This window comes from Schistocerca serialis, chromosome 12 (assembly GCF_023864345.2).
Source record: "Schistocerca serialis cubense isolate TAMUIC-IGC-003099 chromosome 12, iqSchSeri2.2, whole genome shotgun sequence".
NCBI classification, from domain to species: Eukaryota; Metazoa; Arthropoda; class Insecta; order Orthoptera; family Acrididae; genus Schistocerca; species Schistocerca serialis.
This window is the reverse complement of record NC_064649.1, coordinates 105,139,511-105,283,689: the sequence shown is the minus strand read 5'-3', so window position 1 is coordinate 105,283,689 and position 144,179 is coordinate 105,139,511. Positions and strand designations below refer to the sequence as shown.

Genomic DNA, 144,179 nt, shown 5'->3' with positions numbered 1-144,179 from the left:
AAAAATCAAATTTTTGGGCCAAATAGTTTTTGTGAAATCGAATGATAAGTGTGTCAAAGCAGTCGGAACACCATGTGTCTGCACAAGCGAGCAGTGCAGTGATGACAAAATCGCGCACAGCGCGGAATGCGGGGAACACGTCTCTGTAGCAGCAAAAGGGTTCGTGGTAGCTTTACTTCATAAACTTCGCGCTCCCCCTAAACGCAAGTTTGTAAAGTATACTATACTATGGAGCTGGTTCTCTTGGCGCGTGCGTCGTTCGCAACTGGCAACGCAGCAATCTCCCGCGTCTGGGCGGGCATGCGCGAGCCGCCAAGATAAAAGAACTGAACTATAGTTCCAGTACGTTTTGAAGCTTAGCAGTCGTGTTATTTCTCGGGCCAAATCCTTAATTTGGTACTAGATCAGTTCTGTTAGGTTCATATTATAATGGCACAGTGGAAAACGTAAAAATTTATATGGTGTGTTCGATGCTGCGAAAATGTTTGTTTTTCGTGATTCTACGACACATATGTACATTTGTGGTATAAAATAGTGGACATAGTCCAAATAAGGAGTATTTGCTTTTTCATTTTTGCCTTAAAAATTAAACTGTTATGTTTTCTCAATTTAAGCAATCTTTACTAACAGTCTTTCATAAAATATCGATAACTGAGAATTTATATCTGAAATGAAAATAGGAATTTCGCGAGCAATATGTAGCCAAAAACAAGAAAACCTGCATTGTTCATAAAAAATGATGATGAATTTCACAATTACGAGATGTAGGTGTTTGAAATTGAACGAGGAAAAAAAACTGACACAGGCGAGGCTTGAACCACAAATTGAAATCATTTGCCGAATTACTACGTTCTAACAAAGAGATAGAGGGGCTGGCCAGTACTTACCTCAGCTCAGTACAGCCGATAGATACACATAAAACAGAACTGAAAATTTATATTCCTAGCTTTCGGAACTTTGTTCCTTCATCAGGGAGGAGAGAGGGGAAAAAAGGGAAGAAGGGAAAGTGGATTCAGTTACTCACAACCCAGGTTATGAAGCAACAGGGAAAGGTAAACAGGGAGGGTAGCAAGGATGGAGGCATGGTTGTCAGAGGGAAGCCAAAGATATTCTACTGTAAGTACTGTGCCAGCTTCAAACCAAAGAGGATGCATACAGAAGTAAAGAGGTATATAGTATAAAGATAAACACAACTATGTAGGATGAAAAGATGCGTGAATGGCTAAAGAGGAAAGGGAAAGAGGAGAAGACTGAAGAGTGAATGGGAGTGAGGTTGTTTAACGTAGGTTCAGTCCAGGGGGATGGCGGGATGAAAGGATGTGTTGGAGTGCAAGTTCCCATCTCCGCAGTTCAGAGGGACTGGTGCTGGGCGGGAGAAACCAAATGGCACATACGGTGTAGCAGGTTCCTAGGTCCCTAGAATTATGCTGGAGGGCATGCTCCGCTACTGGGTATTGGGCATCTCCTAGGCGGCCAGTTCGTCTGTGTCCGTTCATGCGCTCAGCCAGTTTAGTTGTTGTCATGCCGATGTAAAAGGCTGTGCAGTGCAGGCATGTCAGTTGATAAATGACATGTGTAGTTTCACACGTAGCCCTGCCTTGAATTGTGTATGTTTTACCAGTAGCGGGGCTGGAGTAGGTGGTTGTGGGGGGATGCATGGGGCAGGTTTTGCAGCGGGGCCGGTTACAGGGGTAGGAACCGCTGGGTAGAGAAGGTAGTCTGGGAATATTGTAGGGTTTAACAAGGATGTTACGGAGGTTAGGGGGGCGACGAAAGGCAACTCTGGGTGGTGTGGGGAGAATTTTGTCAAGGGATGATCTCATTTCAGGGGTTGACTTGAGAAAGTCATATACCTGGCGGAGTAATTTGTTGATGTTTTCGAGGCCAGGATAATATTGGGTGACAAGGGGGATGCTTCTGTGTGGTCTGGGGGTAGGAACATTGTCGTTGGACGGGGAGGAATGTATTGCTCGGGAAATCTGTTTGTGGACAAGGTCTGCAGGATAGTTGCGGGAGAGGAAAGCACTGGTCAGGTTATTGGTGTAATTGTTGAGGGATTCGTCACTGGAGCAGATACGTTTGCCACGAATACCTAGCCTGTAGGGAAGGGAGCGTTTGATGTGGAAAGGATGGCAGCTATCAAAGTGAAGGTACTGTTGTTTGTTTGTGGGTTTGATATGGACAGAGGTGTGAATGTGAGCTTCAACAAGATGAAGGTCAACATCCAGGAAGGTGGCTTGGGTTTTGGAGAAGGACCAGGTGAAATTCAGATTCGAAAAGGAGTTGAGGTTATGGAGGAAATTAAGGAGTGTTTCTTCACCATGAGTCCAGACCACAAAGATGTCATCTATAAACCTATACCAGGCCAGGGGAAGCAGCTGTTGGGTCTTCAGGAAAGCCTTCTCCATGCGGCCCATGAAGAGGTTCGCATAGGAGGGAGCCATCCTGGTTCCCATGGCCGTTCCCCTGATTTGTTTGTAGGTCTGGCCTTCAAAAGTGAAGTAATTATGGGTGAGGCTGAAGTTGGTAAGTGTGATAAGGAACGAGGTTTTTGGAAGATCTTCGGGTGGGCGTTGGGAGAGGTAGTGCTCAAGGGCAGAGAGACCATGGGTATGTGGGATGTTTGTGTAAAGGGATGTAGCATCTATGGTGACAAGAAAGGTTTCAGGTGGGAGAGGAGTGGGAATGGATTTGAGGCGTTCTAGGAAGTGGTTTGTGTCTTTGATGTAGGATGGGAGTCTGCGGGTGATAGGTTGTAGGTGCTGGTCTACCAGAGCTGAGATACGTTCGGTTGGGGATTTGAAGCCTGCTACAATGGGACGGCCAAGATGGTTCTCTTTGTGGATTTTGGGTAATAGGTAGAAGGTAGGGGTACGTGGCTCAGGTGGAGTGAGTAAGTCTATGGAAGCCGTTGTGAGGCCTTATGAGGGACCTTGGATTTTTAGGATTTTTTGCAGCTCAGCCTGGATAGAGGGAATGGGATCCTGGGTAATAGCTTTGTAGGTTGAGGTGTCAGAGAGTTGACGCAGTCCTTCTGCCACATACTCCACACGGTCAAGTACGACAGTTGTGGAGCCTTTATCCGCCGGGAGGATGACAATAGAGCGGTCTATTTTCAGCTCCTTAATGGCACGGAATTCAGCGGGGGTGATGTTGGGGGTTGTCGGGATGTGCTTCAAGAGGGACTGGGAGGCAACACTGGATGTGAGGAATTCCTGAAATGTCTGCAGGGGATGGTTTTGGGGGAGGGGAGGAGGATCCCTTTGAGAAGGCAGTCGGAACTGTTCTAGACAGGGTTCAACACAGGGTCTAGTATTTGGGGGCTGTGTTTGGGTAGTGAAGTGATATTTCCAGTTGAGGTTCCGGGTGAATGAGAGGAGATCTTTAACCAGGGCAGTGTGGTTGAATTTAGGTGTGGGGCTAAAGGTTAAGCCTTTTGATAGAACAGATGTATCTGGAGGAGAGAGGGATCTGGATGAGAGGTTTAGGACTGAATTGAGACTGGTGATATGTGGCATTTGACTGTGGTTATAGCTGAGATTTGGCCTGTGTGGGGTATGTGCTGGGATGGGGAGATTGAGTAGGGTGGCTAGGCTAGGTTTGTTGGCTATGAGGGGGGTTTGTTGAAGGTTCTGTCGTGGTTGGTGTTTGTGAGGGATAGGGAGAGGGACCCCACTTCTTAGGTGCTGTACTAGCACTGTGGATAGTTTTTTCAAGTGGTGTGTGGCATGGAACTCAAGTTTGCAGCTGGCTTCTAGGATGATGTTCCTCAGTGTGTTCTCCAAGCAAGGGTTTGAGAGGTGGAGGACTTTGAAGAGAGATAGGAGCTGTTGGGAGTGGTGGTTACATGAAGTAGTGTAGAGATTCAGGACAAGTTGGGTAAGGGCTAAGGATTGAAGGTTCTGGAAGTCCAGGAGAGACTGGTGGAAGGAGGAATTGCACCCGGAGATGGGAACTTTTAAGGTAAGCCCTTTAGGAGTAATTCCAAAGGTTAAGCAGGACTGGAGGAAAAGTATGTGGGATTGCAGTTTGGCTATGGTGAATGCATGTTTCCGGAATGAATGTAAATAATGTGGTATAGGATTAGGGTAACTGGTGGGTAGGGAAATTAAATAACTAAAGTTGAAATAGTAATCATAAGAAGGAGTAAAACACGGAGGGAAGGACGAGAAGGAAAGAAATTGTGTTGGCTTCGGTCAAGAATACCATCATAACGACAGCGAGAGCGGTGTGCTGACCCCACGCCCCTCCTATCCGCATCCTCCCCTAAGGACGACACGGCGGTCGGATGGTCCGGGTAGGCCACTCGAGGCCTGAAGACGGAGTGCTTTTTCTTTTCTAAGACAAACGAACGGTAGCTTGTAGCTACTTTGTGTCTCCAAATGGACAAGTCTGTGAATCAGGCAATGCATTGTATTATTTTCTGCCAAACCTAAGCTAAATACTCAGTAATGCGTATAGACTCAAAGGCATAAATCCCCCGGGCGAAGGGACAAGAGATTACGTGAATATTGTTGAAGGGCACTAAAAAAACCTGAAGTCTCGCCTTTCCCTAGTAGTCAAGGTTTTTACATTGAACATTGCAAAATGGAGAGAGAAGATTGTCTCCTTTTATCTAGCGGCGCTATTTCAGGAAAGTGACAATTAATTGGCCATAATTACGTTTAAGTCGCTGAGAACGTGTGTTACATGGACTCGGCTCCCCAGCTTTCCGGAAAACGTGTGCGTCGTTTCTCGACCTGTGCTAATCACGTGTATCGGTTTCGCAGTGAGACTACGGAGATGTGTAAAGCTGAACGTGTGTGCACTTGGAATCGCCTCCTTCCGTCTGTTAGCTATACATCGATAATCCTAATTACGCATCATTTGGAGTACGTATCTGGCTGCCACCTGCAGTGACGAAACTTGTTACTTTTTCATAACGTATTCCCGACTCTCGCAAAAGATTTGGTATTCATAAGTATCGAATGGTTGCTTGAAGGCTTGTCATGAGGGTCGACTGTAAACGGCGGTTGCAGAAGGTTTGTGGTGTACTTATGATTGTTCAAAAATGGCTCTGAGCACTATGGGACTTAACTTCTGAGGTCGTCAGTCCCCTAGAACTTAGAACTACTTAAACCTAATTAACCTAAGGACATCACACACATCCATGCCCGAGGCAGGATCCAACTTGCGACCGTAGAGGTCGCGCGGTTCCAGACTATAGCGCCTAGAACCGCTCGGCCACTCCGGCCGGCTTTGTGATTGTAATCAGATATTATGCCTTATGTTGTAATGTGTCAAGCAGATAAAGTGCGCACTTCAAAATACACTGAAGCGCCAAAGAAACTGGTATAGGGATGCGTATTCAAATACAGAGATATGCAGACAGGCAGAATGCTGCGTTGCGGCGGGCAACATCTATATATGAGAAGTGTGTGGCGCAGTTGTTAGATGGGTTACTGCTACTACAATGGCAGTTATCTAGATTTAAGTGAGTCTGAACGTGGTGTTATAGTCGGCGCACGAGCGATGGGACACAGCATCTCCGAGGTAGCGATGAAGCGGGGATTTTGCCGTACGACCATTTCACGAGTGTACCGTGAATATCAGGAATCCGCAAAACATCAAATCTCCGACATCGCTGCTGCCGGAAACAGACCCTGCAAGAACGGGACCGAGAGAATCTTTCAACTTGACAGAAGTGCAACCCTTCCGAAAATTGCTGCAGATATCAATGCTGGACCATCAACAATTGTCAGCGTGCGAACCGTGGAACGAAACATCATCAATTTTGGCTTTCGGAGCCGAAGGCCCACTCGTGTACCCTTGATGACTGCACGACACAAAGCTTTACGCCTTGCCTGGGCCCGTCAACACTGACATTGGACAGTTAATGACTGGAAACATGTTTCCTGGTCGGATGAGTGTCGTTTCAAATTGTATCGAGCGGATGGACAGGTACGGGTATGGGGACAACATCGTGAATCCATCGACCCTGTATGTCAGCAGGGGACTGTTCAAGCTGGTGGAGGCTCTGTAATGGTGTGGGGCGTGTGCAGTTGCAGTGATGTGGGATCCCTGATACGTCTAGATACGACTGCAGTGGAAGCGGATGGAGAACTTGGTAAACGGTCCAGGATTATTGGAGGAATCAGGCAAGGGAATGCCTTCTCTACAGTGCTTTTTAATCTGACACTTGAAGTACTCATTCAAAAGTTTCGAATATCCGGTTACATAAGCGCAAAGTCAATCCAGATACGTGAATGTGTTGACGATCTAGCATTTATTAGTTGAAGAGGAGCTTGACTAAAGAGAACAGTAGGTGATCTGAAAGAAGCCAGGCTACCTAGAGGCCTTGCTATTAATGAAAAGATGACAACATGCATGAATTTCACCAGGAAGTGAAATAACTTGGATAATGTATCACCAGCTGGTTCCAATTTTGAACATGTGCAGAATGTTTTATTATCTGGCCTCTGATATTAACAGGACAAATTCCATCTCAACTGAAAGAAAACGGTGAATCCTAGGCGGTAATAGGTACTTCCACACCTTTAAGAAATAGTTGGCCTCTAGGTTATTAAATAGACCACTGAAACTTCAAAAGTATAAGGTCACTATCAGGCCGGTTGTGACGTGCACGTGAGAAACGTGGACACTAACAAGCGCTGATGGGAACCAGCCCAGGATTCTTGAGCGCAGCGTTTTGCACGAGGTCTATGGGGCATCTACGTCTACAGCCACATGGATACTCTGCAAACCACAAGTGCCTGGCAGACGGTTCATCGAACCACCTTCACAATAATTCTCTATTATTCCAATCCCGTACAGCGCGCGGAAAAAAAACACCTACATCTTTCCGTGCGAGTTCTAATTTCCCTTATTTCATCATGGTGACCGTTTCTCCCTATGTAGATCGGCGTCAACAAAATATTTTCGCATTCGGAGGAGAAAGTTGAAATTTGGTGAGAAGTATCCGCCGCAAGTTTTAATGATGTCCACCCCAAATGCTGTATCATTTCACTGACTCTCTCTCCTCTATTCCGCGGTAATACAAAACGTGCCTGCCCTTCGTTGAACTTTTTCGATGTACTCTGTCAGTCGCATCTCGTAAGGATCCCACACCGCGCAGCAATACTCTAAAAGAGGACGGACAATTGTAGGGTAGGCAGTCTCTTTGGTACATCTACACTCCTGGAAATGGAAAAAAGAACGCACTGACACCGGTGTGTCAGACCCACCATACTTGCTCCGGACACTGCGAGAGGGCTGTACAAGCAATGATCACACGCACGGCACAGCGGACACACCAGGAACCGCGGTGTTAGCCGTCGAATGGCGCTAGCTGCGCAGCATTTGTGCACCGCCGCCGTCAGTGTCAGCCAGTTTGCCGTGGCATACGGAGCTCCATCGCAGTCTTTAACACTGGTAGCATGCCGCGACAGCGTGGACGTGAAACGTATGTGCAGTTGACGGACTTTGAGCGAGGGCGTATAGTGGGCATGCGGGAGGCCGGGTGGACGTACCGCCGAATTGCTCAACACGTGGGGCGTGAGGTCTCCACAGTACATCGATGTTGTCGCCAGTGGTCGGCAGAAGGTGCACGTGCCCGTCGACCTGGGACCGGACCGCAGCGACGCACGGATGCACGCCAAGACCGTAGGATCCTACGCAGTGCCGTAGGGGACCGCACCGCCACTTCCCAGCAAATTAGGGACACTGTTACTCCTGGGGTATCGGCGAGGACCATTCGCAACCGTCTCCATGAAGCTGGGCTACGGTCCCGCACACCGTTAGGCCGTCTCCCGCTCACGCCCCAACATCGTGCAGCCCGCCTCCAGTGGTGTCGCGACAGGCGTCAATGGAGGGACGAATGGAGACGTGTCGTCTTCAGCGATGAGAGTCGCTTCTGGCTTGGTGCCAATGATGGTCGTATGCGTGTTTGGCGCCGTGCAGGTGAGCGCCACAATCAGGACTGCATACGACCGAGGCACACAGGGCCAACACCCGGCATCATGGTGTGGGGAGCGATCTCCTACACTGGCCGTACACCACTGGTGATCGTCGAGGGGACACAGAATAGTGCACGGTACATCCAAACCGTCATCGAACCCATCGTTCTACCATTCCTAGACCGGCAAGGGAACTTGCTGTTCCAACAGGACAATGCACGTCCGCATGTATCCCGTGCCACCCAACGTGCTCTAGAAGGTGTAAGTCAACTACCCTGGCCAGCAAGATCTCCGGATCTGTCCCCCATTGAGCATGTTTGGGACTGGATGAAGCGTCGTCTCACGCGGTCTGCACGTCCAGCACGAACGCTGGTCCAACTGAGGCGCCAGGTGGAAATGGGATGGCAAGCCGTTCCACAGGACTACATCCAGCATCTCTACGATCGTCTCCATGGGAGAATAGCAGCCTGCATTGCTGCGAAAGGTGGATATACACTGTACTAGTGTCGACATTGTGCATGCTCTGTTGCCTGTGTCTATGTGCCTGTGGTTCTGTCAGTGTGATCATGTGATGTATCTGACCCCAGGAATGTGTCAATAAAGTTTCCCCTTCCTGGGACAATGAATTCACGGTGTTCTTATTTCAACTTCCAGGAGTGTATTACATTTTCTAAGTGTCTTGCCAATAAAACGCAGTTCTTCGTTAGCCTTCCCCACAACATTTTCTGTGTGTTCCTTCCAATTTAAATTGTTCGTAATTGTAATTCCTAGGTATTTAGTTGAATTTACGGCCTTTATTTATCGTGTAATCGAAGTTTAACGGATTTCTTTTAACACTCGTGTGGATGACTCACGCTTTTCGTTATTTAGCGTCAGTTGCAAATTTCTACACCATGCAGATATCTTTTTTAAATCGTTTTGCAATTTGTTTTGCTCTTCTGATGATTTTACTAGTCGATAAACGACACCGTCATCTGCAAATAACCCTGACGGCTGCTCAGATTGTCTCCTAAATTGTTTGCATAGATAAGGAACGGCAAAGGGTCTATAACACTATCTTGGGGAACGCCAGAAATCACTTCTCTTTTACTCGATGACTTTCAGTTACTACGAACTGTGACCTCTCTGACAGGAAATCACGAAGCCAGTGACATAACTGATACGATATTCCATGAGCACGCAATTTTACTACAAGCCTCGTGTGTGGTACAGTGTCAAAAACATTCCGGAAATGCAGAAATACGGAATCAATTTGAAAGCCCTTGTCAATAGCACTCAACACTTCGTTTGAGTGAAGAGCTAGTTGTGTTTCACAAGAACGATATTTTCTAAATCCGGATTGACTGTGTGTCAATAGACCGTTCTCTTCGAGATAATGCATAATATTCGAATACAATATACGTTCCAAAATCTTGCTGCATATCGACGTTAATGATTTGGGCCTGTGGATTACTCCTACTACCTTTCTTGACGTATGACGAGATAAAAGAAATTATTCAGGTAGTGAAGGGAGACGAAAATTTAATAGTCATGGGTGACTGGAATTCGTCAGTAGGAAAAGGGAGAGAAGGAAACATAGTAGGTGAATATGGATTGGGGGGAAGAAATGAAAGAGGAAGCCGCCTTGTAGAATTTTGCACAGAGCATAACCTAATCATAGCTAACACTTGGTTCAAAAATCATAAAAGAAGGTTGTATACCTGGAAGAATCCTGGAGATACTAAAAGGTATCAGATAGATTATATAATGGTAAGACAGAGATTTAGGAACAGGGTTTTAAATTGTAAGACATTTCCAGGGGCAGATGTGGATTCTGACCACAATCTGTTGGTTATGATCTGCGGATTGAAACTGAAGAAACTGCAAAAAGGTGGCAATTTAAGGAGATGGGACCTGGATAAACTGAAAGGACGAGAGGTTGTAGAGAGTTTCAGGGAGAGCATAAGGCAATAATTGACAGGAATGGGGGAAAAAAAAACAGTAGAAGAAGAATGGGCAGCTCTGAGGGATGAAGTAGTGAAGGCAGCAGAGGATCAAGTAGGTAAAAAGACGAGGGCTAATAGAAATCCTTGGGTAACAGAAGAAATATTGAATTTAATTGATGAAAGGAGAAAATATAAAAATGCAGTAAATGAAGCAGGCAAAAAGGAATACAAACGTCTCAAAAATGAAATCGACAGGAAGTGCAAAATGGCTAAGCAGGGATGGCTAGAGGACAAATGTAAGGATGTAGAGGCTTATCTCACTAGGGGTAAGATAGATACTGCCTACAGGAAAATAAAAGAGACCTTTGGAGAGAAGAGAACCACTTGTATGAATATCAAGAGCTCAGATGGCAACCCAGTTCTAAGCAAAGAAGGGAAGGCAGAAAGGTGGAAGGAGTATATAGAGGGTTTATACAAGGGCGAAGTACTTGAGGACAATATTATGGAAATGGAAGAGGATGTAGATGAAGACGAAATGGGAGATAAGATACTGCGTGAAGAGTTTGACAGAGCACGGAAAGACCTGAGTCGAAACAAGGCCCCGGGAGTTGACAACATTCCATTAGAACTACTGATGGCCTTGGGAGAGCCAGTCATGACAAAACTCTACCATCTGGTGAGCAAGATGTATGAGACAGGCGAAATACCCTCAGACTTCAAGAAGAATATAATAATTCCAATCCCAAAGAAAGCAGGTGTTGACAGATGTGAAAATTACCGAACTATCAGTTTAATAAGTCACAGCTGCAAAATACTAACGCGAATTCTTTACAGACGAATTGAAAAACTGGTAGAAGCGGACCTCGGGGAAGATCAGTTTGGATTCCGTAGAAATGTTGGAACACGTGAGGCAATACTAACCTTACGACTTATCTTAGAAGAAAGATTAAGAAAAGGGAAACCTACGTTTCTAGCATTTGTAGACTTAGAGAAAGCTTTTGACAATGTTAACTGGAATACTCTCTTTCAAATTCTGAAGGTGGCAGGGGTAAAATACAGGGAGCGAAAGGCTATTTACAATTTGTACAGAAACCAGATGGCAGTTGTAAGAGTCGAGGGGCATGAAATGGAAGCAGTGGTTGGGAAAGGAGTGAGACAGGGTTGTAGCCTCTCCCCGATGTTATTCAATCTGTATATTGAGCAAGCAGTAAAGGAAACAAAAGAAAAATTCGGAGTAGGCATTAAAATTCATGGAGAAGAAGTAAAAACTTTGAGGTTCGCCGATGACATTGTAATTCTGTCAGAGACAGCAAAAGACTTGGAAGAGCAGTTGAATGGAATGGACAGTGTCTTGAAAGGAGGATATAAGATGAACATCAACAAAAGCAAAACGAGGATAATGGAATGTAGTCGAATTAAGTCGGGTGATGCTGAGGGAACTAGATTAGGAAATGAGACACTTAAAGTAGTAACGGAGTTTTGCTATTTGTGGAGCAAAATAACTGATGATGGTCGAAGTAGAGAGGATATAAAATGTAGACTGGCAATGGCAGGGAAAGAGTTTCTGAACAAGAAAAATTTGTTAACATCGAGTATAGATTTAAGTGTCTGGAAGTCGTTTCTGAAAGTATTTGTATGGAGTGTAGCCATGTATGGAAGTGAAACATGGACGATAACTAGTGTGGACAAGAAGAGAATAGAAGCTTTCGAAATGTGGTGCTACAGAACAATGCTGAAGATAAGGTGGGTAGATCACGTAACTAATGGGGAGGTATTGAATAGGATTGGGGAGAAGAGAAGTTTGTGGCAAAACTTGACTAGAAGAAGGGATCGGTTGGTAGGACATGTTTTGATTCATCAAGGGATCACAAATTTAGCATTGGAGGGCAGCGTGGAGGGTAAAAATCGTAGAGGGAGACCAAGAGATGAATACACTAAGCAGATTCAGAAGGAATGTATGTTGCAGTAGGTACTGGGAGATGAAGAAGCTTGCACAGGATAGAGTAGCATGGAGAGCTGCATCAAACCAGTCTCAGGACTGAAGACCACAACAACAACAACAACCTTTCTTGAATATTGATGTGACATGTGCAACTTTCCAGTCTTTGGGTACGGATCTTTCGTCGGGCGGACGGTTGTACATGATTGTCAAGTATGGAGCTATTGTATCAGCATACTCTGAAAGGAACCTAACTGGTATACAGTCTGGACCGGAAGACTTGCTTTGTCAGGCGATTTAAGTTGCTTCACTTCTCCGAGGATATTTACTTCTACGTTACTCATGTTGGCAGCTGTTCTTGATTCGAATTCTGGAATAACTTCGAATTCTTTGGCGGAGGCATTTCGGAAGGCTGTGTTTAGTAACTCTGCTTTGGCAGCACTGTCTTCGATAGTATCTCCATTGCTATCGCCCAGAGAAGGCCCGATTGTGTCTTGCCGCTAGCTTCACATACGACCAGGTTTCGAGACAAATTTTCGTAGTGGATACTATTATAGGCATCTCGCTTTGAAGTCCGGCGCTAAATTTCGAGCTTCTGTAAAAGGTAGCCCATCTTTGGGATTTTGCGTACTTTTAAATTTGGCTAGCTTTTTTCGCTGTTTCTGCAATAGTGTTCTGACCCGTTTCGTGTACCAAGGAGGATCAGCTCCGTCGTTTGTTAGTTTATCTGGTATAAATTCCTCATTTGCTGCCGATTCTATTTCTTTGAATTCAACCCACATCTGGTCTAGACTTACATTATTAATTTGAAACGAGTGGAGATTGTCTCTCAGGAAGGCGTCAAGTGAATTTTTATCTGGTTTTTGAATAGGTATATTTTTCGTCTATTTTTGGAGGATTTTGGGGACCTACAATATTCAGTCTAGCTACGAGAGCCCTGTGTTCACTAATCGCTGTATCCGTTTTGATGCTTGTGATTAGCTCAGGATTATTTGTTGCTAAGAGGTCAAGTGTGTTTTCACAACCGTTTACTATTCGCGTGAGTTCATGAACTAACTGCTCGAAATAAGTTTCAGAGAATGCGTTTAGCACAATTTCGGATGATGCTTTAGGGGTACCTCCAGAATTAAACATGTATTTTCGCCGACATATCGAGGGTAAATTAATGTCACCACCAACTATTTATTATTGTATGAGTCGGGTACATGTTTGAAATTACACTCAAGTTTTCTTTGAACCTTTCGGCAATTGTATCATCTGAATAGGGAGATCGGTAGAATGATCCAATCATTATTTTATTCCGGTTGCCAAGAATGACCTCTGCCCATATTACATAACTCACAGGAACTATCTACAGGACTATTACAAACGATTGAAGCGATTTCATAAATTCACCGTAGCTCCATTCATTGACATATGGTCACGACACACTACAGATACGTAGAAAAACTCATAAAGTTTTGTTCGGCTGCAGCCGCACTTTAGGTTTCTGCCGCCAGAGCGCTCGAGAGCGCAGTGAGACAAAATGGCGACAGGAGCCGAGAAAGCGTATGTCGTGCTTGAAATGCACTCACATCAGTCAGTCATAACAGTGCAACGACACTTCAGGACGAAGTTCAACAAAGATCCACCAACTGCTAACTCCATTCGGCGATGGTATGCGCAGTTTAAAGCTTCTGGATGCCTCTGTAAGGGGAAATCAGCGGGTCGCCCTGCAGTGAGCGAAGAAACGGTTGAACGCGTGCGGGCAAGTTTCACGCGTAGCCCGCGGAAGTCGACGAATAAAGCAAGCAGGGAGCTAAACGTACGACAGCCGACGGTTTGGAAAATCTTATGGAAAAGGCTAAAGCAGAAGCCTTACCGTTTACAATTGCTACAAGCCCTGACACCCGATGTCAAATTCAAACGCTTTGAATTTTCGGCGCGGTTGCAACAGCTCATGGAAGAGGATGCGTTTAGTGCGAAACTTGTTTTCAGTGATGAAGCAACATTTTTTCTTAATGGTGAAGTGAACAGACACAATGTGCGAATCTGGGCGGTAGAGAATCCTCACGCATTCGTGCAGCAAATTCGCAATTCACCAAAAGTTAACGTGTTTTGTGCAATCTCACGGTTTAAAGTTTACGGCCCCTTTTTCTTCTGCGGAAAAAACGTTACAGGACACGTGTATCTGGACATGCTGGAAAATTGGCTCATGCCACAACTGGAGACCGACAGCGCCGACTTCATCTTTTAACAGGATGGTGCTCCACTGCACTTCCATTATGATGTTCGGCATTTCTTAAACAGGAGATTGGAAAACCGATGGATCGGTCGTGGTGGAGATCATGATCAGCAATTCGTGTCATGGCCTCCACGCTCTCCCGACTTAACCCCATGCGATTTCTTTCTGTGGGGTTATGTGAAAGATTCAGTGTATAAACCTCCTCTACCAAGAAATGTGCCAGAACTGTGAGCTCGCATCAACGATGCTTTCGAACTCATTGATGGGGACATGCTGCGCCGAGTGTGGGAGGAACTTGATTATCGGCTTGATGTCAGCCGAATCACTAAAGGGGCATATATCGAACATTTGTGAATGCCTAAAAAAACTTTTTGAGTTTTTGTATGTGTGTGCAAAGCATTGTGAAAATATCTCAAATAATAAAGTTATTGTAGAGCTGTGAAATCGCTTCAATCATTTGTAATAACCCTGCACTTCAATTTCGCGACAAGATAACTACTTCTAACAGCAACAAACTCCCCACTGGAGGCCGGCCTGTGTGACCGAGCGGTTCTAGGCGCTACAGTCTGGAACCGCGCGACCGCTACGGTCGCAGGTTCGAATCCTGCCTCGGGCATGGATGTGTGTGATGTCCTTAGGTTAGTTAGGTTTAAGTAGTTCTAAGTTCTGGGGTACTGATGACCTCAGAAGTTTAGTCCCATAGTGCTCAGAGCCGTTTGAACCATTTTTTGACATTCAAGAAATGTTCAAAAGAAAACATTAACTTGCACCATCAACGCCGAATGAAAAATGGCGCGCCACAGTGATCACAAACGTTCACACCATCAAGATCGAAGGCGAACTCCTTGGAAGTTGAGCCACGGCTGGCACATGCTATGAGTTGAATTAAACATTGGTTGCTATTCTGTGTTTCGCGATTATGCTGTTATCCTCTCTTTCCGTGGGTATCAGCAGCAGTGCGTATCGATATTTGCACCTTGGACTATCTTTGGCTTGGCGCTTATAGTTTCCGGCTGGGCTGTGTGCGGGCAGTTGCTCGATTGGTGTGGAGCAATGAGGAAATCTCCACGGCACGTGGTTTGCCCGGGCCCGCTGGTGGTCTCTATGCGGTATCGGAGTGTGTGGGGCTGTTCACATTGCTACGAGGTTCGTGGCTCACCGATCCTGGACGTGAAGATTGAGTTTTGACTTAATCTACCAGCAAGTCACGACTGTTCACACGGTGTCGTTTGGAGTTCATTGTCGGCTGTTGGGATACTCCCGCGAGCAACAACTTTTTTTCAAGTTGGTAAATTTTAGCCACCCTCCGGTGCAGTTTAACTGTACTTGCTTATTCGAATTGAAGTGCACCAGCGGAATCTTCTGCCTTGTGGCCATTAACATTCCCCTTACCTGCCTTGGCCGCTGACGTAAATTCAGGCAGTGTATTTTCCTTATTGTGTTGTTGCTGTCCAGCACGGTGTGTAGTTTGACAGCTCATCAGCTCATATATAATTGGTTGTGGCCACCAATACCGTCTACCTTGTTCCATTGAACTCCCTGTTGTGTGCTGGTCGGGTGAAGCGGATGTTGGGTTGTCGTTGGATCAACAATGGTTGGGCCGAGTGCCTGTCTCATCTAAGCAAGCGTTAGTGTTTTGAATTCCAGGCCAACCCTCAGAACTTCTGAGCTCCCTTGGGTGTACTGCCTTTTCTTGTTTGTTCTTGTTGTTTGTGCTTGTATGGCTTCTAGCCGAGTTTTGGATTAAGGTTGTTTTGCTCTTAAGGCGTCAGACGGTTTGGGCCTTCAGCCGATTTTGAATTTAAGTTGTTTGCTCTTAAAGTGTCACATTCTTTGGGCCTTCAGTCTAATTAAGGAACTGTTTTAAGATAAGGCTTTGCCTTTTAAATTTCGGATTTTGGTTGAGCTTTAAGTTATTGGCTTTCAGCCATTTCTAAATTAAAGTGGTCTTGCCCTTAAGGCATGAAATTGTACGGTGCATTCAGCCGCTAATTAAGTTACCAAACTAAAGCTGTGTTTTTTTTTAATTTCTTGGCTTTTGTAATGTTTGATCAAATAAAAGGTTTTACGTTCGAGTGTTACTGACAGCCACTTATTTTGGCCCCTTTCCACAACTTAGACTGCCTGTCCTGTCCTGTGGGTTTAGCAGGGCGTCTCAGACGGTTTTTTGTGAAGCAATACAGGGGAGATTATAATTAAACTATCAAACCGCTGTAGAAGTAACATCACTTGTCAGAATACCGTCAAATTGCAACGGAATATTATCGGAGAGGGGTAAAAAGTATGGCAGAAGAAAAGTAAATAGTTGCAAAATGTATCAATAGATGGCGCTGTAATCATCATAATTTAATAGTGGTCGACTACAAATGACAAATTAATCATACAACAATGTCTAAGGTGTAAGTTTGACGTCAAACAAAGTGTGCTTTTCAGTCGGCATAAGTGTACAGGTGTGACACTGTTAGTTACGTAAGCCCATCCACCACGGCAAGATCATATCACATCAAATGGGAAGGATCGGTTTTCAATTGTCCTGAGGCCAAAAACCGCATAAGTATGAATCACATCCAGAATGAGATTTTCACTCTGTGGCGGAGTGTGCGCTGATACTAAACTTTCTGGAAGATCAGAACTGTGTGCCGCACCGAGACTCGAGCTCGGGACCTTTGCCTTTCGCGGACAAGTGCTCTACCATCCGAGCTACCTAAGCACGACTAACGACCCGTCCTCACAGAAGGTCCCGAGTTCGAGTCTCGGTCCGGAACACAGTTTTAATCTGCCAGGAAGTTTCATGAATCACATCGGTTTTTTATTGTCCTGGGGCCAAAAACCGCCAAAAAAGCATCAATCAAAATCATATCAGATTATTAATTTCCGTGTAACTGGTGCAAAACATGTACAATATGCTGTCCACCGTTTTCTGCAACAAGTTGAATCAAAAAAAGGCATGTTCCACAACTGACAGAAATGTCTTCAGGGTCACGCCCAGAATATGTTGTGCAATGTGTTTCTTCAATGCAGCTAAGTTTGCAATCTGAACACTGAACACACCTTTCAGGTAGCCCCACAGTCAGAAGTCACACGGATTAAGATCAGGTGATCGGGACGGCCAAGCTGTAGGGAAATGGCGCCTGAAAATTCTAGTATTTCCGAAATGGCGCTTCAGCAGCTGCTTAATTGGATTTGCAATGAGCGGAGTTGCGCCATCTCGCATAAAAATGATCCCATCCACACATCGACGCTGTTGGAGAGTTGGAATGACGTGGTTGCGCAAAAGACACTCCTAGCGCTTACCAGTGTCGGTACAGGTAACAGAACCGGAAACACGTGTCTATTCGAAAAACTATGGCCCTATGATAAATGACGCCGTAAACCCGCACCTCACAGTGACCTTTTCATGGTGAAGTGGTACTGGCTGATTTGCCTGTGGATTTTCCGTTGCCCATATTCGACAGTTCTGTGTGTTGACGTATCGTATCAGACGGAAATGGGCTTCGTCTGTCCACAACATCTTCCACGGCCAATCATTGTCCACTTCCATGCGAGCAAGAAATTCTAAGGCAAAGGTCTCTGTTGCTGGCAGGTCAACAGGAAGCAACTCGTGCTCACGGGTACTTTTGAGTGGATAGCAAAGAAGGATGTTTCGTAGGATTTTACGCGCCGTGCTCAGGAGTATGTCGAATGTTCGGGCAATTCTCCGTGCACTACACGTTTGCACGCAACTACTACTTCTACATCTACATTTATACTCCGCAAGCCACCCAACGGTGTGTGGCGGAGGGCACTTTACGTGCCACTGTCATTACCTCCCTTTCCTGTTCCAGTCGCGTATGGTTCGCGGGAAGAACGACTGTCTGAAAGCCTCCGTGCGCGCTCTAATCTCTCTAATTTTACATTCGTGATCTCCTCGGGAGGTATAAGTAGGGAGAAGCAATATATTCGATACCTCATCCAGAAACGCACCCTCTCGAAACCTGGACAGCAAGCTACACCGCGATGCAGAGCGCCTCTCTTGCAGAGTCTGCCACTTGAGTTTGCTAAACATCTCCGTAACGCTATCACGGTTACCAAATAACCGTGTGATGAAACGCGCCGCTCTACTTTGGATCTTCTCTATCTCCTCCGTCAACCCGATCTGGTACGGATCCCACAGTGATGAGCAATACTCAAGTATAGGTCGAACGAGTGTTTTGTAAGCCACCTCCTTTGTTGATGGACTACATTTTCTAAGGACTCTCCCAGTGAATCTCAACCTGGTACCCGCCTTACCAACAATTAATTTTATATGATCATTCCACTTCAAATCGTTCCGCACGCATACTCCCAGATATTTTACAGAAGTAATTGCTACTAGTGTTTGTTCCGCTATCATATAATCATACAATAGAGGATCCTTCTTTCTATGTATTCGCAATACATTACATTTGTCTATGTTAAGGGTCAGTTGCCACTCCCTGCACCAAGTGCCTATCCGCTGCAGGTCTTCCTGCATTTCGCTACAATTTTCTAATGCTGCAACTTCTCTGTATACTACAGCATCATCCGCGAAAAGCCGCATGGAACTTCCGACACTATCTACTAGGTCATTTATATATATTGTGAAAAGCAATGGTCCCATAACAATCCCCTGTGGCACGCCAGAGGTTACTTTAACGTCTGTAGACGTCTCTCCATTGATAACAACATGCTGTGTTCTGTCTGCTAAAAACTCTTCAATCCAGCCACACAGCTGGTCTGATATTCCGTAGGCTCTTACTTTGTTTATCAGGCGACAGTGCGGAACTGTATCGAACGCCTTCCGGAAGTCAAGAAAAATAGCATCTACCTGGGAGCCTGTATCCAATATTTTCTGGGTCTCATGAACAAATAAAGCGAGTTGGGTCTCACACGATCGCTGTTTCCGGAATCCATGTTGATTCCTACATAGTAGATTCTGGGTTTCCAAAAATGACATGATCCTCGAGCAAAAAACATGTTCTAAAATTCTACAACAGATCGACGTCAGAGATATAGGTCTATAGTTTTGCGCATCTGCTCGACGACCCTTCTTGAAGACTAGGACTACCTGTGCTCTTTTCCAATCATTTGGAACCTTCCGTTCCTCTAGAGACTTGCTGTACACGGCTGTTAGAAGGGGGGCAAGTTCTTTCGCGTACTCTGTGTAGAATCGAATTGGTATCCCGTCAGGTCCAGTGGACTTTCCTCTGTTGAGTGATTCCAGTTGCTTTTCTATTCCTTGGACACTTATTTCGATGTCAGCCATTTTTTCGTTTGTGCGAGGATTTAGAGAAGGAACTGCAGTGCGGTCTTCCTCTGTGAAACAGCTTTGGAAAAAGGTGTTTAGTATTTCAGCTTTACGCGTGTCATCCTCTGTTTCAATGCCATCATCATCTCCTCCTGCATTGCTGTGGCCACTGCTTCTACTGACGTCGACTCAATTCGTTTCATCCCTCTACCAGGTTGCACACCAAAAGAACCCGGCTTTTCGAATTTCCGAATCATTTTCTCCAGACCCACGGCAGTCATCGGACCGACGCCTTTTTTCAAACCCTTCAGTGTCCAGAACTTCTGCACAGCGGCGTGTGCACAGTCACCATTCTTGTAATACAGCTTTACAAGCAGAGCGCGACCCTGCATTGAGACAGTCATGGCGAACGCTGCAGACGCGAAAGGAGGAAAAGCCGTGTACCCGACATGTTTATACCTCCGACCATAGATACTAGTAGACTGGCCTTGCTATACAGAAGCTATAGGGCTGGCGTGGCTCCAACATAAACCACGTGACTGTTGGCAAAACGTGGCGGGATTTCAAATCAGCGGTCTACCATCATATGTTTGTATCATATTTTACCCACATTCCTCAGTTGACTGCCAAACGCTTCCAACAAAAATTACTTTTTTATTTGCGAAAAATTATGTCAGAACTACATTTGACCTGGATTTGTTGACAGTACCATTTATAAAATCTAACAAATACATCGAAAGCCCCTCTGGTGGGCAGCGGGACGAAATTACTATAAACTATCAATTAAAGTAAAATGTCGTTAAAATTCTTTTAAACAGTAAGAGTGGGCTCGTGTCAAAACTTTAAATATTGAATTCGCCGCGTTTTGAGCTCTGGTCACTTATAAAAGAAAATGGGATATGGGAATTATGTCAACTATAGGAGTCAAAATTGTCGACTTTAGGAGCAGGTCCATTTTAGAGTATTAATTTTTAGTTGCACTTCAAAGGTTCAGTTCCTACTATTTTTACAAAAGTTTAAACTATCAGTTTAAAAAAACGACATTTTAGATGAAAGGTGGGACTTTGAAGTTTCAGAAAATAATTTTGGAGCCTACATTTATTTAATAGTATTAGAAGGTAGAAAAAAATTTTCTTCATGTGTCGACTATACCTTATTATAATCTCACTTGCATAAAAAAAAATGTGCGTATGTGCAGATGGCTTAAAGTTTTTCCGTTTCAGGGCCTGTATCCAAATCTGCCTTCGGTTTTTATCCCTAGGGAACCTATGAGTAGGAACGAGAAACAGTTATACTTACTTCTGTAACCGAATTATCACAGACACTTTCCAAAATGTAATATGAGTCTGACTTAACAGACATCACTTTCAACGCTTTAATTTACCTGATACTCTATTTCAAGTGTAAAAAACATATAAAAGTCACTTCAACAGATTTCAATAAACGCATCTGCACTATCATAGAAACACACGTGAAATGTAATGCCATTTCCCCCGACAAAACGCTGAGTACAGCCATAAGCGCAACGCGAAACAACCATGTTTTGCCAACATTCACGTGACTTTAGCCCAGAGATGTTGGAGCCACGAAAATGACGTCAGGGCCAGTCTATTATATTTATGGTCGAAGGTTTATACCAGCTTCAGTGGGTCGTGCGCATGACAGGTGTTTCCATTTTCGTATTGCGACACATACAGCGCCATCTATCGATCAACTTGCACACTATTTTTTTCTTCTGCCATACGTTTTCCCCCTTCTCCGATAATATTCCGTTGCAATTTGACGTCATTCTGACCAGTGGTGTTATTTCTACAGCGCTCTGAAAGTTTAACTTTATATACACTCCTGGAAATGGAAAAAAGAACACATTGACACCGGTGTGTCAGACCCACCATACTTGCTCCGGACACTGCGAGAGGGCTGTACAAGCAATGATCACACGCAAGGCACAGCGGACACACCAGGAACCGCGGTGTTGGCCGTCGAATGGCGCTAGCTGCGCAGCATTTGTGCACCGCCGCCGTCAGTGTCAGCCAGTTTGCCGTGGCATACGGAGCTCCATCGCAGTCTTTAACACTGGTAGCATGCCGCGACAGCGTGGACGTGTACCGTATGTGCAGTTGACGGACTTTGAGCGAGGGCGTATATTGGGCATGCGGGAGGCCGGGTGGACGTACCGCCGAATTGCTCAACACGTGGGGCGTGAGGTCTCCACAGTACATCGATGTTGTCGCCAGTGGTCGGCGGAAGGTGCACGTGCCCGTCGACCTGGGACCGGACCGCAGCGACGCACGGATGCACGCCAAGACCGTAGGATCCTACGCAGTGCCGTAGGGGACCGCACCGCCACTTCCCAGCAAATTAGGGACACTGTTGCTCCTGGGGTATCGGCGAGGACCATTCGCAACCGTCTCCATGAAGCTGGGCTACGGTCCCGCACACCGTTAGGCCGCCTTCCGCTCACGCCCCAACATCGTGCAGCCCGCCTCCAGTGGTGTCGCGACAGGCGTGAATGGAGGGACGAATGGAGACGTGTCGTCTTCAGCGATGAGAGTCGCTTCTGCCTTGGTGCCAATGATGGTCGTATGCGTATTTGGCGCCGTGCAGGTGAGCGCCACAATCAGGACTGCATACGACCGAGGCACACAGGGCCAACACCCGGCATCATGGTGTGGGGAGCGATCTCCTACACTGGCCGTACACCACTGGTGATCGTCGAGGGGACACTGAATAGTGCACGGTACATCCAAACCGTCATCGAACCCATCTTTCTACCATTCCTAGACCGGCAAGGGAACTTGCTGTTCCAACAGGACAATGCACGTCCGCATGTATCCCGTGCCACCCAACGTGCTCTAGAAGGTGTAAGTCAACTACCCTGGCCAGCAAGATCTCCGGATCTGTCCCCCATTGAGCATGTTTGGGACTGGATGAAGCGTCGTCTCACGCGGTCTGCACGAACGCTGGTCCAACTGAGGCGCCAGGTGGAAATGGCATGGCAAGCCGTTCCACAGGACTACATCCAGCATCTCTACGATCGTCTCCATGGGAGAATAGCAGCCTGCATTGCTGCGAAAGGTGGATATACACTGTACTAGTGCCGACATTGTGCATGCTCTGTTGCCTGTGTCTATGTGCCTGTGGTTCTGTCAGTGTGATCATGTGATGTATCTGACCCCAGGAATGTGTCAATAAAGTTTCCCCTTCCTGGGACAATGAATTCACGGTGTTCTTATTTCAATTTCCAGGAGTGTATAATCACCCTGTATTTCAAAGGTGTGTTCTTGTTGCAGCACCTCGTGCGGGCCACAGCGGGTGTTGTGCATGTCTGATGCCGCATGTTCGGAGCAGCATGCTAAGTCACGATGAATGTAGGTAGCAGGAATGCTGTGTCTCAAGACTTGGAGCGACGATCCAAGATGCTACTCCAGGCGTGTGTAAAAATTAGTGCCCAGCGGAAAATAATAAACACTAAAATGATGATTTGGTCCTGTCTGACTACCCCCTGAACAGATCTTAGGATCTGTTAATGCTCTTTTTTACATATCTAAACATAAATGAATGATGAAAGCAACTAATACTACTAAATGATAAAAATTGTTGTTCAATATATATTTATTATAGATTAAAATCAACCCTTTAAGTAAATTGTCCATATTTCCTAACTAAAATTTTTAATCAGTTGCGCAACTGTGCTCCTTATTATGACTGCGCGGTCTAATATCACTAACGCGAAATGACTGACATTATCTACGTACCAAACACTAGAAGACACTACTTTCAAACATGATCTACGGTGGTGTGGCACCTCAGTGGAAATAAACTAACGCGATCACAGCTGTTTAGCTTTTGTAGCCCTAATAAGCCGAAGCAATTTGCGATATCACCGTATGTACTGCGTCCGGTGCGTCGAAGCGATGGTTCTCGTTCTCGAAACTTCCTGGCAGATTAAAACTGTGTGCCGGACCGAGATTCGAACTTGGGATCTCTACCAACTGAGCTACCCAAGCACGACTCACGCCCCGTCTTCACAGTTTTACTACTGCCAGTACCTCGCCTCCTACCTTCCAAACTTTACAGAAGCTCTCCTGTGAACCTTGTAGAACTAACACTTCTGAAAGAAAGGATATTGCGGAGACATGACTTAGCCATTCTGGAAACACCCCCCGGGTTGTGGCTAAGCCATGTCTCCGCAATATCCTTTTTTTCAGGAGTGCTAGTTCTGCAAGGTTCGCAGGAGAGCTTCTGTAAAGTTTGGAAGGTAGGAGACGAGGTACTGGCAGTAGTAAAGCTGTGAAGACGGGGCGTGAGTCGTGCTCGGGTAGCTCAGTTGGTAGAGCACTTGCCCGCGATAGGCAAAGGTCTCGAGTTCGAGTCTCGGTCCGGCACACAGTTTTAATCTGCATGGAAATTTCATATGAGCGCACACTCCGCTGCAGAGTGAAAATCTCATTCTGGAAACATCCCCCAGGCTGTGGCTAAGCCAAGTCTCCACAATATCCTTTCTTTCAGGAGTGCTAGTTCTGCAAGGTTCGCAGGAGAGCTTCTGTAAAGTTTGGAAGGTAGGAGACGAGATACTGGCAGAAGTAAAGCTGTGAGGACGGGGCGTGACTCGTGCTTGGGTAGCTCAGTTGGTAGAGCACTTGCCCGCGAAAGGCGAAGGTCCCGAGTTCGAGTCTCGGTCCGGCACACAGTTTTAATCTGCCAGGAAGTTTCATATCAGCGCACTCTCCACTGCAGAGTGAAAATTCTCATTATGTTATGTTCTTTCAAACACTGGGGAAGAACTCCAGTCACAAAATAAACTCTTTCAAACACTAGGACGGCAGAAGGCGGTCCTCTGACTAATATACTCTAATACTGCCTTCTCCGTTTTCTACAGACGAGAAACAGGAACTCCCAGCCATAAGGACGGAGTTCAGATAACGTGTCAACGTAAGTATAGGCAGGAGAAGTGCTCTCAATTACTCAATGCTGCGTACTCAACGACGACTTCCAACCTGGAGGTGAAGTCCAGAATCGTATAGGGTCGCAACAGTACAGTGCCTAACTGTTCTAACTATAAATTCTCCTGAGAGCAAAGACAGCAAGTCCGTCTCTACCAACAAATCTGATACCGAGCGACCGTCACACACCGGCGCTCACAACGGAAGACCTCGTCTCCCCAGCAAGGCTCAGCTCCCCACCATCGTAATTCGGAAAACGAATCATATTCCCGAAACCACGAAATATTCTCCCTCTCTACAGATTCTTCCGAACGCCGACCAACCATATTTCAGTCTTTTGTCATCCAACGCGGAAAGTTTGCAAGGAAAAACCTGTACTCGTACAATGGTACGCTTCTGAGTAAAAATCCTTGGAAATAACCCAGCCTGCGTCGTTTCCGAGGTGTCGCTTCTTCGTTCCTTTCAGCTGCGTCCAAGATCTGTAGAGTTCCCGGTTATCCCTCCAATCCTGCTACAATAGCGACCGGCCGTCACCCTACTGGGCTCCAGAACTCAGGTGCCACGACGTCTGTCTAGCTACTTCCTGTGTTTAAGCAGGAGCAACACCTGTGCGGGCCTTACACCCAGAGCTTGAGTTCTGCCTGCTGTTTCATCTCCACTGGCGTTCCAACCTCTACTAGTATAGGCAATCATTCATTACGCCTTCTGTTAATAAAGACACTCCGTCACCTTTCATGCAATAAGCGTTAACAATTACTTACAAGGCGTACGTGACAATGTCAGTCTCCTTTAAATATTCATATATATGAATATTAAGAGTGCAACGGGAATTCCACTGCTAAATGCAGAGGAGACAGCAGATAGGTGGAAAAAATACATTGAAAGCCTCTATGAGGGTGAATATTTGTCTGATGTGATAGAAGAAGAAAGAGGAGTCGATTTAGAAGAGATAGGGGATCCAGTATTAGAATCGGAATTTAAAATACCTTTGGAGGACTTACGGTTAAATAAGGCAGAAGGGATAGATAACACTCCATCAGAATTTCTAAAATCATTGGGGGAAGTGGCAACAAAACGACTATTCACCTTGGTGTGTAGAATATATGAGTCTGGCGATATACCATCTGACTTTCGGAAAAGCATCATCCACACAATTCCGAAGACGGCAAGAGCTGACAAGTGCGAGAATTATCGCACAATCAGCTTAACAGCTCATGCATCGAAGCTGCTTACAAGAATAATATACAGAAGAATGGAAAAGAAAATTGAGAATGCGCTAGGTGACGATCAGTTTGGCTTTAGGAAAAGTAAAGGGACGAGAGAGGCAATTCTGACGTTACGGCTAATAATGGAAGCAAGGCTAAAGAAAAATCAAGACACTTTCATAGGATTTGTCGACCTGGAAAAAGCGTTCGACAATATAAAATGGTGCAAGGTGTTCGAGATTCTGAAAAAAGTAGGGGTAAGCTATAGGGAAAGACGGGTCATATACAATATGTACAACAACCAAGAGGGAATAATAAGAGTGGACGATCAAGAACGAAGTGCTCGTATTAAGAAGGGTGTAAGACAAGGCTGTAGCCTTTCGCCCCTACTCTTCAATTTGTACATCGAGGAAGCAATGATGGAAACAAAAGAAAGGTTCAGGAGTGGAATTAAAATACAAGGTGAAAGGATATCAATGATACGATTCGCTGATGACATTGCTATCCTGAGTGTAAGTGAAGAAGAATTAAATGATCTGCTGAACGGAATGAACAGTCTAATGAGTACACAGTACGGTTTGAGAGTAAATCGGAGAAAGACGAAGGTAATGAGAAGTAGTAGAAATGAGAACAGCGAGAAACTTAACATCAGGATTGATGGTCACGAAGTCAACGAAGTTAAGGAATTCTGCTAGCTAGGCAGTAAAATAACCAATGAGGGACGGAGCAAGGAGGACATCAAAAGCAGACTCGCTGTGGCAAAAAAGGCATTTCTGGCCAAGAGAAGTCTACTAGTATCAAATTCCGGCCTTAATTTGAGGAAGAAATTTCTGAGGATGTACGTCTGGAGTACAGCATTGTATGGTAGTGAAACATGGACTGTGGGAAAACCGGAACAGAAGAGAATCGAAGCATTTGAGATGTGGTGCTATAGACGAATGTTGAAAATTAGGTGGACTGATAAGGTAAGGATTGAGGAGGTTCTCCGCAGAATCGGAGAGGAAAGGAATATGTGGAAAACACTGATAAGGGGAAGGGACAGGATGATAGGACATCTGCTAAGACATGAGGGAATGACTTCCATGGTACTAGAGGGAGCTGTAAAGGGCAAAAACTGTAGAGGAAGACAGAGATTGGGATACGTCAAGCAAATAACTGAGGACGTAGGTTGCAAATGCTACTCTGTGATGAAGAGGTTAGCACAGGAAAGGAATTCGTGGCGGGCCGCATCAAACCAATCAGTAGACTGATGACTAAAAAAAAATATATGTATATATATGATGTACAACCTATCAAATAATACCTAATTGTGGTTGTTGTTCACGGCAAAGTATGTGGATGAGTGCTTGTAAGGTGCGAAATTATAGCCACCTTACAACGTGTTTCCTGAGCTTAACTATAAAGCTGTAGTGATCCTGACCGAGCGTCTGTGGTGGTGGTGCTTCGACAAATTGTTCAGGTGTTTCACCGCACACTGGTCCCGCAGATGAAACGTCTAAGTCGGGTTTGCACGCCGTCCGGCGACCCGGTAAAACCGTTGCAACGCACTACTCCAGTGTGATCCGTGGCACATGATAGCCGCCTCGAATGTGTGATACCAGCACTCGACTGAACCATTACTGGTCAGATGGTAACTGGTAGTCTGGTGGTGCACTGTGATGCAGAACTTGGCTAATTGAGAAAATAGTTCCGAATCGAACTTGCTGCCGCGGCCTGTTATCACATGTAGTGGGAGAGCCAAAGCGAGAAATCCAGCTTGAGGCAAACATGGAAGCTGTTATTTCTGCGCTTCAGTCTGGAACCGCGCGACCGCTACGGTCGCAGGTTCGAATCCTGCCTCGGGCGTGGATGTGTGTGATGTCCTTAGGTTAGTTAGGTTTAAGTAGTTCTAAGTTCTACGGGACTGATGAGCACAGATGTTAAGTCCCATAGTGCTCAGAGCCATTTGAACCATTTGTTAGTTCTGCTGTTATGTTGTCTATCGGAATTGCCCGGGCCGGCGAGTCAGCCGATCAATCATTGTTACAATGTATCTCCGTCTATTGGAAAGAGGTCTGCCCCGATAGCTCAGTGGTGTCCGCAGCTCGTGGCCTCGGGGTCGCGTTCTCGCTTCCCAAGCACAGGGTCCCGGGTTCGATTCCCGGCGGGGTCAGGGATTTTCACCTGCCTCGAGATGACTGGGTGTTTGTGTTGTCCTCATCATTTCATCATCATTCATGAAAGCGACGAGATTGCGCTGAGCAAACGTTGGGAATTTGTATGGGCGCTGATAACCGCCCAGTTGAGCGCCCCACAAACCAATCATCATCATCATCATCTATTCTTGCCTAAACTGTTAATCATTCATGCTTCACGTCCATAAAAGGCTACCTACAGAAAAGACTTCCTAACATTTAAATCTATAATCAACATTACCAAATATTTAGCGTTGCCACCTACCACGCAGGGGGCCCGGGTTCGATTCCCGGCAGGGGACTGGCTGTTGTGTGTCCATCATCATTTTCATCTAGCTGGCACGGTAGCTCAGCGTGTTCGGCCAGAGGTTTAGCTGCCCTCTCTAATAAAAAAAACTGAGTTAATCGATCAACGACGAACTGCAACGGTTGTCTTACGACGTCCACCCCAAGCAGATACAATGAACGAAAACGAACAAAATGGGATTTGAAAAAAAAAAAAAATGAAAAAGTGGTCAACGTGACGGAGTGCCGTCCTACGGGTCTGGGTTAGAGTCACGGCTGGGTCGGAGATTTTCTCCGCTCAGGGGCTGGGTATTGTGTTGTGTTCATCATCATTTCATTCCCATCCGGTGCGACGGTCGCCCAATATGACGTCGAATGTAATAAGAGCTGCACCAAGGCAGTCGGACCTGCCCCGCAAGGAGCCTCCCGGCCAATGAAGCCAAACGCTCATTTCCATTTTATTGGAAAGGGGCACTGGGCTCACGATGTCCATGTAGGGGATCTCAAGTTGATTCCGTATTTCTAGATTTCCGGAAAGCTTTTGACACCGTTCCTCACAAGCGACTTCTAATCAAGCTGCGGGCCTATGAGGAATCGTCTCAGTTGTGAGACTGGATTCGTGATTTCCTGTCAGGAAGGTCGCAGTTCGTAGTAATAGACGGCAAATCATCGAGTAAAACTGAAGTGATATCAGGTGTTCCCCAGGGAAGCGTCCTGGGACCTCTGCTGTTCCTGATCTATACAAATGACCTGGGTGACAATCTGAGCAGTTCTCTTGGGTTGTTCGCAGATGATGCTGTAATTTACCGTCTAGTAAGGTCATCCGAAGACCAGCATCAGTTACAAAGCGATTTAGAAAAGATTGCTGTATGGTGTGGCAGGTGGCAGTTGAAGCTAAATAACGAAAAGTGTGGGGTGATCCACATGAGTTCCAAAAGAAATCCGTTGGAATTCGATTACTCGATAAATAGTACAATTCTCAAGGCTGTCAATTCAACTAAGTACCTGGGTGTAAAAATTACGAACAACTTCAGTTGGAAAGACCACATAGACAATATTGTGGGGAAGGAGAACCAAAGGTTGCGTTTCATTGGCAGGACACTTAGAAGATGCAACAAGTCCACTAAAGAGACAGCTTACACTACACTCGTTCGTCCTCTGTTAGAATATGGCTGTGCGGTGTGGAATCCTTACCAGGTGGGATTGACGGAGGACATCGAAAGGGTGCAAAAAAGGGCAGCTCGTTTTGTATTATGACGTAATAGGGGAGAGAGTGTGACAGATATGATACGCGAGTTGGGATTGAAGTCATTAAAGCAAAGACGTTTTTCGTTGCGGCGAGATCTATTTACGAAATTTCAGTCACCAACTTTCTCTTCCGAATGCGGAAATATTTTGTTGAGCCCAACCTAAATAGATAGGAATGATCATCAAAATAAAATAAGAGAAATCAGAGCTCGAACAGAAAGGTTTAGGTGTTCACTTTTTCCGCGCGGTGTTCGGGAGTGGAATGGTAGAGAGATAGTATGATTGCGGTTCGATGAACCCTCTGCCAAGCACTTAAATGTGAATTGCAGAGTAATCATGTAGATGTAGATACAGGTGTGTGTGAATCTCACGTAGGTCACTGGCAAGTTTCCAACTGGCGCGTGAACAGTACGATGGATCTTGCTTTGTTGATATTTTATGCTAGTACGTGCTCATTCTCGGCAGTCGTTTTGCACTCTGGACTGCACAAATCGGTGCGAGACGAAGCGAACTGTTCCACTGACACCGGGATGATTTAAATTGCGTATTTTGTCGAAAGCTGGTTTACGAAACCTTGCCGACAAGAATGGTCTCGGTTTTCCGGTCGAGAGATCGCAATAAAGCTTGACGTCGGAACCTGGTTCATCTACTAACTTCAGCTCTATTGTTACCGCTGGATCGTCGAGTCAGCCGAAAAGTTCTCGATCTGTTTTTTGTGCCTCGGCAAGTTCTGTGAAATATAATACGCTCGAGTTGTTCGGAATGATTTAAATTGCGTAATTTGTCGAAAGCTGGTTTACGAAACCTTGCCGACAAGAATGGTCTCGGTTTTCTGGTCGAGAGATCGCAATAAAGCTTGACGTCGGAACCTGGTACATCTACTAACTTTATTATTACCGCTGGATCGTCGAGTCAGTCGAAAAGTTCTCGATCTGTTTTTTGTTCGTCGGCAAGTTCTGTGAAATATAATACACTCGAGTTGTTCGGAATGGCAGAGACACGGTACAGGTAACCCGCTGCGGTGTTGTCGATTCCGGATACGTGCCTGATGTCAGTACTAAAACTAAACTCCTCCCGACAGGCAATGAAGGCCCAACAGTACCGACCGGCCGCCGTGTCATCCTCAGCCCATAGGCGTCACAGGATGCGGATATGGAGGGGTATATGGTCTGCACAGTGCTCTCCTGGCCGTATCTCAGTTTCCGAGACCGGAGCCGCTATTTCTCAATCAAGTAGCTCCTCAGTTTGCCTCACAAGGGCTGAATGCGCCCCGCTTGCCAACAGCGCTCGGCAGGCGGACGGTCACCCATCCAAGTGTTAGCCCAACCCGACTAGCGCTTAAATTCGGTGATCTGACGGGAACCAGTGTTACCACTGTGGCAATGAACTGTTGTTATTGTGTCTGAACGCATACGTCTACGGCTTATGATCAGTGAAGATAGTGATTTCTCTCGCTTCCAGTTGATGTTGAAAATATTTTACTGACTCTTACGTAGCTAACACTTGGTTCAAGAATCATAAAAGAATGTTGTATACATGGAAGAAGCCTGGAGATACTGACAAGTTTCAGATAGATTATATAATGGTAAGAGAGAGATTTTGGAACCAGGTTTTAAATTGTAAGACATTTTACAGGGGTAGATGTGGACTCTGACCACAATCTATTAGTTATGAACTGTAGATTAAAACTAAAGAAACTGCAAAAAGGTTGGAATTTAAGGAGATAGGACCTGGATAAACTGACAGAACCAGAGGTTCTAGAGAATTTCAGGGAGAGCGTTAGGGAACGATTGACAAGAATGGGGGAAAGAAATACGGTAGAAGAGGAATGGGTAGCTTTGAGATATGAAATAGTGAAGGCAGCAGAGGATCTAGTAGGTAAAAAGACGAGGGCTAATAGAAATCCTTGGGTAACAGAAGAGATATTGAATTTAATTGATGAGGGGAGAAAATACAAAAATACAGTAAATGAAGCAGGCAAAAAGGAATATAAACGTCTCAAAAATGAGATCGTCAGGAAGTGCAAAATCGCTAAGCTGGGATGGCTAGAGGACAAATGTAAGGATGTAGAGGCTTATCTCACTGGGGGTAAGATAGATACTGCCTACAGGAAAATTAAAGAGACCTTTGGAGAAAAGAGAGCCACTTGTATGAATATCAAGAGCTCAGATGGAAACCCAGTTCTAAGGAAAGAAGGGAAAGCAGAAAGGTGGAAGGAGTATGTAGAGGGTCTATACAAGGACGATGTACTTGAGGACAATATTATAGAATTGGAAGAGGATTAGATGAAGATGAAATGGGAGATATGATACTGCGTGAAGAGTTTAACAGAGCACTGAAAGACGTAAGTAGCAACAAGGCCCCAGAAGTAGACAGCATTCCTTTAGAGCTACTGATAGCCTTGGGAGAGCCAGTCCTGACAAAACTCTACCATCTGGTTAGTAAGACGTATGAGACAGGCGAAATGACCTCAGACTTCAAGAAGATAATAATTCCAATCCCAAAGTAAGCAGGGGATGACAGATGTGAAAATTACCGAACAATCAGTTTAATAAGCCACGGCTGCAAAATACTAACACGAGTTCTTTACAGACGAATGGAAAAACTGGTAGAAGCCGACATCGGGGAAGATCAGTTTGGATTCCGTGGACTGAAGACCACAACAACATACATCGCGAGGTGTTCAAGATCGTATGCACTCCACAGACATAGAGATGCCGACAGCTTGTGTGAGTAAAGTGCCAAAGGCCGCCCCACGCGCCTTTCTGTAGTTGTTGCAGCACGACTGCGATCGCTGTCTGGCCCGCACCCATTACTAATGCAAGCGCTGGATCTGTTATGTCGAATCGGCGAAGTTTCCTCGATTTGCAGACCGACCAGTGCTGCAGTGAGTGGTTCTGGTACTTCAGCGGAGTTTGGCAGATGTCGATGGTAGAAACTGAGCATACCAAGAAACTGACGTAGCTCATGAGCTGTTCGCGGGCGTCTAATCTCCAGTATGACTTCAACTTTTTCTGGTCGGGGAAGTGAGCCTTTAGACGAGATTCAGTGTCCTAAAAAAATCAATCTGCGACTGCCCAAACACACATTTGGTTGTATTTAACACTACCTCGTATTTGTTGTGCCGCTCTAAAACTCGTAACAGATGATCTTCATGTCGTTCTGCAGTTGATGAAGAAATTGAAAAGTCATCTAGATATGCTAAACAGCAAGACAGTCCAGTACGTGTGGAGTGCACATGTGGGAATTCCCTCCCTAAGCCCGACAAGACGCCTCCTAAGACGCGACAAGGTAGCAGTAGGCAAAATGCAACAGGGAATGACAGTATTAATGTGGTAATACTAAACTGCAGGAGCGTCTATAGAAAGGTCCCAGAACTGCTCTCATTAATAAACGGCCACAATGCCCACATAGTACTAGGGACGGAAAGTTGGCTGAAACCAGATGTAAACAGTAATGAAATCCTAAACTCAGATTGGAATGTATACCGCAGAGACAGGCTGGACAGTGAAGGAGGAGGCGTGTTTGTAGCGATAAAAAGTGCAATAGTATCGAAGGAAATTGACGGAGATCCGAAATATGAAACAATTTGGGTGAAGGTTACGGTTAAAGCAGGCTCAAACATGGTAATTGGATGTCTCTATAGCCCCTCTGGCTCAGCAGCTGTTGTGGCAGAACTCCTGAAGGAAAATTTGGAAAACATTTCGAGTAGATTTCCCGACCATGTTATAGTTTTGGGTGGAGATTTTAATTTACCAGATATAGACTGGGAGACTCAAACGTTTATCACTGGTGGCAGGGACAAAGAATCCAGCGAAATTTTTTAAAGTGCATTATCTGAACACTACCTTGAGCAGTTAAACAGAGAACCGACTCGTGGCGACAACATATTTGACCTTCTGGTGACAAACAGACCCGAACTATTTGAAACAGTTAACGCAGAACAGGGAATCAGCGATCATAAAACGGTTACAGCATCGGTGATTTCAGCCGTAAATAGAAATATTAAAAAAAGTAGGGAGATTTTTCTGTTTAGCAAAAGTGACCAAAAGTAGATTTCAGAGTACCTGGCGGCTCAACACAAAAGTTTTATCTCAAGTACAGATAGTGTTGAGGATCAGTGGACAAAGTTCAAAACCATCGTAGAATATGCGTTACATGAGTATGTGCCAAGCAAGATCGTAAGAGACGGAAAAGAGCAACCGTGGTACAACAACCGAGTTAGAAAACTGCTACGGAAGCAAAGGGAACTTCACATCAAACATAAACATAGCCAAAGCCTTGCAGACAAACAAAAATTACGCGAAGCGAAATGTAGTGTGAGGAGGGCTATGCGAGAGGCATTTAACGGATTGGAAAGCAAAGTTCTATGTACTGACTTGGCAGAAAATCCTAAGAAATTTTGGTCTTATGTCAAAGCGGTAGGTGGATGAAAACAAAATCTCCAGACACTCTGTGACCAAAATGGTACTAAAACAGAGGATGACAGACTAAAGGCCGAAATACCAAATGTCTTTTTCCAAAGCTGTTAAACACAGGAAGACTGCACTGTAGTTCCTTTTCTAGATTGTCGCACAGAAGACAGAATGGTAGATATCGAAACAGATGACAGAGGGATAGAAAAACAATTAAAATCGCTCAAAAGAGGAAAGGCCGCTAGACCTGATGGGATACCAGTTCGATTTTACACAGAGTACGCGAAGGAATCAAGAGATTATAGCCCACACAGAGGCATACGGACAATCCTTCTTTCCACGGACAAATGCGAGACTGAAATAGAAGGGATTACTGATAGAGATACTCAAGGTACCCTCCGCCACACACCGTCAGGTGGCTTGCGGAGTATGGATCTACAGATGTACTGTCGTTAAAACGTTGCTAAGTTTGTGCAACGTTCCTCAAGTCAAATGTCATGTACCTGCTTTCAAATAAGCCAAGACATTTTCCATTTTCGGAATGTCTTCCTCTGCAACTGGTATCTGGGAACATGCGTTAGTGCAGTCGAGTACAGTAAAAATCGTCGTGCCTTGTCGCGCGTAAATGTAGTCGCGCAGTATAGGCACAGTGTATCTATCTGGTACTGTCTGGGCACTGAGAGTGCAGTGATATGCATATGAGCGTCAGGCGCCGCTTTTCTTAGTCAAGAGGTGTAGAGGGGAAGACCTAGGACTTCTAGATGGTCTTATGACTCCTTCTCTCTGCATAATGTGGAATTCTGATTTTGCGATAGCTTTCCGTAGAAATGTTGGAACACGCGAAGCAATACTGACCCTACGACTTATCTTAGAAGATAGATTAAGAAAAGGCAAACCCACATTTCTAGCATTTGTAGACTTAGAGAAAGCTTTTGACAATATTGACTGGACTCTCTTTAAAATTCTGAAGGTGGCAGGGATAAAATACAGGGAGAGAAAGGCTATTTACAATTTGTACAGAAACCAGATGACAGTTATAAGACGGGAGGACGACGGTTCAATCCCGCGTCCGGCCATTCTGATTTAGGTTTTCCGTGATTTCCCTAAATCGCTCCAGGTAAATGCCGGGATGGTTCCTCTGAAAGGGCACGGCCGACTTCCTTCCCAATCCTTCCCTCATCCGATGAGACCGATGACCACGCTGTCTGGTCTCCTTCCCCAAACCAACCAACCAACAGTTATAAGAGTCGAGGGGCATGAAAGGGAAGCAGTGGTTGGGAAGGGAGTGAGACAGGGTTGTAGCCTCTTCCCAATGTTATTTAATCTGTATATTGAGCAAACAGTGAAGGAAACAAAAGAAAAATTCGGAGTAGGTATTAAAATCCATGGAGAAGAAATAAAAACCTTGAGGTTCGCCGATGACATTGTGATTCTGTCAGAGACAGCAAAGGACCTGGAAGAGCAGTTGAATGAAGTGGACAGTGTCTTGAAAGGAGGATATAAGATGAACATCAACAAAAGCAAAACGAGGATAATGGAATGTAGTCGTAAAATCGGGTGATGCTCAGGGAATTAGATTAGGAAATGAGACGCTTAAAGTAGTAAATGAGTTTTGCTATATGGGGAGCAAAATAAGTGATGATGGACGAAGTAGAGAGGATATAAAATGTAGACTGGCAATGGGAAGGAAAGCGTTTCTGAAGAAGAGAAATTTGTTAACATCTGGTATAGATTTAAGTGTCAGTAAGTCGTTTCTGGAAGTATTTGTATGCAGTGTATGGAAGTAAAACGTGGACGATAAATAGTTTAGACAAGAAGAGAATAGAAGCTTTCGAAATGTGGTGCTACAGAAGAATTTTGAAGATTAGATGGGTAGATCACATAACTAATGAGGAGGTATTGAACAGAATTGGGGAGGAGTTTGTGGTGCAACTTGACTAGAAGAAGGGATCGGTTGGTAGGACATGTTCTGAGGCATCAAGGGATCACCAATTTAGCATGGGAGGGCAGCGTGGAGGGTAAAAATCGTAGAGGGAGACCAAGAGATGAATACGCTAAGCATATTCAGAAGGATGTAGGTTGCAGTAGGTACTGGGAGATGAAGAAACTTGCACAGGATAGAGTAGCATGGAGAGCTGCATCAAACAAGTCTCAGGACTGAAGACCACAACAACAACATGGTTTTTACGAAATACAGCGTATGTAGTGCAATCAATTGCAGTAGTAATAGGAAGAAGACACCACATTTGTCATTCTTCAGGTTTCCTATGGACCCTGAGAGGTATGAAAGATCACATTAGAGCGCTCTTTATTTGCGATTTTTTTCTAAACTTTATTGAATTACTAAATTTGTTTTTCTTTTTTAGGAACAAGAAATTGTTAATAAACAGTAGAAGACAGGACCCGCTGCAAAAACATGTCCTGCATTTGCACAATAACGTGAAGTTTTGTGTGTTACATTTCGAGTCAAACCAGTTCATCAGCGCGGAAAAGAAGAGATTGGTATGGAATGCAGTTCCTACGTTATTTAACATGCCGAATAAGCCACAACTAGGGACGATGAAGAGAAAATTGCCATACAAACGTGAAAGTGTTACTGCCAAAACAATAAAATTGTCTCCTGACACAGAAGAAACAGCTACCACAAGTGTTCCTACACGAGAGACATATATATAATCACTAACAACGGAATCTGCAACACAGACATATTTTGAAGATGAAATGCTTAGATTACGTGAAATTATTCGCGTGTTGGAAAATCGTTTGAAATGTAAAAACGTGCAAATCATTAGACTTCGTACAAAAATTACTACGTGACAAAGAAAGTGCCCATCGTAAGAATAAACTGTAACCACAACGTCACAGGACACAAGTACAAAAGGACAAGCTCATTTTAAAAAGTATTGGTTCCAAGTACTTGAAAAAAGATGGGATATACAGTGTGTATTCTCTTACTTACAGTGCAATAAGTGCGATTGTATGCTACTTCTTAAATATTTCTTCAGGAATATGTTGCAGCACATGTCACTTCATTCAATAGTTCGTGCTATGTTTACTTATATTTCACGATCATTTATGTCTCTCGCTGTTCTCCTGACGCAAAAATATGCTAACTATTTTGTAAATTACATACAAAACGGATTAAAAACAAACATTATTTTTACGTTGCATCTGCTGTCAGTGGAAGGCGAGCTTTCTGGCCGCTAGGGGCGCTAGTGTCACTTTAACTGCCAAATGGTAACAACTTTCACAGCAGTGAGTGTCGCGACTGTATATATTAGACTGTGTTAATACCGCCGCAGACCTCCCCCAACCGCCGAGGACATCATCCGTTTCACCACCATTGTGCTCCAAAACATCCACCCCTTCCAGCGCTCACACACTCTTTCCCAAATCGCCCTCGCTGCCCGTTCCACCTTCCATCTTACCACCTATGCCACATACTCCCACAACCAGGCCCACTTCACCTTCACCCCCCTCACCACCCTCGTCTAACTCTCCCCTCCCATGGTACATGAACCCTACCGTCTCTTGTACCACAACATTCGCTCCCTGCCCACCCACAAACTCCTCGTCCTCCACACCCTCCGTCAGCACCACGTGGATGCCTTCGTCCTAAATGAAACCTTCCTTCAACCCCGTATCTCCGTCTCCACGGCTCCTTACACCCTCCACCGCACCGATAACCCGTACCCTCTGGCGCATGGTGGAGTTGCTATAGGCCACCTCAAGCACCTCCCTGTCCGGCCCCAACCTCTCCTTAACAATCCTGCTGAGCACGTCACCCTCAGCCTCTTGTTCCCCACCCTTACCATCACCTGTGCCACCATTTATGTCCGCCCTCGCACCCCCATCCCGTGCGATTTCCTGGCCCACATTGACCGCACCTTGTCCACCTACGTGATTGCCGCCGACCTCAATATCCACAGCCGTGATCGTGCCGACCTCCAGCGGTGGCATCAGTTTCTCACAGCTCTCCAGGGAGACCTGGTTCCCCTGCCTCAGCACACCCGACCCGAATCCAACACCACTCCTGATGTGGTCCTTGCCTCTCCCAACCTCCATGGGCGCATCACCACAGAAGTCCTTGAACTCATTGGCAGTGACCATGCTCCTGCTCTCCTCACTATCTCTAATGGTCGCCATCCCCGCAACGCCCCTCGCCCTGACGTCCCTCCTAATCTTGTCCATGATTACTCCCATGCCAACTGGGATGCCTACCGGGACTCCATTCACACCCGGGTTGACGGCCACGCCCTTACCCTCCAGTCTCCTGATGACATCTCTCGCACTGCTGCCTTCCTGCATCAGACCTTGTCTGACGCTGTCGCCACCCATATCCCCACCAAAGCCAACCACCCTCATCGCCCTGCCCTGCCTCCACAGGCCGTCCTTCTCCTTTGAGAGTCCCGCCGCCTCTACCGCTCTTTTCTCCGGGATACACTTACCCGCCACCGGCAATTACAATGACACATCCGCAACCTGCTTACTGTGAAGAAACACCGTGCCTGGCGCCAGACATGTACACAACTCAATACCACACTCCCCATAAACTCTTCCAAGTATTGGTTTGCTTTCCACCGCCTTACTGGGAACCGCCCCACCCCCCAGTACCCTATCCTCCTTAATGACCATCCCTTTCCTGACAACCTCAGTAAGGCCACCCACTTTGCCTCTCACCTCTCCGATGTTTTTTCCATCCCAGATGATCCCCACTTTGACTATTCCCTCTTCCCTGACGTCATGGACCGTACGAATACCTCTGTTCCTCCCCTTGCTCCTAGCTTCCAGTACTTGGGCCACACACCACCATCTGAACTTAACACTCCCATCGCTACTCAGGACATCAGCCTCACACTCCGCACTAAACACAACACTGCTCCCGGCCACGACTGCGTTACCTACCGCCACCTCAAACACTGCCCTCCCTCCTTCCTTTCAATCCTTGCCACCCTCTACAATGTCATCCTTACCACTGGCTTCTATCCTGACCTGTGGAAAACCTCCCATATCCTGATGTTCTCCAAACCCAACAAGCCTCCATCTGATGCCTCTTCCTATCATCCTATCTGTCTCACATCGGTGTTCAGCAAGCTCTTGGAATCCATCCTTTCCCAGCGCATCCATCACCACCTCTGCCAAAACCACCTCCTCCCAAACACCCAATGTGGCTTTCGACCTTCCTTCTCTGCTGATGACCAACTCCTCTGCCTCACTCATCTCCTCTCCCTCCAGCTTAACTTCTGTCGCTCCGCCATTTTTGTCTCCCTTGACCTCGAAAATGCCTACGACTGTGTCTGGCATCTCAGTCTCCTGTTTAAACTCCAAACCTACGCCCTTCCTATCAACTACATCCGTCTGGTGGCCTCCTTCCTCTCCCACCGCCCCTCCTATGTTACCATCCATAATGCCAATTCCCACACCTTCTACCCCTTTGCAGGTGTGCCCCAGGGCTCTGTCCTCTCCCCTCTCCTCTACCTCCTGTACACGGCAGATATGCCCCAACCCCCCCCCCCCTCCAGTACACCTCTTGCAATATGCTGATGACACCACATTCCTCGCCCTCGCTCCTACCCTCCAACGGTCCCAACGCCTTCTCCAGAATCACCTTGACCTTTTTGCTGCATGGTGTAACCAATGGCTCCTGAAACTCAATCCTTCCAAGACCCAGGCAATCATCGTAGGTCGTACCACTCGCTCCTTCCGGCTCCTGGATTTCTCCCTTACTGTCTGCGCCTGTCCTGTCCGCCTCACCCCTACCCTCACCTACCTTGGCCTCACCATTGACCGTCACCTCACCTGGATCCCTCATCTCCGCTCCATCCAATCCAAAGCCCACAACCGCCTCCGACTCCTCAAACTCCTCTCTGGCTGAACATGGGTGTTGCACCCCTCTACCATCCTCCACAACTACAAATCCTTAATCTGTCCCATCCTCTGTTATGCCAGTCCTGCCTGGATATCTGCCCCCCCCCAAATTCTATAAGTCCCTCCAGATCCTTGAGCGTCATGCACTCCGCCTCACCTTCCGTATACGCCTCCCGTCCCCCATGCGGATCCTCTATGATCTCATTCCTTTCCCCCATCTGCTCCTATTCCTTGAACATATCCACATCCTCTATACCTCCTGCCGACTTGAACCCCCTCAGCCCCTGGTTGCTCCTCTCCTCTCCCATCCCCGCCCCCTGCCACGTCTTCACCGTTGTGTGCCCCCTACCCTCCATCTCTACACCCTACATTTCCTTTCCCAAGGTGGCTTCCATCAACTCCCCCCCCGGATGATGCCCTCTCTCCCTCCATTTATCCCTCCTATCAACTCTGATCCTCACTCCCCCTCCTTTCCTCTGTCCTTTCCCTGGGCTCCCTCTTACCCCCCTTCCGTCCTGTTTTCTCCCCACTAAACCTCTCCCTACCTCCCTTCTCCCCCCGAATCCTTTTGTATTCCCCTCCTCTGCTTACCCCACTCCCTGTCATGTCTGCCCAGCGCCCCCCACCCCTCTTATGGGTCCTCATCCTCCATCAGCCCCTTTCCTGGCTCCCCCCCCCTTTTTTATTTTCCCATCATCTGTCCAGTCCCCCCCCCCCCCCACCTGCTCTCGGCTGTGGTACGTCACATTTGCCAACTTTTTAGTGCAGTGTTCCAGTGACTGTTCAGTGTTGTTCGTCTTTCTCGTATTGCGAACAGAAACCATGCTGTCGCTGGGTGTGAATTTTATGTCTTTTGCGAACAGAAACCAGACTGTCGCCGTGTTTTTTTTTTTAATTGTCTGTCTATTGTTTTACCTGTCTGCTTTGTATGTATTTTCTTAGCGTCATCATCCCTCTGTTCTTTAAGTTCCACGATTACTTTTCGCCATGTTACTCTTTAAGTCTCCGATTTTATCGCCTGTTTTTATTATTTATTCTCTTCATCTTTCTAACAAAGTCTGTAGGCTGAAAAGCGGCATACTAAGCTGCTGCCAGCCCGCCCCCTTCGGGGGGAATTGAAATTCAATAAAGGAAAAAAAAAAAAAATACCGCCGCAGAGGAAGCTGGCTTCGACTTGCGCAAACCAAAGCGCCTGGGGTGTGCGGCAAGAACGGGGGTGAGCGCACTGCGACGAATTATTTCTTCTGACGATCTGTAATGTCGAATCGAGTGCAGTTGGTCTGCAGCTCGTGATCTCGCGGTAGCGTTCTTGCTTTCCGAGAACGGGGTCCCGGGTTCGATTCCCGGCGGAGCCAGGGATTTTCACCTGCCTCGAGATGACTGGGTGCTGAAGGCAATGGCAAACAACCTCCACTAGACTTTGCCTAGTACGGCGGTGCGGTTCTCCTTCCGCTACGATCTGTCAAGGAGTATGGGACTCCATCATCATCAATGTAGTTGCACCTCTCAGCGTTTTTCACGCTTTAATCACGTAGGGGCCGCACCTTTGCCTTTACTGACTTATCAGTGTCGATCGGTATGTTAATAGCTTGGGAGTGCAAGAAATTGTCACTTCGGGCTTCCAGAACAAAACTTTATTTGCGTCCGCCGGAGGAATGAGGCGGCGCAGAGGAATTAGCGTATACAGATCGGATAAATACACACGTAGATGAAGGTACCTCCGAGATGTTACTTTTACTAGGTGAAACTAACAGAGAATAATAACTGACAGCAAATAACAACAGATATCAAAACAATATGTACGCTTCGTGACGATTGCGAAATATTCACTGTCGATTGCAGCGCCCCTGGCGACTGGCACGGGAAGCCAACTGACAGCCTCGACGTAAACAAAACAATGCTCGCTCGCAATACACGCGACACTGACGCAAAGTGAACGTTGTCGCTACATATGCATTGTTGAAGGATATCGATGTTTTTGGACATTTGCTGTTGATGCACCGACCTTCGAAACATCGATGGTAAACTCTACGTTTACGGACGAAATCTCGATTTTTCGGAACATCGATATATCGCTTGCTTCCCTGTGAAATGTCAATACTTGGACGCGCCCATCGAGCGACAGGGTAACAGGTAGGCATACGTTGTTAGTGTGTTAAAATACGCGCACGAAATGCATTCACTTTGTCCACCGGGTAACCTTTTTAGTTCAATATTGCTTACTGTATAAATTTCTAGCACATCAACTATGTCCAGATAATGTCCTTAGTGGATTATGTGCAAATTTTTTTTACGACGTTTCTCGTTGTTAGTAATGCTATAATTTCCAATTTGCATGTGAAAACAAAACGATTCCTTGTTACTTACGTATGTATGCTCATTAATGTGTCAGAAACTTTATTCCTGCTTGGCCTGTTTAATGCTTTCCACGGCTATCTCACGTAATTACGTACACACCGGCAGTGGTAAATTTATTATTTATAGTTCATATGTCGTGGCAGAGCGGAAACCATGAATTTTCTGCTGTTATAAACGCAATTTTTAACACATTTTTCGAAATATTTGCTCAGTTTTATCGTATGTAGTTCAATTAGATTTCATGCGAGGATGTTTTACGTTGTCTTTTCTTTTATACTTGTTTGTTGTGTATAAGTCCTACCATGTTCGGTTGAAAACCATTTACGTTGTCGTTCATTAGTGCGAGAGACTCGTTCCAACATTTGAACCGTTGGAAGTTGGCCGGCCGGTGTGGCCGAGCGGTTCTAGGCGCTTCAGTCTGGAACCGCGCGACTGCTACGGTCGCAGGTTCGAATCCTGCCACGGGCATGGATGTGTGTGATGTCCTTAGGTTAGTTAGGTTTAAGTAGTTTGAAGTTCTAGGGGACTGATGACCTCAAATGTTAAGTCCCATACTGTTCAGAGCCATTTGAACCATTTTGTTGGAAGCTGTAAAGTAATTACATATAGTACAAGGATATAACATCTTTGTCTTGCCTGTGCCTTGTCAGTATCTGCATACAAGAATGTCACATGCAAGACAGTAGAATAGTCATTTACTGTAACTATTACCATAAGAATATATAGGGATTATATGTGAGAAGACAGATGGGAAGTTTAATTTTTATACAAAGTGGCTTCTGTATAGTAATTCATATAGTCGGTGAGTGACGAAAGTGCACTTATGGTGTTCGCGACTTTCGTGTTGCCTGTTGCTGTTAGTAACAGTTCGGATGATGAATTATGGGTAGTAACACACAACAAACCATGGACCATTTGTAGGTAGACAGTGACATTCAAGTTAGTAATATCTTACAGTTCATTGGTTCTGGGATGTCATTTTTCCTTTGAATATCCATTGGCTTCACAGACTTGCTGGCAGGATTATTACATTCCATCTTAACCTATCCTAAGGCCATGCTACAGGCCAGTATGTTAGCAAATCTAGCTTCCTTCCATTCACAATCATTGGTTTCGTCAAGTGGCAATCAGTATGGAGAACAAATATAATTAATCTCTATCTTTTGCCAAAAGAAATCTTTACTCCACCCTGTTTCTTGGCTACCACATGCTATCGCCTGATCAGTTGTGACCAATGTGACGGAGTTGCTAATACCAGCATAAGAGCTGCTGATATGCCAAGTGCACTTTGGCCAAGGATTCTGCATTCCTTCCAACTGAACAATGGTATTCATTGCCATCAAACTCAAATAACATAATCTACTTAACAAACCATTAGCTCAGCAAAGTTCACAATAGTTAGAGCTATAAACGGAACTTGCTTTGTAATAAATTGCCAATGTGTACAAAAAAAAGTCTCCTTTAGGAACAGTGCCAAAAGAAATATTTAAGTTAGAAGTTGAATTACAGCAAATACAACTACGCTACCTTGTTAACACAATCTGAAGCTATTCCTGCTTCCAGTAGATCAGGAGGATAGCTATTACTTTGAAAAATATTTCAGCTTCCCCTTTTACAACAAATACCTGCTGGATATCCTCCATCAGCAGCTCAATACTCATTTGTCCACAATAGCTTTCTCAGAGAAGACTGCTAACCTAATCTACAACAGCAATGTTCTGTCTCCTATAAAACATCATCAGTTATCTAGCCATACCGTGAATACTGATAGCTACTTACTGTGAAACCGATGGAACTTTCAATACCTACGCAAAATAATAAAACAGTTTGTAGAAGGAATAGCCTATACGGTATGTTTTTAATTATCTTGGGAGTTGGTAGTAATTCACAACTTTCCACTTAGCATTTTAGGAAATCTAATTAATTAACCCAACATTAAAGCACATATCTTCACTTCAAGCCCAGGCAGGGATGCAAAGTCTACACACAAATTCCATGTGCATATTATATTAAATATAACAGTTAAACTGTGAATGAGTTCTGTCATTAGCAGCAGAAAATATTAAGGTCTTTACAGGTTCAAACAGACTTTTCTGACGTCTGGAACCTCGCAACCACTACGGTCGCAGGTTCGAATCCTGCCTTGGGCATGGATGTGTGTGATGTCATGAGATTAGTTAGGTTTAAGTAGTTCTAAGTTCTAGGGGACTGATGACCTCAGAAGTTAAGTCCCATAGTGCTCAGAGCTATTTGAACCAGACTTTTCTGGAAAATACGGAATTCTCAGGGAAATTGAATGTACAGGAAAAGTCAGAAAATTTTCAAGGAAGCCTGAAAGCCTCATGGAATTCAGAGACATTCGTGATGGAGTTGAACTGTTAGTCGATGGAAAGGAATGTTGCATATCACTCCTGAGATTCTGCTTTGGAAGCAACTGGTCATGATTTCAAATAATAAAAGTAAATATAGTGTGAAGGACATTTGGTTTGAAACATGTTGTTGCTATTATACGGACACTATATCCTGGCAGTTTTAGATGGGAGTGTTGCGAATTAAGGTTGTGTAAGATCGGGTCTGGTGGATTTTATTTTTTATAGTGAAGAGACTAATCCTATTGCATAAAGGGATCCAAGTGCGACTGTGACCACAACAAAAGGAATCACAATCCCTATGACCGTTACGTCAGTTCTACTTTTGTGGAAGCTCAGAACACTGAAATAGGGTGGCAGCCTTTCAAGAGGGAGACAGGGTTTACAAAATATAGCTTAACTGGGAATAATCGCTAATAAGTGAGGTAATAAATCAAAGCACTTCCAACTGCAGTTGCATAAACTAGTAAAGGAAAACTCACTCTCGCCTGCAGCAAATATAACTTAATGGAAACCTTGTAATTTCAACTTCGATGAGCCAAAGTCATCACCCTGTTAAGAAATCGGAAACCTTCAAAAAGGCATCTGAAAGACACGTGGCTTTCCACTGCACACCACACACTAGTAACTCACATCTCCTGAATAAATATTTAAGAAATGTAAATGCTCCTGCTTTCAGTGAAGACAAAAATTTACTTGTACATAGCAGTCTTCCCAATAAATAAGAGATTTTAATGCAAATAGTAAAAGTTTGAGGAGGAAACTTCAAAGAATCAAGTGTAAAGATGATGGCTGATTGTAGTCGTACATTGTTCTTGTTTACTGGAGAAGAAATGTGTGAAATCTTATGGGACTTAACTGCTAAGGTCATCAGTCCCTAAGCTTACACACTACATAACCTGAATTACCCTAAGGACAAACACACACTCCCATGCCCGAGGAATGACTCGAACCTCCGCCGGGACCAGCCGCACAGTCCATGGCTGCAGAGCCTTAGACTGCTTACTGGAGAAATCTGTCTCACTTTTTTATATTTTTACGTCAATATGGAATTTATTTTTCTCAAATATTTTTTATAGCCAAGTTTCATTTTTTTTTCATTTACAAACAATTTTCACTAGCAACACCTCACAGCATCTTTTTAACTCATAGTAACTGGGTCATTCCACGTCATAGGGACCAATATTAAGAAGTGTCCCCACTTGACCCTCTCCAAATCTAATAAAATTTGGTATGAAGGATGGGACCTGGATAAACTGATTAAACCAGAGGTTGTACAGAGTTTCAGGGATAGCATTGGGGAACAATTGACAAGAATGGGGGAAAGAAATACAGTAGAAGAAGAATGGGTAGCTTTGAGGGATGAAGTAGTGAAGGCAGCATAGGATCAAGTAGGTAAAAAGACGAGGGCAAGTAGAAATACTTGGGTGACAGAAGGAATATTGAATTTAATTGGTGAAAGAAGAAAATATAAAAAAGCGGTAAATGTAGCAGGCGAAAAGGAATACGAATGTCTCAAAAATGAGATCGACAGGAAGTGCAAAATGGCTAAACAGGCATGCAGGGAAGCAGTGGTTGGGAAGAGAGTGAGACAGGGTTGTAGCCTCTCCCCAATGTTATTCAATCTGTATATTGAGCATGTAATAAAGGAAACAAAAGAAAAATTTGGAGTAGGTATTAAAATCTATGGAAAAGAAATAAAAACTTTGAAGTTCGCCGATGACATTGCAATTCTGTCAGAGACAGAAAAGGACTTGGAAGAGTAGTTGAACGGAATGGATAGTGTGTTGAAAGGAGGGTATAAGATGAACATCAACAAGAGCAAAACGAGGATAATGGAATGTAGTCGAATTAAGTCGGGTGATGCTGAGGGAGTTAGATTGGGAAATGAAACACTTAAAGTAGTAAAGGAGTTTTGCTATTTGGGGAGCAAAATAACTGATGATGGTCGAAGTAGAGAGGATATAAAATGTAGACTGGCAATTGGAAAGAAAGTGTTTCTGAAGAAGAGAAATTTGTTAACATCGAGTATAGATTTAAGTGCCAGGAAGTAGTTTCTGAAAGTATTTGTATGGAGTGTAGCCATGTATGGAAGTGAAACTTGGACGATAAATAGCTTAGACAAGAAGAGAATAGAAGCTTTCGAAATGTGGTGCTGAAGGTTAGATAGGTAGATCATATAACTAATGAGGAGGTATTGAATAGAATTGGGGAGAAGAGGAGCTTGTGGCACAACTTGACTAGAAGAAGGGATCGGTTGGAAGGGCATGTTCTGAGGCATCAAGGGATCACCAATTTAGTATTGGATGGCAGCGTGGAGGGTAAAAATCGTAGAGGGAGACCAAGAGATGAACACACTAAGCACATTCATAAGGATGTATGTTGCAGTAGGTACTGGGAGATGAAGAAGCTTGCACAGGATAGAGTAGCATGGAGAGCTGCATCAAACCAGTCTCAGGACTGAAGACTGCAACAACAACAATCTGCAGTGGCTGAATTTGTAGGGGCTTTTAAAGAGAGGCTACTCATCTATGCTTCACATATGAAGGTGCAAATGTGCCAAGTTTGCTAGGTTTTTTTTATTAGTTCTAGCAGACATTTAGTCATTTGCTTTAATATACATAGACAACTTTTTATGCTGAATCACACAATGGCAAAAGTTAGGGATCTAGCCACACCTAAATATAGATACAAGCCTCTAAAGTGGCTAAAAAATTCATTGCGCTGTTCTGAGAGACAAGGTTTGACTGACCACTGCTACTTTTTATATGAACCAATCACACCAGAACTTCAGAGGGTTATTCATACCTATGATGTCTATATGTGGATCAAATTTAATTAACATTGGATTCCTAGATGAAAAGATGTGCATTTGCAAAGTTGGCCAAAAATTTCTACATTCAAATTTTAGGGTATTGGAGGGGGGGTGGCAATATCTCAATTGTTTCTGGATTTGCATATTGATGAGTAAGAATACCTTCAAAAGTAGAGAAAAGGATTATTGATAAAGACAAAAAATCAATACAATTTGAATTAATATATCAAAAAAATGTGTAATTGCAGTATCTTTTAATAGTAAGATTTGCCTGTGGTTTAGGTAATGTGACCATGCTAATAAGTGTTTTTACATTATTTTCCAGTATAGAATATAAATATACTAAAACCTCAGAAAATGGTCTTCAGAGTATAAAATCCAGAAGATCATAATGGAATGCCATCTTGCTATAGAACATTTTAACCTTACAATGCATGGTGGTGCATATATGCACCATCAGTCAGTTTCAATCATCATTATAAAGAAGCAGTGGTCTTTTTAAGGCTCTATTCGTGCAGTATTGATACATTGCTGAATCTCCACTTTCAATTGTTGCCTTTGTTATTGGCAATTTTCACAGTCTCAGTCTTCTGTGTAGTGTAATCTTCGATGTTGACATTGTACAATCTTAGTGTTGAGTACTGAGTGTTTGGATAATAAATAATCATTGTTGTAGCTGAAGGTATGCACCGAAACAATATACTTTGATATGCTAATTTGTATATTTTATATATAAATAAGTCTGAATCTGCTATTCTTCAAACCAGGATATCCATGAGCTTTCAAAATTGCTTGTTATAGGTTAATAAACTATTGTATAAAATGAATGAAGAGATGCTTGCACCTTGCTACTTTGGTGGATCAGATGGAGCTGATTGTCATGGGTCATTATCAGGGAAGTCAACTAAGATCAGTTAAGGAATTTTCACCAGTGGACTATGAGCTTGTACAATGTAGGTTTGGGCTTGATTTTACTGAAGATGCCCAAATTTGCCCATACCATAATGCCTGTTGATGACAAAATTTCTGTTCCTGTAGAAGACTTGCTGCAACCTGTCTAGTAAAGAAAAACATGTAATAAAGAAGGCTTTAACACCAATAACCATTGCAATGTCTGATAGACAGAAGTTACTAACAGATGAAGTTTTTAAACTTGGCCAGAAAATTTGTGCCAAATGTAGACAAGAAACGGCCCAGAAAGAATCTTCCCACCAGGTTAAGCAAGAATCACCATTCGCTGAAGACATGATTGTTGTTGACGCTTGCTTTACTGCTAACACTTCATCACCACCACTTGGAGAGTCACCATTTAAACTTCAATAGATCAGCAAAAGGGATTCAGCGGGGTACATAAAGCGCAAAGTTCTGAAAGCCCCAGGCAGCATTACTAAGGTAATTGCCACAGCTGCTGGTGTGAGCTAAGTAGATATTGTGCACATACAAACAGGAGAGTGCAAAAAATGTGAAGATATGGACATCTTAATTGAAGAACTTAAGATTACGTTTCAGATTTCAAGCAAATGCAGTAAAGTCCAAATTTTGACCCTAGCCCCAAATAGCTGGACTATTGAAAAAAGATCGAAAGAATTTGCTGTTTCAACTAAACTGGTGAAGAAGGCGAGAAAACTAAAGATGAAAGATGGGAGTTTGGTAACACCTGCAATCAGAAAAAGAGAAAAAGCTCAGTGTTGAAGTAAAACAAAATGTCCTCACTTTTTTCTCGTTTATGTCCTGACAAAAAGGATTGTCTTGCAGTCAGAATAAATGGGGAAGAGATTCACAAGCAGAAATGCCTGCTCCTTTGTAACCTGAAAGAAATGTTCGTTGCTTATTGTAAACAATATGGAAATCAAGTAAGCTTCTCAAAATTTTGTGAACTCAGGCCGAAATGGCGTACTACAGTCGGTGCTTCTGCATCACTTTCCATATGTGCATGTGCAATTCATTAAAATGCCAAATTAATGTTGGCTTGAACAACGTCCATCCAAGTTGACTACAAGGGTTTGATGAAAAAACTGTATGCAGTGTGGAATCAAGATTGTATGCAGCATTGTTAGGAATGTCCAAGAAAAAGGCAACTAGAAGCTTTTCTTGAAGGTGCTTTTAAAGACTATGATCCTGAAGAAACAATGGAGTACAAGCATGGGGTCCATACTGACAGAGCTACATTAGAAACATGTCAGAGAACTGTTGAAGATTTCATGGAGGCACTAATTTTGAAATTACTGGGTTAAGAAGCCATCACTTCATGTCAAAACACCAAAGTGTATACCTTGTTGTTGTTGTTGTTGTTGTTGTTGTGGTCTTCAGTCCTGAGACTGGTTTGATGCAGCTCTCCATGCTACTCTATGCTGTGCAAGCTTCATCTCCCAGTACCTACTGCAGCCTACATCCTTCTGAATCTGCTCAGTGTATTCATCTCTTTGTCTCCCTCTACGATTTTTACCCTCCACTCTGCCCTCCAATACCAAATTAGTGATCCCTTGATGCCTCAGAACATGTCCTACCAACCGATCCCTTCTTCTAGTCAAGTTGTGCCACAAACTCCTCCCCAATTCTATTCAATACCTCCTCATTAGCTATGTGATCTACCCATCCAAACTTCAGCATTCTTCTGTAGCACCACATTTCTAAAGCTTCTTATTCTCTTCTTGTCCAAACTATTTATCGTCCATGTTTCACTTCCATACATGGCTACACTCCATACAAATACCTTCAGAAAAGACTTCATGACACTTGATGTTAACAAATTTTTCTTGTTCAGAAACGCTTTCCTTGCCAATGCCAGTCTACATTTTATATTCTCTCTACTTCGACCATCATCAGTTATTTTGCTCCCCAAATAGCAAAACTCCTTTGCTACTTTAAGTGTCTCATTTCCTAATCTAATTCCCTCAGCATCACCCGACTTAATTCGACTACATTCCATTATCCTCATTTTGCTTTTGTTGATGTTCATCTTATATCCTCCTTTCAAGACACTGTCCATTCCGCTCAACTACTCTTCCAAGTCCTTTGCTGTCTCTGGCTGAATTACAATGTCATCGGCGAACCTTAAAGTTTTTCTTATCCATGGATTTGAATACCTACTCTGAATTTTTCTTTTGTTTCTTTTACTGCTTGCTCAATATACAGATTGAATAACATCGGGGAGAGGCTACAACCCTGTCTCACTCCCTTCCCAACCACTGTTTCCCTTTCATGTCCCTCGACTCTTATAACTGCCATCTGGTTTCTGTACAAATTGTAAATAGCCTTTCGCTCCCTGTATTTTACACCTGCCACCTTCAGAATTTGAAAGATAGTATTCCAGTCAACATTGTCAAAAGCTTTCTCTAAGTCTACAAATGCTAGAAACGTAGGTTTGCCTTTTCTTAATCTAGCTTCTAAAATAAGTTGTAGGGTCAGTATTTCCTCACGTATTCCCATATTTCTACGGAATCCAAACTGGTCTTCCCCGAGATCAGCTTCTACCAGTTTTTCCATTCGTCTGTAAAGAATTCGCGTTAGTCTTTTGGAGCCGTGACTTATTAAACTGATAGTTCGGTAATTTTCACATCTGTCAACGCCTGCTTTCTTTGGGATTGGGTGTATACCTTAAGCAGCTAAAAATAAATCTTGCAGAAAATGAATTAATTATGTTGATGGATTTTGCTGAGAATTATTCATGTGTTGTTCAAGATGCTGTGCAAGGATTTCATTGGGAGGATAGTCAGGCCACATTACATCCACTTACTGCATGTTTTGGTGGCAAAGAATGCATTTGTGTGATCAGCAACTGTCTCCGTCATGATACCACTGCTGTTCATGCCTTTCATATAAAGTTAATAGCACATTTAAAGACAAAGATTGCAAACATTAAGAACATTTATTACTTTAGTGATGGTTCAGCTGCTCAGTATAAGAATTTCAAAAATTTCATCAGTTTATGTCTGCATGAAAAGGATTTTGGCATCACTGCTGAATGGAATTTTTTTGGAACAAGCCACGGTAAATCACCTTGTGATGCCTCACCATCATCATCAGGAAGACAGAACAGTTATCCACAATCTGCCTTTGACAAAATTGTAGAACTGTTTAACCAAAAATGGAACTGAACCTTAGTATTTTTGTTTTAAATGTACTGTGTTGGGTATTATATTGTTTTATGGCATGTATTAAATTAAAGTTTGTAACTGATTTATATACTGGAATAAAAAAAAATTAATTTTGGGACTTAATCAGCAAAATATTTCACTTTCCAATCTCCTCAGAGTGCTAAAATAATTTTTGAAACATATTCTTACTTGTCAAAATGCAAGATCCAGAAATTAAACAATATAGCTTGGAAAGCTTAAAGCATGTTCATCCAGCTGTTACAAGAAAAAAGGAATTGAACAAGACAAAGTTGAAATATTTCTCCCCCCCCCCCCCCCCCCCCCCCCCGCTAAAATGTGCATGTAGAATATTTTGGCCAGCTTTGAAAAAGCTTACCTTTTTGCCTAGGCATCCAATGTTAATTAAATTTGATCAGTATATAGAAATCTCAGGTAGGAATAATCCTCTGAAATTTTGGTGTGATTGGTTCATATGAAAAGTAGCAGTGGTCGGTCAAACCTTGGCTCTCAGAATGGCACGACAAATTTTTTAGCCACTTAAGAGGCTTGTATCTATGTTTAGGTGTGGCTGAATCCCTAATTTTTCCTATGATGTGATTCAGCATAAAAAGTTGTCTCTCTCTCTCTCTCTCTCTCTCTCTCTCTCTCTCTCTCTATATATATATATATATATATATATATATATATATATATATATATATATATATATATATATATATATATATAAAAAAACAAAGATGAGGTGACTTACCGAACAAAAGCGCTGGCAGGTCGATAGACACACAAACAAACACAAACATACACACAAAATTCAAGCTTTCGCAACAAACTGTTGCCTCATCAGGAAAGAGGGAAGGAGAGGAGAAGACGAAAGGAAGTGGGTTTTAAGGGAGAGGGTAAGGAGCCATTCCAATCCCGGGAGCGGAAAGACTTACCTTAGGGGGGAAAAAAGGACAGGTATACACTCGCACACACGCACATATCCATCCACACATACAGACACAAGCAGACATATTTAAAGACATTTTTCCCACGTGGAATGTTTCCTTCCATTTTTTATATATCCACGTGATTTACCAACTGACCTGCCTACACTGTGATGCATTCTATGTGGGAATGACCAGCAACAAACTGTCCATTCGCATGAATGGACACAGGCAGACAGTGTTTGTTGGTAATGAGGATCACCCTGTGGCTAAACATGCCTTGGTGCACAGCCAGCACATCTTGGCACAGTGTTACACCGTCCGGGTTATCTGGATACTTCCCACCAACACCAACCTATCCGAACTCCGGAGATGGGAACTTGCCCTTCAGTATATCCTCTCTTCTCGTCATCCGCCAGGCCTCAATCTCCGCTAATTTCAAGTTGCCGCCACTCATACCTCACCTGTCTTTCAACAACTTCTTTGCCTCTACACTTCTGCCTCGACTGACATCTCTGCCCAAACTCTTTGTCTTTAAATATGTCTGCTTGTGTCTGTATGTGTGGATGGATATGTGCGTGTGTGCGAGTGTATACCTGTCCTTTTTTCCCCCTAAGGTAAGTCTTTCCGCTCCCGGGATTGGAATGACTCCTTACCCTCTCCCTTAAAACCCACTTCCTTTCGTCTTCCCCTCTCCTTCCCTCTTTCCTGATGAGGCAACAGTTTGTTGCGAAAGCTTGAATTTTGTGTGTGTGTTTGTGTTTGTTTGTGTGTCTATATATATATATGGAAGGAAACATTCCACGTGGGAAAAATTATGTATAAAAACAAAGATGAGGTGACACAAACACACACACAAAATTCAAGCTTTCGCAACAAACTGTTGCCTCATCAGGAAAGAGGGAAGGAGAGGGGAAGACGAAAGGAAGTGGGTTTTAAGGGAGAGGGTAAGAAGTCATTCCAATCCCGGGAGCGGAAAGACTTACCTTAGGGGGAAAAAAGGACAGGTATACACTCGCACACACGCACATATCCATCCACACATACAGACACAAGCAGACAATTTTGTGTGTATGTATGCGTCTGTTTGTGTTTCTATCGACCTGCTAGCGCTTTCGTATGGTAAGTCACATCATCTTTAATGACAAATGCTTTCTAGAACTTTTAAAAAAGCCTTGCAAACTTGGCACATCTGAACCTCTGTATGTGATGCAAAGTTGAGTAGCCTCTCTTTAAAAGCCCCTAACACTTCAACCATTGAAGATACTGGACTGAAATTTGGTGTACAACAACCGAAGACCACATAGAATCTTCACACCAAATTTCATTAGATGTGCAGGTGGTTGATTAGGGACACCTGGTCCCCTTGACGTGGAATGACCCAGCTACTACCACTACTAACTTGGCAACTAACTGCATTGATCTAAGTCTGCTCCTTATGTAGACAAATTCCCTGCAGTAGTAGGTACTGTAATGCCCGAGTTTCTTCATTTCACGAAGAAAATGCCATTTCAGCTTCTATTGAAGAATAGCGTTGCGGTAACTGTTCACATATTGAACACTGTACTACATTAATTTTTAAGACTTCATTGTAAATTCTCTTAAATTATTTTCTACATTAGGTTATATATAGCTTCAAATTTTGTTAAACAAAGATTAGTGTGGTGTCACCGCCAGACACTACACTTGCTAGGTGGTAGCCTTTAAATCGGCCGCGGTCCGTTAGTATACGTCGGACCTGCGTGTCGCCACTATCAGAGATTGCAGACCGAGCGCCGCCACACGGCAGGTCTAGAGAGATTTCGTAGCACTCACCCCAGTTGTACAGCCGACTTTGCTAGCGATGGTTGACTGACAAAATACGCTCTCATTTGCCGAGACAATAGTTAGCATAGCCTTCAGCTACGTCATTTGCTACGACCCAGCAAGGCGCCATTACCAGTTACTATTGATGCTGTAAAACATGTACTGTCAAGAGCGATGTTCACCATTTATGGATTAAAGTTAAGTATTCCACAGCTACGTCCTTTTTTGCTAGTCTCATTTCCTAGACCTGTTCCAGACCTCACGCCAGCCTGCGTGAGCTAAAACGCGTGCCTTTCGGCTTCCTCTCATAGTGGGTTGGCTATCTTGCCAATCCACAATAATTAGTATAATATAGAAACTAACACACGATAATAAATATCTACAACACAGTGCAGTAGCATGTGGAGGAGCTATGGCTCAAATTTAAAAGCATAGTTGAGCACGTGCTGGATTATAGATATGTGCCCAGTGGAACAGTTTATAATGCAAAGAACCCTAAGTGGTATGCAGTCACTGAAAAAGAAAGTTCTAAAGAGACAGAAGCTATTGTTTAACAGGTGTAAAATGAAGCATAGAACTGTAGATAGAGGTGAGCGGTATGAAATGCAATTGGCTGTCAAGTCAGCAATGGACGAAGCCTTCAGTGACTACTGTAGCAGAATATTGTCAGATGATCTTTCACGAAACGTGAAGAAATTCTGGTCGTATGTAAAGGCTGTTAGTGGTACCAAATTAAGAGTCCAGTCACTTGCGAATGAGACAGGAGCTTAAATTAAGGGCAGCAAAGCAAAAAAATTAAATTCTTAACACTGTTTTCAAATGTTCTTTACAAAGAAAAACCCAAGGAAATGCCCCATTTAATCCCCGTGCCAATGAAAAAATGAATGAAATCAGTATTAGTGTCATTGTTGTTGGGAAACAGCTGAAATCATTAAAACTGAACACATCTCCAGGGTCCGATGGAATCCCCCATCAGATTCTGTACTGAATTTTTGCCTCAGTTAACCTCTCTTCTAACTATAATCTATCGTAGAGCCCTCAAACAAAAAACTGTGCACAGTAGTTGGAAGAAAGCACAGGTCACACCTGGCTTCGAAAAGGGTAGTAGAAATGATCCACAAAACAAAACCATCCATTATCTTTGACATTGTTTTTTGGTGTACAATCGTAGAAGATACTCTAAAATCAAACAAAAGGGTCAATCCATCCATATGAAGTGGTCCAGTGATGGTTGCTTGACCATTTTTAAATATTTTAATTTTTTTACATGTGATTGCCCTATATTTAAGATGTTCAAAACAGTTTTTTTTTTTTTTTAAATAATTTATCTTGCACCTTTACTGGATGGCAGCCATTTTTATTTATAGGCGCGCAACGATTGTTCTGTCTGGAGACATTAGCGAAAATTTGAATATCTCTGCACTGGATTAAGTTTCAACATTGAAATTGACATGATTGTTTTTAGAAAAGTGTCCTCTACAACATTGTCTATTATACAAAACACCCTAAATTCAAAAATAACTAGTAAAAATGACCTCCAAAGTTTGGTATAAAAATTTTCAAAAATCCACTTTTTAGGCCCAAAAATAACGAACAAGGAGTGATTCATGAGTGTCTATTTTTTTTTCCCTATAGTTAGGTATCGTAAACTACTAGCCTCATGTAGAGCAATAACACTTATAAATGTTTCCTTAATTTTTTATGAATTTTTTAAATTTGAAAATTTTAATTTTTTGTAAAGTTTTGGGTTAGTTATCTCAGGTGGGACAGAATATAAAAATATGATTTTTGCACAGTTTGTACACCTATATGATAGCAACATACTGTAAAAATTTCAACATTAATATCTATTGATATTGTTCACAAAGATATGAATTTTTGAAAATGAGGAAATAATTCACATTACTCTACAACCAATCTTATGTCTGTTGCCTATTTAAATGGTTTATTGTTTCATTGTAATGCAATTTGTGACACATTTAGTTAACACTATCACCCAATATTCATTTAGTTTATTTATTTTTAATAATGCAATATTAAACAACAGGAGCTTTCGCTTTTGTTGTATGGCAATAAAAATGTCCATTTACGTAGGTTTATTGTCAATAAAGAAGTACATTATTGCTGGGTGTGGCATTGTTGTAGTCAGTCTGTTCTGAAACCTCTGTTAGAGTGGATGTACATACTTCAAGATTGTAGATTGTGTTGTGTGCTTTGTTCTGTGTGCAATTTGTAATTAATTTTGAGAGATTAATTGGAATGCAATAACATGTATGAACAGTGCTCTGTTGAACAGAGTGCTAGTGAAGTGTGTCACAAAACAGTTTACAGTTCAGTTTCAAGAAACTTGAAAAATGTCAATGACTTTGATGAAGTTAGACAAACTTTGTTTAAATTTTGAGTAAGTTCTTCTGTAACATCAGTATGTGAGTATCATGAGAAGAAATGTCCGGCCCCAGTAGCTGAGTGGTCAGCGTGACGGAGTGTCAATCCTAAGGTCCCGGGTTAGATTCCCGGCTGGGTCGGAGATTTTCTCCGCTCAGGGACTGGGTGTTGTGTTGTCCTAATCATCATCATTTCATCCCCATCGACGCGCAGGTCGCCGAAGTGGCGTCAACTTGAAAGACCTGCACCAGGCGAACGGTTTACCTGACGGGAGGCCCCAACCACACGACATTTCATTTCATTTCATGAGAAGAAATATATTCTGAAGTGCTGTGATCCACTTAAAGTTCATAAAATGCCTATTACTAAAGGTGTGAGGGAAATAAAACTAGAACATTTGTCCTTGTTATGTGAGAGTGAAACAGCTTCCCAAGTGAAATGTAATGTGATTCCTGGAAATTCCTTGTGCCCAAATTGTTACTCAAAAATATTTGTTGTGAATCCAGAACCAGAATCATGAGACCATGTTAATGACATTTATATTCCTAATGAGGAAGCTGTTAGCATATTGGTTTTGTTTGTTCTAAGTTAGACATATCTCCTGCTTCGAAAATAATAAAATTAAGTAGCAGAAAAAGAAAAGCAGCTATTGAAAATTAAGTACAACAAATTTCACACAAAATTAGAAGAGACTTCGAATCATGCTTTAATAATACAGATACCAACATTATTTCTAAAGAAGAAGAAAACCTACCACCAGCATCATCTGACACTGGATGTTTGAGCTTAATAGAGAAATTAAAAATTAAATGTTCAGTGACATCTAAAGAGGAAAAAGCTATAATTTTAAGTTTGCTCCCTGAGTCATGGTCAAGAGAAAAAATGGTTTATGAATTCAGAATTTCTCATCGTTTTCTTAAGCTAACCCAAAAAATAGTGAAAGAACAAGGCATTCTTACAGTTTTAGGGAAGAAGAAAGGAGTAGGTATAAGTGAAAAAACAATTAAAAAGATCTAGCAGTTTTTTTGAAGATAATGAAAACAGTAGAATGAGCTCAGGTTGCAAAGATAACAAAAGAGTTGTAATAAATGGAGTTAAAGTAACAAAACAGAAATAACTAGTGGTGTCAAATTGAAATGAACTTTATGTAGCTTTCAAAAATTCTCATACTGAAAGCAAAATTGGAAGATCAAAATTTTGTGATGTCTGCCCTAAGTGGTGGATTTTGGCTGGATGTCAAACTGATGTTTGCGGGTGCAAAATTCAGTGATCTTAATTACAAAAAGTTACTAGATTTAATGGTCTGTGATACTAACAGTTATGACTGTATGAGTTTGTGTAATAAATGCCCTGGTAAGGAAACCATTATTAAATTGTTTCACGAATATAATGAGGAAATGCCAGACAGTATTACCTTCAAACAGTGGGTCACAAGTGACAGGGCAGAAATGATAACAGTGGTTAAATCTCAGGAAGAGTACTTGGAATCTTTAATTGATAACTTACAAAAACTCTGTCACCACTATGTTTCTAAAATCTAAAGTAAGTTTTTGAAGGACAAAAAAGCACAACTTTGTGAATGCATAGTGTTAGCTGATTTAGCTGAAAATTTCTGACCAGGCAACAGTGCATCCATTTATTCTCTACTTTAAAAATGAGAAAGATGAAGTTTGCAGTCCTTAGATTTGCATTCTAAGCGACTACTTGGAGCACCACACTTTGGTTGTACACGTGTTTCAAAAGTATGTAATAAATTACATAAAAGAAAATTTTCCCAAGGTTGAGAAGTGGTAGTCAGTATAAGAACAAAAATAATTTTTCAAATCTGTGCAACCATAAAGTAGACTTTGGGTTGGAGGCAGAATGGCACTTTTTTTGCGTATTGCCATGGTAAAAATGCATGTGATGGAGTAGGAGGTAAAACAAAATGTGAAGTAAGTAAAGCCAGCCTAAAAGACCAACCACAGACCAAATTCTCACAGTAAAGGACATGTATGTCTTTTGCAAGGATAATATTAAAGGCATTACCTATTTTCTGATCAAGAAAGAAGTAGTGGTTCTGCATATGAAAACAGCACTTCAAACCAGATTTAAAAACTGTATAACAATAAGAGGAACAAGGCATTTCCACAAATTCCTTGGCATTGCAGGACAATTAGTTCGACGCTGTGTAACGTCAGAAACTGAAATTCATGAGGATCATTGTGTCAGTAAAATTACATCTCTGTCTTTAATGTTGAATGACATAGTGGCATGTTTGTATGATGGACAGTAGTGGCTTGTAGAGGTTGAAAGAATAAGTTTGGAAAACAGCGATGTTTTTCTGCATTTTTACCACCCTGCTGACCCAAGAACATCATTCAAGAAAGCTATTAGTGACAAATTCTGGATACCAATGAAAAATGTTTTAAGGAAACTTTTAGTGCTTGAACTTACCACAGCAACTGGGAGGTCTTATTCTATATCACAGAAGCTGTCTGAAGAAATAAGTGTCTTTAAGGATGTTAATTGAAAATATTTAAGTATGTCAAAATAATATAAATGTTAATTTCAGTGATGTTTCCACTTTAAGAATATAATTCGGTACCTTACTTCAATAATAATTGATTACATCCCATCAACATCACACATGAATAGGCAACAGCCATAAGATCAGTTGTAGAGTAATGTGAATTATCTCCTCATTTTCAAAAATTCATATCTTTGTTCACAGTCAGATATCAATGTTGAAATTTTTAAATTATGTTGCTATCATATAGATGTACAAACTGTGCAAAAATCATATTTTTATGTTCAGTCCCACCTGAGGTAGCTAACCCAAAACTTTACAAAAAATGAAAATTTTCAAATTTCAAAAATTCTTGCTGTATATGAGGCTAGTAGTGTATGATATCTAACTATAGGAAAAAATAGACTCTCATAAATCACTCCTTGTTTGTTATTTTGGGGCCTAAAAAGTGGATTTTTGAAAATTTGAATACCAAATTGTGGAGGTCATTTTGACTGGTTATTTTTGAATTTAGTGTGTTTAGTGTAATAGACAATGTTGTAGAGAACACTTTTCTAAAAACAATCATGTCAATTGCAATGTTGTAACTTCACCCACTGCAGAGATATTCAAATTTTTGATAATGTCTCTAAACTGAAACATCGTTGCACGCTTATGAATGAAAATGGCTGCCATTCAGTAAAGGCGAAAGGTAAAATTTTTTTAAAAACAGTTTTAAACTTCTCAATTATAGGGTAAACACATATAAAAAATTGAAGTATTTAAAATGGTCAAGCAACCACTTCATTTGGATTGACTCATAATGAGATATCTTGAACAGAATGATCTCCTCCATCCCAACCAGCAGGGATTCTGAAAATATCAATCATATGAAACCTAACCTCACTTTTCTCACATGGCATACTGAAAGCATTGGATCGAGGCAGTGTTTCTAGATTTCTGAAAAGCATTTGGCTCAGTACCACACCTACATTTATTGTGAAAAGTACGATCATATGGGGTATCCTGTGAAATTTGTGACTGTATTGAGGACTTTTTGGCAGGGAGGATGCAGCCTGTTATGTTGGATGGAGAGTGATCGTCAGACGTAGAACTAGCTCCTGGTGTGCCCCAGGGAAGTGTGTTGGAACCCTTGCTCCTCATGTTGTATATTAATGACCTTGCAGACAACATTGCAGATTATGCAATTATCTATGATGATGTACTGTCTGAAGCTGCACAAATATTCAGTCAGATCATGCTAAGATTTCAATGTGGTGCAAAGATTGGCAGCTTGCTTTAAATGTTCAGAAATGTAAAACTGTGCACTTCACAAAATGAAAAAAAAAAAAACCTATTTATTACAATATCAATGAGTCACAGTTGGAATTGGCCAGCTTTAAAAAAAACCTGGGTGTAACACTTTGTAGGGATATGAGATGGACTGATCACATAGGTTCATCTATGGATAAAGCAGGTGGTCTACATTGGTTTATCGGTAGAATGTTGGGGAAGTGCAATCAGTGTACAAAGGAGGGTGCGTACTAATAACTCATATGACCCATTCTAGAATATTGTTAGTGTGTGTGGGACTCATACCAAATTGGACTAACATGGGATATTGAACATACACAGAGAAAGGTGGCACGAATGATCAAAGGTTTGTTTGATCCTTGGGAGAGTGTCACAGAGATGAATAAATGGAACTGGCAGCCTGTTGTACACACATGTAAGCAATCCTGAGAAAGTCTACTAACACAGTTTCAAGCACTGGCTTTAAATTATGACTCTAGGATTTTACAACACCACCCTATCTATTGGTCACACAGGGATCCAGAGGACAAGACTACAATAATTACAGCATGGACAGAGGCATTCAGTCAGTCATTCTTCTTGTGCTCCATATGTGGGTGGAACAGGAAGAAATTCGAATAACTGGTACAATGGGATGCCTCCTCTGCCGTGCAGCTCACCATGGTTTGTAGAGTATAGATGTAAATGTAGATAACAAAACTCATAATGTATTGAGTTGTTAGGTAAATAAGTGTATCGTATACTTCTGTAGAGCACTTTAGTCTATTACATTACAGTAGGCATTGTCTGCATGGACACGGTGACAGTTGGGGATTAATGTGCAGGTGAACAGCCACAGGTTGTGGGATCTGTCCTGTCACTAAATGTAGCTTTGAGACTAGTTGTGCGAGTAGCCAGTGATGCTGGCAGCTAGATCACAGATGCTTCCAGGTGGTGGTCAATCACTTTGGTGAATGGTCGAATGATAACTTCATTTGTACTCTGACTGGAAGAACAACATAATACTTCCAGTTTCGTAGAATCGAGATAAATATAGGCCAGCATATGCTAAAAAATTGATGGTAACTTAAAAGACAACCGTTTAAGTAGTCAACATGTAGAATATGTGTTACATTTTTAAAGTAATTGACATGATCCTGGGACATTCCATGGTGACTCACGTTACATTTCGAAATCAATATTTTATTTTGTTGACTTCTTATCAATCTGTAAACCCATATTTTCTTTTGTAAATCATCATCATAAATTGTGTTATTCTGACAAAGATTTTGAAGTGTTACTTAAGTAGGGAAGAGCATTAAAATTAAAGAACAAGAATGTAATTTATGTTGTGACTTATGTTACAAATTTGGGAAATCCTATTCCTAATGTGCATTTTAGGTCAAAATTGTCCTCAAACTATTAGGAGTATGGATCTGGTTTTTATTACAGAAAATGCATATTAGGTTGGCATTCAAATGGCAGAGGTACAGATTTTTAAAAATATTTGTACCATGTGAAATATTGTAATATATTGAAAAAGGCGCATGACTGAATGTTATGTGACTCGTGCTACTTGATACTTTTTGTTGGAAAAACTGTTTTCCTGCAAGTGGAGAAATGAAAATATGACCTTATGTGCCAAGTAAGGTAAACTTCACATTAACATTTCACTTTACAAACACTATGAAAAATTATAAGAGCATCACATCTGGGAAAATGAACTGTAAATGCAGTTAAGTCAGAGAACTGAAAATATCCTCTTGCATTGACGTAAAGTGGATTAATTTTCTTAGTTATTTCATCTCATTTTACAAGCCATTTCCAATAGTGACCAGCACACTCCATTGCATTGATTAGTTAAGAATTTCTAAAAACTGCACGTACTTCTCCAGCATTGAATTTACTGTCATATCCTACTTTGTACCTGTCTCAAATATTCACACTTTATATAGTTTCTTCAGTATGATGATCTGCAGCAGCGAAATTCTTTGGAGACAGCTGATATGTTTGTAGTTCTCCTTTCTTGCGGTGAAAGCAGTGAATGCTTTTTGTGTTTGGTACTGATGGTGCTGAAGAAAATATTTGAGCCAGATTAAGTTTCACATTGATTCCCTGAATTTCATCAATAGACACATGAAAAACCTGCATAGTTGAGGTACTTGCAACTACCAGAGTGAAAGTTGATGCATCACCTACTATGAATGGTTTGCTTTTTTACTGCATTCCCCACTAGCTGTTCTGCAACTGCACCAATTCCATTTACAGCTTTTTTACCATGGGATATAGCAAATAAGTTCCAATAGATTTCCACATTATGAAATGTTTGAATTTGAGGTACAGCAGCAGTAATATATTTGGTTTTTAAATTGTGAGGCAGGTCCATCTGACCAGATTGAAGCTACCGTCACATTTTCAGGTATAGTTGACAGTACCTTGCTAATGTAAGCAATTGCCACACTCGAGCCATGGCTTTATCCAGAATACTAAGTGACTTATACGGTGACAAACTTGTTTTACTAGGTTGCTGATCTTTCATCTTATGTAGCCTATGTTTCGTGACTCTCTCCCTATTTTTAGCTCTTTTTTTTCTTCTAGTAATAGTCCTTACTCAACTGTAGAAACTTTTGTTTCTGCTTCTGCTGGCCTTTTCGAGCTTCTTCCAGATGATTTGTCTTAAATTCTTCATATTTTCCTTCACTCTTTAATTTTTCCCTCCTCCGACTCTGTCCTTCTCCTGCTGCTAAGGACATCCTCTTCTTCTAATCTTAAAATAATACAACTGTAACTCAGATTATGTGACTTGTTACACATTTAATTTGCTGTTTTTACAATATTGGTTTAAATTGGGAAATTTTTAGTAGTGATATTAGTTACACATTCACACTAAGTAAATTACTAATATCTCTCTTGGTATAAAAACTTAGTTACTTGAAAGTGACTCACGTTACATGAAAGTTCATGCTGTTGTACTATGTTGTTTACGCCAACCTATAATTTACCTACTTCAGTTTTATACTCTTTAGGTAATACATTAGGGTATGTAACAGTAACATAAATAATGATATGCTGATTCTTACCTGCCAATTAGTTGAAATGAAGATCCAAAATTTCCAATAACTCACACTCACATCACATGAAAAACATATGGCGTTATAAAAATGACTACAAATTATGGAGGGAAAGCAATAATGGGCCACAAACTTGTTGCCATACAGTAAGAAGTCCAGCCTTTTCAAAACATATAAAAAGTACCAAATTTTAAACTTTTAAATATTGTTAGTGTGTCCTACTTTACGTGGAATATCCCTCCTCATGATTATAAGAGATGGCAGTTATGATCTCTGGAATATGGAAATAGCCAACTAAGTAACTGTTAAATCAGATGCAGAATAAGCAGCAACTGGGAAATAGATGTGTGCAGAGCCGGTACTCATTACATATAGATGACCAGATTGCAGTCCATGTACAGTGGGCTTTTCAGTCTTGGGGTTGCAACCCCATGGTTATAAGGCAAACATTTTTGGTGGGAGCATAATAATATGGAGAAACTCCTTTTTGTAATTTATAATCGTAATTTTCACTTTGGACAACAGGGTTAATATTGTTTGTTCTGCAGTAAAAGCTGAACCGCAACCACTTGCTGGCTAGTCATTATAGATTTTTTTAGCTTACTGCTAATAGTCAGTTGTCAGCGACGATAAGCATTCGGATTCATTTTTGTGACATTTTGCCACTGTTGCCAGTCAGTGTGTATTACGGGAACTCTCACCGCCTTTAAAAATTGCTCTCACAAACTAGCTGTGTCGAAGTTTGTGATTTTGTGTGTGCGTGCTTCTGCACAGGCGATTAGTAACAGTTCAGTGCTCTGTCGAGCTACTCGGCTTCAGTGCCAGTGTTTATCTATTGAGCAGTTTAATGCACGGTGTATGGAATAGTGTTTCATGTAGTTGAATGTTTGTTACACACTTCAGTGTATGAAGTTAGAAATGAATAGGTGATTTGTGAAGAGTTATGGGCTGAAACTGTTTCATCTCAAAGAATAATTCAGAAATATTAGCAACAAATAAGTGGGTTAACCTGTCAGAGACTGAAAAACAGCTACACTTAAAGCAATTGTCAGAATAAGCTGTCATCGCCTTAACGGTAAATTTGTCATATCCATTGCCTTAATTATAAGTTTGCCTTATCCTTTGCCTTAATGGTAAATTTGCCACACCCTTAGCCTTAATGCTAAATTTATCTTTCTTATGATCTTCAGTAACATGTCTTTTTGTATCTTCGATTGTGTGAGATAAATTAACAGCTTACAGTGTAAGATTTATTACCTACTTGTTTTTGTTTGCATTGCCGATGTTTTAATTCGGTATGTTAATTGTCGTTCTTTAACTATTTATTAATCTGTTTCAAGTATTTTTTTCTCAGATATTGTTCATGACAAAGTGTTTAACAGATCAGGCTTTCAGAAAAGAGGGCCATTGGTATTGCGTTCAAATATCTTCAAAAACTGCTATTAGTTGACCACAGTATTATTGCACTTAGAAGTGAGGGCACTTCACTCGGCTTATCGTGAGTTTTTATTGTGATATTCCAGCAGGACATGCTAAAGCACTCAAAGTGGCAGACTGTTTTAGCAAGTTCCCATTTGAAGTTCCTATGAACTCTACCACATCACACAGCACCATTCAAGCATTGTCCTCCATATTTTGCATCGGAGGTTTGCCAGAAGTACTTGGGTCGGGCAAAGGACTGCAGTTCACCTCACGTGATTTTGGACAGTTTTGTGAACAGAATGGTATTTGCCACATCAATAGTGATCTATTTCACCCACAGTCCAGTGGAGAAGCAGAAAACTTTGTACGCACTTTCAAGCAACAGATGGCCAAACAGTTGTCTTGAAATATATAACGGTACTAGCATTTACCTTAGCCTCCACTGTACGAGTTTACTGTAATGTCTCCGCATGTTTCCAGTAACAGCCACGGGAGGCCGAGTGCAATAATGTCGTGGTCAGGTAGTATATATATGTTGTTTTTGTGTATTGTTACTACTAATACAATAATGGAAGATCCTCTATGAAATACAAATTATTTTAGGAGTACAAGAACAACTAGCCATATAGTCGAAGTGCTGAGTCGTCAGTAGGGATGTACAGAAGAGTGGGAACTTTCCCTAGCTTTCAGATAAATCTTTCTTAAGCGAGAGGTCTCATGTGCAGTGCACGATGGCGTGCAGATGTTCATTGACAGGAGCAGATAGGACTGAAGAAGGGGAGACTGTATGGGAATGACACATGGATGGGAGATGAGTAAAGCTATGTTCTTGGTATAGTGTGGAAAAGTGGTTGTGGAGCAAACAGGTGTTGAATTGAAGGGCATGTTGCAAGGACAGCTAAGATGTATTCTTCATAGAAGTTGGTGTTGTGGGGAAGGATCCACATGGCACGGGTTGTGAAGCAGCCCTTTAAATCCACCATCTTGAGCTTAGAAGTGTTTTCTGTCACTGACGGTCAACTCCTGTTTACACCATTTCTTATGGTGGGTAACGGATAGCCATCCTCAAATAAAATGCTGTCCAGAAATTACACCAGAGTTGGTGCTGGCCGGAAGGCTGTACCCTTACGCCTCTGCAACAGGTTTGAGGTACTGCCCACTGCTGAAAGTACTTGTGAGCCAGCAAGGGCAGCCTCACCTGTTGCTGCAGTGGCCAGTCTTCCTGAGAGGTCTGGACAAGTGCAGAGGGTAGGATTGCTTGTCAGAATGAGATTTTCACTCTGCAGCGGAGTGTGTGCTGATATGAAACTTCCTGGCAGATTAAAACTCTGTGCCCGACCGAGACTCGAACTCGGGACCTTTGCCTTTCGCGAGTTCGAGTCTCGGTCGGGCACACAGTTTTAATCTGCCAGGAAGTTTCAGGATTGCTTGTCATTGGGAGCTCCAATGTTAGGCGGGTGATGGAGCCGCTTACGGACATGGCAGCTAAGGACGGGAAGAAAGCTAATGTGCACTCCGTGTGCATACCAGGGGAGTCATCAAAGATGTGAAAAGGGTCCTTCCGGGTGCCATGAAGGGTACAGGGTGCAGCCAACTGCAGGTGGTGGCTCATGTTGGCAGTAATGACGTGTGTCGCTATGGATCGGAAGAGATTCTCTCCGGTTTCCAGCGGCTATCTAAGTTGGTGAACACTGCCAGTCTTGCTAGCGAGATGAAGGCAGAGCTCTCCATCTGCAGCATAATCGACAGGACCGATTGCGGACCTTTGGTACAGAGGCGAGTGGAGGGTCTGAATCGGAGGCTTAGACAGTTCTGCGACTGTGTAGGCTGCAGATTCCTCGACTTGCACCATAGGGTGATGGGGTTTCGGGTTCTGCTAAATAGGTCTGGTGTCCACTACACACAGGTGGTAGCTACACAGGTAGCAGGGCCTGTGTGCCGTGGACTGGGCAGTTTTTTTAGGTTAGACAGACTCGGGAAAGATAAAAAAAAAGGCTCCAGTCTCAAAGGGTACAGAGCAAAGAAATGACTAGAATCGACCAAGCAACAGTCGGTATTGTAGTTGTAAATTGTCTTAGCTGTGTAAGAAAAGTAACAGAGCTTCAAGCGCTGATAGAAAGCACTGAAGCTGAAATCGTTATAGGAACATAAAGTTGGCTAAAGCCGGAGATAAATTTGTCGAAATTCTTGCAGAGGTGCAAACCGTGTTCAGAAAGGATAGATTAAATACCGTATTTACTCGAATCTAAGCCGCATTTTTTTCCGGTTTTTGTAATCCAAAAAACCGCCTGCGGCTTAGAATCGAGTGCAAAGTAAATGGAAGTTCTGAAAAATGTTGGTAGATGCCGCCAGAACTAAAAAGGCCGGTATTACACTATCAAATTTCTTTGTCAAAGATTTGATCAAAGATGTGATCCAATATTCTGTCCAATATATTTGACAAAGATCTTTGACGTAGCGCTACAAGGGGTATTACACTGTCATCAAATTTTTCGTCAAAGTTCAAGATGGCTGACAACAACTTGTTATTAACCGCAGCAGTTCTACGTACTACAATTGCATTGTGTGCACATGCGGAAAAGAAGTGGGGGGAGAAAATGGAACCATACATACGAGGTTGACAGTCTTAAAAGTCTTGGGATTACAACTTGATAATAAATTCAGTTGGGAGGAGCACACCACAGAACTGCAGAAACGCCTTAACAAATCTGTATTTGCAATTCGAGTGTTAGCAGACATAGGCAACATAAAAATGAAAAAGCTTGCATACTTTCATTCCATAATGTCATATGGGATGATATTTTGGGGTAAATCTTGAAGTCAAACAAAAGTTTTCATGGTCCAAAAGCGTGTAATACGTATTATTTGTGGAGTAAATTCACGGACCTCCTGCAGAAACCTCTTCAAAGAACTGGGTACTTCAGATTCTTGCATTGGTACTGGGGGAAAATAAGAAAGAAAATTAAACTGTTGGCGGGCCAGAAGTACAGTGAGACTGTCGTTTGGACGTACGAGATTTGCAGGTTAGCTTTTTTTGTTTTGTATTTCATGCCTAGATACTTCCGTAGAGATATTGTTGCATGTGGATCATTATATGTAATGATTATTACAATACATGCAACGATATATTTGTACAGTTATCTAGGCATGAGAAACAAACAAAAAAAAACTATAACTCTCGTAGGCCCAAATGACAGTCTCACTATACTTCCGGCTCGCAGGTTAACTACTGCCTCTCAGTATATTTACTTCTTAATAAAATTTGTCGTAAATAATATATCTCTTATTCCAACAAACAACTCAGTTCATACATACAATACCAGGAACAAAAATGATCTGCACAAGGACTTAAAAACACTTACTTTAGTTCAAAAAGGGGTCCACTACTCAGGAACACTCATCTTCAATAATTTGCCAGGAAACATAAAAAATTTAGTTAGAAATAAAGATCAGTTTAAAAGGAGCCTGAAAGACTTACTACTGGCCAACTCCTTTTACTCCATTGGCGAAATTTTTAATAGAAACAAACGATGTATTTATTCATACTATTAGTATTTTTATTTCAGCTTAAAAAAAATCGACATGTTCCACATCCACGAGGATCTCCTCAGCACGGATCTATGGAACGAAAAACTAATCTAATCTGGGTGAAGCCGTGGGTTTTACGACGACACGATAAAAGCATTCAACAAAACTTGTTACGTGAGCTTACAGTGGAAGACGTCAAGTCGTACATCAATTACTTGAGAATGGATGAGCATACATTTCTGTATGTGCTCAATGAAGTGTATCCTCATATCACAAAGCACAATTTTCACTTAAGAACTGCTACATCTTCAGAAGACAGGCTCACTATAACACTCCGATTCCTTGCTACAGGAGAGGGTTATGTTATGTTATGTTAGGTTAGGTTAGGTCAGGTTAGGTCTCCAATCTTCTTAATCTATTTTTTATTCAGGGTGCCTCACGTTGTAAAGCGCCTCATAAGCTTCAGACATCTCTATTAATTCTGTAGTTGTCGGCTCACACCAATTGTATTTACCGGCAATGGTTATAAAAACACTACAGACGACAGAACGCTGCAGCGATGCTAGCGCTCCGCGTGGTAACATATCGCATTGCAGTGAACAGAAGACAAGCGATTTCTTTGATCAAATATACGGCCTCGGCCTAGATTTGATCAAATATTGGACGACATTTGTCAAAGATCCCTATTACACTATCAAATATCTTTGACAAAGATATTGGACAAAGAAATTTGATAGTGTAATACCGGCCTAACTTCTGCCGTCGAATATATATGTAGCGCTACACAGGCATACTTTGCAGGCACAAAGATAAATACTGGCGCCAAAACCTCTGCGTCAGTAAATAATTTTTTTTAAAAAAAAGGTGTAAGACGAGCTTTTTTCTCCGCCCCGAGTTTCGAGCACTGCATTTTCATACATTATCCAACGAAGTAAATACAAATTCTGTGTTGTTTATCTTCGAATGTAGCAGCATTTCAATGTACTACGAAAATCCGACTGGCAAGACAATTTGGGATTTTTTTTTTTCAATATGGCCAACTCTACGTTCTGAATTTTTTCCTACGTGTGAGAAGAGATAGTTGCTAATAGGAACTTTTATGAATTGCGAATCACATGCAGTATTTTCTTCAACATAAGAATAATACGGATATAAACATTTTGCCATGTATTCTTTCGTGTTTGCTGCTATCTCATTTAAATCCTGTCTACCTAATAACCTACGAAACTAGTGTGAGACAGAAGCAAATCCGGAAGAATATACATATCATGTCATGTTTATATTTGTATTATTCTGATGCCTAATAGTGATACAGTCAGAAATGAAGCACGGCAATTGACTAGATTTTTAAATCTAAGATGACCAATTTCTGTGCAGAATGTGATGTACAAAAGAGGTGTCTGCAAAGATTTTCAAACGGAGAAAAATTTTAGCTAAACTGTCGTTCAGAACATCTATCATACACAGTCTATTATTTGGTTCTTGTTGATCATTATCAAAGAAAGCAGCAGTATAATTAACAACAAATAGCAGTCTCTTGCCATTGTTTCGCTAATGAGACAATTCCTTTCTTTTTTTAATTGTAAGCGGCGGTAGCGCGCACGTAAGCAAGCCATGCCGCGAGCGGCGACAGGTCGTAAACACTTACTATCAGAATGCGACAAACAATACATGACACTGTACAATAATGCATTTTCAGCCTAGAGTGACATAAACACCTATAACAAAGAGAACGGCACTTATCAGATCAAAGAAAAATAAGCAACCCATTCAAACCAGACGAAGCACGCCTGACTCATAGCAATGGCTACCTGGTAAAGCTTAACTGCTAAGCTTACGACTCGAACCAAACTACTGTAGCTGTATCGTCATTTATTCTACCTAAATTGTGCCTCATATTACAATAGACCAACTTCGTTTCGATTTGGAGGTGCGGCCTAAAACTTTTCTCTCCCCTTGAATTTCGAGTCTCAAATTTCAGGTGCGGCTAAGATTCGGGAAATTTTTTTTCGCTTGATTTCGAGTCTCATTTTTCAGGTGCGGCTTAGATTCGAGTGCGGCTTAGAGTCGAGTAAATACGGTAAAGTAGGTGGTGGTGTGTTTGTGTCTGTTGGTAGTAGTTTATCTTGTAGTGAAGTTGAAATAGATAGTTTCTGCAAATTACTATGGGTAGAGGTTATACTCAACAGCTGTATCAAAATAATAATTGGCTCCTTCTACCAACCCCCCGATCGGATGATATAATAGCCGAAGAGTTCAAAGAAAACTTGAATCTCATCAAAAATAAGTGCCCCACTCATACAGTTATAATTCATGGAGACTTCAATCTACCCTTGATTTGTTGGCGAAAATACATGTTCGAAGCCGGTGGAAGACAGAAAACATCTTCGGAAATTGTACTAAATGCTTTCTCTGAGAATTACTTTGAACAATTAGTTCATGAGCCCACATGAATTGTAAATGGTTTTGAAAACGCACTTGATCTAATAGAGAGCGTCATGACAGATACAGGGATTAGTGAACACAAGGTCACTGTAGCGAGGCTCAAAACCATATCAACCAAAACCACAAATAAAGGCAGAATATATCTATTTAAATCAGCAGATAAAAATTTGCTTGGTGCCTTCCTAAGAGATAATCTCTATTTCTTCCAAGCTAATTATGTATGTGTAGACCAGATATGGCTCAAATTGAAAGATACAGTATTGACAGCTATAGGTAGATTCATGCCGCATAAGTTAATAAGAGATGGGACTGATCCACCATGGTACAGAAAACACATCAGAACACTGTTGCAGAAGCAACGAAAAAATCATACCAAATTCAGAACAACGCAAAATCCCCAAGACTGGCTAAGTTTCGCAGAAGCTCGAGATTTAGTGCGGACATAAATGAGAGATGCTTTTAATAGTTTCCACAATGAAACATTGTCTCAAAATATGGTTGAAAACCCAAAAGTAAAGTACACTAGTGGCAAAAAACAGTAAATACCGTCACTGTGGGATAGCGATGGAAATGTTACCGATGATGGTGCCACTAAAGTGGAGTTACTTAATACAGTTTTCCGTAATTCCTTCATGAAAGAAGTCAAAGTAAATATTCCACAATTCAAAACCAGAACAGCTGTTAGAATGTGTGACATAAAAGTAGATTCTTAGGTGTTGCGAAACAACTTAAATCACTTAAGAAAGGCAAGTCTTCCAGTCCAGATGGTATACCAATCAGGTTCCTTTCAGAGTATGTCGACACAATAGTGCCTTTCTTAGCAATCGTATGCAACCACTCACTTGACGAAAGGTCTGTTCCCAAAGACTGGAAAGTAGGACAGATCACACCAATATTGAAGAAGGGAAATAGGAGTAACCCACCGAATTACAGACCCATATCACTGACCTCAATTTGCAGTAGGATTTTGGAGAATATACTGTACTCGAACATTATGAATCACCTTGATGGAAATGACTTATTGATACATAACCAACACGGATTCAAAAAATATCGTCCTTGTGCAACAGAGCTAGCTCTTTATTCCTATGAAGTAATGAGTGATGTCGACAAGGGATCTCAGATCGATTCCATATTCCTAGATTTCCAGAAGGCTTTCGATACCGTTCCTCACAAGGGACTATTAATCAAATTCTGTGCATATGGAGTATCATCTCAGTTGTGTGACTGGATTCATGATTTACTCTGAGAGGCCACAGTTCGTAGTGATAGATGGTAAATCATCGAATAGAACAGAAGTGATATCTGGCATTCTGCGAGGTAGTGTCATAGGTACTCTGCTGTTCCTGATCTACACAAATGATCTAGGTGATAATCTGAGCAGCCCCCTTGGATTGTTTGCAGATGACGCTGTAATTTACCGTCTAGTAAAATCATCAGACGATCAATTCCAATTACAAAATGATCTAGAGAGAATTTCTGTATGGTGTGAAAAGTGGCAGTTGGCACCAAACAAAAGAAAAGTGCAAGGTCATCCACATGGGTACTAAAAGAAATCCAATAAATTTTGGGTATACAATAAATCACACAAAAATAAGGGCTGTCAATTCGACTGAATACCTAGGAATTACAATTACGAACAACTTAAATTGGAAAAACCACATAGATAATATTATGGGGAAGGCGAATCAAAGACTGCGCTTTGTTGGCAGGACACTTAGAAGATGTGACAAACCCACTAAAGATACAACCTACATTACACTTGTCTGTCCTCTGCTGGAATATTGCTGTGTGGTATTTTTTCTATGGTGTCCTTACCAGATAGGATTGACGGAGGATATCGAAAAAGTGCAAAGAAGGGCAGCTCATTTCGTGTTATTGGGCAATAGGGGTGAGAGTGTCGCTGATATGATATGCGAGTTGGGGTGCCAGTCACTGAAACAAAGGTGGTTTTATTTGCAGCGAGATGTATTTATGAAATTTCAATCACCAACTTTCTTTTTGGAATGCGAAAATATTTTGTTGACACCCACTTACGTAGGGAGAAATGATCATCATAATAAAATAAGAGAAATCGGAGCTCAAATGGAAACATTTAGGTGTTCCTTTTTCCCACATTTCATTTGAGAGTGAAGTGGTAGAGTAGTAGTATGAAAATGGTTCGATGGACCCTCTGCCAGGCAAGTGTGAACTGCAGAGTAACCATGTAAATGTAGAGTTGGTATTCACCCATTATCCTGCCTCTGACAGGATAAGATAAGGCCATGATGGGGCTGGAGGGTTTGAAAAATGGGAATGTGGGAGGAAATTGTTCTGCGGCGATAGGGTAGTTGTATGGCACTGGGATATTCTTTTGGGCATTTGCAATCTTTTTTCCACGTCCTCGACACCTTCTTTCCCGACTGCTTCGTGCAATTCTCTTCAACCTAGTGGGCCACCTTTCAGTATGTTGACCTCCAATGGCTCCACCCAACCTCTGGCCATATCTAGCCCATTAGCTGTCGACAGCATGTGGTTTTTGATGTGCTATGTGTACCACACCAGAGAGTCACTCCCTTACAGTCCGGCTTTGGTGTGAGTGATGTGTGCAACACCTTGCTCAGCATGCTGTAGGTCTTACTAAGGCATTCAAAGACAGACATTACCTTGCCCCCCCCCCCCCCCTCCCCTACCCAATTTGAAAATGTGCCCCCCCCCCCCCCCCACGTCGTCTGTTGTCTGTGTAGAGCTGTACCAAGGGAAGCCAGGAGAAGATGTTGACTGGTGGCCCGTATCCTGTTTCTATAACATAAACTGCACACACAAATTAACTGGGTTCTTTATTCATAAGAATAGAAAATTACTTGGCTCTAGACCAGGGCTTCACAACATTCGTGCTCGCGGAGCAAGCTGTGAGCAGCAAGGCGCGAGCACGGAGCAGCGCGAGCACGCTACCCCCACTACCACGCTACCCCCACTACCGGACCAGAGCGGAGAGTGGGGAGAGTCATGTGGGGTACACAACAGCTGCCACCAGTCGATGTAAATCTGCGGCCACCTGCAGGGATATCACTCACGAATTACTACTGCGACAAATGAAACAAATAAAGGAGAATGTACACGTGCCACATAATTTTATTAGCTTAGTGTATGCCTCTACATTCGCATTAATTTGTGAACTGTTACACAATAAAAGGTGTCACTGAAGTGTGGGATTCTCGGTTATCTTGTAGTTTTTGCCCTTTACAATTGCGTCTATGTTTGGAGTAATTGTTCTTGTGCATTTTAGGCGCAGCATGCAGTTTAAATTTCAATCAGACAATGCATTTCTCAGGCGCGTCTTGTTACATTTCATTGCAGAGAACAGTTGTTCACAAACATACGTGGAACCGAACATTGATATTATTGTACCCGCCAGTTTGTGCAAACGAGGAAATCTATCCTGAGGGAAGTGTCTGTAGAATTCCAAAATGTTTTTCTTGTTCTGAAATTTGTCTCTGTATTCTCTGTCACACTGCAGGTCAATAATTTCTTGCTGCAGCTCAGGACGAATCTCTTAAATATTTGCTGAATATGGAGAGAACAGATCAAAATCACTGTCTAGTGCTGTCAGATCTTGAAAGCGCTGATCAACTAAACTGTGTGAATAACGTTCAGTCTTTGTGAACATCTTGCGTGGATGATAATGTAGGAAAATGAGCTAGGTTTCCTGTTTCCAGCTGACTCACCCAAAGTGTCAATTTCATTTTAAAAGTTCCTATTCGATCTATGAAATGCGTAATTAGCAGATCTTTACCTTGTAGTAAAATGTTCAAAGCATTCAGATGGCTAGTTAAAGCTGCTAAGAACGCGAGATCACATTCAAACGTGCACTCGCATTTCCCCTCCCTACCTTCTCCGCGACCTTGCACCTGCTCGCGAGCACGTGCCTGAGGAGACGCGAGTACTCACGCTCAAAACCGGCCAGTTGTTAAGCCCTGCTCTAGACAGTCGTTGTGTTGCAAGCTCTCTGTAGTAGTCCATGTTAGCCTCACTGCTGACGAAGTACAAAGTCCACTATGTACACTATTCTGGTTGCTATGTGCTGCCTGATTCTACAACTCGACTGGGCTGCAACTGATGACAGATTAAGATTGTGCCGCCTCCTTGCCCTAGTGCTGTGCAGTGACATTCTAACAAACTATGTCTCACTACAAAAGTTGTGTGAACTTTCAGTTACACACATGTACCTCAGTAACTTTACATAAGTGTGCCACGTATAAACATTTAGCCTCACCACACCTTTTTTAAATTTAGCAAGCACTTCACTGCTTACAATGGACAGGAAATACCAGTGCTTGGACAGTGTAGTTTGCCTGAGACTTAGAAATCTCACACCAGAACAGTGAATTTTACTGCTAAATCTACAGAGCAAGAACCAAATCGTGTTGCCAACTTTTTGTTAAGGAAACTACAATAAACCACCATCGGTACCACACTCTTCAAAACTAAAAAAAAAAAAAAAATATAAATAAATTAAAAAAAAAATAAGGATCCCTTCTATGGATCAAGCAGATAACAACTAATTCCTATAATCAGAGTTCCCGTCGACTCTATACCTGTACAACTGTTCCACGTCAAAGTCGGCTGTTAGCAGCTGGTAGATAGCCTAACATGACAGAAGAGACTTACCACAATTTTTGCTTACGCCAGCACATTCTTCCACACTGAATTGCTGCACTGTTGTCGTGTAGTGAGGTTGCAAACAACAACGGGGAGGGAGGCAGGATGCTAGATGTAGAGATGAGCCAGGAGCCGTGACTGTGAAGGATGGCGAACTCCCGACTATACCCTGCCATCTGTGTTGTGAGGAAACATGAACATCTTCCGGAAAACAGGTGCCGGGGGACATGTCCAGGTATGAGGGTTTGTCCTGGGGCGATGATGGTCTACTGTACCTTCCTTCATCGTTGGCGTTGTCGTTGTTGCCGTGAGGCACCGTTATACCAAGTGGAAAGACGCATCGATCTTAGAGCATGAGATATTGTAACCTTAAGTCATTGACAACACACAACAGTCACGGTAGCACCTGATTCCAGTAGTTAGGATCTACAAACTACCCACTCTTGACCAGGTCCCCAAAACATAACTCATAACGAGATCCCTTCGAAGCAAATTGTCATAAAGATCATCTATAAAGGCTTCGTACAATGATAAGAAATGTTACAGTTTATGGAATAATAACAGATACGACCAAACTGTCTAGTTTCTTCTGTTTTATTTAACGTAACTTTGTTCACAGTTTTATTTTGCATTCACCACTCATTCACACTCTGATGTGGAGTATATGCGAGTGTCTGAACCCTAACTCCCAAGTTCCATCGAATCCCTTTGATGAACAGTTTTGGTTGCTCGTCACCAACAGTCAATGATAATGATACAGTATTTTGTAATTGACTCTTCTAGTTTAGCCACCGCTCTTCACAAATGGTTGTTAGGCATAAGACAATTACACACTTTTCTCTCCGATCCGCTGTTATTAAGAGTTCGCGTAAAAGTTAACGTTTTTCTCCTTTTCATAAATTGGAGCCCGCTCTCTGTGATATAATTAAAAAAAAACAAAACGGTCTCAACACCGCGTCCCTCGTGAGATGCGTATAGATTTATCCTGGAATTGGCCACTCTGTACTCAATTTAATGACCACACTTCGCTATCCATGATTTCGTGTAACTAATTGTCCTTTTGTTACTCTGATCATATACCGTAGTTATTTAAAACTCGCCCTTATATTTTTTCACAATGCACAATTAGCACTTCTTTACTTGTTTATTTCTAAGAGTAAACGAAAAAATGACGCCGTATCATCGGCTTCGTCGATATGAAGCAAACACCTCAATATGCCCAATTTTACCTCTTCTTATAGGATCGGCTACCTTACTCATTAATTTACTACATATTATTTCCAATAACACTAGACAGGTATCAAAGTTATATTTTAATTGTATTCAAAAGCATGTTATTATTATTATGACCGACCAAATCATAACAAATCGCACGGCGTGTGTTTTTAACGATAGCTTCACACTCGCCGAGCCTTTATTCATGCAATATTATATATAAATATACAGACAGGACCGAAAGATCGACCTCTCCACTGTAACCAATAGAGGCAAATACGCTATTCAAGTTCCATTACGTCTATCTTGACTCGTATTGTTACAACGGTCACAGTGTGGCCACGTCCATTGGGTTGGTGAAGAGATGATAGGGGCGAGAGCGTATCATCCATTCACTTCTCCTGGGGTGCCCTGGTGGCACCAGCGGGCAGCTGCAAAGGCCACGCAGTCCCGTGAACAAGGAAAGCTGGGGAAAGAAAAGCAGCAGAATCACGGGGCAAATGACATGCGCGAATTTGGTTCTGGTGACAGTGCTGAAAAGCATCAGGACCTGCAATCAAATACATAGAAGACCCAATGCATTCTTGGATCATGCCTCTTTCCCAGTGCCCCCAGTTGTCATAAACCCTGAAAAGAACAAGATCACATGGTGCAAAGTGTTACAGTGGACTATTGGCAGGGCCGGATGCTGCGGTGGTTGTAGCAAGTGTAGCAGTGTCTGATGGTGGTGGCCATGCAGAAGTTCTGCTAGTGCTGGTACATTTTGTGGGTGAGAGCCATAGGAGGCGAGAAAGAGTTGCAGCGTCTATTCCTGTGTGTGGGAGATGCGAAGCTTGGCCACCTGTTGCTTCAAAGTGCGTACAAAGCATTCTGTTTCTCCATTGGACTGTGGGAGAAACAGCAGTTTTTTGAGATGATGAATGCCATTCTGTTCACAAAACCGCCAGCCAATGTGGCCGAGCAGTTCTAGGCACTTCAGTCTGGATCCGTGTGACCGCTACGGTCGCAGGTTCGAATCCTGCCTCGGGCATGGTTGTGTATGATGTCCTTAGGTTAGTTAGGTTTAAGTAGTTCTAAGTTCTAGGGGTCTGATGACCATAGCTGTTAAGTCCCATAGTGCTCAGAGTCATTTGAACCATTTTGTTCACAAAACCGTCCAAAAGTACGTGAGGTGAACTGCAGTCCATTGTCCGACACAAGTACTTCTGGCAAACCTTCGATGTAAAATATGGAGGACAATGCTTGAATGGTGCTGTGTGATGTGGTAGAGTTTGTAGGAACCGTCAAAAGGGAACTTGCTAAAAGAGTCTACCACTATGAGCCAAGGGGTCCCAAAATGGTCCTTAAAGCCAGTGTGTACTCGTTGCCATAGCAATTGAGTCTTAGGCCAAGTTGAGAATGTCTGTGATGGAGCGGATGGCTCTCTGCGCATGCGTGACACTTTGGTGCCATCTGTTATATGTGGGCGCCCATGCCCTGCCAGTTACAATGCTGGCACACTAAATGTTTAGTGTGAACAATTCGCAACTGTCCTTGGTGGGGCAATAATCAACACTTTGGGAATAAGCCCACATGATTGTCTACTGTCATTTTGAATTAGAATCACACCCTGAAAGATTATGCTAACGGCCAAAATATCAGCTGGGTACTGTTCAATGAACAAAGCCAAGATGTGCGAATGTAATGCAACAAAATCTTGAGATCTGGGTCTGCTTCTGTGGTCTGTGCAATTTTTCTGTAGTGCAAGGGAAAAGATTCCAGCAATTCAGAATCCTTCACATTCGATTTGGTAGCAAGATGCGGTAGACGCATCAAAATCAGAGTCTGGACCAATTGGAAGGTGAGATAGGGCATCTGCATTGCCATAGGTCTCTACACAATTTCATACACATACTGCAAAAGCAACAAAGCCCAAAGTTGCTGTTTTTGAGCAGTGCGTGTAGGAACCGGCTTTGACAGATGAAACAGGGACTGCAAAGGCTTGTGAACTGTCACAAAATAGAACTTGTGACAATGCAAATAGTGATGGAATTTTGCCATACCATACACAGTAGCAAGAGCCTCTTTATCTGTTTGAGAATAATTGCAGTGGGCTTGAGTTAACAAGTTTGAGGCAAAAGGAATATATCTGTGTTTTGCATCAATTCTGTGCGAAAGCACAGTGCCGACTCCGTAAGAAAGGGTCTTGACAGTTTTTAGTCCAAACAAAAGGTACATTTTTGCGACCCAAGCGATGCAGTGGAGCCGCGATCTGAGCTACATTTCGTATAAACCGAATGTAGTGTTACCTTGCCCAGTACTGGCTGCAGTTCAGACACATTGCGAGAAACAGTCTGGTCATGGATTGCAAGCAAATGAGGTTGGACGGGGTGCACACCCTGATTGTTTATCGCATGACCTAAACAACATGTAGTTCAGTTTGAAAAAAGCCACACTTTTCAAGACAACACTTGAGTCCTGCTTCTGGCAACACTCGAAAATGAGTATACAAATTGGCAGTGTGTTCCTCTGGTGTACGACCTGAGACGACAGTAACATCAAGGTGGTTTGAACAAAATGGCACTTTTGCAGTCAGCTGTTCCAAGTAACGTTGAAAAATGTCAGGTGTGGAAGCACTGCTGAAGGGCAAATGCAAATACTTGAACAGAACTAAGTGTGTATTTACAACAAACACTTTCTGCAGTTCTTCATCCAATGGAATTTGCAAGCAGCATCACACAAATCTATCTTAGAAAAGTAATGTTCTGCACCAAGCTTGTCCATGAGTTCCTCAGGGCAAGGTGACGAATAAGTGTCAGCTAGTGTCTGTGGATGGTAGACTTTGAAGTCAACACAAATGCGAATGTGGCCAGAAGGCTTACGCAACAAAACTAGTGGACTTGCCCTTTGACTAGCTTGAATGGGGCCAATTATACCATTATCCTGCAATTCTTTCAGTTCACTGGCTACTTTGTCTCATAAAGCAATTGGAACAGGGCGGGCCCAGAAAAAATTAGGCTGTGCATTGTCTTTCAATGTAATACATGCTGAGAAGGTATTAGCTTTTCCCATTCCTTCTGAAAATAGTTCAGGAAATTCTTTAAGCAAGCTATTGACACTGTCTTTTGGATCTCAAGCTGGTATGGGAAGTACATTGTCGTGGATGCCAAGTCCAAACAAATTAAAGGCATCTAATCCGAAAATGTTCTGACTGTCTCTTGCTTTCAACACAGTAAATGCTGCAGTCACTACAGATGCCTACTGTAGCGGCAACACTGCAGACAGACCAGTGATGCGGGTTGCCGACTCCGCTGTGAAGTCTGGCCGACACGAGTGTTTACACTCAAGTACCGCAGTTAACAACTAACACGTAGGTGTGGCGAACATCCGTCAGAGGGCATCAACTAACAGCAGAGGAAGGGGGCGCAGTGAACAACGAACCATTTCCTGGTGTTCACGTGTGTGCAAATAGTCCCGGAAATATGCTTCCACCCAGGGCTAGATAAGCCCGTACTGGCCGTTCGGCAGGCAGTTCTCGACTCACCGAGTGCAGAGAAGATCTCCGGGTCCAGCAGTGTGCCACCTCAACCGTCCTCTCTTCTGCAACAATTGTGATACGTCGCTTCTGTGGTGTCACCGCCAGACACCACACTTGCTAGGTGGTAGCCTTTAAATCGGCCGCGGTCCGTTAGTATACGTCAGACCCGCGTGTCGCCACTATCAGTGATTGCAGACCGAGCGCCGTCACACGGCAGGTCTAGAGAGACTTCCTAGCACTCGTCCCAGTTGTACAGCCGACTTTGCTAGCGATGGTTCACTGACAAAATACGCTCTCATTTGCCAAGACGATAGTTAGCATAGTCCTCAGCTACGTCATTTGCTACGACCTAGCAAAATGCCATTACCAGTTACTATTGATGCTGTAAAACATGTACCGTCAAGAGCGATGTTCACCATTTACGGATTAAAGTTAAGTATTCCCACAGCCACATCCTTTTTTACTAAAGTCTAACTTCCTTGTCCTGTTCCAGACCTCACGCCAGCCTGCGTGAGCTAAAACGCGTGCCTTTCGGCTTCCTCTCATAGTGGGTTGGCTCTCTTGCCAATCCACAACAGCTTCCATCGTGTTAGGCTGTCTACCAGCTACTAACAGCTGACTTTGACGTGGAACAGTTGTACGGGTATAGAGTCGAAGGGAACTCTGATTATAGGAACTTGTTGTTATTTCCTTGATCCGAAGAAAGAATCCTTATTGTTTTTTTTTTAGTTTTGGAGAGTGTGGTACTGATGGTGGCTTATTGCGGTTTCCTTAATAAAAAGTTGGCAATACGATTTGGTTCTCACTCTGTAGATTTAGCAGTAAAATTCACTGGTCTGGTGTGAGATTTGTAAGTCTCAGGCAAACCACACTGTCCAAGCACTGGTATTTCCTGTCCGTTGTAAGCAGTGAGGTGCTTGCTAGATTTAGAAAGGTGTGGTGAGCCTAACTGTTCATACGTGGCACACTTATGTAAAGTTACTGAGATACCTGTGTGTAACTGAATGTTCACACGACATTCGTAGTGAGACAAAGTTTGTTAGAATGTCGTTGCACAGCACTAGGGCGAAAAGGAAGCACAACCTTAATCTGTCATAGATTTAGAAAACACAATGTTCATTGCATGTGCACGAACCTGTTTTTCTGGAAGTGGTCAAAATTGGCATTTTTGTGCCATTGCAAACAAACTGCTTGGACGTGGCCTTTTTTTCCACAAGTGTAAAACATTGCACTACGTGATGGGCAATCCTGTCTTTTATGGCGAGCAAGACATCTAGTGTAAGACTTCAGTAAGTTCACAGGTCTGCTTACCTGCCTGCTTGTCTGTGTACATGGTTGTTGTTGTGGCTGCTCGGGGCAGTTGCGAACTAGGGGCGAACTCGCCCCTACAAATCGGGGCCCGGTCAAACTTATCAGTCGCTACAGCACCGAAATCATATTGCTCTAAGATTCGCAACTCTTGAGAAAGTGATGGGTCAGAGTATTTCAAGATCTCTTCCTGTATTCTACTATCTGGGACATTGAAACTTATAGCATCTTTAATCATTAAGGCACTGTAAAAGTTGCCAGAAGTACATATAAATTTACACTTCCTAGTCATGCCCGTTAATTATGTATACCACTGACTGTACATCTGTTCAAAACTCTGAAAATGGTATTCCACCACCCACCCAACATATGCAGTATTCTACTGCACCCAATGACAGACCTACCGCCAACCGCACACCTCATGTAGCATACCTATGTGGGAGACCCAGCTGCAAGACCTTTCCAATACACCCACTCTTCACGTCCGACTCAAGTCCCGTCATGGGCTTGTCGTACCACAGACAGGGGGAGCTGCAGAAAGTCACTTGGTATACCAGCTGTGATGCCATTTATGCACAGCTTTTTATGTGGACATAACAAGCAACCAGCTGTCAACCCTAACGAAAGGTCACGTTCAAAACTGGACAAGAGTACTGTAGACTACCTGGCAGCAGAATATGGTGCAGAACACAATGTGGTGGTTTTAAATGGCTGCTTCATAACGTGTGCCGTGCGGGAACTCCCCCACAGCACCATCTTGTATGAAGTATGTAGGTAGGAGTTGTCCTTACAAGACGTCCTTTGGCCCCTTAAATCCTTCTGGCTAGTCTTTGCTAGCCCATTGCCCCACACCAACCTTTGCTCTTTACAACAGGACTGTGACTTCACTCATCCTGCACCCACACCCCCCACCCTTGCAGTCTTCCATTCCTCTGCTCTATCTCCCCTCCCAATGAACACATCACCATCGTTGTGCACTGGACACAACTCCCCCTGCAGCCAATTGCTCTACCTCCCCTCCCAATGAACTTCTTGTCTACAAGAATTTGTCCTAAAGGTAAGCAAAGTTATCACTTCTGCTCGCATCACCTTGACTTGTAAAGTTATTTACTACGGTTTGTTTGGTGCATAAGTTTGTAGCATTTTGTTTTGTGTGTTGGTATTACAGCTGCTGTGGCTTTATTATTGGTTGTGATTTGTTATTTGGAATTAACTGTTGCTATTTGAGTTTACATATTGTCATTTGGAGATAGTGAGTGGAGCTCTGGACACTAGAAAATCGAATGCCAAGTTGAGAAATCAGAACATTTCCGACATGTTCTTCTGTTTGAGATCAGTAGAAGCAGCCAGAAACGTATGCACCTAGTATGCGGATAATGCCACTGGATACAGCACAGCAAGAAAATGGTTTTCTCATTTTAAGGAGGATTGTTTTGATAATAGTCACTCTCCACATTTGGGAAGACCAGTGAAGGCCATTTAAACACATTAACCCACAATGATCCGTGTCATTGTACTCGAAAAACTGGCAGATGTGGTGAATTGTGATCATTCTACTATCGTATGACATTTGCATCTGATTGGGAATGTCCAGAAATCGGCTGTACGGGTACCGCATGGTCGAAGTTAAAATCACAAAAATCAGCAGGTGCCCATATGTGCATCTGTGCTTGCTCATCATCAATTAGCTCGTGAACGACACTGACCATTCCCATCCTCTACCATTACTGCTGGTGAGAAAGTCTGTTTGAGCCCAAACAAAACAACTACTCCCCATACAAAGGCATGCGTGCATCCTTGAAAGATAATATTGCGCATCTATTGGAACAGCGACGGTGTGGTGTACTACTAACTGCTTCCCCGAGGTGTGATCATCACTGCTGACATTTATTGTCAACAACTGAGACATATTGTAGAATGGTGACCGGGAAGACTGCGTGAAAAATGCTCCTCTGCGACAGTGCCTGCCCACATTCTGTTAGACCAGGGCTTCACAACATACGTGCTCGCTGAGCAAGCTGTGAGCATCAAGGCGCGAGCACGCTACTCCCACTACCGGACCAGAGCGGAGAGTGGGAAAAGTCAGGTGGGGCACACAACAGCTGCCCCCAGTCAATGTAAATCTGCGGCCACCTGCAGGGATATCACTCACGAATTACTACTGCGACAAATGAAACAAATAAAGGAGAATGTACATGTGCCACATAATTTTATTAGCTTAGTGTATGCCTCTACATTCGCATTAATTTGTGAACTGTTACACAATAAAAGGTGTCACTGAAGTGTGGGATTCTCGGTTATCTTGTAGTTTTTGCCCTTTACAATTGCGTCTATGTTCGGAGTAATTGTTCTTGTGCATTTTAGGCGCAGCGTGCAGTTTAAATTTCGATCAGACAATGCATTTCTCAGGCGCGTCTTGTTACATTTCATTGCAGAGAACAGTTGTTCACAAATATACGTGGAACCGAACATTGATATTATTGTAGCCGCCAGTTTGTGCAAACGAGGAAATCTATCCTGAGGGAAGTGTCTGTAGAATTCCAAAATGTTTTTCTTGTTTTGAAATTTGTCTCTGTATTCTCTGTCAAGAATTTCTTGCTGGGGCTCAGGACGAATCTCTTAAATATTCGCTGAATATGGAGAGAACAGATCAAAATCACTGTCTAGTGCTGTCAGATCTTGAAAGCGCTGATCAACCAAACTATGTGAATAACGTTCACAGTCTTTGTGAACATCTTGCATGGATGATAATTTAGGAAAATGAGCTAGGTTTCCTGTTTCCAGCTGACTCACCCAAAGTGTCAATTTCATTTTAAAAGTTCCTATTCGATCTATGAAATGAATAATTAGCAGATCTTTACCTTGTAGTAAAATGTTCAAAGCATTCAGATGGCTAGTTAAATCTGCTAAGAACGCGAGATCACATTCAAACGTGCGCGCGCATTTCGCCTCCCTCCCTCCCTACTCCGCGACCGTGCACCTGCTCGCGAGCACGTGCCTGAGCAGACGCGAGTACTCACGCTCAAAACCGGCCAGTTGTTAAGCCCTGTGCTAGACTGACAAAACATGCTAACAGGAGTTGGGTTGGGAAGTCATTCTGCAGCCACATTATTCCTCCACCTTGCCTCAGATTTTCACCTTTTCCATTCTCTATCGAACAACCTTCGAGGAATTTCCTTTCTGGATGAAAATGCCCTCTGAACGTTGAACAACAAGTTCTTTGCCTCAAAACCGTATAATTTCTACAGTTGCAGAATTGGAGAGTTACACCAGCCTTGGCAGATTGTTGTAAATAGTGAAGGAGAATATATCATTGGTGACTTGTGTCTCTTATGTGTATGTGTTACGTTTATCAAACTTACGGAAAAATGCAACAAACTTATGCACCAACACAATACTAATTACCTTTATGACAGTCAATAGGGGCAGCAGAGAAAAGTGGCTGTATAAAACAGAATGCTGATGGAAAAAAATTTGAGAAGCCCTGCTGTAGGGTATCATTTGTGACGTAGTATTTCAATATAAACAATGGAAATTAGAGGTAGGAATATCAACAATGGTAGAAAAGTTTACATTGAGTTTCAGGCAGACAAAATAAAGACAGTTTCATGTAAACTTTCAGATAAAGCCTTCTTCATAAAAGAGAAATTCAGACACATTCACAAACGCAAGCACACCTCACACACGCGTGACCGCTGCTGCGGCCGGAGGTTGTCATTGTGTGTGAGGTGTCCTTCCTCGGATGAATGTGTGTGTATCTCTCTTTCTGAAGAAGGATTTTGCCAAAAGCTTACGCGGAACAGTCTTGTCGTGCTTGTCTTCAACTGTGAGCAGCAATCTATCCATTTATAATATTGTTAATGTTTCAATGTCATATTTTAACGCAATGTCGATCTATTATTGTTAATGAGAAATCTGTGATTGGGAAGAGTGAATAATATTGGTTTCAGCGGCAGGAAGCACACTCTTAATCTGAGACTTCCGTAACACCCAATTGTGCGCCACTGTCGGCACGGGAGGAATGGCAGAGGGCAGACGCAAGTGGGGCGAGCCGTCAACGAAGGTCCGTCGCAACAGTGAGATGGCCGAGAAAAATGATTCGGCTGATGGAGGGACGCATTTTCACCACCTCCCAGATGAAGTTATGATCAGTATATTTTCCTCCTTGAGCTTCAGCGACCTCGTGGACATCGTGCAGAATGTTTGTGTGCGCTGGAGGAGGCTGTCGCAAGACCCGATGCTCTGGCTCGACAAAGAGTACGTCGTCACAGCGAGGTAAGCGACAGTGGCTGTTACTGCTATTCGGGGTGACTAGTCTGAACACTGCAACAGCTCTTTCGTTTTATTCAATTTGCATTTTTGTTCTGATGACTTAACAACCATTAGTAATATTCTATTTGTATTTTAACTATGTTACATCTTCTATTATCCCTATTTTTATTCCCGTGTCCAAACGACCAATGGTAGTTTCCAATTTGCTTTTTAATTCCGATAAGACCTCCTTTTTACACTTTTCAGCAGACTTATCCAAAAAATTGTAAAATTAAGGGAAACATAGGACACACAACAGTCAAAAATAAGTAAATTACTCTTCTTACTGTCATTATCTTTATATCATTCAAACTATGAAATAACAATTTAAATTTTGCTTATTTAAAAAAAATCTAAAATAAGGGGTTGTGTTTCTTTCTTATGGAGCATCTTGAGGGGGAGGAATATTGACATCAGGTCTAAAACGTATCTATGAATAAGTTTGACTTTTATATTGGGGTTTGTGTGCTCATCGTTGCAGACGATCTGTCGCAGCCGAAGTCCTGGATAACAGCTCGTGTAAAATTTAACTATAAAGTGAAATGAATATTTAATCCAGTATAATGTTTCAGCTGAATATTTATTATGGTCTCAAAGTAAATAAAAGCATCTTGACAAATCTGAAATAAACAGTAACATACTTACAATAATTAAATGAATCTTGCTCAGCAAGCTACAAGTCTTCTGTCCAAATATACACAAAGTACTGACTCACTATGCCAATATGGCTACCACTATATATATATAATCTAAACAATCCTGAACAATCCTCGGCATTGTTTAAAATGATTTTTTGATTAAGTAACAATTAAAATTAACATATAAAAACTGAAAATACATATATAAACGATATAAACGTATGTTTGCTCCAGAACAGCAAGTACAATTCTGTATTAGTTTGTGTTCGTTATTTTATTCCAGTATAACTTGTCGAATATGAAATTACAATAATGCATTTTCATATTTTATTAATTACTAGAGGCTCCCTTTATGGAAAATGTTCCCTTCATTTACAGGGCTTCTATACTTTAAGATAATTGGGATGTAATAGTTAGTTTTGTAGCTATAATTTTTTCAGACAAATTACATATTTTGTTCACATGTGCGATCCTGAATTAGACTGGAAAATGTTTGTTTTAAGTGGGTCTTAATGAGCTGTTACGTTTCAGCACCCTCCAAAAGGATTTGTGAAACTGAAAGTTGAACGAAACATTTTCTGATAGATCTGTGTAACAGTACACATTTTGCAGTAAACTGGAGGAACAGGCATTCTATTTATGGTATGGGATAAGTCCTGTGTTTGATTAAATGTGTAAATTAAATATGAAACATTATGCAAAAATTATTACTCAATAGTACAAGGAAAGAAGAAGTTATTTCTTAACTGTATGAACATTGAGAATTCAGTACACTGACTGTTTTGTAGATAGTCTAGGTGTTGCAGTATGCAGACTGCTTTGTTGAATGAAATGTCTGACCAATGCCCAATCTTACTATTTTTCATTTGTCAAGACACTTCCAACACCTCCTTCCCACCTTTACAATCATTACATTAATAATGTATTTTTTCAGGAATATACGCGCAACGAAGTTGTGGCTTTTCCCTTCACAGTAAGTGCTAGCATATAACGGAATGATACGTAAGAGTATACAAAAACTTGAATAAGTGACTAATACATCATATTGGTTGTGTTTTATAAGTGATTGAAACATCACCAACAATTATGTGGTTGAGCCTTATACACAGGTATGTGCTCACCACTTGGGTGTGAATACACAATAAATGAATCATAAGTGAGTGGTACATCATGACAAAACATGGTTAGGCATTATACATTGGTAAGTGTTCACCACATAGGAGTGCATACACAATAAATCCTTCTTTCCACGAACAATAAGAGACTGGAATAGAAGGGAGAACCAATAGGTACTCAAGGTACCCTCCGCCACACACCGTCAGGTGGCTTACGAAGTATAGATGTAGATAAATGAATCATAAATTACTGGTACATCATGACAAAAATATGAATAGGCTTTATACATTGGTAAGTTGGTTTGAGTATATCCATACGAGAAAGAGCTGGTATGTTGATAGACACAATAAAATAAAAAAAAAAAAAAAAAAAAACACACACGCACACACACACAAATTTAAAGATTTCGCAACCCACGGTTGCTTCATCAGGAAAGAGGGAAGGAGAGGGAAAGATGTGGGGGGTAAGGAGTCATTCCAATCCCGGAAGCGGAAAGACTTACCTTAGGGGGGGGGGAGGGGGGGGGGGAAGGGACAGGTATACACTTACATGCGCATGCGCACGCAGGCACGTGCACGCACACGCACAGAGAGAGAGAGAGACACACACACACACGCGCACGGCACACGCACACAAACAAACACACACACACACAGAGAGAGAGAGAGAGAGAGAGAGAGAGAGAGAGAGAGAGAGAGAGAGAGAGAGAGAGGGGGGGGGGGAGGGAGGGGGAGGGGATGAACCCTATGAAATCCCCAAACCACCTTCCCTACCCTCTGTCTCCAACCTTGTAACCACCCCCAGTGTAAAACCCGTTCCATGCACCACCCCACCACCACCTACTCCAGTCCTGTAACCCGGAAGATGTACACGATCAAAGGCAGAGCCACGTGTGAAAGCACTCACGTGACTTACCAACTGAGCTGCCTACACTGTGAAGCCTTCTACGTGGGAATGACCAGCAACAAACTGTCCATTCGCCATTCGCATGAACGGACACAGGCAGACAGTGTTTGTTGGTAATGAGGATCACCCTGTGGCTAACACATGCCGTAGCGCATGGCCAGCACATCTTGGCACAGTGTTACACCATCCGGGTTACCTGGATACTTCCCACTGACACCAACCTATCAGAACTCCGGAGATGGGAACTTGCCCTTCAATATATCCTCTCTTCCAGTTACCCACCAGGCCTCAACCTCCGTTAATTTCAAGCTGTAACCCCTCGCACATCATCTGTCATTCTACAACATCTTTGGCTCTGTACTTCCGCCCCGACTGACAACTCTGTCCAATCTCTTTGCATTTACATATGTCTGCTTGTGTCTGTATATGTGTGGATGGATATGTGAGTGTGTGCGCGAGTGTATACCTGTCATGTTTTCCCCCTAAGGTAAGTCTTTCCGCTCCCAGGATTGGAATGACTCCTTTCCCTCTCCCTTAAAACCCACATCCTTTCGTCTTTCCATCTCCTTCCCTCTTTCCTGATAAAGCAACCGTTGGTTGCGGAAGCTTGAATTTTGTGTGTATGTTAGTGTGTCTATCGACCTGCCAGCGCTTTTGTTTGACAAGCACATCATCTTTGTTTTTAGATATATTTTTCCCACGTGGAGTGTTCTATAGGGGACAAAAAGGACAGGTATACACTCGCACGCGCACACACACATATCCATGCACACATATACAGACACAAGCAGACATATTTAAGGGCAAAGAATTCTTTGCCTTTAAATATGTCTGCTTGTGTCTGTATATGTGTGTGTGTGTGTGTGTGTGTGTGTGTGTGTGTGCGCAAGTGTATACCTGTCCTTTTTTCCCCCTAAGGTAAGTCTTTCCGCTCCCGGGATTGGAATGACTTCTTACCCTCTCCCTTAAAACCCACATCCTTTCATCTTTCCCTCTCCTTCCCTCTTTCCTAACGAAGCAACCGTTGGTTGCGAAAGCTAGAATTTTGTGTGTATGTTTGTGCTTGTTTGTGTGTCTATCGACCAGCCAGCGCTTTTGTTTGGTAAGTCTCATCATCTTTCTTTTTAGATATATTCTTTCCACGTGGAATGTTTCCCTCTATTTCTGCACTATTGAAGATATTGAAGGAAAAAAAAAAAAAAAAGAATTTATTCCCGGGAGCGGAAAGACTTACCTTAGGGGGAAAAAAGGACGGGTATACACTCGTGCGCACACACACACACACACACACACACACACACACAAGCAGACATATTTAAAGACCTTTAAATATGTCTGCTTGTGTCTGTATATGTGTGTGTGTGTGTGTGTGTGTGTGTGTGTGTGTGTGTGTGTGTGTGTGTGTGTGTGCGCGAGTGTATACCCGTCCTTTTTTCTCCCTAAGGTAAGTCTTTCCGCTCCCGGGAATAAATTCTGTTTTTTTTTTTTTTTTTTTTTTTTTTTTTTTTCTTCAATATCTTCAATAGTGCAGAAATACTAGCTTGTTTCCCCGATCCTCCTGTATAATAGGCTTTAGTGAACAACAACAAGTGGTACCACAGTAAATTAGAAGGATCTCAGCAATAGAGGCATATGCATGTGGACAGAGGGAAGGATAGCTTGGTACTCTGATGAGAAGTAAGAAATTAAATAGAAGATTTGGAGTGTTGGAGCTGAAGAAGAAAAGATGACAGACCCCAAAGACAGGAAAACCCTCTACCCTCCACCCCCCCTCCCCCACCCCCAACCCCCCCTGCCCCAGGACCCCTACTGTTCCAGTACTTCACTGTGGTGCCAGAGGGATAAGTGTGTTCGGCATTCCGTACAGAACGGGCTTGCCACAGCTTCACCTTCCCAGTCCCTGAAAATTAACCCCAACACTCCCTATCGACTGACCGACAAAGGTTAACAATTAGCATTCTGCAATACAAAGTAATTGACATATTTAACACTGTATTGATTAATTGAAGTAACAAATGCGAGATACAACCGGCTGACTTACAAGCAGACCCCCTAATTTGATTAAACACAGATAATTATATAAATATGAAAATATAGAAACCTGTGATGTATCTTAGACATAAACATGGAAAAACTAAAGCAAGGTACAGAATTACTGTGTTCCTCTGATATCTGTTGCTGCTCAAACATAAGGTAGTACATAAACATGAAAATATAGAAATAAGATGCACAAATATCATATTGAATTACTGCATATCCCATGTTGATAAATAAACAAAGTGAGGTGCCTCTTTGGGCAGATCATCCAAGTGTTATAATGCTCATATTATAAGTGCTTTCTCATGCATCAATATATTTGCTAAACACCATAAAGTCAAGTCTGAAAATGACCAAAAAAAGTCACATTTTCAAAATTAAACAGCAGGCAGGTCTGAGATATAAAATTTAATTTTCTGGATTCTCGTCCAAACATCATATATGTTCTCTTCTCAACTGACAATGCATATGAAGGTCCAAGGACTATTTCATTAAGTACATGTAAGAAAATTATTTCAAGTGGCAGCTCATATAAACAACAGAAGTAAGTTTGAGAATATTTTGAAAATGAGCAATCACAGAGAATTAGGTTGCATGTAACATTATATCATGGTATAATATATGTTAATACATCGCTAGTTCTAATTTTGTGCCTGTAAGTTGTAGATCTAATTAAAGTAAATATATTTCTTTTGAAGGGAAAAGAGTATTGATAATGAGTGGTTACTGAGTACCATGTTGCACGTGACAGTATATCATTGTGTTAAGTAGAGGTAGAAGATATTTCAAGCAGCAGTGCATATGAATAAACACTCGTAAGTTTGAGAATACATTGACAATAGGTGATTATAAATAATTTTATTACATGTAACAGTATATCATTGTATTAAGTGTAGATAGACCAGATTACACAGTTGATTATAGTGTGCATCGTATCATGTAAAGGTAGTTGCCAAGCAATTTACAAGAAACAGTAATTGTTAGGCTTTCAGACATCTATTTTCATGGAAAAAGTATGTCAGTTTTCAACTGTTGAAATGCATGTAGACATCATGGCTGTACCACTTGTAGGACCAAACGTCCTTATTTCTTTACAAGTCAAACACAGACTTTAGACCAACTGAACTGACATGAACATTTCAGGTCAGGAAACCACAAGGGTGGACAGAGGGATTTGCCCACAATAACTGTCAAAGGCACCTTGTTCTCATAGCTTTAAAGTTGTCATCCCAAATTTTTCAGCATCTTCTTGTAGAAACTATGAGCCACCATACATACCCACATGCAACCATAGAATCAGATTTACATTGGCATATTAAGTACCAGCAGGTTACTTCCAGAATATATATACTGCTCAACCAGCAACAAACTGTCCATTCGCATGAATGGACACAGGCAGACAGTGTTTGTTGGTAATGAGGATCACCCTGTGGCTAAACACGCCTCGGTGCATGGCCAGCACATCTTGGCACAGTGTTACACCGTCCGGGTTATCTGGATACTTCCCACCGACACCAACCTATCAGAATTCCGGAGATGGGAACTTGCCCTTCAATATATTCTCTCTTCCCGTTACCCACCAGGCCTCAACCTCCGCTAATTTCAAGTTGTCGCCCCTCACACCTCACCTGTCATTCTACAACATCTTTGGCTCTGTACTTCCGCCTCGATTGACATCTCTGCCCAACCTCTTTGCATTTACATATGTCTGCGTGCGTGCGTGCGTGTGCGTGTGCGTGTGCGTGTGCGTGTGCGTGTGCGTGTGCGTGTGCGTGTGCGTGTGCGTGTGCGTGTGCGTGTGCGTGTGCGTGTGTGTGTGTGTGTGTGTGTGGGGGGGGGGGGGTGAGATCGGCCGGGGGGGGGGGGGGGTCGGGTCGCGCGCGTGCACGTGTATACCTGTCCTTTTTCTCCCCCTAGGTAAATCTTTCCGCTCCCGGGATTGGGATGACTCCTTACACTCTCCCTTAAAATCCACATCCTTTCGTCTTTCCCTCTCTTTCCCTCTTTCCTGATGAAGAACCGTGGGTTGCGAAAGATTGAATATTTGTGTGTGTGTTTTTTATTTTATTGTGTCTATCAACATACCAGCGCTTTCTCGTTTGGTAAGTTAAAGCATCTTTGTATATATATACACTCCTGGAAATTGAAATAAGAACACCGTGAATTCATTGTCCCAGGAAGGCGAAACTTTATTGACACATTCCTGGGGTCAGATACATCACATGATCACACTGACAGAACCACAGGCACATAGACACAGGCAACAGAGCATGCACAATGTCGGCACTAGTACAGTGTATATCCACTTTCGCAGCAATGCAGGCTGCTATTCTCCCATGGAGACGATCGTAGAGATGCTGGATGTAGTCCTGTGGAACGGCTTGCCATGCCATTTCCACCTGGCGCCTCAGTTGGACCAGCGTTCGTGCTGGACGTGCAGACCGCGTGAGACGACGCTTCAACCAGTCCCAAACATGCTCAATGGGGGACAGATCCGGAGATCTTGCTGGCCAGGGTAGTTGACTTACACCTTCTAGAGCACGTTGGGTGGCACGGGATACATGCGGACGTGCATTGTCCTGTTGGAACAGCAAGTTCCCTTGCCGGTCTAGGAATGGTAGAACGATGGGTTCGATGACGGTTTGGATGTACCGCGCACTATTCAGTGTCCCCTCGACGATCACCAGTGGTGTACGGCCAGTGTAGGAGATCGCTCTCCACACCATGATGCCGGGTGTTGGCCCTGTGTGCCTCGGTCGTATGCAGTCCTGATTGTGGCGCTCACCTGCACGGCGCCAAACACGCATACGACCATCATTGGCACCAAGGCAGAAGCGACTCTCATCGCAGAAGACGACACGTCTCCATTCGTCCCTCCATTCACGCCTGTCGCAACACCACTGGAGGCGGGCTGCACGATGTTGGGGCGTGAGCGGAAGACGGCCTAACGGTGTGCGGGACCGTAGCCCAGCTTCATGGAGACGGTTGCGAATGGTCCTCGCCGATACCCCAGGAGCAACAGTGTCCCTAATTTGCTGGGAAGTGGCGGTGCGGTCCCCTACGGCACTGCGTAGGATCCTACGGTCTTGGCGTGCATCCGTGCGTCGCTGCGGTCCGGTCCCAGGTCGACGGGCACGTGCACCTTCCGCCGACCACTGGCGACAACATCGATGTACTGTGGAGACCTCACACCCCACGTGTTGAGCAATTCGGCGGTACGTCCAACCGGCCTCCCGCATGCCCACTATACGCCCTCACTCAAAGTCCGTCAGCTGCACATACGGTTCACGTCCACGCTGTCGCGGCATGCTACCAGTGTTAAAGACTGCGATGGAGCTCCGTATGCCACGGCAAACTGGCTGACACTGACGGCGGCGGTGCACAAATGCCGCGCAGCTAGCGCCATTCGACGGCCAACACCGCGGTTCCTGGTGTGTCCGCTGTGCCGTGCGTGTGATCATTGCTTGTACAGCCCTCTCGCAGCGTCCGGAGCAAGTATGGTGCGTCTGACACACCGGTGTCAATGTGTTCTTTTTTCCATTTCCAGGAGTGTATGTGTGTGTGATATATATATGGTTATAATAAAAGGAAACATTCCACGTAGGAAATATATGTCTAAAAACAAAGATGATGTGACTTACCAAATGAAAGTGCTGGCAGGTCGACAGACACACAAACAAACACAAACATACACACAAAATTCAAGCTTTCCCAACAAACTGTTGCCTCAACAGGAGAGAGGAAAGGAGAGGGAAAGACGAAAGGATGTGGGTTTTAAGGGAGAGGGTAAGGAGTCAATCCAATCCCGGGAGCGGAAAGACTTGCCTTAGGGGGGAAAAAAAGGAAAAAAGAACGGGTATACACACTCGCGCGCGCGCCCACACACACACACACACACACACACACACACACACACACACACACATATCCATCCACACATATACAGACACAAGCATGATGTTGAGAAAGTGGTTGGTGTCTTTGATGAAGGATGGGAGACTGCACGTAATGGGTTGAAGTTGTTGATCTACGTAGGCAGAGATACGTTCTGTGGGGGCTTTGTCTTTCCGCCGCCCACCTAACCTTCGTAACCTCTTAGTTCATCCCTATGAAATCCCCAAACCACCTTCCCTACCCTCTGGCTCCTACCCTTGTAACCGTCCCCGGTGTAAAACCTGTCCCATGCACCCTCCCACTACCACCTACTTCAGTCCTGTAACCCGGAAGGTGTACACGATCAAAGGCAGAGCCACGTGTGAAAGCACCCACGTGATCTACCAACTGACCTGCCTACACTGTGACGCATTCTATGTGGGAATGACCAGCAACAAACTGTCCATTCGCATGAATGGACACAGGCAGACAGTGTTTGTTGGTAATGAGGATCACCCTGTGGCTAAACATGCCTTGGTGCACGGCCATCACATCTTGGCACAGTGTTACACCGTCCGGGTTATCTGGATACTTCCCACTAACACCAACCTATCCGAACTCCGGAGATGGGAACTTGCTCTTCAATATATCCTCTCTTCCCGTTATCCACCAGGCCTCAATCTCCGCTAATATCAAGTTGCTGCCACTCATACCTAAATTGTCATTCAACAACATCTTTGCCTCTGCACTTCTGCCTCGACTGACATCTCTGCCCAAACTCTTTGTCTTTAAATATGTCTGCTTGTGTCTGTGTGTGTGTGTGTGTGTGTGTGTGTGTGTGTGTATACCCGTCCTTTTTCCCCCCTAAGGTGGGTCTTTCCGCTCCCGGGATTGGAGTGACTCCTTGCCCTCTCCCTTAAAACCCGCATCCTTTCGTCTTTCCCTCTCCTTCCCTCTTTCCTGGTGGGGCGGCGGTTTGTTGCGAAAGCTTGAATTTTGTGTGTGTGTTTGTGTTTGTTTGTGTGTCTGTCAACCTGCCAGCGCTTTCATTTGGTGGGTCGCATCATCTTTGTTTTTAGATATATATTTCCTACGTGGAATGTTTCCCTCTATTATATATATATATATATATATATATATATATATATATATATATATATATATATATATATATATATATAAGATGATGTGGCTTGCCGGGCGGGAGTGCTGGCGGGTCGACAGACACACAAACAAGCACAAACATGCACACGGGGTTCAGGCTTTCGCAACAGACTGTTGCCTCGTCGGGGGGGAGTGAGGGGGAGGGAGGGACGAGGGGATGTGGGTTTTGGGGGAGGGGGTGGGGAGTCGTTCCGGTCCCGGGAGCGGAAGGACTTGCCTTAGGGGGGAAAAAAGGAGAAAAGGACGGGTATACACTCGCGCGCGCCCACACACACACACACACACACACACACACACACACACACACACACATATGTCCGTCCACACATGTACAGACACAAGCAGACGTGAAATACGTCTGCTTGTGTCTGTGTATGTGTGGATGGATATGTGTGTGTGTGCGAGTGTATACCCGTCCTTTTTTCCTTTTTTTCCCCCCTAAGGTAAGTCTTTCCGCTCCCGGGATTGGAATGACTCCTTACCCTCTCCCTTAAAACCCACATCCTTTCGTTTTTCCCTCTCCTTCCCTCTTTCCAGATGAAGCAACAATGTGTATGTGTATGTGCGGATGGATATGTGTGTGTGTGTGTGTGTGTGTGTGTGTGTGTGTGTGTGTGTGTGGGCGCGCGCGCGCGCGAGTGTATACCTGTCCTTTTTCCCCCTAAGGTAAGTCTTTCCGCTCCCGGGATTGGAATGACTCCTTACCCTCTCCAAATCCTTTCGTCTTTCCCTCTCCTTCCTCTTTCCTGACGAGGCAACCGTTGGTTGCGAAAGCTAGAATTTTGTGTGTATGTTTGTGTTTGTTTGTGTGTCTATTGACCTGCCAGCGCTTTTGTTTGGTAAGTCTCATCATCTTTGTTTTTAGATATATTTTTCCCACGTGGAATGTTTCCCTCTATTATATAATATATATCCCCTGGTAACCAGCGATCAACAACAGTGCATTATAATGCACATAACAAGAAATCAAAAATAATTAAGAGCTTCTTTTGAATGAATTTCCTAAGAAAGAATAGTAAACAACTAATGAACGGAAAATATAATTTACTGTTGGAAGTCTGAAACAGAAAGAAAGAAGAAGACAGTGGCAGCAGAAAGTGCACCGTTACTATAAGCAACGGGTGCATAGAATTAGTTAAAAACTTGACAAAACCGTTTCGACTGGATAATGCATACGGCGGACGCCAGTCCAGTGGGAGTTATCAACACAGAGAAGCGAGCAGTTATGTGAGTACGGAGTGTAGTATTGTCCGGCCAGTGGCAGTGCACAGCAACAGGGGAAGACGTCGATTTCAGCTTCGGCACTGGTTTCGGCAGTTCACAGTTCTACGGAAGGGTAAGCCGTGAACATTTAAAAAGTAGAAAGAGTTCTGGGAGTATATGGTTTATTGTTAGTATTGTCGATTGGTAATAATTAGTGCCGATCACAAGAAAGATGGCAATGCAAAAGGAGTTAAGATCGATGCTAGAAGGAATAATTAAAGAACAAGCAGAGAAGGATAAGGAAGGACAGAAAGGGGTACAAGTAGAATTAATTAAGCCCATTAAGCAACGGATTACTTAATCAGTAAATGACCTATCAAGCCATAAAATACGAGAGGTTAACGCTTACGTAGAATGTAACTTTAACACGCAAGATAATAATCAAAACATTAAAATAATGGAAATAAAGTAAATGAATTATGAGACTCAGTGCCAGTAGAGGTACAACAAGTAGCTAAACAAATGTTAGCAGATGATTTACAAGAAAGTGCACATGGAATAACAGTCTGACAGTGGACAGGCTATGTAGCTAATGTGAATTCCTGATTCCAAGCAGTACGAGCTAGTATTTCATATGCAAATAAGCGTATCAGGTCCATACAGAAAAATGCTGTAATAAGGACACCTGATGCTACAAAACATTTGGAAAAACGTTTACAATTACTCGTAGAACTAGAAGTAAAAGACAGAGCAGAAACACATAATGACAAAATCACTTCTGGGGAAGGTGCAATTAACAGTAAACAAGAACTTTATAGAATATGGGAAGCAATAGACAATAAAAAAAGAAATTAGAAAACAGTAAACCCGAAACTATGACAGGAGTTGTTAAAGATGTAATAGAGGATTTATATATGCGAAATGGGTTTAATTTAGCAAAGCAATTTCCAGAGTATAAACCAGATGGTGATGTACACCCAATTTATTTTTTAAGAGTGTTTGCTAGATCTTTACCTAAAAAGTGGGATGACTTAACAAAAATCTATTTCACATTAGGATATTTAATGGGAGATGCTGTGGAATGAGGAAATGATCGTGCAGAAGAATTTGTGTCTTGGAAAGATTTCGAGGAATGCTTTAAGAGGAAGTACTGGTCATAAAGTACTCAGGACAAATTAATCTTAAAGTTATTAGACCCTAATCCACACTATAATACATGGGGCACATATAAAAAGTACATAGAATGGCAATTGACAAAATTGACTTACTTAGATGATCCAATAGATTGAAATGAACTTAGACTTTTACCATACCACACTCGGCAAGGGATATTGTATAGAGGGTGGAAAACTGAACGAGTTATTAATATTTCTTGAAGGTTTAGACAGTCTGAATATTGAAAGAAATGAAAATTATTCAGCGTGTGACCAAAATACGGGGAACAGGAATAACAAATCCTTTCCTAATTTCTTACCACCATTGAAGGAATCCAATTATTGTAGAGTAAGCAGTAATGAAACTGTTTACAGGATGGATAACAGACTAAATCACAATAACCCTAGAGGGGGTAGAAATCAGACTGATAACATAAACTCGCAGATGTTCACACCTCACAACTGACAAATATGCAATGAAATAATGACCCGTAAGCAATTCAGCATATTATTGAAGTAAGTTCCAACCAGTATCCGGTCATAGTGACAGATAACGAGAACAATCCTGGGTCAAGGGGCAAACTCCAGGATGACGCAGAACAGTACTCGGCTCATATATAAGTAAAATGATCGCTTATAGTAAAATGTCACCTATTAACAATTGTTTATTAGCAGAAGAGGAAAATTTAAAAAGGTGCAATACAAACCAATTGAAATCAGAAGAATAGAAAATAGAGGAGTAAAAATTTACATTGATTCAGGAAGTGAAGTATCAATAATTACAAAGGAATTGCTATTAAGTGGAAGAATAAAGGAATTTCCTAAGTTACCTGTTATGGGAGTACATATTGTAGGTATTACAGGTACTAAGAGCAATGTAGCGAAATGGGAAACAGGGATTGCCTTTGGAATACATCAGTTGGAGTTTGAACAAACCATGTTAATAGTCCCTAAAATAAATATGCAAGTATTACTAGGAGTAGACAGGTTAATGAAATATGCAGTGGTAATTGATTTAGAGTGGTTCTTTTAAGTGCAATCTTGATAACTATAATAAAAGAGATGTTAGTTAAGACAGATCACAGTCAAGTACTAATTGGGAGTAATTTATGGTTAATAACGAATACAAGTTCAATGGAGAAGGTTGTAAGGAATCAACAACTAACTGCAAATGAAGCTGATTTGTATGCAAAGGCTTATGAAGCAAAACTGTTAACACTTACTCAAAAGGAGGAGCTATTTCGAATATTGTTCAGATATTCGGATGAATTTTCAGACAATATAGGAGATTGTGTGTGTAGTTTTAAGATTAAAAACAAAGGTATCTTTTTTCCCTGAAGACCCTACCCTGTACCTATCAATATAAAACAGGACTTGCAGGAAGTTTTTTCCAAAATATGCAGGCCCATTTAAGATCATGGATAGTCCACACCCGAAAGCATACTATTTAATTGAACCACACACTGGTCAGGCGAAAGGTTTATGTAGTGCCGACAAACTAAAGAAATATAATCAAACTTTGCTAATAATACTTGGACATGTAGTGTCGTCAATAAATGAATTAAGATATGGAGAAGGTAGTAAGCAAAAGACTTAACACCTGAAATAGAGTACAGACAGGGAAGTCAAAAAGGAACCTCAAAGTAATATGGTAGAAAGTAGAAGGAAAAGTAATAGAAGATATAAATGTATATGAAATGTGGAGTGTACTCTCTAATTAGGAATGATGAAAAAAAGGCAGATAGGTGGACCCAAGAGAGGCTGACCTATACTTTGCCAGAAAGGGCACCAAGAAAGGGATTGACTGTACCTCAGCAGAATAGGAATTAATATGGGGCACTACTAAACTGAAGGAAATAGAAACATTTTACTGTACTAAGATCCAGAAGTGGTCTTTGGTGGAAGTGAGGATAAGTTTTGTTAAAAGGATAATCCATAGATTATTCTTAAAATTGGTTAGAGGTGAAATGATTTGAGTGCAGTGGTGGAGACAATTTACACCTCAACATAACTGTGCGCAAAAGCTTTGGAATAAAAGTCCGAACTCTTGGAAGGTGGGATATTAAGGAAGTTAAGTTCTCTAAAAAGAGAAGACTTAGATGTCAATATAATGGAAAATCATAAAGTTTATAATCAGTATAATAATGAAAGGTGAGTTAGTTATGTAAAGAAGGTTAATATTGCGGTACCATATTTAAAGAGGAATAATATTATGATATCTAAGTATATCAGAATAAATGTCTCACAATTATCCAGTATATAGATAGTAAAATTCTCTAAAATAGAAAATGAAAATGGTTAACCAATTATGAGGTCAAGAGGATCACAAATAAAAGGAACTTAAGAACAACATTAATGACAAGTAATATGTTTGTATTACTATGTACATTCCTCAGATACTTCAGGTGATCTAGAAAAAGACAGCCATAGTATTAAAGAAAGTAAGAAGGTATGAGAAATAATATGACAAGTATGAAGAAAATGAATGAATCCTGCCAAACAGGAACAAAGTAGTTAAGTAATTAACTGAACATAGTCACGAGTGATGATTAACGATTATAGAAAGTTATATTGGAGAGATTATGTAAAGTCAGATGTAAGAGTAGAATAATAATAATAATAATAATAATAATAATAATAATAATAATAATAGAATTGTTAGTAAAAATGTGTATGTAACTAGAGACTTAAGCACAAGATCTCTTGTGTGAGTGGTGCTATATGTAGTGTTTCAGGATAGTTGTAAACATCCCAACATACCATTGGAAAGCAGTCCACAAGAGATGCTCGTGGGTAAATTGAATAAGGATAAATGTAGTGGGAAAGGGAAACTTCCTTTCTTGTATGCAGCGAATGTGGAGCAGTGGTAGAGCTGGCAAGAAGGGGACCAGTAAAAATGGTATCACAACCACTTGTCATTCGGGAGTCATTTGTGCCAGAGTGCAGCAAGTGCCTGAATCTGAGAGCCACGGAGTAAATGACACACCCTCAAGGCCATAATGAATAATTGAAGAGTGTTAGTTGATTTTTCTGGTTTTTATCTCAGATGCTACAGTATATGTGTACAGACGTTTGAATGTACTCGAGAGAGTAGTATTACCGTAACAATTTTTAGTTGTGTTGTTAAAAGTAATAGTGAAAGTGCTGGACAAAATATACCCCTGTTTGTGAGAAATGTGGCTATTTATTTAGTAGTGCAGTAGAGAGAACTTACAGAAGCATTCTAGTAATCTTCACTGCAGCTGGACTGACAGGGAGGTGGCTTCACGGAAGGATCCAGACCATCAAAAAAATTACTCTGAGAAGAGAGGATAAAAATACTACTACCTTCATCTGGTGACGAATTGGGGTCGGCAAAATATTGCCGTCATATCAGCTACGCAAGTGCTGGTATAAGACGCACCACAAATCTTACAAAATAAACAACAGCAGGAAAAAAAAGAAAAATACACCCCAAGCTGCTGTCCAAATTACCAGCAATGTGAACCAGATGCACTCGTGTTGTGCACCCAGTGGCACACTGCAGCATCACCGCAGGTGCCAGAACCTTGTGACAATGACAAAAGGAATCTGGCAATATTTTCTCTCTCTCTCTCTCTCTCTCTCTCTCTGTGTGTGTGTGTGTGTGTGTGTGTGTGTGTATAGAGAGAGTAGGGAAGGCGTACATTCTGAGTTTGAGCATGGGCAGATTCTCATTTCGGAAACTGCACTACTTGTTGAGTGTTGGAAGAGTGCTATGGTGAGTGATTTCAATACATGGCGAAAACGAGGCAAAACCACATCCAGAATTGTGGGGTTGCGTAGCCACCCTTCATTACAGATGTCAGAGATCGTAAGGTGGGCAGAGTACAAGGTGGTGAACTGTGGTGGTACTAACATCAGATTTCAAAGCTGGATGGAGTAAAAGTGTGTGTGAACACACATTGCACCGAACATTCCGAAAGATGGGCCTCCGCAGCCGACGACCTGAGCGTGTGCCAATTGCCAACTATGACTAAATGGGTTCATGACCATTAGCACTGGACATCGGCACAGTGGCAGAGCATTGCACGGTCTGGTGAATCCCAATACCTTCTTCATCGTGCTGATGGGAGGGCGCTAATCCACCATCTATCAGGGTGACAGCTCCTTCGTACCTGTACTGTGGGATGGAGACGAGCTGGTGGTGACTGCATTAAGGCACATTTACACTGAGTTTGCAGCACACCATTGTCCGCAGCGCACCATTGTCCGCAGCGCACCATTGTCCGCAGCGCACCATTGTCCGCAGCGCACCATTGTCCGCAGCGCACCATTGTCCGCAGCGCACCATTGTCCGCAGCGCACCATTGTCCGCAGCGCACCATTGTCCGCAGCGCACCATTGTCCGCAGCGCACCATTGTCCGCAGCGCACCATTGTCCGCAGCGCACCATTGTCCGCAGCGCACCATTGTCCGCAGCGCACCATTGTCCGCAGCGCACCATTGTCCGCAGCGCACCATTGTCCGCAGCGCACCATTGTCCGCAGCGCACCATTGTCCGCAGCGCACCATTGTCCGCAGCGCACCATTGTCCGCAGCGCACCATTGTCCGCAGCGCACCATTGTCCGCAGCGCACCATTGTCCGCAGCGCACCATTGTCCGCAGCGCACCATTGTCCGCAGCGCACCATTGTCCGCAGCGCACCATTGTCCGCAGCGCACCATTGTCCGCAGCGCACCATTGTCCGCAGCGCACCATTGTCCGCAGCGCACCATTGTCCGCAGCGCACCATTGTCCGCAGCGCACCATTGTCCGCAGCGCACCATTGTCCGCAGCGCACCATTGTCCGCAGCGCACCATTGTCCGCAGCGCACCATTGTCCGCAGCGCACCATTGTCCGCAGCGCACCATTGTCCGCAGCGCACCATTGTCCGCAGCGCACCATTGTCCGCAGCGCACCATTGTCCGCAGCGCACCATTGTCCGCAGCGCACCATTGTCCGCAGCGCACCATTGTCCGCAGCGCACCATTGTCCGCAGCGCACCATTGTCCGCAGCGCACCATTGTCCGCAGCGCACCATTGTCCGCAGCGCACCATTGTCCGCAGCGCACCATTGTCCGCAGCGCACCATTGTCCGCAGCGCACCATTGTCCGCAGCGCACCATTGTCCGCAGCACAACATTGTTCAGGAGTAGTAATGGACTACCGATGTTCGCAACACAAAATCAGTGTTCCACGGCTGTGTCGGTAGAGATCAAAGAAACATTGTTCGTGGCCTGCTACCTTAAATTCGCGTACGCAGCGCTAGTGTTCGTTTGCTCTGAGTGAGTGCTCTGCTGTTTGTTTTGCTGGAGTATAGTGGTCCATTTATTTTATGTCCCTTCATTTTTATTTGAAATGGAGTGATCACAAGACAAAATTTTCCAGCTGATGTCGCTCTGAGGCAGAGGAGTACCCGTGGAATGTACGTTGTGCAGGTTACAAAAATACTAAAATCAAACATGATTCCTTACAAAAAGTTTCTGTGGCGCTCGGCACCAGCAGCAGTGATGTGGACAAGAAAATTAAATCTCACTTGTCTCAGTACCGATGAGAGAAAAGAAAAATGGAGGAAAGTAAAAAATCTGGATGTGGTACTAACATTTTACGAAATGAAGTGGTTTGGATTTAAATATCTACGTTTCCTGGATGATATGGAACTATTTGGAACATGGCTGGCTTTGATAGGAGTATCCTGATGACAGAAAACGAAGAGTAACAGCAAGTCTTTGGTTCACAGGGATTGCTTTTCTGAAATTTGTGACTTTCTTTGAAACAATTGGTCCTATAATATTCAACTACATTTCAAAATCTGACGGAGACATCCTACTGAAGTTGTGAAAGCCAAAACCGTCTTCCAAATTCAGTTCACAAAGCACGTCATTCCTGGCACATCTTGTATAGTATGTTTTGGTCCAACGACGATGACTAAGTCATTTTCTTCATCTGTTTATTTCGTTAAGTATTATTAATGCAGCACCAAATGTCATTAATTCTTCCTCTTCACTTGACATAGCGTATCTCTTGATGTGAATACACAAAGTAACCCATCAGTTCACCACAGCAGACTATGCGAATACGTAGAAATGTTGGTCACTAGTATGAACGGGAATGCGAACAACGAACAATGTTGCCAACATGTTGAGGGAACAAGTTGCACACAATGTTCCGAACAAAAACATGTTCCGAGTTCAATGTAAATGCGCCTTTATGCTCTGGGGAATGTTTGCATGAGTAACTGTGTGTTTAGTGGGGCTAATGCAAGGCACTGTGATGCCCACGGAGTATCATAGACTGGTTGCAGACCATGTATACCCCTTCTTGATGATCACCTCTCTCTAAGGCAGTGTCATTTTTCAGCAAGATAACGCACTGTGTCACAAGGCCAGAAGCGTGATGGAGTGGTTCGAGGAACACAGAGGCGAGTTCCAATTGTTGTACAGGCCCCCCAACTCGACAGATCTGAACTCGATCGAACACATTTGGGACGTGATTGAATGTGATGTCAGAGCTCATCGCCCCACTTTCCCGGAGTCTACAGGAATTAGGTGATTGATGTGGTGCCAACTCCCTCCAATGACCTACCGAGGCCTCATTGCTTCCACACGGTGATGCGTCGGTGTTGTTATTGGTGCCAAAGGTGGACATACTGGCTATTAGCTAACTGGATATAATTTTCTGACTGATCTGTATATGTATCTAAGGATGTAGAATGCATCTTGCCAGTTTGACACCTGTTGCCCACACTGTCCATGTAGTTGCAATTTTATTGGTCAACAGTGTGGTTTAGGTACTTGAAAATTACTACGTAGCCGAAAGTACGCCAGTGAAAAAGGAAAATAAAATGGTATATTAATCGAAGTTGTGACATCCACTGCCGCAATCACTGTCATTGAAGAAAAATTTTGAGCAGGTCTGACTACAGCATACTTCATTCTCTGCGGAATCAATCTTTGGTTGGGGTGGCAATTTTTCCAGAAAACCATGGAATTACATTTTACCTGGATACCTCAGGGAATTTCATAAAATTGCAGGTAATTTTGTGCTTTTAACCTATCGTTGTAACCTAATTTTATCGGGCTTTATACACTACTGCCCATTAAAATTGCTGCACCACGAAGATGACGTGCTACAGACATGAAATTTGACCGACAGGAAGAAGATGCTGTGATATGCAAATGATTACCATTTCAGAGCATTCACATAGGGTTGGCACCAGTGGTGACACCTACAACGTGCTGACGTGAGGAAAGTTGCTAACCGATTTCTCACACACAACAGCAGTTGACCGGTGTTGCCTGGTGAAACGTTGTTGTGATGCCTCGTGTAAGGAGGAGAAATGCGTACAATCACGTTTCCGACTTTGATAAAGGTTGGATTGTAGCCTATCGGGATTGCGGTTTATCGTATCACAACATTGCTGCTCGCGTTGGTCGAGATTCAATGACTGTTAGTAGAATATGGAATCGGTGGGTTCAGGAGGGTAATACAGAACACACGTGCTAGATCCCAATGGCCTCATACCACTAGCTGTCGAGATGACAGGCATCTTATCCGCATGGCTGTAATGGATCGTTCAGCCACGTCTCGATCCCTGAGTCAACAGATGGGGACGTTTGCAGGACAACAACCATCTGCACATACAGTTAGTCCGTACTGCTGCGAACATTGTCTATCAGCTCGGAGACCATGACTGCGGTTACCCTTGACGCTGCATCACAGACAGAGCGCCTGCGATGGTGTACTCAACGACGAACCTGGGTGCAGGAATGGCAAAACGTCATTTTTTCCAATGAATCCAGGTTCTGTTTACAGCATCATGGTGGTCACATCCGTGTTTGGCGACATCGCGATGAACGCACATTGTAAGCATGTATTCATCATTGTGATACTGGCGTATCACCCGTCATGATGGTATGAGGTGCATTGATGGTACTTTGAACAGTGGACGTTACATTTCAGATGTATTATGACCCGTGGCTCTACCCTTCATTCGATCCCTGCGAAACCCTACATTTCAGCAGGATAATGCACAACCGCATGTTGCAGGTCCTGTATGGGCCTTTCTGGATACAGAAAATGTTTGACTGCTGCACTGGCCAGCACATTCTCCAGATCCCTCACCAATTGAAAACGTCTGGTCAATGGTGACCGAGCAACTGGCGCGTCACAATACGCCAGTCACTACTCTTGATGAACTGTGGTATCGTGTTGAAGTTGCATGGGCAGCTGTACCTGTACACGCCATCTAAGCTCTGTTTAACTCAATGCCCATGCATATCAAAGCCGTTATTACGGCCGGAGGTGGTTGTTCTGGGTACTGATTTCTCAGGGTCTATGCACCCAAATTGCATGAAAATGTAATCACATGTCAGTTCTGGTATGATATATTTGTCCAATAAATATCCGTTTATCATCTGCATTTCTTCTTGGTGTAACAATTCTAATGGCCAGTAGTGTTAATCACGTATTTGTAAATACTTATATTTCCAACTGTGTTAAGTGTACAAAATTATTCAATATAAATTAGGTAAGTTTAAGAACCACAATTGAACTGTTGCTTATTGGCTAGTATGTCTCAGTAGTGAGGAAAAAGTTGTTATTGTGGTACCCCCAGCCATGTTAACCTGTAGGGAGCATCTTATGACATGTTCCCCCCCTTACCTTGAAATTTTTTTTTTTTCTACTCATAACCAAGTGTTGTGTGTGAGAGCTAGGACACTGCTAATTTCATTACAGCATGCCTTAAATAGCTTTCTGGAAATACTGTCAATACCTGAAAAATTGTTAATCTTCAAAAGTATAAATGACATTTTCTTATTTCTCTAAGGATTATTGAGGAACTCCTGTCTAATGAAAAGGTACAGATGAGCTGTTTATGTTAGGTTAAATTAGATTACATTCAGTTTTCATTCCATGGACCCAAAATTAGATTATTCTCATGGGTGTGGAACAATTTAGAAAGTAGAACATAAAAAACATAGTACATTTGAATATAGTACTCACTGCCCTGATAAGTGTCAAGAGATAGTCAAAATAGGTGAATGCATTACATAAACTGGAACTGCTAACTTTTACAGAATTAATCCACTGTCACAATGAAACACAGTTATGCAATTTTAATAAATTCATCATACACACAATACCTAATCTTGACTATTGTGACCAAGTGCTGTCAAAACTGAAATATAAGTCATTTTTATTTAAGCTGGTCTAAAATTCCCTGCTAAGATATTCATCTGTAGAATAGGAGAACTTGCCTATTAGAAACACTCTCAAACGGTTTAAACTGTGCTTTATCAGAAATAAAGTTTTAATGGTCACTGGCAATTTATTGAAAATGTGTGTTCTTGAATACTGAATCACTTTTAGGACCAAGGTGACCGATTATAGGTCTTTATGTAGGTTGTTCTTATTCCTAGTATTGATACTTTATGTTGAGCTATTCGTTGGAAATAGAGATAAGCTATATTACTTGCAACATATATACCGAGAAGCAGTGGTTAAAATTCCAAGTTCCTTGAACAGGTTTCTTCATGATGATCTTGAATTGACACCAAAAATGGAGTCGTATTACATGCTTTGGAATGCTAAAAACTTTTGCTCGGTTTGATGGGTTATCCCAGAATATGATCCTATATGACATAATAGAATGAAAGTAAGCAAAGTGTGCAAGGTTTTTATATTTATATCTCCTACATGTGACATCATTCCTCACTGCAAATACAGACTTGTTTAGGTGTTTCAGCAATTCTGTGGCATGTCCTGCCCAGCAGAATTTGTTATTGAGTTGTAATCCCAGTAATTTAACTCTATCAACCTCTTCGATCTGCACGTCTTCATATGGTATATACATGCTGGAAGGAAATCTCTTACGGGTTCTGAACTGCATATAGTGAATCTTTTCAAAGTTTAATGACACTGAATTAGCTTCAAACTATTTATTGATGTCAGTGAAAATTTGATTAGTAGCCATTTCTAAATCGTACTATACTTTCTACTTACTGCAATGTTTGTATTATCAGCAAACAAAACAAACTTAGCATCTGGCAATGTAATAGACAAGAGGTCATTAATGTACACAAGAAAAAGCAATGGACTCAAGATGGAACCTTGAGGAACACCGCATGTAATTATTTCCCACTCAGATGAAGACTGACTGTCTACTGCACAGATATTTCGCAATGATGCCCTTTGTTTTCTGTTAGATAAGACTCGAACCATTTCAAAGCACTGCCAGTGACACCATAATATTCTTATTTATTGTGTTTTAATATACTTATTACACCATCTAACAAAGCACTGCAACCTGTTTGAGAAGTGACAGTCAAAAAAGATTGCTAAAAGTTCCAGCTTTTCTTGAATTACCATTGTTCAGAACATTCCTTTTGATATTGCTGCTGTGTACCTTTTTGACATTCCAGATTGATTTTGTTGTTGGAGCTGTTAATTTCTGACATTATCCACAAACTTTTTGATTTCTTGTTTAACACTCCTCGTTTCAAAGTTTAAGATTGACACAGAATTTAGCTATAATTACAGCTTACTCAAATGGATTGAGTTTATTGTCATGTATTCAGAGTTATTCAAGAGCCAGGAATGAAACATATTTAGTACTGAATTTCAAGAATTGATGGTCCATTTATTGCAGCTGTTCCATATTTTGCAGAAACCTTTGGATTTCTATTTTTTTGCGTACTACATGTGGAATATATGTTGATAGCCAAATTCAGTAATTCTTCCCTTTTTTACAACTGTTTGCACTGCATCATGATCCTGACAATCAGTTACCTCAATGACTACTAATTCTTACAACCTCCATATTAATAACTCCCTCCTCAGCACTAAGCTATCTCACACGGAGTAAGAATCGCTGTAAGCTCACTCGATGTCCCACGTGACAGCTGCTAGCCAGCTACCTTTTCCTTCATAGAACCACCGCTGTTTTGCTTGTAATATTCTTCGAATGCTGCCCGCGAGCCTCTCGTAAGACTTTTCCGCCTCTGACATCGTGCCCCAGAAGCACAGCCAGCGCCCTTTTGTCGCTACTCGCTTTTGTTCTTTCAGCTGCTGTCGTATATGGCACTGCTGTGAACTGAGGAAGCAGTCGATGCTTTGATATGTGCATATAGAAAGGAACCGTGTCTATATATAGAAAAAAGCATGAACCTTTATTTTAAATATTTTTGCGGAGAAGCTTTCACAAGTTTTGCAAAGCAAGCAAGGACTGTTATACAAAAATGCACAGTTTGCAGAATCAGTTGAGTGTCAATCTCAGGAAAGTGAAATCTTCAAAGGACATCCAGCTTGTACAGTTTCCACATCCTTTCCTTTCGTTACCACTCTGACGGTCATCATCGTGCCACTTACTGCCTTGACCTCCTTTTCAACCTTCCTCTCAGAACTACTGCCACTCCTTGTCTTCCATCTGCCTTATTCCCATTCCAGTACAACTTGTATGCAGTCTTGAGTTCTCTGCCTCCTTTACCCTTCCACCTTGTTTCTGGCAGTCCTAGAATATCTTGTCCCCTCCCATTCATCAAATCCACCACTTTCTCCATCTTCCCCGGCAGTGAGTATGTTCTGTGTACCAAATCTTAATGATTGGGAATAGCTGGTTTGTTTTCCATTCTTTCTGAGGCATATTTGAAAGCACATATTTTATTCACTACTGGCTTGCAGGGACTGTTGTAACTGGATACGTTGACAGTTTTTCTCCCTGGCTTTCTGGTCCACGGGAGATACTTTATTTCCCTCCTGCCCTTCTACGGGCAGGAGATGCTGACGAGCATTCCCAGATCTGCACCTAGTCGTGTGCTCTCTAGGGTTAATATACCCCTGAGAGTGAAAAACTTGAGCATCGATTTCGAAGTAATATTAAAATCCCTGTGCCACAGGAACGAAAACCGAGTGAGGTGGACCATCAATAAGTTGAGATGGTTTGCAACATTGTGTTACAACTAAAAGGTTATGACTATCCTTTGTGTGTGTCGTGTGACTTATTCTGTATGTGGGATAAAACTGCCTGACAGCTTCTAACAATACCACCACTTGCAAAGTAGGTTAGAAATCAGATTAATAATTTTGCTCACGCAGCATATGTTCGCTTGATTGGGCAACAACAAAGTTATTGACTGTGGATGGTATCGTCAGAATGGAAATAATGAAGTCACTGTAAAAAAGTCATTAATTTTGCACTTATCTCGAATGGATTCCCACTTAGATTTCGTCGAAGTTGTTATGGCTCATCTTGTTGATTCTAGGATGATTCCACTTTGACTGCTAGAAGGTCCAGATCTGTATTTTAGCAATATTTGAAGACCTAACAGATGAGTGTTTCAGGAAATTCTTAATGATCAAACAGTCCCAGATCAGAACAATGGTATGGTAGTAATAATTTTTGACTTGGTGTTCACGATCCACATTTTTATTAAACTTCTTGTAAATTCACGTATACTTCTTAATTGTCACATCATCAAGAAAACAGTTTTGTATCAATCTTCATATATTTAATTTCCACTTTAACCAAACACAAGACTTGACTGTTTTTTTACAAAGCGAAAAAAGACTTAATTTCTGCAAAGTGAAACAAAGACTACTCTCCGTGTGCATTTGCGCCAAAACGGTTACAAGTAAGTCAAAGGTTATTACAGTCTCACAGAAATGAATACACACGAGAACCATATCACTGCAATATATCAATACATCGGAGTACCTATACATTAATAAAACCAAATGTGAATATTGTCACAAAAATATGTCTGTTACTTCACAGAAAAGTAGTACGATATTACTGGTATCGAGAACTGGGGTTGGAGTGTCATAATGGTACTTTATTTAAGTGACCATTATAAGCTGATGTTAGAATGTAAGAGTCTGAATTGTTACCGGTATTACAAAATGTGTGTCTGTCACGCCTGCAGCCCAGTGAAAGAGTGGAGCTGCTCTGGAGTAGTCTGCACAGAGTGCGTCAACTGCAAATTTGAAGGGAAGGATGAAGAGATTCTGCGGGCAGCGCCAACCATGCCACAGCTGCGAACATTGACACTGATGCGCGGCGTTAAACCCTATATCCTGCAAAAGGTTTGCGCAAGTTGTCCTAACCTCACGAGCCTACAGATTGATAGCCGACAGGAGATGACTTACTCAGTAAGTTTGACCTTTCTTTCAAGTTTGATTATAATTGTTTCACTGTAAATTTTGTGTATTTAATAATTTTATAGAATTGAAATCTTCAGCCTGTATAAATCTGACAGTTTTTCCTTTCTTATGCTGTAATTGTTAGACAAAAGTGTATATTCTAACAGAGCCAGCTAGTTTTGGCCTGTATGCCCATTTTTTCAGTGATCAGCTAATGCGTCCACGAACAGCAGATAAATAGTTCTTTTATGAAGTTGTTGTCCTTCTGCCATTGTTCAAAACGGCACATTTGTGTATTGGTTGATTATTTTCAAGCCATTGTTGTTTGCCCCCAACACAGATATATATATATATATATATATATATATATATATATATATATATATATATATATATATATATATATATATATATATTACAGGGTGTTACAAAAAGGTACGGCCAAACTTTCAGGAAACATTCCTCACACACAAATAAAGAAGTGGACATGTGTCCGGAAACAATTTCCATGTTAGAGATCATTTTAGTTTTGTCAGTATGTACTGTACTTCCTCGATTCACCGCCAGTTGGCCCAATTGAAGGAAGGTAATGTTGACTTCGGTTCTTGTGTTGACATGCGACTCATTGCTTTACAGTACTAGCATCAAGCACATCAGTACGTAGCATCAACAGGTTAGTGTCTTGATTGGGCCCCATGTTCTTCCACCTACACTCAATGGAGCACGTTATCATGATTTCATACGGGATACTCTACCTGTGCTGCTAGAACATGTGCCTTTACAGGTACGACACAACATGTGGTTCATGCACGATAGAGCTCCTGCACATTTCAGTCGAAGTGTTTGTACGCTTCTCAACAACAGATTCGGTGACCGATGGATTGGTAGAGGCGGACCAATTCCACGGCCACCACGCTCTCCTGACCTCAACCCTCTTCACTTTCATTTGTGGGGCATTTGAAAGCTCTTGTCTACGCAACCCCGGTACCAAATGTAGAGACTCTTCGTGCTCGTATTGTGGACGGCTGTGATACAATACGCCATTCTCCAGGGCTGCATCAGCGCATCAGGGATTCCATGGGACGGAGGGTGGATGCAGGTATCCACGCTAACGGAGGACATTTTGAACATTTCCTGTAACAAAGTGTTTGAAGTCACGCTGGTACGATGTGTTGCTGTGTGTTTCCATCCCATGATTAATGTGATTTGAAGAGAAGTAATAAAATGAGCTCTAACATGAAAAGTAAGCGTATCTGGACACATGTCCACATAGCATATTTTCTTTCTTTGTGTGTGAGGAATGTTTCCTGAAAGTTTGGCCGTACCTTTTTGTAACACCCTATATATACACTCCTGGAAATGGAAAAAAGAACACATTGACACCAGTGTGTCAGACCCACCATACTTGCTCCGGACACTGCGAGGGGGCTGTACAAGCAATGATCACACGCACGGCACAGCGGACACACCAGGAACCGCGGTGTTGGCCGTCGAATGGCGCTAGCTGCGCAGCATTTGTGCACCGCCGCCGTCAGTGTCAGCCGGTTTGCCGTGGCATACGGAGCTCCATCGCAGTCTTTAACACTGGTAGCATGCCGCGACAGCGTGGACGTGAACCGTATGTGCAGTTGACGGACTTTGAGCGAGGGCGTATAGTGGGCATGCGGGAGGCCGGGTGGACGTACCGCCGAATTGCTCAACACGTGGGGCATGAGGTCTCCACAGTACATCGACGTTGTCGCCAGTGGTCGGCGGAAAGTGCACGTGCCTGTCGACCTGGGACCGGACCGCAGCGACGCACGGATGCACGCCAAGACCGTAGGATCCTACGCAGTGCCGTAGGGGACCGCACCGCCACTTCCCAGCAAATTAGGGACACTGTTGCTCCTGGGGTATCGGCGAGGACCATTCGCAACCGTCTCCATGAAGCTGGGCTACGGTCCCGCACACCGTTAGGCCATCTTCCGCTCATGCCCCAACATCGTGCAGCCCGCCTCCAGTGGTGTCGCGACAGGCGTGAATGGAGGGACGAATGGAGACGTGTCGTCTTCAGCGATGAGAGTCGCTTCTGCCTTGGTGCCAATGATGGTCGTATGCATGTTTGGCGCCGTGTAGGTGAGCGCCACAATCAGGACTGCATACGACCGAGGCACACAGGGCCAACACCCGGCATCATGGTGTGGGGAGCGATCTCCTACACTGGCCGTACACCACTGGTGATCGTCGAGGGGACACTGAATAGTGCACGGTACATCCAATCCGTCATCGAACCCATCGTTCTACCATTCCTAGACCGGCAAGGGAACTTGCTGTTCCAACAGGACAATGCACGTCCGCATGTATCCCGTGCCACCCAATGTGCTCTAGAAGGTGTAAGTCAACTACCCTGGCCAGCAAGATCTCCGGATCTGTCCCCTATTGAGCATGTTTGGGACTGGATGAAGCGTCGTCTCACGCGGTCTGCACGTCCAGCACGAACGCTGGTCCAACTGAGGCGCCAGGTGGAAATGGCATGGCAAGCCGTTCCACAGGACTACATCCAGCATCTCTACGATCGTCTCCATGGGAGAATAGCAGCCTGCATTGCTGCGAAAGGTGGATATACACTGTACTAGTGCCGACATTGTGCATGCTCTGTTGCCTGTGTCTATGTGCCTGTGGTTCTGTCAGTGTGATCATGTAATGTATCTGACCCCAGGAATGTGTCCATAAAGTTTCCCCTTCCTGGGACAATGAATTCACGGTGTTCTTATTTCAATTTCCAGGAGTGTGTGTGTGTGTGTGTGTGTGTGTGTGTGTGTGTGTGTGTGTGTTTGTGTGTTTGTGTGTTTGTTTGTTTGTTTTTAGCACTGATCCAGTCCTGAAAATGCTTCTCCCTCAAGGTAGTCATCGCCCGACACGAACAACACAAATGGTTCCGACACGAACTTCAGTTCACTATAACTGGTATAATGGGGCTCTCACTGCCTTATGTCTTCTACTGGAGAGTTCTGACATCTACCAGCAAGCAATACAACTACTAGGAAATGTATTTGCTGAATGCACCTCACTATTAAGTTGTTATGTTTCTGGTACATTCCGGAGGTAGTGTTCAGAATCGTAGCAACAAATATGGCTAATTTACTTCACAATCCTGAAACAATATTGGAGATATGGGACAAAAGTGTGATTGATAAAAGTGATTTTAGAAATGACAGCAGTAACAAAACTGACAGTAGTCAACTGTTTCATTCTGTACAATTTGGATGTTACTTCTAACTACCAAATCAGTTGAGCCGCAGGAGATAGAGGAGTGGCATTTCTGAAAGTTCTAGACATCCATGTAAGCACACGGGCCATGAATTAACGAGCCGAGTGTCAGCGGAAATATAAAGGGAAGAAATTAGGAAATTTGTGGTAAGTCGTACAGGACCAAACTGCTGAGGTCATCGGTCCCTAGATTTACACACTACTTAAGCTAACTTCCGCTAAGGACACCACACACACACACACACACACACACACACACACACACACACACACACACACACGCCCGAGGGAGGACTTGAGCCTCCGAGGGGAGGCAGGGGGGGGGGGGGGTTACATGGAGACTGTGACGAGACGCCTCAGACTGCGCGGCTACCCCGCATGGCAAATATAAAGAAATGCAGCCTGAGCAGAGTATGAGGTGACCCCCTTCCTCTCAGTCCAACATATTTTTTCCATGTGCAGGATGGATCCAACTGATGGGCCACCAGTTTGCTGACTCGTGTTGTAGAGCACATTGGTGTTGTATTTTGGAGCTTGTGTTAACTTGATGTGACTATCAGACAAGATTAATAATATATGGGTGTGGTGTGCATACTGTAAGACCTCTGGTACACACACACCATCAGATTATTTGACTTGTCGCTCTAACGAAGTAGGCGAGTGTCAGCAATATGTCTCGTGGTCTTATTGTGGCGTGTTTATCTTCTGCCGTTAGGTCAGACGATAGAAATGTCACTTGCACACTTAGGGTAGCAGATTGACGGTGACCAACTTTAAACAGCACTTGATTAATTTTCACACACATTTATTAAAATAATAAAAATCATAGACATTACGTAACTTGATTCTGGATGCTGTTTACAATTGACAATCTGAAGTTCCTTTGGTCTTGGTACGTTAATCTTATTCTCACAGATCTCTGATACTTGACAAAGTGTCTAGTCGTTTATCTTCATTGCTATGTACAGGAATATGGTAATCTTATTAGGTGCAGACTGAAACTTGACTATAGACTGGTACAGACCAATGCAGACTGACTAATTGGAGGTCTGTACACTCGTTATAATACCTTGAGCGTTCAGGTATCACTGCGCGAGTGTGATCCATGAGGAGAAAAGGTTCTATGTTAGCAGCAATCTCATTGGCTGCATTACATATTAATACGCGGATCGGCAGAAGCAGAATTTGGTCCATCTCTAAGACAGCGCCATCTCGTAGTGCGGAGACAGACGAGCGCTGCGCCTGCGCTGTTGTGCTTACCGGGGCGCGCTCTAGTGGGAAAGTTGTGTATGCGCTGACTGCGCGGAACTATGTACACAACAGTGGGAAAAAGTTGAAAAACTACCAGTAACATTTCACGTAACAAACTACATACATTGAAAAACTGAAACCCTGAAGTGTACGAGGGGCAGTCAATAAGTGATGCGACACGATTTTTTTTATCGGCCAATTCCAGTTAAAAAATGTGGAATTTGTTGTGGGACATCGTGGAATATTTCCGCTTCAGCCCCTGTAGTTTTGTGATGTTCTGATAGGTGACAGCACTATACGTAGCCTGTAAAATGGCACCTGTAATAGAGGTGCAGTAAGAGTAGAGACCTGTCATAGAGTTCCTTTTGGCAGAAAACTAGAGCATTGCAGATATTCGTAGGTGCTTGCAGAATGTCTGCAGGGACTCGACGGTGAGTTGCTGCGAGAGGCATCTATCCTCATCGCAGCCAGGTCACAAAACCCTGTCTGATCTCCGGCGTGCTGGCCGGCCACACACACCCTGATTCCTGCGGTGTCAGAGTGTGCAGACACTGTCATTCGAGGTGATTGATGGATCACACCTGAACACCTCCCTGCACAACTGCACTTTGCTGTGTCTAGTGCCGACACGGTTGTCCACCAGTCGCAGTATTTGAAGGTGTGTGGCCGCTGGATTCCTTAGCCACCCTACAGCTCAGATCTCGCGTCTTCAGACTTCCACCTGTTTGGCTCGACGAAGGACGCTTTCTGTGGGAAGCAATACTCGGACGAGGGGAGCTTATCGATGCGGCGAGACATCGGCTCTCACATCGAGCGATAGAGTGGCCCAGCCAGTAAGGTGGCGTAAGGCTGTCCATTGAACAGAGATTGTGTCAAAAAATAAGATTCTGTAGCGAAAACAGTGGGGAATAATATGGTGTATTGGAATCTTGAATAAAATCAACCTACTTTAAGAAACAAAAATTGTTGAACTAATTATTATTGAATGCCCCTCATGCATTGGAAAACAAACCCTGAAATGTATTTTGAAAGCAGGGCTGTGCCAAGAGTTAAAATGAATAATAGCTGAACAACAAACAGAAGAAATTATAAGAATTCTAATCTCTCTATGTTATTTGTTCTCCAAGTGCGGAGAAATATTCTTGCATACCGAATCGGTTTAGTACTAACTAGAGAAGTTGGAATGCATTAACAGATAATGATACCTCACTCACCACAGTCTTTAAAAGATGAGTGCAGCAACCCTTCCTTCTCAATTTTTTTTTTTCACCCTGTACTGTCACTGTACTTGTAATATTTGCACTGAATAATCTCTCTTACTCAGTATGAAATTATGCCAAGGCTAACCATAAACTAAACAACAAAACAAATTACACATACATTGTAACACTAAACATGTCACATTTTGTCTTTCATTTCACGTATTTCGTCATTTATGCCCTACTCTGCAGCTCGTGGTCCAGTTGCTAGCGTTGCTGCCTGTGGATCACGGGTTCCCGGGTTCGATTCCCGGCCGGGATGGGGGATTTTCTCTGCCTGGGGACTGGGTATTCGTGTTGTCCTCATCATTTCATCCTCCCCTTCATCATCTTTCATGAAAGTGGCTCAATTGTACTGTGTGTAAAACTGGGACTGTGGAAAAATTGGGACTTTGTACAGGTGCTGATGATCACACAGTTGAGCGCCCCACAAACCAATCATCATCATTATTTATGCCCTATACTTCTTCAGTGGGCAGTACTTTTTGAAGTATTCATCCAGATGGATTTCTGGTTTTCTGGAACACGTGTTGCAGTAATGGACAGTTTCTCTTGTACAATATTTTACCTTCCTGTTATTGCAAACAGCACATCCCTTACTTATAAAATATTCTCGATATTCTTGCCGCGTCAGTTCTATATAAAATCTCGAGCTTTCGACGATTACCTCCATCGTCATCGTCAGGAGCTGACTGTCTCCACTGCTGCTATGGTAGCCTCTATATAGCCTGAAGACGGCTTCTGATTGGTCGGCTTATGATTGGTCAGCGATTACGTGCTGCTGTCTCAGACGATGTCACTGTGTGGGCCGGTGGTGCCACCGCTTCCGTTTGAACGTAAACCTTGGAAGGAACGTCTCTGCTGCTTCTCTGCATCAAGCGCCCGTATCCACGCACAGCTCAAATGGTATCTGCTATCGCGGTTAAAGTTGTTTTGGCTCATTCTTATTTCAACAGCCTCCTTAATAACAGAATCCCAGTACGTGGAGGCATGGGACAGAATTTTAGTTTCATCGAACAATATTTTGTGTTTGTTCGTGAGGCTGTGCTCCGCAATTGCCGATTTCTCCAGCTCTCTATTTTTAATATGGCGTTGGTGTTCTGCACAGCGGTCGGAAACGGTACGAATAGTCTGACCTATATAATTGCTTCCACACTCACAGGGTATATTATAAACTCCAGGGACCCTGAGGCCGAGATGTCCTTAACAGGGCGCATCATCTCCTTAATTTTCTTAGGAGGACGAAAAATCGGTCTTATACCACGTCTACGCAGGACTCTTCCTATTTTGCTGGAAATTGCGCCACAAAAAGGAAGAACCGCAATCGGTGTTTCATCCTGTGAGGTTGCAGCATTTTCACGTTTCCTTCTTTTGGAGAACGCTGCCTTTATATCGCGTGCACCATAGCCGTTCTTTCGGAACACGTTCTTCAGGTGATTAATCTCGGACCTTAAGTGGTGCTCATCAGAAACAGTTTTGGCTCTATATACCAACGTGTTCAAAACGGCTCTCTTCTGAGCGGGATGATGGAAACTCTGTGCGTTCAGGTATAAATCGGTATGCGTCGGCTTACGGTATACAGAGGGGCCAAGACGCCCGTCCGTCTGTCGTCGTACTAAAACGTCTAAGATCGGCAGTCTCCCTTCCTTCTCCATCTCAACAGTGAACTGGATGTTCGAATGGATGCTGTTCACGTGTTCCATGAATTCTTTGAGAGCTTCTTCGCCGTGTGGCCAGATCATAAATGTATTGTCAACGTAACGATAAAATAAGGATGGACGGAGGGGATCCGAATTTAGTGCACGTTCTTCAAAATACTCCATAAAAAAGTTAGCCAGTGATGGAAACAACGGAGAGCCCATCGCCATACCGTCTGTCATTTCATAAAATTTATTACCATACAAGAAGTAGGTGGTCGTCATCACGTGCCGGAACAACTTTATAGTTTCAGGAGGAAAAAGATCCGCCAGCATTTTCAAAGTGTCCTCCACAGGAACTTTTGTGAACAGCAACACCACATCCAGGCTGACTAAAATGTCATTTGGACCAACTATAATATACCGAGAATATTTTATACGTAAGTGCCGCCGCGAAAAACATCGTTCCCACATCCCTTACTGTCGATCTTTTCGTTGGGGCAAATGAAGTGTGGCTGCTTCGACCGTCTCTCCTCGTCATCGAAAGTGAATGGTCTTTCCCTCTTCCATTTTTGTTCTGTACATTTCCAACCAGAGCTTTCAGAAATGCCACTCCTATATGTCTAGCGGCTCAGTTGGGTTGGTGGTTGGAAGTAACATCCAAATTGTACACAATGAAGCAGTTGACAACTGTCACTGTTTTGTTACTGCTGTCATTGCTAAAATCACTCGTATCATTCACACTTTTGTCTAGTATCTCCACTATTTCTTTAGGATTGTGAAGTAAACTAGCCATTCTCGTTGCTACGATTCTGAATACTCGGAACGAATCGGGAACGTGACAGCCACTTAATAGTGGTGTGCATTCGCTAGATGCATTTCCTTGTAGTTACATCGCTTGCCGGTAGATGTCAGAACTCTTCAGTACAAGACATAAGGCAGTGAAAGCCCCAGTATACCAGTTACAATGAACTGGAGTTCACGTCGGGCGACGGCCGTCGTGCGAGTCTAATCGATTGTTTACATTGTCGGGCCTGCCGCCTGGTTGAGAGCTGAGGGTTAACAATTACATTAAGTAAACTCCACTATTGCTTTAGGATTATGAAGAAAATTTGGCATTTTCATTGCTACGATTCTGAACACTGCCCCTGGAACGAACTAGAAACGAGAGAACAAATTTATTGTGGTACACATTAGTAAATGTTTCCTTGTAGTTTTTGCTGTGGAAAGTTTAACTGGCTTCCCAACAGAAGTGCTGCAATTTTTTCTTCCCACAGCTTATGAAGTACGTATTCGAGAAGTGTCCGAAGATACAGAAGCTGACACTGGGGAGCAGCCTCCTGTCGGATGGACAGTACGTGCAACTGCTGTCCAACCTGCACCATCTGAGCAGTGTGACCAGCCTGGGGCTACGCCCGGACCTCCACAGCCTGGGAATGCGCACGACCTTCAGCCCTACGGGATTCGTAAAGCTGCGCGTCCTGGCCAATTCCTGTCCCCAGCTGCAGGAGATACACATCGACTCGAGCTGTTACACTGTGTTCGACTTGGAATACTTCCTGAAGGTGAAGAGGCACATCCTCACTTCTGCCACACTGCCCTGGATGATGGAGGAAGTTCAGGAAACGAGGTGAGCACGTGGAGGGGCGCATAATTTTGTAGCATATTTAGTTCACTTAACTCTTCTAATACCTGAAATACTGAAGCAAGTATGTCTTTTAAACCCTTTCACTGCTGCGGGAACGTATATGCGTCGTGCTGAGCCGTTCCCCCGAGTGTTGCAGACACGTACGTGCTCTGTGCTGGAGTTTTCCTACAGTGTCACAGACATCTGTACGCGTCCCGAGTTGCCGACCTCTCACTGCTGTGGGAGAGTTACTTCTGTATCTCGCCAAATAAGAGTTTCGAGTATTAAACCCACAACCTATGTGCCTTGTTGTGTGCTATTGCTTGCAAAAATCTCATTTTGATACCTCAAATCTCGTACAAGCATTAGATGAGTATGTGCCGAGCAAGATCGTAAGAGATGGAAAAGAGCCATCGTGGTACAACAATCGAGCTAGAAAACTGCTGCGGAAGCAAAGGGAACTTCAAAGCAAACACAAACATAGCCAAAGCCCTGCAGACAAACAAAAATTACGTGAAGTGAAATGTAGTGTGAGGAGGGCTATGCGAGAGTCGTTCATTGAATTCGAAAGTAAAGTTCTATGTACTGACTTGGCAGAAAATCCTAAGAAATTCTGGTCTTACGTCAAAGCGGTAGGTGGAACAAAACAAAATGTCCAGACACTCTGTGACCAAAATGGTACTGAAACAGAGGATGACAGACTAAAGGCCGAAATACTAAATGTCTTTTTCCAAAGCTGTTTCACAGAGGAAGACCGCACTGTAATTCCTTATCTAGATTGTCGCACAGATGACAGAATGGTAGATATCGAAATAGACGACAGAGGGATGGAGAAACATGATGTTAAAATCGCTCAAAAGAGGAAAGGCTGCTGGACCTGATGGGATACCAGTTCGATTATACACAGAGTACGCGAAAGAACTTGCCCCCCTTCTTGCGCGAAGGAACTTGCCCCCCTTCTTGCGCGAAGGAACTTGCCCCTCTTCTTGCAGCGGTGTACCGTAGGTCTCTAGAAGAGCGTAGCGTTCCAAAGGATTGGAAAAGGGCACAGGTCATCCCCGTTTTCAAGAAGGGACGTCAAACAGATGTGCAGAACTATAGACCTATATCTCTAATGTCGATCAGTTGTAGAATTTTGGAACACATATTATGTTAGAGTATAATGACTTTTCTGGAGACTAGAAATTTACTTTGGAGGAATCAGCATGGGTTTCGAAAAAGACGATATTGTGAAACCCAGCTCGCGCTATTCGTCCACGAGACTCGGAGGGCCATAGACACGGTTTCCCAGGTTGATGCTGTGTTTATTGACTTCTGCAAGGCGTTCGATACAGTTCCCCACAGTTGTTTAATAAACAAAGTAAGAGCATAAGGACTATCAGACCGATTGTGAGATTGGATTGAAGAGTTCCTAGATGGCAGAACACAGCATGTCATTCTCAGTGGAGTGAAGTCTTCCGAAGTAAGAGTGATTTCAGGTGTGCCGCAGGGGAGTGTTGTAGGACCGTTGCTATTCACAATATACATAAATGACCTTGTGGATAACTACGGAAGTTCACTGAGGTTTTTTGCAGATGATGCTGTGGTATATCGAGAGGTTGTAACAATGGAAAATTGTACTGAAATGCAGGAGGATCTGCAACGAATTGACGCATGGTGCAGGGAATGGCAATTGAATCTCAAAGTAGAAAAGTGTAATGTGCTGCGAATACATAGAAAGAAAGATCCTTTATCATTTAGCTATAATATAGCAGGTCAGCAACTGGAAGAATTTAATTCTATAAATTAAATGGGAGTACGCATTAGGAGTGATTTAAAATGGAATGATCATATAAAGTTGATCGTCGGTAAAGCAGATGCCAGACTGGGATTCATTGGAAAAATCCTAAGGGAATGCAATCCGAAAACAAAGGAAGTAGGTTACAGTACACTTGTTCGCCCACTGCTTGAATATTGCTCACCAGTGTGGGATCCGTACCAGATGGGGCTGGTAGAAGAGAGAGAGAAGATCCAACGGAGAACAATGCACTTCATTACTGGATCATTTAGTAATCGCAAAAGTGTTATGGAGATGATAGATAAACTCCAGTGGAAGACTCTGCAAGAGAGATGCTCAGTAGCTCGGTACGGGCTTTTGTTGAAGTTTCGAGAACATACCTTCACCGAGGCTTAAAACAGTATATTGCTCCCTCCTACGTATATCTCGCGAAGAGGCCAAGAGGATAAAAGCAGAGAGATTAGAGCCCACACAGAAGCATACCGACAATCTTTCTTTCCACGAACAATACGAAACTGGAATGGAAGGGAGAACCGATAGAGGTACTCAAGGTACCCTCCGCCACACACGATCAGGTGGCTTGCAGAGTATGGATGTAGATGTAGACGTAGACGTATGTGCCTTGTTGTGTGCTATCGTTTGCAAAAATCTCATTCTGATATCTCAAATCGCGTACAACATATGACTAGTGTTACGACCGCACTATCTGACACCCTGTGGAGAAACTTCCTGGCAGATTAAAACTGTGTGCCAGGCCGAGACTTGAACTCGGGACCTTTGCCTTTCGCGGGCAAGTGCTCTACCAACTGAGATACCCAAGCACAACTCACGCCCCGTCCTCACAGCTTTACTTCTGCCAGTACCTCGTCTCCTACCTTCCCGAGTTTGAGTCTCGGTCCAGCACACAGTTTTAATCTGCCAGGAAGTTTCATATCAGTGCACACTGCAGAATGAAAATCTCATTCTTACCCTTGCGGAGAGTTTACAAACTTAGTCATTTTGGAAATGGTTCCACTCTTGGTCCAGAAGCCAATGGACTGCTTTTGGACGTATGGTAAATCGCTTCGTTTCTGCATTAAGATGACGAATGCTCCATTTTCTGTATCCCCTGACATCTTTATGTACCCTCCACTACTACAGTGCGCGTCATTTACGACGGCGGCCGAGTTTAGGTTCGTTCTGCGCATCTGAAGTCACAGAACACAGTCAGCCAATGAACAGAGAACGACGTTGCCAGAGCTCGACTGCAGTGCAGAGCACGGACGAGTGACTTCAGTTTTAGAAACGTTCAGTCATAAATAAAGTAATTGAACAAAAGCAATGTCTTGATACCAGACTTTTTTTCTACAAAAGTTTGGAAAAAGCATTCTTTATACCAGTTGCTTCATATTCTATTATTTAATTAAACCAAACAAGCAATAAGCCTCCTAATTCAGGCGATAGCAAGGAAAGGTGTTTGTATCATTCTCACAAAGCGCTTTTTCTTGATAAAGAACAGCAGTAATTGTTTATTTCCTATTGTACTTCGACGAAACGTGAGTAATTCATAGAGTCCTCCAGGAGTTCTGTTGAATGATGAGCTGTGTTAGCATAATGGTTAAGGTGTTTGGCTGCATAACGAAAGGTTCTGAGTTCAAACCTTGTTTGGTGCTTAATATTTTCTTTATTTAAAAACAATATCGAAGTGTCTTACTTCATGAATTTTATTCGTTTGAATGTAATTTTTTGAAATTTCTAGTGCTTTTTCTCTTCATTATAATCATAATAAGTTTTCAGTTTTTCTAATTTTGGGGTCAAATAGTTTTTATGAAATCGAATGATCAAGTGTGTCAAAGCAGTCGGAACACCGTGTGTCTGCACAGGCGAGCAGTGCAATTATGACAAAATCGCACACAGCGCAGAATGCGGGGAGCATGTCTCTGTAGCAGCGAAAGGGTTAATGCAGCCGTGGTGGCTTTACTTCATAAACTGCACGCTCCCCCCTAAACGTAAGTTTGCAAACTGTACTATACTATACTATGGCGCTGCTTCTCTTGGCACGTGTGTCATTTGCAACTGGCAATGCAGCAGTCTCTCACGTCTGGGTGGGCGTGCGCGAGCCGCCAAGATAAAAGAATTGAATTATAGTACTGCTTCCCATTTGTGAATGGTTGTTGTGATGTCGAATGTAGGTGATAATCGCATAGAGTTATTCGTCTGTAGGTCTCACGGACGTTTCGTCACCATTCTTTGTAGAGTGGTATCACCTCTACTGGCTTCCATAACTAAGGTACCACCCTTGTCTTCTAGAGCCCCAGTTGTAGCTTTAATCCTGTATACTGAAGAAGTAGTATGTTGACTGCACATCCTGCAGATTTTCTGTTTTTCATCTGTTTCAGGGCCTCTCCCGTATCTTGCCTAGTGTTTTGTCATTTCCTCGATACACAAATTAGTCTCTGTCATCCTCTGAATTCGCTATTTCTTCTTCTTTATAGTGTCCCTCAGTCCAGAGTTCTCGGTAGTATTATACTGTAGTCTCCATATCTTTGACATTTATGTGTGTAAATGAAATAAAGAAATGAACTGTGTGGTCTGCCCACAGGTGTACTGTGCAGCTGCTGAGAAAGTATAACACTTCACTTAAAAAACTGCGGCTGGTCAATTTTAATGTGACAAACGAGTTGGATGCCGAGCGTCACGAAACCGCGGCGTTTCGAGCCCTCGGTGAGCTACACACTCTGGAGGAGCTGTGCATTGAGCGCCTCTTCCCACGTGTACCACTTACAGTATCTTACGCATTTCAGTAAGTCACTTGTCATTATTACTGTTTTAGATATCAACATTGTTAAGTTTGGCACTGTTATAGTTTATATTCCCAAAATTTCTGTCTCTGAGGTGACCAGAGGTGGATACGAGGAATGTTTTCTGCGTACGTGTCATACTCTGAAAAGCAAACAATGGAAACTCCAGGTAGGAATACCAGCATTGTAGGAGAAGATAGATTGCTACTTGCTGTAAAGAAGACATGCCAAGTTGCAGACAAACACGATTGAAAGACACAAACATATAGCTTTTGGCCAAATACTTCATCAGTAAACACTCTCACTCACACTCACTCTCTCTTTTCCTCTCCCCCCCGCACACGACAGCCAAATCCAGCATCTTGGGCCGGAATGCAACATCACGTGGGTTGCAAGCAGCAATCTGGAGGGGATTGGGATAGCAGTGCACAAGTGGGGGGGAAAGACGAACACTGTCTGGTGGAGTGTGCCAGAACTAGATTGTAAACAGGCGCAGTGTCAGTAGATTGTGGGACAGGGAGGTTGGGCAGAATACGAACAAAAAAGGAGAGTGGTGTAGAAAGACGGGCAGATGCATTGGCAGAGGGGAGCAAATAAACAGGGTGGGAAACGAGAATGGGGAGGAAATGATAGGACAGACAAGGTGGAAACTGTTGGGTGGAGGGTGTGGGGACAGTATGTTACCTTAGTTTGAGGCTGGGATACATGAAAGAGTGGATAATGTGTTGTAAAGCTAATTCCCATAGGCGCAGTTCAGAAAAGCTGATGGTGGAAGGGAGGATCCACATGGCTCCGGTAATGAAGCAGCAATTGAAATCGAGTGTGTCGTGTTCAGCTGCACGTTGTGCCACACGGTGGCCACTGTTTGGCAGTGGCCGTTCATCCTGGTGGTCAGCTGGTCGGTAGTCATACCAGCATAAAAAGCTGTGCAGTGACTGCAGCAGAGCTGGTAAATGACATGGCTGCTTTCACAGGTGGCCCGGACCCTGATGGTGTAGGATAAAGCTGTAACAGGACTGGAGTAGGAAGTGCTCGGTGGGTGGATTGGGCAGTTTTTGCACCCGATTCTTCCACAGGGATACGACCCTTGTGGCAGGGGGTTGGGATTGGGTGTGGCATAGGTATGCACTATGATGTTGTGGAGATTGGGTGGGTGATGGAACACCACTTTGTGAGGGATGGAAAGTATCTCGGGTAGGATGTCCCTCATTTCAGTGCAAGACAATATGTAATCGAAGCCCTGTCGAAGCGTGCACAGTTCACCTGTTTCAGTCCAGGGTGATATTGGGTGACGAAGGGGACAGTCCTTTGTGGCTGGTTCTTGGGGGTGGTGGAAGCATTGGGGTTGTGAGGGGAAATGACACTGGGTATCTGTTGGCAGACTACATCTGGGGGATAGTGCCTGTGTGTGAAAGCCTTGGTGAGACCCTCAACATACTGAGCATGGGAGTTTTTGTCACTACCGATACGCTGTCACTGCGTAGCCAGGCTATATGGGAGGAATTTTTTGGTATGGAAGGGATGACAGCTGTCAGAATGCGAGTTCTGTGGTGGGTGGTGGGTTTAATGTGGACAGATGTGCAGATGGAGCCCTCAGAGAGGAGTGGTCAGCATCTATGATCGCAGCATGCTAGGTTGATAGCGGACTACATGAAGTGGATGGGAGAGGTGTTGAGATTGTGAAGGAACAAAAATAGGGTGTTTTGGCCCTGGGTCCAGGTCATGGAGATATCAATAATAAACCTGAATTAGATAGGGCTTTGGTCTATAAGGGTACTAGGAAGGTCTCCACTAGATGGCCCATAGGAAGGTGCCACGCAGGTGCCCATGGCTGTGCCACAGATTTGTTTATATACCTTCCCTTCAAATGAGAAATAGTTGTGGGTTAGGATAAAGTTAATAAGATGTATGAGGAATGAGATAGTGGGTTCGGAGTTTGTACGATGTTGGGAAAGGTAGTGCTCAGTAGCGGTAAGACCATGGATGTAAGGTATGTCGGTGTATAGGGAGGTGGTGTCAACAGTGACGAGTAGGGATCCAGGAAGTAAAGGGATGGGGATGGTGGAGAGTCGGTGAAGGAAATGGTTGGTGTCTTTGATGCGGGAGGCTAGATTACGGACATGACGGTCAATTAGTGCTGAAATTATTCGCTTGGGGGCACAATAACCAGCCAGAATGGGGCATCCAGGATTGTTGGGTTTGTGGATTTTGGGAGCATGTAGAAGGTGGGTGTGTGGGATGTCGTAGGGGCGAGGAGGAAATGGATTCGTGGGACATTTTCTGGGAAGACGTTCAAGCCTTAGCTCTTTCCCAGAACATCACCCACATGGCACCCTCCTGTGCCAAACTTTTTAAGGGCCATCTAGAGGAGACCTTCCTAGCCTCCCTAAACACCAAACCCCTAGTCTAGTTCAGGTTCATTGGTGATATCTTCATGATTGGCCCAAAACAGCTTATCTTTGCTCCTTCACAACCTTAACACCTTCTCTCCCATCCACTTCATGTGATCCTCCTCAACCCAGTGTGCCACCTTCTGAGATGTTCATCTCCTCCTCTCTGATGACCCCATCTGCACCTCTGGCCACATTAAACCCACCAACCAACAACAGTACCTGTATTTTGACAGCCGTCATCCCTCCCACTCCAAAAAATTCCTCCCATATAGCCTCACTACCTGAGGAATGCATTTCTGTAGTGCCAAAACTCCCATGCTCATTATGCTGAGGGTCTCACCAAGGCTTTCACAGACAGGCACTATCACCCAGGTGTAGTCTGCAAACAGATACCCTGTGCCATTTCCCATCACAACCCCAATCCTCCCACCACCCCCAAGAACCAGCTACAAACGACTATCCCTTTCGTCACCCAATATCACCCTGGACTGAAATAGGTGAACTGCACCCTTCGACAGGGCTTAGATTACCTGTCACCGTGCTCTGAAATGAGGAACGTTCTACCCGAAATACTCTCCACCCCTCCTAAAGTAGTGTTCTGTCACCCACCCAACCTTGACAACATCCCAGTCCATCCCTACGCTGCTCCCAATCCCAACCCCTTGCCACAAGGATAATGTCCCTGTGGAAGACTCAGGTGCAAAACCTGTCCAATCCACCCACCAAGCACTTTCTATTCCATTCCTGCCACAGCTTTGTCCTACTCCATCAGGGTCCGGGCCACCTGTGAATGCAACCACATCATTTACCAGCTTTGCTGCAGTCACTGCACAGCTTTTTATATTGGTATGACTACCGACCAGCTGACCACCAGGATGAACGGCCACTGCCAAACTGTGGCCACCGTGTGGCACAACGTGCAGCTGAACACGACACACTTGATTTCAATTGCTGCTTCACTACCAGAGCTGAACTGTGAATTTACTTTCAAAATCTTTTCTTAAAGAATTTACTTTATTTACTAGCCAAGAACATTAACACATTTAATCACACTAGATGAGAGTGGAAGTATTTGCCAGGGAGTAACTGATGAAAATGAAATTACATTTAACAAATGGGAATTTTATTCATAAAAGCCTTTTCAATGTTATTTAGAGGCAGAAACAACAATATTGACAGTATGAGCCTTCGGGCTGAGAACCTTGCCGCTCCCCTTCAACACGGCCGTAGTCACGACCGCTCACAACAACCTCTGAAAGACTACACTGGTACAAATCTGCAACACACCAGATTACTTTAAACTAAAAATTTTAACAACTCACACAACACACAAACTATGCCACCGAAAGTGCAATTTGTTTTTAAAAGGACTCTTACGTTGTAAGGGTGGCAACTTTACAAAAAATGACTATTTAAATAAAACCCATGAAATGAACAATGTGCTCTACATTACACATATACCACCTCACAAGATGATAGGCAAGATAATAACGTATTTCAGGAATTCAGCCTTTACTCCTTAATTCTATAAATTTGTTAACACCGAATCTGACAAACATGACAGAGGCAGCTTGTAACGTATGGCTGACCGACAGACAGACAGACAGACAGACAGACAGACAGACAGACACTAACTGCCTAATAAATGCGGACGAGAGACAGACGAGCAAGCTGGGGACAAAAGACTGACCAAGAAAACAAGTAGAATTTAATAAGTGAAATGAAACAACATATCTCAAATCACTTAACTTCTAATAAACTGCAATGTCTGGCAAAGACCTGGCGCAGCACCCACAAAACGCTCTCTGAACCGTTCGCTGCCAGCCGCTTCAACGGGCGCAGGAAGGCGTGCCGATCTCCCGTCTCACGGCATCGCAGCTCGCACCGGCCAGACCGACGTCGTGGGCCGACCCCTGCCGCTCCCGTGACGGTTGCGAAGCCACTCGTCCCGCTACACGGCACGGCCCACTGGACTGACGTGGCGACCTCACACGCACCAACGCCCAAGACGGACAAGTCATCCCGCGTCTCAGCGCACGACCGACCAACTGATCGATCCAACTGCCAACGAACACTGCCCGGACTAACTCGAGCAGACCAGCGGCCCAACACTTGCACTCCGGACGACGGACAGACACTGACTGCCCCACACTGACCTGGCTGACCAACTGATCAGACTCGCCCCGACTGCCAGACTGAACGACTGCCGAGCTCGTAGCGCCCCTTAAATGCACATGAACAGGCAACTTTTCCCCTTTCCCACCAGAGGGAGACACCACAGCGGCGCCACCACCAGAAACGGAAGGCGACTGCTTTACACTACGCACTGCGGTGTGTTCTTCAAAACAGCAAATTTTACCACAGCTCAGGAGCCATCTTGTTCGTTCCCTCCACCACCAGCTTTTCTGAATTGCACAGATGGGATTTATCCTACCAACACATTCTCCACTCGTGTAATTATCCCGGCCTCAACCAAAGGTAACAAACAGTCCCCACACCCTCCACCCAACAGTTTCCACACTACCATCTTCTCCCCATTCTCGTCTCCCAGCCTGTTTATCTGCAGCCCTCTGCCAATGCATCCACCTGTATTTCCCTGCTCTTCTTCTTGTTTTTTTTTTCCTCCCTCCTACCCCACAACATCGTGACACTGCACCTGTTTGCACACTCCACCAGATAGTGTTAGCCTCTCTCCCCACCTGAGCACTGCACCCCCTCCCCCTTGCCTGCCTGCCTGCCCCCCCCCCCCTCCTTGCCCGAAGATCTTGCATTCTGGCCCAAGATGCTGGAGTTGGCGCGTGTGTGTGTGTGTGTGTGTGTGTGTGTGTGTGTGTGTGTGTGTGTGTGTACTGACGAAGGCTGTGGCTGAAAGCTATAAGTGAGTGTGTTTTAATTGTATCTGTCTGCAACCTGAAGTGTCTTCTTTATGGTAAGTAATATTCTGACCAGCATTTGATACTTTACCACACTAATATATAGTAATGAAAGGACAATCATATAGATATAAGATGAAATTTGTGACAAGATTGAGGATGTAGCATGTCATCTAAGACAGATAGGCATTGAGAGGTGAAGTAACTCGAGGCATGCCCCAGGGAAGTGTGCTGGGACCTTTGCTGTTCACGGTGTGTGTGAATGACCTGGGAGAAATATTAATAGTAACCTCAGAATTTTTGCACATCTTGCATTTATCTGTAACAAGGTATTGCCTGTTAAAGCTAAACAAATATTGAGTCAGCTTTTGATAAGATTTCAAAGTGGTGTGAAGACAGGAAACTTGCTTCAAATGTGAGAAATCTAAAATTGTCCTCTTCAGAAAACAAAAAGTGTAGCATCCTATGACCGTAATAGTGAGTCACAACTGGGTTGAAATGTATTTAAATGCTAATATTTACATAGGCTCAGTTGTAGCTGAAACAAGTGACAGAGTTCAATTCACAAGTCAGATAATAGAAAAATGCAACAAGCCTACAAAGCAGACTGGTTACAATATACTCTTGCCACCCATCGTAGAATATTGCTCAAATGTGTGGGATCCATACAATGTAGTACTGTCAATCGATATTGAACCTTTACAGAGAAGATCGGCCAAGCGGAATTGACAGTGTCTCGAAAGTAGATTGTAATATGAAGATTGACAAAAGTAAAATGAGCGAAATGGAATGTAGTCGAATTAAGTTGGGCAAAGCTGAGGGAATTAAATGAGCAAATGAGACACTAGAAGTAGTTGTTTTGCTATTGGGGCAGTGAAATAACTTACAATGGTTAGTTGAAGTAGAGGATATAAAATGTGGACTGGCAATGACAAGGAAAGGTGTTTCTCAAGAACATAAATTTGTTGACATTGAATACGAATTTAAGTGTTTGGAAGTCTCTTCTCAGGCATCTGCCTGGAGTGTAGCCTCATATGGAAGTGAAACGCAGATGGTAAATAGTTCAGGTGAGACGAGAATAGAGGCTTTCGAAATTTGGTGCTACAGAAGAATGCCGAAGACTAGATGGATAGATTATGTAACTAATGAGGGGGTACTGAATAGAATTGGAAAGAAAATAAATTTATGACATAACTTGCCAAAAGGAAGAGATTGTTTGGTAGGACATATTGTCCCTCTGTATAACTGTAGAGGGAACCCAACAGATGAGTACAGGAGCAAATTCAGAAGAATGTAGGTTGCAGTAGTTACTAGGAAATGAAGAGGCTTGCACAGGATAGAGTAGCATGGAGAGCTGCATCAAACCAGTGACGAGGACAATGACAATAACAACAACGCATATCGTCACAAGTTTGCGTGATCTGGGAAGAAGTGCAACAGAAATGCTCATAAACCTGAACTGGTGGACACTTGAAGGTAGGTCTCAACTATTACACAAAATTAGATTGATTACTGTGTATTTAAGCATTACTTTTTCGTGTGCTGCTTATGCGAATGAAATTGGTAGAAGCCCTAATAAGTGGAAAAATGAAAGTACTCTCTGCTGCACATTTATGTTGTTTGTACCGTATACCAGGTGTACCGCTATGAAATGAGCGTTAAGATACAAATGTGTCAATAGGGAACATTTGTTGTGAACGAGCCTTAATTTGTTTTTGTTTGGTTGGTATGACATCTGTCAAAGATATTTAGTATACATCAAGTCATGGAACAAACATCATCATATGTTTTCATCGTGTTAACAGCGTTCAATTTTGTACCAGAAAGTAATGATTTGCGGAAATCATTAATTTTTTTTCATTTGAAGAAAAGTGCTGCAGAGTCGCATTGAATGCTTGTCGAGGCATATGGTGATCATGCTTTATCAGAAGCAACATGCAAAAGATGGTTTAAACTGTTCAGAAATAATGATTTTGATGTAAGAAATGAAGAACGTGGAAGACCACCGAAAAAGTTCAAAGACACCAAATTGCAAGCAATATTGGACTTTGAGTCAGAAGCAAATGGCAACAGTGCTAAATGTTGCACAACAATTAATTTCTGAACGTTTGAAAGCTATGGGAAAGATCCAAAAGTGTGGAAAATGGGTGCCACATGATTTGAATGAAAGACAGATGGAAAACCGAAAAAACATCTGTCAAATTTTGCTTCAAAGACATGAAAGAAAATCAGTTTTGCATCAAATTGTTACTGGCGATGAAAAATGGATTTATTTTAAGAATCCTAAACGGGGAAAAATCGTGGATTAATCCGGGACAACCATAAACATTGACTGCAAAACCAGACAGTCGGCAAGAAGACAGTGCTCTGTGTTTGGTGGGATCCGAAAGGTGTGGTGTATTATGAGGTTCTAAAACCCAGTGAAACTATGAATACTAATCGCTACAGACAACAAATGATCAATTTGAACTATGCATTGATCGTAAAAAAGACCAGAATGGGCCAGAAGACATGGCAAAGTAAATTTTTTTACATGACAGTGCACCTTTCACACAAAGCAAAACTGGTTCAGGATACAATCAAAACACTTGGCTGGGAGCTGCTACCCCACCCTGCCGTATTCACCAGACTTGGCCCCTTCCGACTATCATTTGTTTTCATCAATGGGACACGTATTGGCTGAGGAACACTTCGATTCCTACGAAGAAGTTGAAAATTGGGTGTCTGATTGGTTTGCTTCAAAAAATGAATATTTCTATTGGCGTGGTGTCCACAAATTGCCAGAAGGGTGGTCAAAATGTATAGAAAGCAATGATCAGTACTTTGAATAAAATATTTTTACTTTTCAATTCAAAATTAGTGTTTCATTTTCAGAAAAAAAAACGCTCATTTCATACCGGTACACCTGGCAGATATAGATGTAATTTTTGATTTAAATATGGCAGCTGTGATCCTGTGTTCAGTGATCCACGGGTGCATTCTGTTACCTTTCACCGACTGGCTACTGGTAGTGACATGACAGAAGCATTTGTCGTTGCACTTTTTTTGTGTTTATTGAAAGTGCCACAATTAATTGAAAATCCTGCCATGTGTGAGCAGTGCACAGTGATCCAGTCTCCATGTGCATATTGCATGAAGCTTTCAATTTTCATTGACAACTTAGAGGTGTTTATGAAGGAAACAGTATGAGTGGTGGAATGGGAAGAAAAGGGTTAGAACATTTGGAGATAGTCATACTAATGTTCATGAAGAAGTACATTGTAGGCCACCACTGGAAGCCAGGAGGATTGGATTGAGTAACTAATAAAATAATACTGAATCACATTAGGGATAAAAGTGCTTTATGGCACAACTTGACTAAAATAAGGGATATGCTGTTAGTACACAACCTGTGGGATCAAGGAATACTACTGGAAGATTACATAATGTCAGAGATCTGGAGAAAGCACTGCAGTGAGGAGTGATGAAGTGCTTTTGCTAATATCTTCGTGACTGCGTTACATATAACATCGCCAGTTTTAGGACCAGGATTATGTGAGATGTATTTGGAGACAGGAAGAACAGTGAGTGTGAATTACAATTGTCGGCGGTGCGTCATTATGTTATGTGCTTCATTGTTGGAGTCAAAATTGTGAAATGTTGGCTTTGGTTGCGTAAATGATAAACGGATAATATTTCTACAGTTTTGCACAGTTTTTTTGTGTGAAATAATATACTCAAAAATGGCTGAGGGCTTGCTGTGTTAAGAGTGCCATAATTGTTGAAAGGTCAAGAAGTAGGAGTAAATTATGTATTTTTAGATTGGTAACAATGAACACTCACATTCACTTGTGATGGAGAATTCATATTTGATTATGTTGAATTCAAATTCTGTGATGAATGATTCAGCTGTTTGACAGTGTAAAGAATGGAAGCATTTGGAGTGTATCAATTATGACGGTGTAGAATAGTATAGGGTGTCCCATGAAGACTGCATTTTTTAATTTAATAATAAAACACGCAATTTATTTGAAGATTACTGGTAGTATTATGTCAATATGAAACACACAGACTACAATTATACTTGAAACAAAATGTCAGGCAAATATCCACGGCTACATCTACTCTGTTGGCAAAATTTTCAATGACTCTGGAGCAAAGTTCTGCTCGAATTTGACCTATGACACGTTTAATCCCTGCCTCGGGTAGAGGGATGGTTTGTGGATTGTTTACGTAAGTACAAGATTTGACACACCGCTGCAAAAAAGTCACACAGTGTCAAATCAGATGATCTCAGTAGTCAGTTCTGATCGCCATCTCAAGAGATAAGATGAGCGGAGAATCTTTCTCTCGGCAACCTCGTTATTTCCCTGGCAGTGTAGTAGGCTACCCCATCCTGTTTGAACCACATGTTATCCGTATTCAGTTTTTGCATTTGCAGCCATAAAAACTGTTTTATCACGTGGCAGTAATGATCACCTGTCACTGTCTTAAAAAAAATTTTTCCTAATTAATCCGCCACCCCATAACCGGTACCAAACGGTGACATGCTCCAGATAAAGAGACTTCTCGCAGACCATGCTAGGAATCTCTGTGCCCTAAATCCAGCAATTTTGTTTATTCACATAACCATTAACCTGGAAGTGTGCCTCATCACTGAATATTATTTTTGTAACAAAAATTGCTATTGAATTCTTGTTTTGTAACTATCCAGTCGGAAAATGTTCGTTACTTCAAACGGCCCATCGGTTACAGCTCTCGTGTTAGTTGGGTTGTAGAAGGATGCAAATGCAGGTGTTTTGTTAAAATTTGATGCAAACTGCTTCTCGGAACGGCTGACCCTCGAGAATGGCTCGTAGTGATGCTCTCACTGACGACAGTGATTTTATCTACTGAACGATGGGACTGAGGACGTGGACTTGGTCGTCTAGGTGACTTGATGTTCTGTCAATCCTGTATGTTCAGATTTCCTCACCAGTCTGTGCACTGTTGACACATAGGTGCATTTTGCCTACCAAAAATTACACAGTCTTCAGACTGTCTCTGCATAGCATTCACCGAACTCAACATGCACATTCAAACTCCTGATATGTCGGTCCGTCGTGTATCGCTCCATTTTAGCTGACACCAATAAGCGCAAATGCCAACTCACCGTGACGATAGGTAATTGCAGTACTGAAAGGGCTGCTCAATTTATAAATTGCATTCGTTATGGGACACCCTTTCTCTTTCTGTGGACATCAGTGGAGTACGTAGTCCTACCCGAAACTCCATTATACATCTTTCTTTTTTGGTATTCCAGGCCCGGATGTCTGACACAGCTCCGACGGCTGCAGCTGCCGTTTGCCAGTGACCTCGAGGACGACACGGTGCTTGCCATTTCAGAGGGCTGTCCTAATCTGCGCGAACTGAGGTTGAGGTTTTCACTGAGAATTACCGACAGAGCTCTGGCTATGATCAACCGTCTGGAACACTTGGAAATGTGAGTAGTATATCTGACTGGTGAATGTTAGGTCCCACGGGTGTTAAGTCAAGTTACACAGTGACAGGCAGAGGCAGTCACGACAGGCTCCTTCTGTAGAGTAAATTAACAGGAATCTGCTCGCTCTGAGTTTACTACACGTTTGCTCGCCGTACTTCCGCTCGGCAGTCAGCAGGGTGTTTACAATTCGTGTTTTTCAATTTGGTCTTTAACATTACATTCAGCAGACAGACCATTTGTGTCACACTCTAAGCGTAACTTGGCAATCCGGTGATGATCGACAGGTGAAACTGGTCCTAACATGACAAAAGCGTAGTAGTGCAGCTGAGGTAGTTTTCATGTATTGTAGCGTGCACACGAATAATGCTGTATGGCAAATTTTGAAATTTTATAGAATTGTGGAGAATAATGTAGCATACATCACCTGCTGTAATAGTTGATCGATTTACCGTCTGAGGGCAGCACTAAACAGTTTTCGCTCCTCTGTGTGAACAGTGCTGTATGTTATGAGAATGGCTGAGCATAGTGAGGTGACACTTACTGTCAGTGGTTTGAAATCTGCAAATAATGCGTGGAAAAGGAAAATTAACATCAGTAATTGGCAGGATATTAGGACCACTAGGCTTTGTGATGCCAGATTGCAAAATAAATTGTGAAAAGGAAAGTTAGTTCCTGTGAAACAGCCTCTGACGCATGTGAGTGGAATAATGCTGTATGGGTTTTGTAAAAAGATGTATTTATACAGGGTGTTACAAAAAAGTATGGCCAAACTTACAGGAAACATTCCTCACACACAAAGAAAGAAAATATGTTATGTGGACATGTGTCCAGAAATGCTTACTTTCCATGTTAGAGCTCATTTTATTACTTCTCTTCAAATCACATTAATCATGGAATGGAAACACACAGCAACAGAATGTACCAGCGTGACTTCAAACACTTTGTTACAGGAAATGTTCGAAATGTCCTCTGTTAATGAGGATACATGCGTCCACCCTCTGTCGCATGGAATCCCTGATGCGCTGATGCACCCCTGGAGAATGGCATATTGTATCACAGCCGTCCACAATACGAGCACGAAGAGTCTCTACATTTGGTACCGGGGTTGCGTAGACATGAGCTTTCAAATGTCCCCATAAATGAAAGTCAAGAGGGTTGAGGTCAGGAGAGCGTGGAGGCCGTGGATTTGGTCCATCTCTACCAATCCATCGGTCATCGAATCTGTTGTTGGGAAGCGTACGAACACTTCGACTGAAATGTGCAGGAGCTCCATCATGCATGAACCACATGTTGTGTCGTACTTGTAAAGGCACATGTTCTAGCAGCACAGGTAGAGTATCTCGTATGAAATCGTGATAACATGCTCCATTGAGCGTAGGTGGAAGAACATGGGGCCCAATCAAGACATCACCAACAATGCCTGCCCAAACGTTCACAGAAAATATCTGTTGATGACGTGATTGTACAATTGCATGCGGATTCTCGTCAGCCCACACATGTTGATTGTGAAAATTTACAATTTGATCACGTTACTGACTAAAGTAAAATGAGCTCTAGCATGAAAATTAAGCATTTCGGGACACATGTCCACATAACATCTTTTCTTTATTTGTGTGTGAGGAATGTTTCCTGAAAGTTTGGCCGTACCTTTTTGTAACACCCTGTATAGAGTAACATATGTGACCTGTGGAGTACATGGCTCTGGCAACATACATTATTTGAATTTTCCGAAAACATTACAGTAAGAATATGTAACATGAATAAAATTAACTACAGTTCTGTAGTTATCATCAATGAAAAAGTATAATGCTCAATCTGAGCACTGCTATTTTATTAAAAGAGAATGTGAAATATTGGAATCCAGTTGAATGATATTGTCTGCATATTCAGGCTCGTGTATGCAATCCAGAAGTATCCTCAAAAGAAAGATGTGAGAACATAGACTGAAAATTAAGTTAAAGCTGTCGAAAGAATATCATGTCATGATATGAGTCCATTTACTGGATAAAATCTGTGGAAATACATGTGCCAGCCCGATGAAAGAAAGACAGAAGATACTTCATGGAAAGGAGCTGCTTTCAAATACAAAGTCCTGTCAAAAGAAGTGTGTCAAAGAACATTGCTTGAAATATTCTGCATTATCCAACAATGAATACAAGCTCTTCAACATAAACTAAAAGGTGGGATGGTCACGGAAAACATTTTATCAAATGATGACAGAGCTCTGATTCAGGAACACATTGCAAGTTTCCTAAAGCACACGAGCTATTACAGCAGGAATAAATCCTCAAAAGAAGGTCTGCACCCCAATCTCAACCTGTGCAGAATGTATTGATTGTATACCAAAAAGTTTCCTGATAAATCAATAAGCAGGTCATACTAACAGTGTGTTTTTCACGCAGATTTTAATTTGTGTTTTTGGAACACCTAGGTCAGATATTTACAGACAGTGAGATTTGTTGTTTCACAAAATGATTGCAGCTTTAGATGAAATAGAACTACACAACATCGAACTTGAGTCAGTTACATCACGCGAAAGCAGACCGAGCACACGAAACGCTAAAAACAGATATGAAAATGGCTAAAAGGAACAACAGTGTACGTGGAATGTGTGTTGACCTACAAAAAGGTTTACTTTGGCTAACATTGACACATTCTAAGGTATTCTACCAAAAGACAGCTGTCATGGCATAATTTTACAGTTTGTGACGTCAGTACTGAAAACATCACAGTAAATTTGTGGGATGAATCCACCGCATGGAAAGGTTCGGCCAAAATAGTTCCTTTTTTGCTTAAGTCTGTGGTGAACAATTCCAATATACTTGAAGAAGGGAGGTATGGAGCACAAAGTGACTGTACAGTCTGGTTGCTGTACCAGACAGAACAATAACTGGAGAGTTTTAGCACTACATTTCTATCTGACCAGCACAAAAAATTTTGCATCACCCTGGTTCCCAGAACTCCTGAAGATAGACGTTGACTGTGGATATTGTATCACAGACACAGTACCTGTGACTCTTCAGAGATGTCATTAAAACCGCCCAAAGATGTAAACAACCATGCATGAGCAGCGCCTATTAGACGGAGGGGGGCGACAGCCGATCACTTCCAGTCATTCCACCAGGAAGGAGGTACACAGCTCACGTTGTCTGTAGTTCAACCATGCCTAAACGGTCAGTACCTTGGTTCGAAAGCGTCCACATTGTTACTTTGTGCCAGGAAGGGCTCTCAACAAGGGAAGTGTCCAGGTGTCTCTGAGTGAACCCAAGTGATATTGTTTGGACATGGAGGAGATACACTGAGACAGGAACCGTCAATGATATGCCTCACTCTGGCCGCCCAAGGGCTACTACTGCAGTGGATGACTGCTATGTACCGACTATGGCTCAGACGAACCCTGACAGCAACGCCACCGTGTTGAATAATGCTTTTCGTGCAGTGACAGGATGTTGTGTTAAGACTCAAAATGTGTACAGTAGGCTGCACAATGCGCAACTGCACTCCCAACGCCCACAGTGAGGTCCATCTTTGTGACCATGACATCATGCGTCGCAGTAAAGATGGGCCCACCAACGTGCCGAATGGACCGCTCGGGATTAGCATCATGTTCTCTTCAGAGATGAGTGTCACATATGCCTTCAACCAGATAATCATCAGGGACGTGTTTGGAGGTGACCTGGTCAGGCTGAACACATGAGACACACTGTCCAGCGAGTGCAGCAAGGTGGAGGAGGTTCCCTGCTGTTTTGGGATGGCATTATGTGCGGCCGACGTACACTGCTGGTGGACATGGAAGTGCCCGTGAATGCCATCCTCCGACCGATAATGCAACCGTGTCGGCAGCATATTGGTGAGGCATTGGTCTTCATGGACAATAATTTGCACCTCCATTGGTGCACATCTTGTGAATAACTTCCTTCAGGATAATGACATCACCCGACTAGAGTGGCCGGCATGTTCTCCAGACGTGAACCCTATCCAACCACTATGAGGGATCTACGCCGAATTGCCATTGAGGGGAGGGACAATCTGGACCAACAGTGCCTTGATGAACTTCTGAATAGTATGCCATGACAAACACAAGCATGCATCAGTGCAAGAGGGCGTGCTACTTGGTATTAGAGGTACAACAATCTGGACCACCGCCTCAAGGTCTCGCTGTAGGGTGGTACAACATGCAATGTGTGGTTTTCGTGAGCAATAAAATGGACGGAAATGATTATGTTGATCTCAATTCCAATTTTATGTACGGGTTCCGGAAGTCTTGGAACCGAGGCGAGGCAAAACTTATTTTGATGCATGTACTTTACAGGAATAATCAGAAGTTATGTTCAAGTCACAGTTTCCTACGTAACGACTGGAACATCGCAATGATCAAGAGAAGAAAGAAAGTGTTAAGAGTTATGGTTCCTTCTGGATAGAAGTATGTCATTGCCGAATCCTTTGTCAGTCCTTAAAAACTGCCCATCGAGGAAATGATGCTGGAAGACATCGAGGGCATAGGATCCATCGAGTTGGTTTTAAGAAAGCCATATGGTTTGAAAAGTTGTGATGTACTCAGGTCAAAGCTGTGTAGTGACGATCCTGTAACATGTAAGGGTGCGTCAGGGACACACGTGCTGTTCTAAAATGTGGTTTTGAACTTCAACTAAAAATATTTTCCATTGCCTTCTGGTTTCCAACTGCTCTACAGTGGGGCACTGAAACTTCATAAAGAGAAGAATGAGTTTTATGTAACAGATGTGTGTCTCAACTTAATAAAAGCTCGTTTTCTCTTACTTTTTTGAGGACCAAAGAAATCAGTTTACAATAAGTATTATTTTATGTCTTGTTATAATTTTCTTTCTTACAACTTTTAGATTCTAGACAACTTCACCATTGCAGTAGAATACAGAATGATCTGCCCATTCATTGCTATACAGTATTTTTCCCATTTTAATGCGTACTTATTCTCAAAAAACAAGTGTGCTTAGTGCAATTTTAAAAAGCACAATGAAGTATTTTCAAGAGTCTGTATGTACAAACAATACATATCTGCTATAAAATTATTGTTTTGCAGTAATTCTGTGGAATTAATTTTTGTCAATTTCCTAAAAACTGCAAAATGTGCCATACAGCATTATTCGTGCACACACTTCCATTATTAATGTATGTTAATTTGTTCTGTTTTATATTACATAGGATGGAATGAAACAAGCTGATAAGTTGAGACCAGGACAGAGGACTTCAAATTCAGAAAATTTTCCCCGAGAACTACAGGTCAGAAATGCACTGTTGTAGACTTAAAACTGTAAAAGTGACAGGCAGTGAGTGAAGAGTGTATGTGATTTTGTCTAGGAAACTGATGTATTTAGGTGTGTCTGTCTAGCAGTGCAGTTTTGTCGTACCTTTTTCGTTTATCGTATACAAAAGTTTTAGTAATTGGTAATATTAGTAACGGATGTATTAGAATAAAGAATATTTTCGAAAGAAAATCTGTAAAGAAATGACAAGGTATAAAAATTATTATGAGTTAACATCATAGTAGTAATTCGGAAGCCTCAGACCCGTGTGTGGCATTACAGTGTCACATTATTAAATAAAGTGGTGTATCGTATAGTAAAGTAAGTTGTGTATTTTGTTGACTTCAAACTGAGTTTCATTGCAAATGTCATTGCAACACACACGTCAGTTTGGAACTATTTTTGGGAATGTAGTAATTAGTAAACTAACATGTGCAAAGCAGTTTTCTGTAACTGTAATTTCGCCACTGAGTATCCACCAGCTGACAGGGTGTCGCTCTGCACACCACGGTTTGGAGACCACCAGTTCTTCTGGACTGGACAGTCACAGCTCTTACAATGTGTAATTAACTTTTTGGTACCTTTATGTTTTGTTTTTTGCAGATTGGAGCTTTCTGGGTGCCAAAGGTTGGGTGGAGCTTGCATGGCTTTTATATCACAGCTACCAGCTCTGCACACATTGGTCCTCCGGGCACTCGATGACTTGTCTGTGCTGCAACCGAGCCTTCGCAGGATCTTGGACATGAAGGAACTGCGGTGCCTGGATATTGTGCACAGCTCCAATATCGGAGCTGTGCCGTTCCGTGAATTTCCTGGCAGACTGAAGAAGCTCAGGTGGGTAGTACTGCTGCATCTGTCCTCTGCACGAATAAAGCACTAATCAGTGTGTATATTTTGCACCTATCCCTGTGTGAAAACACAGTGGCGATTTACAATTATTGAAGTATACGGACAAAAAAAAAATTAGTTACAAACTACTCCGTGCACACACATCACTACAGATATTCCGATTTAGGTTATGACACAGTCGATATGCCTGCCATCATTGGCAATGATGTGGCATAAACAAATAGCAAGATTCTGCATGACCCACTCGAGTGTTAGAACATTGATGCCCTCATGATCTCCTGAATGGCTGTTTTCAGCTCAGTAATGGTTTTGGGGTTATTGCTGTACACCTTCTCTTTAATATAGCCCCGCAAAAAGGAGTCGCGCACGTTCAGATCTGGAGAATTTGGCGGCCAATCCAGGCCAGTGTCAGTGGCCTCTGGGTACCTCAGAGCCAGAATACGGTTTCCAAAGTACTTCCCCAGGACATCACTCTCCTGCTTTGATGGGGTCAACCTCAGTCTTGCACGAACCACATCTTGTCAAAATGAGGGTCACTTTGGATAATGAGGAAGAAATCGTCTTCCAAAACCTTCACTACCGTTTGATACTCACTGAGCCGTCAAAGAATATTGCACCGATCGACTGGAAGTTCCACATCACACAATCACCCGTCGAAGGTGAAGACACTTCTCGATTGCGAAATGTGGATTCTCGGTGCCCCAAATGCACCAATTTTGCTCATTGACGAACCCGTCCAAATGAAAGTGGGCTTCTTCGGTAAACCAAACCGTGCATCGGCATTAAGGGTGCAGATCACCAGCTCCCATTGACCATCGTGTGCATTTGTCCTTACACCATCTACATACATTACACGATATGTCAGTGGCAGTAGAATCGTTCTACACTTTTTTGCAACTACCATTCTCTAAACTCTTAAGTGATTCGAGAAAAGAATGTCATCTTTGCTCCATGAGAAAAGAATGTCATCTTTGCTCCATGAGAAAAGAATGTCATCTTTGCTCCATGAGAAAAGAATGTCATCTTTGCTCCATGGGTTGTGCTTCAAGTTGACAGAGCATTGCCACAATAGTCACCTGTTAATCAAACGTACTGGTAAAAAATCTTGCAGCGTGCCACTGAATTCTAAGAATGTACATACCAAAAAGAATCAGATAGCATATAATTTTCTGCTACATGGGAAGTCAGACATCATATGGAGGCTTACCGACGATTGTTCTCCTACCCAGCAATTGACAGAGGGACAGGAATACAGGGAAATTATGGGAATGCAAGCATATGATGCAGACGATAGTGGTGACATGTGGAACTTCGAATCGGTCCGGAGAGTGTGCTCGGGTGGCAGAGGCGACAGCTAGCATCGAGTGGAAGGTCCAGTTGTCACCAGTGCGTAGCCCGATAAAAATTTAGCCGTATCCTCAACTGTGAATATGATTCCCAGATTTGGTGCAGCTTTCGATCGCTGCATTGCCCATTCCCTCAGACATGTCTTAAGAACACTGCAAAGTATTTTAGAACAACACAGCCAGTGCAGTTTAGTATGAGACATTAAGGCTTCCGCTTACATGGTCAACTAATGTTTTATCCAAAATGACAAACTAAGAATTTATAGAACTTCATGCATAATACTATTGGCTGGTCTGTGTGCTTCTGAAGTTACGGAGACTTCAGTTCACCAGTTTCAGATATCCTGATAAATTTCCTTGGCACCCCCTTTACAACACAACAGTGAAAGTTGGTGTTGTGTACTCGATGTGAGTATTACAATAAATAAGTTGTAACAAATTATAGAAATTCAAGTGTTGTTTTAATATGCCTTTTTCTCTCTCCTCGATTAACAGGGAGCTACATGTGGCATATGAGGGAGGAAATGCTTTCTCTGAGCTGCTACGTAACATGCCTCGGCTCAAACTCATTACTACTTTTCGACTGACACACGAGTATTCAACAGACAATGGAAGAAGTTTTGTTCGCAACTTTGTTGCTTAGCTGATCTATAATTATGTCTTTGATGTCTCTTGGTATTTATTCTCTGAATGTCCATCTGCTGTTAATGGACTTGATGCACCTTAAGTTAAATAAAGTACATAACACTATAGTAAACTTGATTTGCAATGTCTTTGTATTTGTTGCCACCCAATGTTCCCCTCTTTCATCACCTTTGCAGCAAGCGGGATCTTCAATATTTGATACAGGTCAGTAAGCTACCTCACATAAAGTATGACAAAGTTCACCTCTTCTATGCGTGACATCCCAGCTAGGGCCTCACTCGCATAGGTTTATATGTTCAGACTGTTGGATGCTGACTGACCCGCATAATTACTGTTTAAATACCAAACAGGAATTGCCAAATAATATTTTTATATTTGGATTACATAGCTTGGACTGAGTAAGGTTTCACGTAATGCCTCTTTGTAGATGTGCGTGTTACAGGAGTCGTCAAATGATAAAATATAAGCATATTACATGCTGCCTATAAAATAAAAAATAAAAAATCGCTATTGTGTAAATTTTTTTTTAAGTGAGCTTAGCTAATCTCTGTGTAGTTGGAAAATGGCAAAATTATTGGTACTACTTTTACGGAAAAACAGTTCATTGTGAAAGGGATTCCCAAAAGTAAAAATTTTTTTAACAGGTTGATTTTTTTTCCCCACAATGCACAAACTCTAAGGTTTGATCGATGAGAGGATACAGAGCAAACAAGGCCTAATGAAGTTATGTCTGGAAATGCATGGTTTCTATGCTAGAGACTTATACTACTAACAATCATACTTTGTGACGGAGGCTGTGGTCTAATACGCATTATACTACGCAGCCGCAGTTAGTGTATGTGCTGAAAACTGTTTCCGTTTGCCTCAATGCATGCGTGTACATACCGTAGCATGTTCTGTCTCACACGTTCACATTGGCCAGGCCTCATCCGAACGGTGTCAAAAGCACCACGAATACACTGCTCCCAGTGTCTCCACATGTGGAATGGCCTCCGCATACATGATACTTTTGAGATGGCCCCATAACCAGAAATTGTACGGGTTGAGATCTGATGAACGAGCAGGCCGTGCAACTGGCTCCCCTCGTCCAATCCAACAAACAGGGAAGGCGCGA

General features: G+C 42.9%; 1 protein-coding gene across 3 annotated transcripts; it reads left to right on the top strand.

Moving 5' to 3' along the window:
- Nucleotides 1-41,383: 41,383 nt before the first annotated feature.
- Nucleotides 41,384-143,182, top strand: LOC126428090 (uncharacterized). Of its 3 annotated transcripts, XM_050089980.1 has the most exons (10): nt 41,454-41,541; nt 60,482-60,629; nt 85,043-85,367; nt 86,976-87,014; nt 110,420-110,645; nt 119,310-119,662; nt 124,018-124,218; nt 134,764-134,943; nt 140,829-141,059; nt 142,916-143,182. In XM_050089980.1, exons 3-10 carry the CDS (start codon nt 85,114-85,116, stop codon nt 143,061-143,063), a joined length of 1,632 nt encoding a protein of 543 aa, XP_049945937.1. In that variant the 5' UTR covers nt 41,454-41,541; nt 60,482-60,629; nt 85,043-85,113; the 3' UTR covers nt 143,064-143,182. The 3 variants fall into 3 exon arrangements, with proteins under 3 accessions (XP_049945936.1, XP_049945938.1, XP_049945937.1); XM_050089979.1 differs by lacking the exon at nt 60,482-60,629 and having other exon boundaries at nt 41,384-41,541; XM_050089981.1 differs by lacking the exons at nt 60,482-60,629; nt 86,976-87,014 and having other exon boundaries at nt 41,385-41,541.
- Nucleotides 143,183-144,179: the final 997 nt, after the last annotated feature.

Bases quoted from the DNA above. Each gene is read 5' to 3' on its own strand.
- LOC126428090 (XM_050089979.1), top strand. From the start codon at position 85,114: ATGGCAGAGGGCAGACGCAAGTGGGGCGAGCCGTCAACGAAGGTCCGT. The intron at 87,015-110,419 runs GTAAGTGCTAGC...TCACGCCTGCAG, and splicing joins TTGTGGCTTTTCCCTTCACA to CCCAGTGAAAGAGTGGAGCT. The intron at 134,944-140,828 runs GTGAGTAGTATA...TGTTTTTTGCAG, and splicing joins CGTCTGGAACACTTGGAAAT to ATTGGAGCTTTCTGGGTGCC.